This window comes from Pocillopora verrucosa, chromosome 14 (genome assembly GCF_036669915.1).
Source record: "Pocillopora verrucosa isolate sample1 chromosome 14, ASM3666991v2, whole genome shotgun sequence".
Classification (NCBI taxonomy): Eukaryota; Metazoa; Cnidaria; class Anthozoa; order Scleractinia; family Pocilloporidae; genus Pocillopora; species Pocillopora verrucosa.
This window is the reverse complement of record NC_089325.1, coordinates 18,318,602-18,435,097: the sequence shown is the minus strand read 5'-3', so window position 1 is coordinate 18,435,097 and position 116,496 is coordinate 18,318,602. Positions and strand designations below refer to the sequence as shown.

Sequence of the window (116,496 nt, the reverse complement as noted above, 5' to 3'; positions counted from 1 at the left end):
GAAGGCATCTTACACCAATGAACGTGAATTTAACAAAAAGCTTAGTGCTGCAAGGTCTGTTGTTGAAAGAGCATTTGGCGCGTGCAAGGGACGCTGGCGGTTACTATTAAAAAAAGTTGAGCAGCAAACCTGAACACTCAGTAAAACTGTTCTTGCTGCATGTGTTTTACATAACATCTGTGGCGATCACGGCGACTTGTACGATTGCAGCGATAGCGATTCAGATGACAGTGATTCTGACAACGATTATGAAGGACCATTACGCGAAGGCGGCGCTGAAGTAAGGGAAACACTAAAGAACTTTGTGTGGGATAACTTGTAATTATTTAATTTGAGTGTGTTCAAGATACTAGTAAGTTATTCCGTACAAAGAAACTGCTTGTATTTGTTCGAAGAGAGACGAAAACAAAAAGTGGCTGATTTGTTTGCTGTTAAATTCGTTCATTTTGTTGGGTTTCTTTATCATGGCCAGGTGGACCGTGTGTTTTACAACTTATGTAATTAAGAAAAGGCAGTAAAGTTCAAATGCCAAATTCTCGGGAAAAAAATTGAACAGTAAATTAACACACATTTGCTAGCTCTATTCCTTCATCAAATCCTTCATTAAATCTTTAAATCCGGACAACAGAGACGCTGTTTGTTTCATTTGAATCTTAAGTTTCTCATGGAACATTGTCATTGACTATTCAAACCGTTCATTTTCTTGATGAAGACGTTTCTCCCACATTTCTTTGAATGCACTCCAGTCATCTGTGGCGTTAGCTTCGTCACTTTTTCCTCGTTTCTTCTTCCGTGATTCCTTACCACGCACATCGCTGCAGCCACGTTTCACACAAGCGCTTGTTGAAGGTATGACCTCGTTTTCCGAGCTAGCAGCACTTGTGGCGCTTTCCTCTCTTTCCTTTGCCACGGGAGAAGTGTGTTGCAGAGTAGGGCCGGTGTCTGATGTACTTGGTATGAATGAAGAACCTTCAATTTCCATCTTGGCGGGATCTATGCTGTATTGGTAGCCCATAGTTTAGTCAAAAATACAGTAATAAGAAAAGTTCTCCTTGATTTCATTCAGGCCCTCCTCGCCAGTTTCGCCTGCTTTGAGCTTAAGCTGCTTGAATTCGTATTCCAAATTTAGCTATCTTTTCTTCACTTGTGGGAAAGTACGCTCATTTTCATCTTAGCTGCCCTTGAATTCCTCGCAAATCTCATTCCAAATTGCTGCGCGTACTTTGTCGGAAGCTCCTTCTAGTCTTTCAAAACGAGGAGCCCAGGCGTGAAGAAGCTCTTTTGTCTCCTCTCCTGTTTCTGTTTCTGTACATGTTTTACCAGTTCTTGTCCTTTGGACAATTCCTGACCCGTACATGGGTTTTTTGGAACATTCGCTGCTGGAAGTTGAGCTTGTTGAAGTTGTTGAGTTGCGAAGAAATAACCTGCTGGAGACACTGGCTGGTTCAGTTGCCGATTCGCATTTGTTGCTGAATAAAACGAAAATCTATGGTTTAGGCCGTCTCTGAAAATAAAAGTCCAATAGGATTGTTAGCTTAATCATTTATATCGACTTTGCTTTCTTTTCGTTTAATATACTTACATATAAGACAGTTCCATCACGGAGTTCTCACACTCTAATGAGTACTTAAAAAACAATCCATTTTGAGCGCGGGTGAATGGGTGGGTGGGTGAGTGGGTGAGTGAGTGAGCGAGCGAGCGAGCGAGCGAGCGAGTGAGTGAGTGAGTAAGTGATAGAGTGAGTGAATGAGTAAGTAAATAAGGAAGCAACTAAGTAAGTTAGTAAGTAAGCAAGTGGTTATGTTAACTCTTTAATTAAAGAGGATAGCACTTCATCGCCAAAAGGCTATCAAACTTGTGGCTCTCATACAATACATATTCTGAAACATTATAAATCTACATACGAAATAATAAAAGCCTCTGATAAAATATAAAATAAATGTAGATTACAGGATTAAATGACAGGGACAAGAAACCATAAAAATGGACCTGTGAAACTATAAAATGATTCAAACTATGTTCCTTATCAAAAAAATTTTCCTTTAAGTGCCTATGATACGAAATTGTCTCATTTTGGCGTAAATATTTAGCTTATCATATGTACAAACCAATTCTGATAGAAGAAAATTTCAAAAAAACTTAAAAATCGGTTTTTTCGGGCCTCAAAGTGCTCTTATTTTGTGTTAAAAAGTGTCTCGTGGGCTAGTAACGAATTACAGGGTGATGACATAAAAACTGTCATAACTCTTAGTTGACACTTATAAACTCTCACAACTCTTGTAATTTTGCATCAGTCAGCGTAGAGAAGGGACAGAAGTTGCGAGTAGGGTTCAACCCTAGGAAGGAGAACCGCGTGCATCAAACGAAGGTCTCGAAAAAGACTGACAAAGACGGTTTCTCGCCTGCGGTGTTTAGGTCAAAATTAGAACAAAAAATTCCCGTTAGTGAATGTTTGGTTTGGTTAGTTTGTATTTTGTTTTCTATGGCGAAATCAATGTTAAGAATGGGTAGCTGTGTTCGTTTGTGTTGTTATAAAATTTTATTCCTTTGCACTACGTGCGGCGGAGGTTCCCCTTCATCGGCAGTTTCACTGCAAGTTGCTCCTTTCCTCAAAGATTGCAAAGGCAGAGGCTATCGTCGCGATCTTCGAGTCGGTCAAACCAAACGGAAAACGAGTGAGTTTATAGTCATCTGATTCAAATTAATCTAAAATAGGGATTTTGGTAGAGAAAAACTTCTTTAGTTTAAGTGCACCATTGCCTTATGACCCATTCTGCTCATAAGAAATAACTGACATCAATATTATAAATTAATATTTCGTACGTACGCATCGACTTTCACACTTGGATTCGCTACCATCTAATTCAATGAAATTTGTGTTTCTTTATTTATCTCGTTGCAGTGCTGTTATCACAATGACATTGCTACTATTGCTACTTTTAGTTTCTTGAAGGCAGGAGGGGATTGATGGCTCATTTGGCGCTCCGACCACACATTACGTTCGTCCTATCTTATAGATTTCTCCTTTCTCCACCATAAATGCCGACGTGTCTTCACAGTTTTCTACGTCACAGCTATGTAACATGATCGCTTTGGCCGCAGTTATAGTTTACATACCTGGTGCTACGAGTGAAGATCACTATTTAACAAATAGAGAAGCCTTTACTTTGCTTTTACAAATAGAGAAGCCTTTACTTTGCTCTATCCTGTTGTTGTTGTGCGTGAAAAAATTACGCGTGTCTGATTGGCTGAAAACGAGTGTATTTTTCATGCAACACGAGTGCAAAATTGTAACAAGAGTGCAAAGTTCTAACACAAGGACATATTACAAATAGCGCGCGGGCTGCAAAAATTTCGTCCCTCTTGACTTTCAGTGATGAGTTTTTCATGTAAATTATTAACAAGTAACAAGATGATTTCTGGTGCAATTTGGTGTAAATAGGCACCAGTAAATTTTTCAGACTATGAATTGCACTCACCCTACGGGCTCGTGCAACTTTGTTGCTTTTAAAAATTTACTCGGTCAACACCAAATTGCACTCGTAATCATGTTATTACCTATACAAAGCACGTAGGAAGTGGCTAAAGCAAGAAAGAAGTGTAGGGAGAAACACAAGACGTACTTGCTACTCTAGATGCTACTCTGGTATACAGATTTAATGAATGTAACCAAAGAAGTTACAATTCATAGACCCAACGTTTTGACACTCCTGTCTTTTGCCTTCATCAGGGGTGATCTAAACGCTGCAATAAGAGCTCCTTTTATATGATCACTAATTAGCTGCCTTAACGGCACCACTATCAACAGGTTTTTGGTACAGTTATGTGTTCGCCCGTCTCTGCTGTCTTGGCCAACATGATAATGGAAGACGTGGAACAAAGGGCCTTAGCCATTTCACCGGTTAAACCTTCTTTCTGGAAACGATATGTTGATGATGTTATTTCTGCGGTATCCGGAAATAAGGCAGAGAGCCTCCCATCGCATTTGAATTCAGTAGAGCCGTCTATCCAATTCACCCTTGAGCGTGAAAAGGATGGACATTTGCCCTTTCTTGATTTAAATGTGTCCAGAGGGGTTCAGGGGAATTTAAAGACAAGTGTCTATCGTAAACCTACCCAGAACTACAAATACCTCGCTTTTGATTCTCACCATCCTATTAGCCTTAAGAAGTCTGTAGCCAAAACTTCATCCACGAGGGCTGTCTGTCTACCATCTTCACTCGAGTCTAAGGCTGAGGAGAGGAAATATGTTTCTAATGTCTTAAAGGCGAATGGCTATACAAAAACTGTTCTCTGTAACTGCCAAAAACCAGTTACAACCAGTAGCACTCTTGATGAAAGGGAACCAGCGACTGGTTTTGCTGTTATTCCTTACATTCAAGGTGTTATGGAACCCATCAAGAGAATTTTGAATAGCCACAACGTTAAAGTTGCTCAAAAACCTTTTCAGACTTTGGGGCATATTTTTACCAAACCTAAGGATTCTGTCACGAAAGAACAACGAACCGACGCCATTTATTCTATTCCTTGCGATGACTGTGACAACGATTACATCGGACAGACCAAACGTCAGTTTGGTACAAGTTTGAAAGAGCATCAAAAAGCGGTTTTCTTTTGCAAAAAAGAAAATTCAGCTTTATCGGAGCACACATGCCTAACTAACCATACAATTGGGTAGGATAAGTCTAAAAGTATCACCACTAATCGGCGTTGCCATCTGCGCCTTTGTTTGGAAGCTTGGCATATTAACTCCGCCCATGCTCCTTTAAATCGTGATGATGGCGGCTTACTTCCTGACGCCTATTTACACCTCGTCAGAAAAAAAAAACAAAGAGCTCCACCTCTTTTTTAAGACCTGTCGGCTTGAAGAAGGAGAGACTGAACCCTCAAAGAATGTGAGATATCTCTATGCCCCTGGCGGGCTGGATGGTGGTCAAAGAAGAGCGACTGATCCAATATGGTCAATGGAGGTTTAAAATATCGAGAGATCAATGGTTAATAAAGGTGAACCAGTTCTCTACTATCTGAAGGACGGCCCGAAGCGAGGATTCGCTAGAGAAGAGTTCAAGTCAGTTCTTCTTGGAACTGAGCTGCCTCCAGAAGGAATTCGTTGAAAAGAAATGATACGCTTCGAGGGTGACAAGCCCTTTGCAACTACCAAACGCAATCAAGATGGCTCAAGCTGTCTGTGGCACTGTTCCATAAGTACCCAATGAGAGTTCTGAAACAGCCTTGGACTGTGTTACAGGCAGCTTGATACAACCTCGATTGCAATTGCCTGAGCACTGTCTCAGAACTAGTTAAAACCGGTTTTGACCGGTAGGAGTCAAAAATTGTCTCAAGCCCCATTTCAGGCCTTGCTAAAACTCTCATTTTCACAGAATCCGAAAGTGAAATGTTCAGTGAAATCTGGTCGAATTTTGGCTCGTTAAAACACGCCAGTTTTTTCATATGAAAATTTGAAAACAAATTGCTCAAAGCGTGTGTTCTATGAATGAACGACAGCCGAATTCACAGGAACATGAAGATTGCTTGGAATGACAGCGCCATAAAACTCGCTTGCTAGGACTGATGTGGCTTTCCACTCAACGCGTCGGAAAGGATATCAGAGCAAGCTCAGTTGTTCACTCGAAGGGCGGTCGATGTAATTTTTGAGGTTTTCTTCACGGCGATGACCGGAGATCGCGATGTTGAGCTAGCTGCGATGGACCTCAGCATGATCGCAGTCGCTCTGACACTGTCATGATTAGTATGAATTTTAACGGTTATGCCGGTTTAGCTATATTTTTAATCATTCCATTTTACCTATTTTTTAAAGCTGAATACTACGAAGTATTATGTTTTAATAAAAGAACTAAATGCTATCGAAATCATACTCGTGAGCTTTATAGTATGACATCAAACTTGGCGTGAAAAAGTAAATACAACTGGATGAGTTTAAAATGTATGATCAACGATGACTAATCCACGTATAGCTGGGTACATTGTATTTATCATATTACTCTACACATCATTATTATAATTATTATGATCGTTTCTTTTATTACTGTTCTTATTATCATTGTCATATAATCATCAGCAAAGCTCCACACTTTAACTTGAACTGGTAGAGCCCCATAGCGGTTCATATTTACAAAATTTTCCCTACAAGTGTAAATCTGGTGAAGTATCATCATGATGAAAAATAGAAAGATACAACGTTAAGGAATTACTTTTTTAAGACCAACCCTCCGTCCCCCGTAACCAATCGTCGCTGACTCACTCGACGGACTTCGCAGAAAAGTAGAGAGTGCTTGTAGCTAACCATCAGATGCTGATGGTTAGTCAGCTGACTATTTACGAAGCACAGCCTGGTGTTGAATTCTAGCAGTAAAGAGAGTTTGAACCAAAAAGAGCCCACGCAACCGCTGCCATCCAGCTTTTAAAGTGGAAGATACTCTCTTTGCTTCCAAAGTTTTCTTTGAAGTGCGTGGTAACCGTGCAATTAATACTCAGTTAAGTGTTACTCATCGTTCAATGTTATAGCATCATATCAGTATTGCAGCGTTGTTATTGAAAGAGATATTATTCCAGAAGATTTGACAACGATGTTTAAGAAGTTACCGGTAAGAAACCATAGCTCCAACCATGTTAAAATGCACGTAGAGTTTAGGAAAATAAGTTGTACTTAAACTTCATGGATGGAAAACGGAAATGGTAGGAGACTGGCACTGATTTCTTAGATCAAGGAAGACTCTAGCCGATTTCAGCGAAAGAATTTCAAGTAAGAGTTTCTTTTTCTGCTTCCCGCTTCTCGCTTTGTGATTGGCTGATGGTTAAGAATGGATTCCGCACACTAATTTCCGAAGGTGTAAGCAATAAACGAATTTGATCTAGGAACCCCTCGAGAGTCGGACGAATCGGAGATCGACTTAGTTTATTTATGACCACTGAGGTGCGCAACCACCGTTAAGCTCATGGTAGGTTCCGTCAATGTTTATTCACAATTTCTTTCAAACTTTAGGGAGCGAAACGTTGACTCTTATGTGCCCCCAATTCTTAATATAAATATTGCCTTGTAGTAGTATCTTGCCGCATAAAGCTAACCTCTAGTATCATTCAATTAAATTATCATAATCATTATTTATATCTTTATCATCCGAAGTAAGGGGAAGAAAAGCAAAAAGAAGAAAGGGTATGAAAGCAATAGACCTCGACCACAACCCGAGTCCACATTTTAATGGCACTCCTTAACTCTTCTGCTGCTGAACCAACTGCATTCCTTTCTTTTACGACCTTTCATTTCTCTTCCCACCTGTTTCGTTCATGGCATCCAAAACTAGAAGTTGGTCCTGTTGCTCACTATCTCGATATCGTTGTGTTACTGATAATCTGATTGATGGGGTCAGGGATTGTCTCCTTGGATGCTTTTTCAATATCAAAATTTTGAAAGCCTTCCAAAAGTCTTGTTTGAAGAATGTGTACAATAAAGGATTAACGGCAGAGCTGATATATCTGACGATGACAAACACATGGGATGCTTCTGAAAAAGAAGCCTGATCTTTGATATCTATCCATCCAGTCGTGGAGACAGCGTAGATTAATCTTAAAGTGAACCAAGGTATCCAACAAATGGCAAAAGCAGACGCCATTGCGAGCAGAATTATGAGGCATTTCCTTTCGTTGTTAGCTCTCTTAAATGCACGGGAATCTTTCTGGACAGATGATTCTTTTGACGACCGCTTCAAAGATACTGCTTTAAACATAACGCCGTAGGAATAAAGGATAAACATATACGGAACAAAAAACACTACGCAAAGACAGAAAATAATGTGTCCAGCTTGTAAATATAAAGCGAAAGAGTCCTCTGCGAGCCATGAATCCCACCAAGTTGCAGGTACTGACCCCAAGAACGCTGAGCAAAGCCATACGGATGATAATGCCTTCCTCACTGTTTTCTTGGTCATCAAGAAACGTCCAAAGGGGTTGACAACGGCGAGATATTTGTCCATAGTAATAGCAGTGATGTGGTAAGCTATCGAAATTGAAACCACGTTATGGAAGACTTCTGAGGTGCAGTAAATCACAGTAAACGACAGACTAGGCGAAGACAGATGTTCCAAAACCAGGAGCAGCGGAATGTTTATCAGGCCTGTCATGATGTCGCTTATAGAAAGGCTCAGCAAGAAATAATTTGCAGGAGTGCGCAGACTCCTCATTTTGCCGAAAAGATAAAACACGACTCCATTCGCTACGATGATTGAAACTGCAATAGGAACAAGTTGTGAGGCCAGGTTATATTTCGGTTGATGAAACGCTGTAAGGTGTTGAAGAGATATGTTACTCGAATTATTCATCGTGTTGTAGTCCTTCTAGTACATGGAATTCAGAGATTGATTTGTCTCCCTTTCTGAAAACGAAACGATGACAGATGTTAGACGGCAATTATCTCCCACAGTTCACGTTTTATCCAAATTTCGGTGGCTATCTTACTAAAAATATAAGTAAAGTAAGTTATTTTAGTTACCTGGAATCTACCGATATTAAACGTTAAAAAAGTCTGAGTTTAAATCTCGTTGTTTGGTACACACAGATTCAGTTAGATCTCATTTTTATTCAAGTTTGAAACGATGACAGATGTTAGACGGCAATTATCTTCCACAGTTCACGTTTTATCCAGACTTCGGTGGCTATCTATCTAAACATATGAGTAAAGCCAGTTATTTCAGTTACCTGGAATCTACCAATGTTAAACGTTAAAAAAAAATCCTGAGTTTAAAACTCGTTGTTTGGTATATACAGATTCAGGCAGATTTCAGTTTGATTCGAGTTACAAAGAGCGAGGTGCAAGATTTGTTTTAGGGTTAAACAAATCCATTGTGCAAACCAAGAATAATGATAATGGCATAAAATTACTTTTTTTTTTTAGTTATAATTCTGAGAGGCTGTTCTGTCTGGTTGTGTATCATCCATTCAGACTCTAGCATGCACTGACACGTCACAACAGCCTCGAGTAAGACTCATATCAATCAACGATACTCCTTAATAGTGTTTCCAAGGAAAAAAACATTACCCCAAAAATAACCATCTGGTTACTTAAGTATTGCTTTATCTTTTATACATCATAAATTTTCCCTTCGGAATAATCTTCCTGAAACCTGGAATACCAAACCCTAATTGTAGATAAGGATTGATCTCTTTGCAGCTTGGTCCGATCTACTTGTTGGATGGTTTCAAGTTTTTAACTTTCTCTGCATTTGTGATCTAATTCGTGAGCGCTATAATTACGTGGCCGTTAATTCTATGCGGGCTCATCTAGTATCATTTGAATATTACCGCAACAACAGCTTAACATGTGAAAGAAAACTCTTAGATAGCAATCATGAAAGTTATTTCGAAAATGATTTGTGTTATCGAGTCCAAACTTCTGAGCTACTGCGGTTATAATTTTCTTTTTCAAAATCACCCGGTGTTATCACTACAGGAATAAATGGCGCACTGCTTGAATGTTTATTCGCGTATGAATATTCGGGAGGTGATCATGCAGACAGTTGTTATTTCCTCCTTGCAATAATTTTTTAATGCAACGCCTGAAATAGATATTTATTTTATCAAGTTATGTATCTGGTCGTTCTGCTAAATCTATACGAGAATTCTAGACCTACCTATGGTGATCGTAACATCACTACCACATGGGTTATAGCTCAACATTGTACTCAACACTTTATCAACATAAAAAGAGTCAACACAATGTTCAAAACAACTATTGAAATGTAGGATGTTTGTGCTTCGAATCAGCTCCTCTGATGAGTAGTCAGGTAATTATAGCAGAGCATTATGAGTGTAGAGCTGGAAATTGACCATAATTATACGTATTGATCACGCAACCAAATGGATCACGTGACCAACCTACCTGACACATCATACAAAATACAACATCCATCATGGTGATATTACCTGCCTTTTGACCGGTGCACACAAAATTGTACGTAAGCACCTCATCAATACAATAAGGAATTTACCTAGAGCAGTAAGGGAAATACGCACGCTGATATTAATAGCACTTGTTCTGGTACATTTTATTGCCGGGAGAAACAAATGAAATTCGATACCATGCATGTTGACTTCCTTTCAAATCTTTCAAACGTTTAGCTTGTCTTATTACGTTATTGAAATTCGTTTCTCTACAAGAATTCTCCAGACACTTTTGACTGAAAGTCCTTGATGGGCTTGACGATGAAGCAAGGAAGAGCGCGGCCAAGGAATTATGGTGAATTATCATCGAATTCGTTGAATAGCGCTGAGTGTTTTGCTTTTAGAAAACCTAGAGGGACCTGCTATGCTAATTATAACATAGCGCGATGGCTCAGCTTGGCTAGCTTAGCTATTCTTCATTTGAGCCGTTCCAAAAATGATCAGGAATTTCGATGGTAAAATTTCCGCACAGCCCCATACTACATTATGCATTCAGTTCTTGGATAGAAAAAACAATAACAAAAACAATACATTGCCATTGGGAAAACTGATTTGTTTTTCAGTAGCATGGGCCGTGCGGAAATTTTACCATTTCGATGAAGAGTGACTAGTTTTATCTTGTAGTTCGGATGGAGGGCTTCTTACACTGATTATTGGACGAGGCAAAACTGACAACAACTTTAACAACAAGAGCAGTTATGATGGTACTTATAATAGAAACAATAGTAATGATTACAAGAATAATAACAAATATAGTAACCAAGAAGGAAAAAGTACCATATGATTGTGAGAAACCAAAGGACCAAGAAACCACGAGCTGAAAGGAATGAACGAAAGAAAGCTGACAGTTAGATGGAGTGGAGAGAAAGGCCTTTGACACGAATTTCTAGGACTAAGAGAGAGAAAACAAAATGGACATTAACGTAGATCGATAAGGATTAAAAAGAAAAGGAGTCTCTATTTTGCTGCTTCAGAACAGGTTTGATAACTGGAGGTAAGATCGCGGTGAATGTAAATCGTATCTTTAGGCAGTTAAAACAATCAGCCATATTGTGAGTGGATACCCCAGACTGACTCAGTTAGATTTTAGGATGAGGCACAAAGATGTTGCTAAGGCGTGGTATTGGGACTTCGCAGAAAAAATGCGGTTTTTCACCAGGTGAAAAATGGTTTAAACCTTAACCAGAGGATGCCCTGAGAAGACTCACAAGTAAACGGGCCCGGGAAAGTAAGGTGAAACGGTGAAGAGGAATTGTCTTTTCGACTATTGTTTATGAAGTCCCACCAAATGAAAGAAGAGCCATACATAATGAAAAAAAGGCCTGACCAATGTCTTTGTAGGAAGAATGATATGACGAAAAATCTCAAACCTCACGTCGATAATAATTAATGAGTTTGCTATTCGGCCCTCCACAATCGGGCTTCAATACCACAGTGCAATGAGTATCTAGCTGATGACAAATCTTCCAAAGTAGGAGCGTAATCAAACAGACAGCACCCTCATGGTTTGTACATCTTCATTTCTTTTGCGTAAATTCATACCTCTTCGGTGCTTTTCCAAGCAAACTATTATTTTCAGACTTCCTGCTATTTTAAAACAATTTCACTGTCGAAAAACGACTCAAAACAAATGATTTTCTTGAAGTGTCATTTATCCTACTTTTCGTGTCTACTCACCTCTTATGAAATTTAGAAGTGTGGCAATGAAGAACGGCTTTGAATTCTTGACTAGCAGATGATCACTTTGCCAATTAGATTCACTACTCAGTACACGATCCTCTCTTCAACGGGAAAGTTAATTACACAACTTTTCAATAACACCAATTTTCCCGGACGCTTTAAGCAATAATGTACCTAATAGAAAGTTGTTAAAAGCTCTCTCTTTGGCCTCACTAACAACTCGTCTTATATATTTATTTCCCTTTTTGCGTTACCTCGCTGGGTTTGCGAAAATAAAATGTCAAGCTAGGTGCTTTAAATGTATAAAATGTTTATCCTGAATTTTCTCTAAACTTCTGAGAGAAAGATAAAACCTCCATGGCCGAAGACTTTAAAATTGTTAAGAGGTTATGACGAGGAGATTTCAAGCTTATCATTATCACGGACATCTGAGGAAAAACAATTTGAGTTCTCATTTTGTCGGTTAATGCAAACTTCTGCTCTAATTGTTAGGATCGAACGGAATGGAAATATCATCTCAAAACAAAAAAACGTTGAAAACATTTGAGCAACTACGGAGAAAACAATAATAATTTTAGTTTCTTGCTAAAGCTGAGAGTTTACCTGAATTTATTTTTGGCTTCCGTTGTCAGTAGCTTTTGGTGAGAAGCAAGCGATTGACACTGTTTGAATAAATCAACAAAATGATGAACCTTGCAGGCGAGGTATTTTGAATTCCTACCCTTTTACATGTTAAATTGTGCAATCAATTAACCAGAAAAAAAATTTGCATTTTCATGTAACAGCGATAAGCAGGTGTATCCAAAACAACAGCTTTCCTTAGCCCTAGAGAATATTCGAGTTCTTCTTCAAACAAAATTTATATTTAGGACCTGTTGAGTGGAAAGTCTTCCTGATGAGGTTTTGATTTAGTTTCAAGCTCAACATCATTTCAAGATTCGGCTTTGAATCAGGCAACCCGCCCTGTGGGTTCTTCTTGTTTCAAAGATAATTGATATTAATTACTACTTTCAACGCATCTCTTCAAAAATGAAGAATAGCAATCATCCTAGAGGCGAAAATTTTCACTTTCTCATCGCATGTTTAATCTTTCAAAGGGTAGTTATCGTTAAGTTGTCGATCAAAGGGAAGATCAAAGAAATAAGTTCATTTAAAAGAAGAGGAGCTGACTTAGATTGATCACCGTCGCACAAAAAGCGTCTTTTAATTGTTAAATAGCTACTGAACAGAAATTAAAACTTTCAGTTTCAACATTCGCCCGAATGATTCAACAGAAGGCCTCAGTCAAATTTATTTAAAACCGCAAACCAATTATTGAGATAAGAATAAAGAGTCCTTAATATGCTGATTCTAAACAACTTGATGGGAAAAACAAGAAAGAAATTCATGTTTATTTTGTATCCTGATGTGGACCTTACGACGTTTATTGTTCTTGCATTGACAAATGAATTGGGTGTTTAATTTTTGGGGTAGACTTATGGAAGAGACCATTTCCACCCATGATGGTCCTTGCCTCCCATCAATTCCAACTTTCTTTTTCTTGCGTAGGTTGAATCATCAGCTATTGATTGAGATATTTCCTGCTGAGTTAATCTCGACAACCTGTCTGCAAGATGAGCAAACAACATGTGCTTTCCGCATTTATTTTATCAAGATGGATGAGAGGGCGAATGTATGATTTTAAAAAATTAGAAGAACACAGGGGTTGATGGTAGACTTTCATATCAGTGAGCCTGCCGACGAATACGCAGTAATGTGAACATGGTACTTGTGGTTACTTGGCCCTTTTACCCAAAGGTACAAAGATTAGGACGCTTTTAACAGAACCGCTTTTCTCAAACCAAGGCTGCCCTGGGGCTATTTCCATGGATACATCAAAACGAACAGAAGAACTTCACATGACAGTCTACATGCTCTTCGATTGTAGCTCAGTACTCAGGCTTGAGCTGACCTACAATGTACTTAGATAATTTCGCGCTTACCTATATGACAAGCTGACATGGCAGGATTTCTTGTATAACTGCGAGTATTTCTTTCGTTATTTGTCATTAGTTTGCCTCTCAGACTGTCAGTTAAGTACCTAATTAAGTGGCAATCTTTTGTTTTTCTGTTAAAAGGAGTGCTAGTCAAAACGAAGGTTCCTACTACAACGATTATTTTTTTTCGCGCAAAACCGAACAAGGCCGTAGGGAAACTGTACCGGTAAAACCCTGTAGGATGGCGGCAGAGCTCAAACTCAGGGCAGAACAAAGAAACAATAGTTCAGAAAGTTATGGTTTATGCTATTGTTCGAAAAAAATCACACATTACGTGCTTGTGTTACAAAATCCATTTTTCTATGATAGCTGAAAGACGTAATGAAGTCTTGAAAGTCACTTTGACACTTGTTTCTTCGAAACGAAAAAAAAGTCACACGCTGTGTTAAGTTGAACTAACACAGTGACAAGATGTACTGCCTTAGTATTGGTTGCCGACAGGAAGGCGTGACAATTTATGCAATTGTAAACTACAGCTTTTGTAAGTTCTTTTTTTTCATCGGTGTCAAACACTTAGGCGGAATTAGTTAGTTTCGATGCTCGACTATTTTATCTGCTGTTTTTCCACAAAAACCTGTCGTTTTTATCTTTAATTCCTTTTTATAAAGCTTTTGTAAACCGTTTCTTTTAGCTTCTCTTGTACAATTTCAGCACTAATCACCGACCGTGTGTCGCATTGTTAGAGGAGGCAGAGCTTAGGAGAAATAAACATACTCGCGGGTTCCACCGGAGCCCGTGAAAGACAAATTTAGCAGAAAAGCGAAGGCAATAGGCGACATTTCCAGAAAAAAACGATTTGATATTACTTTCACCCTATGCAAATTCCCAAAATTTCACGTAAGGTTTCCCTACCAATCAAGTTAAAATAACCATGTGCTAAAGCAGCAAAATAGTATTTTCCTCGTTGGTTTGCGTGATGGTCGAAGGCACAATCTTGGCTTTATCCACACCACGCTTTGCCGACTGAGTTAATGAATTAGTGAGGTGGCACTAAAAATAACTGCACCATCCTTTACCGTTTTATTCCTCACGGATGTTCGAAGTAAAACTGATCCACCAAGATAAGAAAAATGACCATAAGCACGGTAGATAAAAAGGAGGCGGGTACACCCTATAACAGTTGGCTTATTTTTATATTAAAGAAAGAATCTCAAGAGATAGGGCGCCCGCTTAGCATGCGGGAGGTACCGGGATTGACACCCGGATTCCCCATTAGTTGGTTGTTGTCCATATTTTGACGCTCAAACCTCTAATGGTCAGTCAGGAGTGTGTAATGCTTGATATGATTTCAAGGGTTTGTTTGAGCAAAGCTGACTGGCTGTTGATCAAAGGTCAGAAGAATGACTTCCCTCTGTTGTTAGAAACGAGCAACGCTTTTAGAGTCGTTACTCAAACATATTTCAATTCTGACCATACAGTCGATTTCTGTGTAGTCAAAGTCTTCATAGCATTTTAAGAAACAAGAAGGAGTTTCCCAAGCTTTCGAAATGTCCGTGAGAAGAAACGAGTACATACCAAATAAACAACGCTTCATTTTTTTGTCAGAAACAGAGAACACTTCCCTTCGATGTTAGGAACGAACAACGCTTTAAGAATCTTCATGGTGTTGTCGGAACACCATGAAGATCGGGCGACTTGACTTTTTTTTCGGGCGACATTACTAAAATTTCGGGGCAACATGGTTACCGTGGATTTCAAGTTACTGTGCAGCTTGTATTTATCAACAAAACATTACAGTAAGATTGTTTTCACTTCTGACATATGAAGATGGTAATTCAGCTGCAATGAAACATGTGAAACATATCAGTTGTGTAAACAAACTTGTAGAGGCAATTCATTATATTACTCAAAATAAACAGCAATGTCAGACTATAGAGTATGATATACAATTTATTTGCTGCTCTTGTGAAATTAGTGAAAAAGAAGGGAAAAATATGGTGAGAAAACACAGAAAAAAACATGTAACTGACGGCATGGAACCTGTTGCCAAAAAAAGGTTTGTAGAATAGATTCAAAAGAGGTATTCAACAATGGATCCTACAAAAAAGAAATAATTATCTCGCAAACGCAGACAAAATCACCAATCTTTAGATGGTACAGAGAAGAAAAAATTACTTCACAAACGCAAAGAAAAATTCCAATTCATGGATGCGACAAAGAAGAAAGAATTATTTCAGAAACGCACAGAAAAATACGAATCAATGGATACAGAAGCTAAAAGAGATATATTGAATAAAGAAAAAGAAAAGAGAGAATCAAAGTCAAAGCCACATCTATTGAATCACGTATCAAACAGTTTAAGAGGAAAATCGCCTAAGAAAGCTCGAGTTAACGCCTTTAAAGCGTCTAGTTGACTGAAAGTCTAACTTTTGGAAGATGAAGTGTAAATCTTTTTGATCTGCAAAGGTTTTTTCGGGAATGATTTAGCGCGATTTAATCTTATTTGCCGAAAATGTACACAAATACAGGCAAACTCAAATGTTTGGCATTTTACGTCCAATCTATTGCATATTTAACATAATATCCTCTTACCTTCCATGTTGCTGTTTTGAATAAGAAGGCTACAGTCCTGAAATTGTTACATCGTTCACATAGAAGCAAAACAACTTTGCAGGATAGTCAACGCCATCCAAAGCCTATTTCGGGGGATTTGATTTGAGGTTTCTCTACTCCCATTTCGTTGAAAAGGAGGCTGTAATTACTTCACGTAAGAGAACTTTGCTTAAATATTAGTAATCAACCAAACTGCGCACCAAATGTAAGCGGAATGTTGCTAGTTGAGAAACATGTTTCAAGTGTGCGTGCGGAATAATGCTATTTAATTCAAAATAGGGTTTACTGAAAGCGACAACTCCGCAAAAATAGTACATTGGACCGTGAAACACGTGACTTCGGGAAATTAGGTCGGTATTTAAATATACGAAACAGTAGCAAACAATTATCTAACCTCGATCCTTATAAAATGTATCATGATTAAATAAATCATGGTATTTTTTGAACTATTGTTCTCGGTGGATAAAGCAAAAGACCTGCAAAGGGCATAACCCAACACTGCAGATGCATGTACAATAGAGCAAAGTGCAGTGTTTGAATATTTGTTTATTAAAAAGAAGCTGTTTTAAGGGTCAAAACCACAACTTTCATTGAAATGGTTGAACTAACCAACGCTCAACGGATTTATATTTATACTACTTCTTCCCCAGAGGCTACCATGCCTCGTGAAGTTACTCTTGCCGGTAGTAAGACTACAACTTAGGTGGCACGTTCTTATATTTACATTTGTCTTTTCCCGGAAGTAATTCAAAAAGGCTTACGTTTGTTTATAAAACCATCTATACGTATCTCGAAACTCAAGAAACGCCTAAAGTAATCATTGCACTAGCTGAGACAGCAGCCCCGAGTGCGGCTCAGTATACCTCACATTCGGGACGTAATGTAAAACTACATGTCTCCCGTAAGTTAATTGTGCTGATACTGTATACTTTAAACAGTGGCGTTTGAAAGAATCATCCCTGCTAGCAAGATATTTTGCACTCTAAGCAGTGATCTCTCCCCCTCAAATATAGTCGGGTCTAAAACCATCAGAGAATTAGAGCGGAGCTGGCAGTGCGCGCAGCGTAGCCCCATAATTATACGACATAGTAGCAACCCATCACGCCGAAAAGATTTGGACCTATGACCGTAGGGGTGTCCGTACAAGATGCTACTTTTAGCATGCACAGCCAGCTGTTCTGTGGGAACTATCTTAGCCATTACGTAGTGGAAGAGCGAGGAAGAAGGTAATGCACAGACGCGATTGCTTGCGTAACTTGGATACCCCATTAGTGTGCGCCAGGAGACACCGGTTCCAGACCTTGTCAATTCTTCCCTCCATCCCCACCCCCCGAGCTGGTCTCTAAATCCCCTTGAAGAAACTCTTCTACAGCCAGCGCTGAAGAGTTTTATTACAGTTTTTATTCAGTATAAAGAAGGGCTGGAAAATAAACTAACAGGAGCTCCGCTTTTAGGCTTAGCTAAATCTAAATGTTATGGCAATGTATTATAGAGCGTAGATGATGTGTAATGACGAATTTAAGATATAAGCCTGTTGACTGGTCTGACCAGAATTTTCACGCCCACTTCTAAAGGATTAGCATTTAGATTTTACCAGAAAAAAGAAAGTAAACAAACCCATGTTGTGCTTATCTTCTTAATCTTTCCTTCCAAGTTCAGAAATTTAAGAAGTAACTAACTACTTCGTATAGACGGCTTTAAAGGAAACACTTACTTGTTCAGCTTTAGCGGATCACCAAGGTACGTCAGTAATTCGTAAGATTGCAGACAGGGAGGGAATCCTTACGCATGCAACGAATGCAAGGTTTGCACTGGGCATTTAGTCAATGCTTTTACAACTGCACTTGTCAACTAATTCTTAAATATCTATATATATATAGCTCAAGCACCGTACAAATCTCCCGCGGCATCTCTTCGGAAAACTTCGACAGCTTGGAGTGGCACACAGTTTCACAGATGTTGTATTTGTTAAAGATGATTGAATGCTGAAGAAGAGCAAAAGTCTTCATTACTTCCTTAGTAAGCTCTTCCATGTCTTTATTTCTGTTTGCCTCATATTTTTCAACATCTTCACCGCGAGAGCTGAAACCTTTTTTTCGTTGTTAAGCGAGAAAAAAGTCCTGCTATCTACTGAGGTGTGAGGAAGTCGTCATTTTCAGAGATACTTGAGCCATCGTTGAGCTTAGCTCTTCGCATTGCCTTCGAAATTAAAGAAGGATCAGCCGTTTTCCCGGTGCGTTCTACCTCTTAAAATACTTCAGTAAGATAGTTTTTCTGAGCATGGTAAGGTTCTTTCTTGTTACTATCTCTGACTTCAGAGCCCATCCCATCAGTAGCGCTGGACCTTCATCCTCTAACGATATATGTATATATATATATATATACACTTTCATTCACAGTTTCAGGAACGGTACTACCGCCATGCTTCAGTTGTGCCGCGTCATGTCCTGGTCGTACAGCTTTTCTTTTTCCAAGGCATACTTGTTTTTGTCACAGCCCAGATGTTTTTCTAAGGAAGAGAAATGCTGGAAGGACTTGATGCACATCCTTTTTCACAGGTTTCATCGTCACTGTCTCTCTCCTGTGGGTTTTTTTTTGCGCTTGGTCTAGCTTTAACGGTTTGAAAAGAAACGTTAGAAATCGCATTATCGGTATTCTTGTTTAACTGAGGACGAGGACTACTGCTTTGTTGACAGAGACTAAGCTGAACTACCCTAGGGTGAAAATTTACCGGAACCAACTCCATACGCTCTCCACACCAGCAATCCGTCGTTGGTGTATGCAACGTTATAAATAAAGCTAATACTCCTTCCCACTTCAGTGGCGTTGACTTTACAGTACGTACGTTGCGGACCGCTCACGGTCACGCTGACTCCAGCCATTGTGCCAGATGACTCATGGCTGTCACCATTTGCGATGCTATCACGGTGTCATGGCCAGCATTGAGATATATTCTCATTCGACTTTTTATTGTGGCGGCCTTACAGGTACATGACCTTTTTCCACCTTAAGGGTCTGAAAACTTAACGCGCTTCGGGTTGATTCCATGCTTAGTCAAGTGCTTCTATAGATACTCCGTCAGGCGTGAGCGGCTACGCTAAACCACCCTCTCAATAGGCCGTTTTCGATATATCAAATTCTAACATCGCTCCGAGGCTTAGGGGAAAAAAACAAAATAAATAAATTATTCATCCTTCAACTTCGATGTGATTTCCTTTGTTTTATTCCCCGAAGCCTCGGCGCCAAGTTTGAATTTTAATATATAAAAAATTACCTATTTCATTTGATAATTTTGCATGTCGTTGATTTAAAAATAACGTACGACCAAAGAAAAGCAAGAGAGCCGGAAGGTTCAAAACTTATTAAGAGTTTAATACAGTTTTTGTAGCAGGCAATGGTTTTAATCACCGAACTAAGTTGATATTTTTCTCTTTTTATCCTAAACTGAGCTTTACCCACCTAAACAATAGATATTGAAAAAACAAACAAACCAACAAACAAAAATATACTCAACAAGGATTGGGGTTAGATAATTATTTGCTCCTGTTTCGTATAATTAAATCTCAACCTAAGTTCTCGAAGCTACGTGTTTCACAGTCAAACGTTCCATTTTCAAGTTGTCCCTTTCAGTAGACCTCATTTTGAATTAATGTTAGCATTATTCTGCGCGTACACCAGAAACATGTTTCGAACTAGCAACATTCCGCTTACATTTGGTTCGCGGTTCGGTTGAATACTAATATTTAAGTGAAGCTCTCCTACGTGAAAAATTAAATACAAAGACGGTTATAAAGGACAAAAAGCAAGAATCAGTATTACAACAAAAACAAGTGGTAGCCATATTCATTCCAATGGTATTGTTGAAATAGAAAATACTTATAATAAATGGGTTCCATTAGATATTATACATGTTGTAAGATTACAATCGGATACTTCATGATTGTTTTGGTTATTCTGTCAGAGGATTAGGCATGACTAATACATTTGAATTTTTCCATGAGTACAGTCAATAAATTCACAGATGATCATAATTGCACAGTTGTTTCATTTGCTGATAAAGATTTTCACAACATCAAGAAAAAAAATTGGGAAGTAAACCTACATCTACATCTACATTCTGACGAACAATATTACTCATCATGTGTTGGTATTGATATTGCTTCATTAAAAAAAATGAATATAGTGTGGTTTTTTTAATTGTTTTGGGACAGTTCTGATATTGACTATAAATCTGTTGAGACTTGTTTCAAGTCACAATAACACCATTGAAAGATACGTACTAAACAGATTTGACAATCATATCAGAACCATAGCACATGTTATAAAAGAAAGCTCTGAATCATCTGACTATCTCATGTTTGTTATTGATATGAGAAATAAAATTGATATCACAGGACTTGTTGGTTTATGTTGTTATGGTTTCAAGGGTCGTTGTAATGATATTTCAACCAGTATTTCGGATGTAGTGTATTCAATTGATAACAAGACAGTCAAATTTGATGAAAAGTTGAGATGGGAGGAGAACTAATCGTGAAACATGCCTTCAATGATCAAAATTCAGTCACAAAAAAAAAGTATTTGATGATACAACAAAAAAATTTTTTTACAGAAGTAAGGTGGCCCATAATAATGCAAATGATATGAAGTTCTATGTTAATGGAACAATAAATCATAGCATTAATGGGACACAGTCAGATGAAAGTCATTTCACTGGTGAATCTCCAAATAATACTAAATTAAAATAAAAATTACAAGTATGTATTTATTGAGTGTTTTCGATGGTTTCAGAAGCACACTAACCAGTTTCATTATATTAGAATTAAGCATTGCTTTCCTCATCAATAATGATTATATTAAAAAACAACTTCTAAATACCTATAACAGTTCGAAGTGTTGTCATTTTGCCACGATATATATCGAAGAAGAAAACAAAAGTATATCACCTTTCACAGATACATCTTCAACAATATTTGATGGATTAAGCAATAGTTATATAGTTATCATCAAACTTGGTTAAAACAAGAAGCTACACGGAGCCTATATTCTGGCTGGATTTGCGGTTCAGCGGGAATGAATTGAAGGCCTTGCGGTTTTTAGCAAAATCACCGTTGAGTGCTTTTCATTATTTACTTATCATGGAGAGTTATAGCGATAAAGACCGGCTTTGGAACAAGTTGATGCCATGACAAATTGGAAACACTAAAACCGTTAGACGAATTGCGGGGACTAACGTAACTGCCGCGGCAAAGTCAACAGAAAAGGAATAAGTCACTTTGTGACTTAGCTTTAGTCACAGAGAAATCCAGAATGGTGGTAAATATCCAACTACGCAGACCTCGGCTTTTTTTCAAAACCAGTCACCTCACCTCACCTTACTACACTCGATGCCAAAACTCAACCTCGTTCCCAGGCTATGTTCACCACATTGCTTTACGCCAATTAAAAACTGCTGCGTAGCGCTTATTGTGCATCTTCCTAGGGAGGAAAACCAAACCGAATTTTCTGATTCTGGCCCGTTTACGGCCAAAATAATAAATATCGAATAATACATGGACGCGCGTAGATATGGAAATTCTCTTCGAGTGTTTAACTCGATAGCTCACGAGTGAGATGTCGAGTCGAACACGTGAGGAGAAATTCCATATCTTCAAGCAACCAAGTATTACTTTGTTTATCAGATAAACACAATAGCCCTTTACTGTGAAGAAAAGCCGACTTCAGTAATGAATGAAAAGAAATTAATCGACAATCGTAAAATGCGTTGGCGCTAACTCTTAAAATGGAAAAATGCGTTCAATCATGATTACAAAAACAACAATGGTCGTAATTTTCAATTTACAAACTTCTCATACATTAATTTTGTCTTTATCGACAGAAGAAGTCTTTCAGGTAAACGGCCAAATTCGGCCTGTGGCAAATCTTCCAGTTGTCGATATTCATTCACAGCCGAGAGAAGTGTCAACACCAACGTCACTGAATTCGTAACTTTCGGTTTTTCTTTATGTAGATTGGTTTTCTTCCCTTACTAGCAAAGTTTGAACCTCACTTTCTGTCAGCGATACAGATTTTTAAGTGTTCTAGCCGCCATAATTCGAGAAAGTTCCGACAAACCATTTGTAATGAGAATCGTGATGCCTTTGCTGTTCATTCATCAACCTGACCAAGGCGAGTGACGTATCAGCAGCTGATTGGCTATATCAAAACAAGTGAAAAATTACGATATTTTTCACGTGTGTTGTTACGGCTTTTCTCAGAGCCGGAAATTCCTGTATATGATAATATAACTGACATATATATATATATATATATATATATATGAAAAACAAGAAAAGCATTTTGAACTTTTATTACACCCATTTTGAAATCATTGGTGGTCCCTGTAATCTAATTGGCTCTAATTGGTGCGATTTATTCATGAATTGCACCATTTTTTGCTTTAAATTGCATCTTTTTACCAGCCACTAAAAACAAAACAATCAATCAAAGTAACCAATCAAATTGCAGGAGAATGAAAAACAAAGAGTATCATGTGGCAAATTTTGCATCTATTGTTTCCAAACTCTTATTTTTCCCCCCCAAAAAATGGATGAATTTAATTTCAAACCAGCTTAGTACTGCGTCAATAAAATATTTGAACTGACTAAGTTGTGTATTTGGGCAATTTCAAAATGGATGTAAAAAAGTGGTAATTGAACCTCGTGTCGTGCAATTTTGGTCTGAAATCATACTAGTGATTTCAAATCGAACTCGCGATGCGCGCTCGTTCAATTTTGAAATCATACATATGATTTCAGCCCAAATTGCACTCCACTCAGTTCAATTACCATTATTAATTACACTGATCCAAAATTAACTGAGTCTGAAATAAATGAGTTGAAAGCTTTTTACACTTTTTATCATTTGGGTTTTACTAGAAAGCGTGCAAACATTTCAAAAAATTTAATTTAATTTCCAATGTAATGTCTACTGGACTCATTGTGGTTGGAACCATTGCTGGTGGTGTCACACAAAATCCAATTCTTCTTGGAGTTATTTCTGGAAGTGGTCTTTTTTTCAAAGACTTACATTGAAATAAAAAAATTTTCAGGAAGAAGATCGAACTATGCCGCTTTGCTTCCACAGGTAATGAAAAAGTTCTCATGGATTTAAGGTGTTTCATGAGAGGTAAATCATACGACGATCAAGATTCTTTATCTCAGTTAAAAGTACTTGATGATATTATCATTGATATATACCCTCTTGTTAAGAAGTTTGATGATAGTTGCTCTCAAAAATTTACCTCTGAATAATTTTTCTGATATCTCTTCCAATTACGTTCATTATTTTAGACCACCATTGGTCATGAAAAGCGAGTTTTTTATTTTATTGTTATAATACTTTCAAACTCGATATTCATCATTTCGAATATCTTTTTCATGATTAAATTAATGATGATCTTTCCCTTTAGATCTTTATTTATTTTTTTAGTAATAATTTTACCAATAAATTCAAATATTTCCAATACTTTCTGTCTATTTTTTATAGTCAATTGACACTTTTTGGTAACGGTAAATATAACTTTCATAATATGATATTTTCTGACGTAAACAGACTTCCTCACAAATTTCTACATATTCTCATGAAAATCAATAAATTCTGTTTCTGGTTCACATTGACCACATTTCACCTTTTTCGCCTTTTTTTATTTTCATATTTGGACAACATTTTTCAATTTCAGCGAATCTTTTTTTAATCTGTTTATCACAGAATGGGCACATTAATTCATCCAATTCATTCTTCATTATTACATGTGATATTTTTAAAAATAATATTACCATCCCGTATTTCAGGGAAAACTCTCGTTTCCACAAGAATTCACATGGCGTGACTTCACCACATACTATATCCTTCACCTGGCGATATCATCCATTGTCCACCAGCATATGACAAGTAGATAGTAGATGGAATGTGCGAGTCCATTTCAAGAAAATGGTCTTGTACCGCCATCTACTATACTACCATCGTTTTGAAGTGATTTAAAGTTTTTTAAGAATGATAAATTTAACTGCGTAGTTGTCCGGTTGAAATTTGATAGTGAATGGAATGCGATAAGTATTTTGCCTCTCAGCCTTTTGTAGAGCTGTCTGTCGATCAATTTGCTAGGCGCAGTGGTGGCCCGACAGAACGACAAAAACAGGATAGTCACGATTATCGAAAAACTAGCACATAGCCTCTGATTTTTGTATTGATGATACTAAATTACCCCGATGTAACCGCTTCCTACTTCTTTTTCTATTTTCATTTTTTGTTTTCAAATTGCTTCTATCCCTTATAGATACTCTCAACTGACAAAATACTACGGAAGTAAAACAATCCATTACCATATGACCGTTGTCCGTCACCGCGACAAACAACAACAACAACATTAACTCCTTCAGTATCTTACATAGCCCAGATTGAGAAACTTATGAAAGATATCTTAAAGGGACAAGGCTAAAGTAACTGCTTCTCCTGAATCCAGACTTCCTCCCACCTTGGAAAAGAAGAAAAGTTAAGTGATCGTTAACCTTATTGTTTCTAACGCAAAGTCAATGAGAATACCTTGTTGATGCACTCAAGACTACAAAAGAAACGGATCAATATCAGTATCTGGGCAACTGCCCACCTACCCCTCCCCTAACCCAACATTAACCCTAACTTGTTATTAATTGACTGTTGTTGAGTTAGGGGAGTACGTACGACGTAGAGTATTATTTTCATGGAAATCATCTTTTATGTTTTCCTTGTCACTTATTCATTTATTAATTTTTTTTTATAAAAACTATAATTCTAAAAAATTAACCGTCCTTAATGACGGTCAGGTTTCTGTAATGTAGAGCTCGTAGCGGGTTTAAGTTCTCAAGGTATAAACATATCTGGTGGGAGGTGGAGATTTACTGACTTCACGCACTCATCTTTGTATCTAATTGATTATCTTTTATTCTTGGGGTACGGTACTTGAAAACGCAAAAACTGAAAGGTAATTTACGGCATAACATATTATTAAGAACGATTAGAAGTTATACATAACATGCGCTATTGTTCAACTACTCGAGAACAGCTTTTTCGTCTAGTAATTTGATGTGGCCTTGTAAATCTTTGTATCCCGATTATTTTCTGGGATTCACACCACAGAAAGCTCAGACGAAATAAAAAATTCCGTGCACGTGTTGGCGAAGAATCGCAAAATTTACTCGTATGGAGTAAATTCAACACAATTCTGCGAAACCCTGTCATTTGTTCTGTCTATGCGAAATCGTTCTCTCCACGTCTTCGACGTCTCTCTGCTGTCTTTGACTACGTTGAAAAGTGATACTCCTGAATTAAAATTAGACATGAACTTATAATGAAACGTTCGAGCGTGCGTAACTCGCGTGTTACCCTGACAGCCCAGCAACAACTTCAGCTAGTCAGCAACAGGAGTTAGAGGCAAATAAATGACAGAAACAACCAAGCCTGTTCCCACGACACCCTCCTCGATTCTGCAAGGCATTTCAGACATGGCGTAGATGCCACTTAAGTGCCATTAAAACAGAGTACATGCAAGTTTCTGAGGTGTAGTGGTTATCACGTCCGCCTAACACGCGGAAGGTCGCAGGTTGGAGCCCTGCCAGAAACAAATTTTGTCACAATCGTCTACACCATACGAAATCCAAGTTTCATTATTCAAGGCTGGCTATCAGGACTCTAACGAGACTTGCAGGGCTATTTTACTACATGACGGACAGCCTATCCAACAAAAACAAGTACGTTGACCCTCTCTTTTTTAAGAAAAAGACCGACATCAAACAAGCTGAAATTTACGCATTTTTTGTGCTCTCCGAACTTCTCGCGTGCATCCATAACTCGATATACGCACGCTAAGCATGAACAAATGTTTGCTCGTGGATATGAGAAACATAGGAACGAGTGATTAGGGTATTTGATATGCAAATTGCGGCGTTAGTACGGCCTCGACAGTCTGGGAAGGGCATTGACGTCGTTATAGGGTTCTTCTGGCACACTATCTGATGGCAATACATCCGTATTCAACGAACCAGATCCCCCGTCCTTAGTGCCACTAATCAGAAAGAAAAACGTAAAGAAAGATGTTTTGAAACCGTTTCAAACTATGTTCTTGGACATTGGTGTGGTTTTGCAGATAAAGAAGGTTGGCGGGCGCTCTTTGATAAATGCACTTGAACAGTAATCGAGAAGGGAACAGAAAAATACCAAGCACTATGAAACAAAGAGGAATACAAGTGAGGACGCGCTATGAAGCGAAGACATATTTTACGGACAAGCCTTGGATCGTTTTATTTAACGTAGACGACGTATCCAGGTACTTATCGTAAACTGACGTATGAAAATTGCAAGGAAGAAACCAAGCTAATTTCTAACGCACAAACTAACATTCTAAACATTCCAATTCAAAGATACAAGTTATACCAATATCTAAGAAAAAGACAAAGAGAACTACAACTTCCAAAAGATAAATGAGCACTGCTTGAGAACGAACTCTAACACAAACTAATAGCCAAGTGAGTAAATCATTTAGCTTTCTAACGTAACATGAACTACGTAAGCCAAATGTCAGCGTAAAACTGGGTGAAACTACCTTACGAAACAGTTCCTTTTGTAAGAGTTTAACCAAACTGACGTCACGATAAGGTGGGCAAAACACCTTCACGATAAACACGACTTATCATGTCAGTTTTACTGGAAAGAATTGCATTTAATGTAATTAAATAAAAGATGTGCGCGTTGGTGGTGATAAGTTTTAGGAGTATGTTTAGCATTCGTCATCATTTCATTACTGATTTTATCATCTGTAATGATAGAATATTATCATTTATTTGATGGTATAGTTACTTCCGTGGATCCCTTCAGCGATAATTCCTTATCTTCATTGTGTTTCTCCACCACAGATCTAAAAACCAGTATCTCTCTACCAAAATATTAATATCAACAAGTGTTTGCATTGATCTAAGGCTTGTTAAGATTTTCGCTCTTTCTCTTGATGTAGACAAGACGAAAACATCGATTTCCCGAAAGAAACGTCTTAGCTTGAGGATGGACAGAAATGTGTATTTCCAAATTGCTAGGTTTAGAACTTGATAGTGAACTGTGGTTCTTTCTCCACGTTGAAAATAATTGTAAAAACTTTCTCAGTACATTGGCTGAAAATTTAAAATAGAAATAAACAGAACTCTGAACTGGATTGATTCAGAGGCCTCGATGACTATCATGTGCTATATTCTTTCTTATATACCTGCTTTCCTACCCATGATGCAGTGGCTTGGGAAAGACAATCTGCTGGTGTATTCGCTTGGACCATTTGGAAATCAACGCTGCTGGCAAATTCTATGCGGCAGAAGAAGGATAACATATCCAGACATATGGGGATTAGTCAGAGAATGTAAATTCATTTTTCAATCGACATATTTTTGGCCGTCACAATAGCTCTCTGATGACTCTAGCATCTCACGCACAATTCAAATAGAAATTGCAATACATATTCAATAATAAGTCGTGGGTAATCAGTTATACATAATTAATGTGAAATTAATCATCAACGCGAGTAAAGAAATTCTTCCTCAATTCGCTCCGGACCACGAAATCAAGCCATGCATGAGTATGCCGGATTACTTTAGTCGCTAATTGCAGTCGAATGAAATTGAAAAAACCAAAAAAAAAAAAATGCGAGCATATAGTACCATTGACAGATATAAATAATTTCCCCTTGTCCACAACGGTCTTGGTAACAACTAGTCTACTCTGGTGGTATCAGGCGAACATTTAATAGTTTTTTAGTACATATGATCTTTGTGCTATTGTTGTTGGTAAAGTTAATTTAAAAAGAAAAATGAAAAAGGCTGTATTTGGTCCATGGTCGATGGCAACTTTTATCGAAACGATGCCCCTTTTTGGCTACCCTTCGTACGAGGAAACTGGCACCAAAGAAATTTTCATTCAATTTTCTCCAACACCTCTTAATAAAATTTTCACTTCGCTGTTTCTTGCATGTTATTCTCGGAGGGGAGGGATATTTTTGCGTTGTAGAGGGGGGAGAGAAGGGGTTCAAATTTTTCTTGACTGAGTACTTTTTCAAACCAATGTGTTGTGCGTGATATTTTTGCAAAATTACAATAAAATATTTATTTAATTTTAATTTCTCACTGATCATCCCCGACATGTACCTACACCCACGAACCACGGCCATTAGTAAAACTCGACCATGGTTTGTCGCACGTATTTTAAAGCACCTAAGAGCGGTGTTAACACTCAGGGCTTTAATCGAAAGCGATATGGGAAAACACGACACAAAATAAAAAAGGAGAAACACCGAAAGGTGTATCAGATTTCCTATATTTATTCAGTGCCATCGTCGGCTACTCCGTGTCTTACATTCATAGATTGACGGCAGTAAGACAAAGGCCAAAGACATATCTTTGTCTTCAGATCTATTCCAGTACTGTAGTCAGTGGGTTTCAATGGCTTTCATAAGCTCTAGGCTCAATAAGAAAGTTACTATAACATTTCAAGATATTTCATTTTGTATTTATTTCATAAGATATAGTGACTAACCTTAGTGAATTTCAATGAACCAATCTAGTCTTAAGGTTAGTTATTGAGTGATCTGTGTATCAAAACAAAGGTGACTGTAAAGCACTTAAGCTCAAAGGAAATGGAGCTTGGCGACGGGAAGACTGACAAATCAAAAAGACCTTAATCCCAACGCACGCAGATCACCAGGCAACCATAAACATAATTTTTATTTTTCACATTATTCCAGCAAAACGTTTTCGGGTAAATCAAATGAACAGAGTGGATTCGTTTTAAAAATTAGATGTATGTGTAAAGTGTGACTTTCCAACTTTAGCCTGAGGAAAGATAAGCTGAATATTCGATGAACCAAGATACACCTACGTAAATTTTAAGTTTGTAAATAGAGCAGGGTCCAACAGCTGTGTGAAGCCTGTTTTCGCCTTATCATTGGCACTAGTGTTAAAGGGAGAAGGCGCCGTCTAAGTGATCAAGAACTGAAAGTCGTGCAAAAATGGAACAAAAATCTTTGATGGTAAATAGTTTCTTGTCTTTTATAAGACTCCTAAAGTAATCTACCATTGTTTTTGTGTGCCAGCAGGATTAAAAGCTAATAAGTAATACATACATCAAGTTCTTCGCGAATTAGTTTACACGTTCTTCACCAAATGCGGATAGCAGCTTAGTGGTGCTTAGCATTTCAGATCAATGAAGTTTTTGCTATAGTGCGACTTTCTTATGACGCTTGTTTTGTAATGTTGTCAGTTGGAAAATTCATCGTTTTCTGTCAAACGACATATTCTAGTAAGTTTCAACGATCGTCTTTGACATAACAATCTTAACCAAATCGAAAACGTGAAGTAAACAAACTGGCTGGTGTTCCCGTAAAGCCCGCAGCAGCTCAGTTTTACTCTAAAACTTGTGTTTGTCAGGAGTCAGGCGAGAAAATAAAAACATCAGTCTTACTCTCGGAAGACGATAATCTTTGCATAGTGAAAGAAGGCGATCACGAGACGAGGCTAATTACAGCTTGAGACTAGTTTTCAGGTATAAACACCGGGCTGAGAGAATAAAGGAAATTTTAAATCTGTTAAAATCAAATAGCTACAGTTTTTTTGAAGTTTCCACTTAGGTGATTGGAGGAATACTATCTTGATTTTATATTTCGACTTCGGTTCAATGCTATTAACAAACTTCCAGGTGGGAGAGGTGTTTTCGTCTTACTTTATTCGTCTACATTAGAATTAAGATATCGTTATTAAAAAGAAAAAAATTTTAAATTTAGGTTATTCACATATTTACTAATAACGACTTAGTAAGGAAAAGACAAGATCTTTGACTCATTTGAATTTTCATTCCCCTTTTACCATCTATTGTCATTCGCCATAAGTTTTAAGATCTTGATGATCATGATGACCTTTCTTTCTATTTATCTTTCTCAGATCTAGAACCCTACCAAGGAAGCGGATCCTTTCAAGTGGGCTGGTAGCGTGCCACATTTGAACCTGGTGTATGCTGTATAGCTTTTTTAGCACCCACTCTCTTGGTAAGAATGGACGCCCACGTTTTGAGTTGTTTCAGAATGATATGATGTCTTTCCTTAATCGAGGACTGACCGTGTGTTCTTCTGATATTCCTCTGATGCAACCTTATGAGTCAGTTTACACAGGCAGAGCGTAATCGTAATTATTACAATTCAACACTTGAATCTGATCTCAATCTTTGGCCAAATGTTGGTTGCATCGCTGAAGAATTGGCTGTGACAATATTTAAACACCTGGAGATTGAAGATTTTCTCCTTACATTACTTTATCTTCTAATGAACGCAATAGACAGCGAAGATGTTTTTTTTTTAGTCTATTTGAGGAAGAGCTTACGGGTAAGTCTGTCTTAAATGTATGAATACATTATATACACAAGAATAATTTTGATGACGATGAGGTTGCACAGCAGAGGCTGCAAGATTCGGTAGTGATATGATCACCAATCATTTCACCAATCTTTATTCAGTGGTTGTTCCTTGAGTTCTCCCAGCCTCTTCTTTTTTTTCTTTAACAGTGACCGTCTTTACGATTACTAAAAATGAATTCTGATCATCGAGGCTCAGAAATCGTTATTTCTGACTAGCATTTCTATTATACATTTTTCCTAAGGACGTTCTAATTTTGAGAACCTGTCAATTATTTCCCTTTGGAATTTTGTAAACCTCTATAAGAGTTCGAATTTATAGCAGATGAATCTACCAGCAGCCAACAGTGACAGATGAGTTTTGAAATAAATAAGAATGCCTAAAATATGTATCCGCTACGCTCAAAAATAATCATACGCTGCTTTGAAGATGGTTCGGCAACTATGGCGTGCTACTCTTAAATCAGACAATAAACGAGGCTGGGTAGCCGTAGAGAAGACAGTACTATCATTGCACCTCGGGGAACAAGTGGAATTTCTACGAAATTATGATTCACAGTCCATTTGAACGGTAATATAACTTGTCTTAATAGCGACAATTAGGGTTTTGTTCCTCAATTGAGATGATATACTTTGTCGAATTGCTTAACAAAGCAAATATAAAATTTAGCGTGAGCTTTGAACAGATGTGCATCTATTGGTACACCTGTAATTATTTCCACTTAAATATCTGGCTGACTTACTGATTTCGCCTGAAATTTGAGACTATAGTAAATGCGGTACTATTTCGACTTAGCAACTATGCTTAACACTTGTTATATACCCTCTATAATGTGCAATTATTTTCATTTATAGGAATTTTGTTAAACCATTTTGCTCACCACCTCACATTTTCAATTTGGTGCTTAACTGAAGAAAAGAAACTAGTATATGAAGGACTATAACACGATGAACAATTCAAGTAACATATCTCTTCAACACCCTACAGCGTTCCATCAACCGAACTATAAATTGGCCTCACAACTTGTTCCTATTGCCGTTTCAATCATCATAGCGAATGGAGTCGTGTTTTATCTTTTCGGCAAAATGAGGAGTCTGCGCACTCCTGCAAATTATTTCTTGCTGAGCCTTGCTATAAGCGACATCATGACGGGGCTGATAAATATTCCATTGCTCCTGGTTTTGGTTCATCTGTCTCCGCTTAGTCCGTCGTTTACTGTGATGTACTGCACCTCAGAAGTCTTCCATAACGTAATTTCAATTTCGATAGCTTACCACATCACTGCTATTACTATGGACAAATATCTCGCCGTTGTCAACCCCTTTGGACGTTTCTTGATGACCAGGAAAACAGTGAGGAAGGCATTATCATCCGTATGGCTTTGCTCAGCGTTCTTGGGGTCAGTACCTGCAACTTGGTGGGATTCATGGCTCGCAGAGGACTCTTTCGCTTTATATTTACAAGCTGGACACATTATTTTCTGTCTTTGCGTGGTGTTTTTTGTTCCGTATATGTTTATCCTTTATGCCTACGGCGTTATGTTCAAAGCAGTGTCTATGAAGCGGTCGTCAAAAGAATCATCTGGCCAGAAAGATTCTCGCGCATTTAAGAAAGCTAACAACGAAAGGAAATGCCTCATTATTCTGCTCGCAATGGCGACTGCTTTCGCGATTTGTTGGATACCTTGGTTCACTTTAAGATTAATTTACGCTGTCTCCACGACTGGATGGATAGATATCAAAGATCAGGCTTCTTTTACAGAAGCATCCCAAATGTTTGTCATCATCAGATATATTAGCTCTGCCGTTAATCCTTTATTGTACACATTCTTCAAACAAGACTTTTGGAGTGCTTTTAAAATTGTTACATTGAAAAGGAATTCACGAATTCCATCCATGACTCCATCAATCAGACTAACAATAACACAAAGATATCGAGGCGCAGAGAAACACGAGAACCATCTAGTAAGGGACAGCATTGACGAAATTCAACAATCAGCCGTCTAAACTGGAACCTTAGTTGTATTCATCAAGGTAGTAATGAAAACTGGGCACCACCATGAATATTACCCTCCAAATTAATATCACCAAGCTTCTTTCCACACAGAAGTTTAAATGGATACAGGAAAAGTGTAAGGTTCATACGACGTAATGCAGAAAGCAACAAAAACTTCTAATCACATCATTTTAGTGAAAAGAGGAAGAGCCCTGGATTTGACCAAGAATTATTTGTTAACACGATACTGATCTGTATTTCACTTGTAAAAAACTGGGACGAAGAAATTAAGTCAAAATAGTGCCAGTTTTAAAAGTGTTTCGAGAAAAAAAGTTGAGCGTGCGCATTCTCAAAAGAAAGCATGGAAACTCTGGAAAACCATATATCACTTTATAATAAATTTCGGAAATAACGCACTCTGCAATTGTTTGATAGAGCGTGCTGTATCAGAGTACAGAACCCGGAGCTTCTCTCTGGCTTATTTTCGTTAATTGCAAATGAACTTTTGAAACTAGCCAGCCGGCAAGTAGCGACAGAAGAACCAAACAAAGGTTTGTAAACATGACAAGCGCCGTAACTGACGTTATCAGAATGATCAAGCAGGAGGACGGGAACGTCAGTTGACAACGGAACGCGCAGCAAAAATATTGGAAAGAAACTGGGTCGAGAACGTCGCCCCGTTGTCTCAGAAGTGACGTAGCAGTCGTTGCAACGAGGCGTCAACGTCAAGTTATACTGATTCTTGAATATCCAAACCTTGGCTCTATAAAGTTCACCTTCAACCATTGAATTTTCAGTTTCATAGACCACTTTAAGGAAAACGAAATTATCTTCTTTGAGAGTTATGCAGCAAGCGCAAACAGAGGATAGTTATAGCTACGGTAAGTAGTTTGTTAATATGAATCCACATGGGCGATTAAATTTGAAATGATTACATTCCAGTTAAGTCTCGGGTCTGTTGATAGCGTAAGCAGAGACGAATAGCGTGCGTGCTGTAAAATTACGTCGGTCTTGCCTTTCTCCGATGCTTTTTTCACGTAAATTATTATCAATTAATAAAACGATCTCTCTATCATAAAAAATAGCACAATTTGCCGAGCTTGTCTTTTCACAAAGTTTCAATTTCAGGGATTTTTTTCGACTCGCAAATTTAGATCACCAATTCAAGAGCACAAAGCACATAAATTTTTTGACAGTTTTTTTCACGTAAATTTTTTCTCTGTTTGACATCTACTTTTCCGCTACCATTATGACCTGAAATATGCACTTTTTAATCTCGGCTCAGCGAGGGTAGGAGAGGGTAGAGGAGCATGGAAATATAGGGGTCTCTGCCATATTCAGAAGAGATTCGCACTCACTAGAAGAAAGCCGTGATGATAGAGGGCTTTCTTCATGTTCTGTGTTGTCCTCACTCTTCGAATCCTCGTTTTACGGCTTTTGAAAATCCTTGGAAGGTATCATTAGCCGGTGTTTCGCGATTGCTTGTTTCACAAGGTAATAGATAAAAGGTAATCTATACCTAGTTTTTACCTAGTAATAGAATCGCTTTCGTAAGTCGAAATTGGCCTCATGGTCGTTCATTTACTTGTTCTTTGCAATAATCGTTGGCTCAGAAGTTGACTGGCTGTTGAAAACTATCCCTAATATGACTAATATGGTTGTGGCTGTTTGGATTCCAGCACGACCTTTTAAAAATTTTTTTTGGTTCCTTTGGAGATTTTCGTTTCTGTTTGTTCCTCCCAACAAGTATAGACGAAAAACATCCCTTTGTGATGTTTTTTTTATAAATTTTGCAATCTCGCCAAAAGTCCTCTCTGATACAACTGATGCCTTTATAAGCAGCGGATCCCCTCGAACTTTCATAATTTCGGTAAGCTGAAAGATCAATTGTTACTTACACTACTTATAATAATTCCTAAGTCATGTATATAGTATTATAGGATGCAAATCGTTTGATTCTTTACTCTTTTTTTCGAGTAGCGTGTAGTAATAACGATACTGTAATAAAAATGATAGTTGAAAAAAATGGTTTTGTTTGAAAAAAGCTCAAGGCTGCAATAAAGTGCGTAACTGGTTGAAACCTCAACTGAAAACCACTCTGTTCACATCAAGTTTTAGGCATGACTTATTGACCTTCATGTTTGGCTCTGTCGTCTCCTTCGTCTGCTGTAATATCCGAAATATTTTCAAGGTCTCCCCTGTTGGGGACTCTAATAATAGTTTGTTGAACAAATCATTGGAAATTTGGTTTCGGGATGGCCCTTCTCAAAACTTGTTTTATATTCGTCTGCGTTAACCCGGCAATGAGCTAAAGTTCCATCCCTGACATTGCACGGAAGTCATTTGTAGAACTCCAAGGTGCTCGGTTTCCGCCGTGAAAACAGTACCCAATTCATCTTTTTTAAGTTTTTTAGAATTTGTGCGACTATATATGCTACTTGACACTAGTGCCTGCTGAAAACAAATCGTGCGAGCAGCATGTTCACGAACGTTCCATTCCGGGTTAACAACTTGGTTGCTGTAGATGCGATGCGGTTTTCCTTATCGTCACTGTCTTCATTTTCAAGCTAGAAATAATACTCACAGATGTAGTTATCACATATTTTAAAACATAGAAGTCAACATTTGTTGGCGTAAACCTTTTTCGCTAAATATACTTTTTAACGCTCAAAGCCTAAAGAAACCTACCCACCTGGTCAAGAACTTTGCGCTGTTCCATAATGTAATCTCTTAAGTTCATTCCGTTAACTGCACCCTCTCTCACCTTTCTCTCAGCTTTGCATATGTCGGATAGAAGCGTTTAGGCTGGCTGTAACAAACAACTGAAACTCCTGGATTCTGAATGACTTACGAAAGCGTTTGTTAAATTATAATGAAATATTGTTCATTGGATTGTCATTATTTTATCATTTTATCTTTTTTTTATCACTTAATTTTGCTTCATCTGATTTCACCAATCGATCCCATGGCTCAAATCTAATTCTTACGAAAATTTTGAAATCTTAAAATCCGGAGACAGAACGATTCTCCGGTTAAGCACTAAAAGGGTCGATGGAGGGATGGAGGAGGACTTTCCTATTGAACATATCGACCCGCTGGCTAAAGTCTCATGAAATGAAACGTTGTTGCCCATCCAGGCCTTGCCGACATGTTTCTTTTCCATCTCGCCCGCATATAAGGCTTACAACTGACAACAGCTGAACTATTAAATTCTCATTGATTACTTTCATACCTGGCGAGCGGACTTGTCTCCTCTTGTGTACACCCAAGTTGCACCGTGAGATAGCTGAGTAAGCCTCCTTACATCAAGCCTATTTTTATTCTTTACTCCCAGGATTTGCTCGAAAAACTGAGATACCTCTTCTTTCCCGACAATTGCTTTGTAGCCTAAACTAGTCCTGAGTTGTTTGAACAAAACTGCTCGGTGTAGTCGTCCGCAAAAAGCGTACTGCTGCTCCATTCCTCCACGTGTGTCCACATCGGCTGCAAAAACTCATTTTGAGTGTTTTCGGTCGATGTGGAGGTTAAGCTTTTCTATAGTTCTGATCAAGACCTGCGGAAATTAACACAAGATTTGCATTATAAAAATTAGAACATGTTTAAGGAATGAGTTAAATTGAAGATAAACCAGAGATAAAGATTTACAAAGAAAATAGCATTAAAAGACAGAAAATTGAAGAAGAGAAGGCATCCCTAAGGTTCTGCCTTTTCCATAAATTAAAGGAAGTTAGTAAAGGTGTTTACAGGTATAGCAACTTGGAGATATAAACAGTTCATTAAGTCTTCAATCCCCGAAAGAAATTGTGGATTACTTAAATTTATAAATAGGAATTCTTCCCGAATCGTGAATTTGGCACAAGATGATATCGAAATATGGGCCAAGAACGATATAAAAAATACAAGAACGCAATTTGCATGAAGTTCCTACGCAGAAATTCACTTAATTAAACATAAACGAATGACAAATTCGAAAAACACAACTTAAAGAATAAAGGTTTTGTCTCTTGCACATACAAAATCCTATTCTGGTAGACATTATCAACTGTTTCGTCTTTCTTTTTCGTTAACCCTTATTTCAGAGAAGCAAACACAAAATGAAATCCGTAGTCTTTTCTGGGGCTCTTCTTAAAATTCCCGATGACAATAACTCGATAACAACACTTTTATATCAGTGACAGCTCTATTGGCCCTGGATAGCATGCACAAATTATTACAAGGCTGCTAAGAAATGAGCAATATCCGTAACAAGCTGACCAATTCTTCACGATCATATCATGAAAACCTCCAATCAGCGCTGCACATCATTGGTTTTCCAAGTTATTTTTGTCATCGCAGTGATAGGTTTCTTCATAGGACATGAGCACTACACGTCAAGACAAATAAAGAACATTAATACGTTTTTGTGCGTCTTTGGTTCCTTTGTCAAAATCTTCATCTTATCCTCAAGGAAGCTTGCCAATAATTTGGTGACCCATAATTTCTATCTTAACTTGTAGATAACACAACAGGCTCCCCTTTAATTTTGAAGCAATTGGAAACATAATGAAACACCTGGAAAATTTTGGGGTGGAAGGGGGCCCATCCCTTACCTTGTTCTACGGTGGAGGTATCAATCAACAGGGATGGTGCAGTGGTGAGAACGCGCGCCTCCCATTGCTGTGGTGTGGGATCAATTCCCAGACCTGGTTTCACATGTTGGTGGAAGTTGTTTTTGGTTCTTGTCCTTGCTGCCAGAGTTTTTCACCGGGTCCTCCGGTTTTCTTCCCTCCACAAAAAACCAACACTCTAAATTTCAATTTGATCTGGAAACAGCCGACAAGAAGAGCCACTTTGTGGATTGTACACTGCTGAATTCACATCATTTATTATTATTATTATTATAATTATTATTATCAACGTTACTATCTCTTCTGTCACAGTCTTTGCTGGTGTTCTTTTTGTGCATCAGCCGGGCGCAAACCATGCACCTAGGGCATCAGTCACCCAAGTCAATCATTCTGATCATACACTAAGCACCTTTCTGAGGATTCGCGCAGATCCCAGCATGCAGATCTTTTGAACCTCTGTCACAGGAGCTGCTTCTGATGCTTTCTTTATGTTTTCCTCCATCCCCTTCTTTTCTGTACCAAGCGCACCAACAAGCACAGGGATCACTACGGTTTCATATGCCGCATTTTCTGTATTTCTAGTTCTAGGTCTTTGTACTTACTTTTCTTTTCCATTTCCCTCAGAGCGATGTTTCTATCTGATGGAACAGCCATATCAATCGGTTTGCTAGTGGAATTCATTGAATCTTTAACTACAATTTCTGGTCTGTTTGCTGTTATAGTTCTATCAGTATTGACTGGCATGTCCCATATGATGAGGATGTTGCTGTCTTTATTGTGCATCACAGTCTCTGGCTCATGTTGATACCATCTGCAGCATTATGGTGTCTGTAGATGTACTCTGTTTTAGCTAATATCTCACATCCAGATGCAATATGGTCCACTGTCTCTTCATATTGCGAACAAATTCTGCATTTGCTCTCCACTTGCTGGCCACATATTACTTTCTGGTAGTTTCTGGTGTTTATTGCCTGGTCTTTAGCTGCGACAAGTAGTTCCTTTGTTTCTCCTTTCAGATTTACTTGACAACCATTTGTTGGTGATGACTGTGTCTACCTGAGGCTTCTCTAGAATCCTGGGATACTGGCCATGCAATGCTTTGTTTTTGCACTTTTCTTCTTTCATGGATTTCATCTTAGACTTGAGTCTTAGCATTTTCTGAGGCTGATTTATCTTCTCTGTTCTCCTACTCTGGCATTGCTGTACTTCCCTTTTGAACTTAGTAGCATTCTTGTTTATTGCACTTTTGGCTTTAGATCTTTCATGTTCAAGCACCTGCTTTGGATATTGCCCTTCTTTGTCCCTCAGATAATGATTGAGCCCTATTGTTATTGTTTTGAAAGCTGTTTCTACATCAATCAGGCCCCTTCCTCTTTCTTCTCTTGGGATGTACAGCCTTTCCACATCTGCAATCTTCTTCAATTCGGATTCAATTCAATGATGCCCAAACTATAATTCTCAACTGGGACTGCAAGACTATAGATAACTTCTATCTTTTTTCTTCCATTGAGCTCAGTTCTGAGGATCAATCTTACTCTCAATTATCATTATTTTCATTATCATTATTATTCGACGTGTACGTTGAAGGGTTGATATACCTACAATAGACAGATTGTGTCTGAACCTGGTTCGGACACAACCAGCCATCACATTGGGGAAGGCCGATGAAATAATGACCATTGTGACCTCTTAGTAGTTGTGAATTCGAAAAACTGTCAGCTTTTCGCTATTCTTTATATAAACGTGTCTTGCGGCAAGTCACGTTTATATCAAGGATCGGGATATTAATGGTTATGAGATTCAAACGATAAAAGTACCAAGAAAGGAAACAGAAAGGACTGGATTTTGAGCAAACACGAGCTCCAATATTCCTGTGGTTTTCAGGCGAACTGCCACGTGACAGGCAGCAAGAGCGAAGCTATCCAGCAGAAGATTAGATTTCGAAGTGACTCAAACTTTTCTCTAATTCTTTCAAAACACGCCAAGAAAAATATTTCTAACTGCTTACCAATGACATGTTTGGGGCACAGGTGACGTGCTTACACTTAATTATGACAACAGTCGTCTTAGAGATTGTCCTTGCTTCAGTTCGTAGAATTTGCACGACGATGGAGCCGCCATACACGCACACAAGACAGTGTTATAGAAAAAAGAAAAACCGTTTTCACGCCATACACTCTACAAGCCTGGGATGATGAATACGGCGTAGGCGGCATCTTGCTAAACGTTAGGGTCCGATTATTATTTATAACTAATAGGTTTTACTTCTTATTCGATGAAAGATAATTATCTTCAGCTTATTACATTTTCTTATTAAAAGCTGTACTGAAACTGACAAGGGTGAAAACTCACCCCGTATGGTTATGGGCTGATTTCGAACGCGATGGACAGTACTACGTTTGGAAATATCCTCCACCCACACCATTATGATAATGATTCTTTTATTGTTGAGCTGCCAACTCATCAGCCGGCGATGAATTTTTCATACGACTAGTGGGGACACAATCAGAAATAAAGTAATTAGCACTCTCAATAAAATGGAAGGCATAAATTCCTTTTTATGATCATTGTAAAGTTTTAATCGAAAATGAATCCGTTCGTGGAAAACGCAGGAGTAATTAAATCTTCAAGAGCAAACCATGTATTATTGGTGGTTATTTTGTTCAACTGATTGAGTATATATGTAGCGGAAACTGTTCTGATCTGTGTTGAATAAATAAAAATGTTATGAGATGTTTTGAATTGTTTGTTCGGGAATATCTTAACAATTGTTGCCTTCGATATAGTTTCTTATCTAAAAGCCATGTAGCGAATGTCATTTAATATTGGATAAGCAGCAAGCCTTCCTTCTAACATGAAAAAAAAATCACTCAGATCACTGGATACAGTGAAACTCATGCAACTGATATTTCTGAAGAGAAAGAGATGCGTTTGGTGTGTTTTACTGCTTTTGTTTAGTTAGTCATAAAATATTAAATTTTAAGTGTAACGATGATACAATATTTATTCGATCCCGTCGCCCTAATCACTACTTTAAAATAATTGGTTGATTTACTGTATAAATATTTTATCTTTGTAACATCTGCCGGACAGAATGAGGCCTCTTCTAAGGATCGTACTCGATGAGGAAAGGTTTGCAATTTTTCTTTAATTTGATGACTACAAATGTTTTCTAAGGAGAGTACAAAGTAAGGGTATTTAATTTACCATCACTATCACCGATTTTAGGCCCGAGAGAAATCGTGGCTTTGTTTTTTGAGCCATTTCTCCCTGAAATTGGACTTAGATTTAACTTATTTACATGTGCTGTAAGAAATTCCATAATGATAGAGAAGTAATAGGGATAGAGGAAGTGAACAAATAGACAATTTGCACGCAATAGTACGCACTAAAGTACTTGACTCGTAGAACAATGCTCCTATATGCCTGGATGAGTTATGAGTTGATAAAATCAAACCATTTCAAAAATTTCCAGGTTTTCACAGATGCAAATTTTGGAATATCTTGTATAGGAGGACACCCATGTACGAGGAGAAGAGATGTTGAGGAAGTCAGTTTATATTAATCAACCGCCTTAAACCATGCTCTGAGTTAAGAAAGATATCTACAAAAACAAATTAGCGTTTATTGAAACGGAAAACGTTTAAAATTTTTGGAATATGAAATTTCAGATTACTGTAGGGTTGCGTAGAGTGATTTTTGGGGTTACGTGAAAGTGAACCAGGCGGAATCGCAAAAACAAGCTATGGAGCTCTTTCTTGGTCTCCCTAATAGAAAGCCCTCTGCTATGCAGAATAAATACAGATAAAATTTCAGAATTCGGAATATCCTATGCTTCAACATCCGCAAAAAAAATTCTATACGTATTTGAAAACAATGGGTTGTTTTTTTTGCTATAAATTATTTTTAAAACCGGTATTAATTATTTATAGGGGATATGCTTAGGCGTCGGAAGTTATTTAAACAATAAACCAACAGTTTACCGGCCAATAAACCGCGCAGGATGTTGGAAGAACACGAGGTGCAGTGGTTTAATTGCAGTCAAATCGATAGAAAGTGTCGTTTATTGCCTTTAGGACGTAAATACGAATGAAGTTTGTCAGAGAGAATGATAAATCTAATCATATTTAGTGATCAAGTCGCTGATTCTCATGAAACCCGTCAAAAAGTGTAATAACCAATCAAAGTGCCGGAATCTAAATGAACAGAAGAGCGAAGTTGCAATTTATTTACGGCTAAATGAAAGTAATGGTCAGAGAAACTTGAAAGAAAACTAACGGAAAATAGCGATGTGCAAGATGAAGAATTCTTCAATTTGGACAAAGAAGACGCCATTTTATGGCCAGAATTGGCCCACCATTGCGATTGCGATCTGATAATCTTTGCAGAAAGTTTTTGAAGTTTGCAAGCCATGGAAGCAGTTTTAATACTTTCGCTTTATTAGCGGAATAAAGGTCGGTTCTAGATTTTAAACTGGTGAAATTAATGAAATTAAATTAATCATCACTAATCGCGGTACACTATTTTCCTTTGAGCAAATTTGTTTCTGTTGCCTCAGCGAAAGACTTGGCTCAGACTAAAGCTTTCATCGAGTCCACGTTAAAATTTTCAGAAAGAGCCTAAAACGTCTAAACTTGACGAAAACTATCAAATGAAAGTTGAAATCGTGGACAGCAAACGGAATTGTCCTAAAATCTTGAGTGCACATTTACTTCCCAAGTGGTTTTTGTTGTCATGTGAGTAGGACCTTCAGTAATAAATATCCAAATGAGAATCCAGTTAGTTTGTCGCTACATTTTTCTTGAATCAAAAACATGCCAACTTTTCCTACTCGGCGAGCAGTGTGGATATAACCACTATATACTATAGCCAGTATAACCATGCAGCGAAAAGTAAGGGGTTTAAACAGAGCAACCAGAAAAAAAAACTGCATTTTAAACAGAAAATTTGACAATGTTAGAAAAATAAAATCTTAGTAGTTGTTTATTGCTTTCAAAGTGTCCTCTTCGATAATTCTAAATCAAAGGCCTTCAACAAATTAAAATCTGGAAATTCGCCCCGTGCGGCGCCATTTTACAGGACGGTAGGATACAATAGTATATACTATAGATTTGTACTAACCAGAGCCCGCGTTGTGTCTAGCTACGTTACGTTATAAATACATATAAGTATTTAGAACACCTGCCTTGTGGTTTTACGAAACTGAGCTGATAACACTTAAGCTCATATGGAAATAGATTAAAATGATAGTGATAGGGGTGATTTTGAAATAATGTTGTTCAGATGAAAAAGAAAGACACAATTTAAGGACTGCTGAGGTATGTTTCTTTGCTTTCGTAGAGAGAGATAACAGACTTGTTTTCTTTTCAGGGATATTTAGATCTTTGATCAAAACAAAAATAATCAACATAAAACAGATCGCTTCTTACTTCAGCTGAGATGATATCCTTTATTCTGTCTTGTTCGCTGTTCTTGATATCAGGTAAAAAAGTTCCTAATTGTTTGTTATATGTGCATGAGCCATATTCTGAGAAGAAATTGAGATCGCGGCGGAAGTAGTCGAACAGTCCCTATCACTTGGTGACTGTACGACACAAGTTGTACCAAACAAAATCAAGTAGACCACTCGGCAAAGCTCCGCTTGGAAAAAGTCGTAATGTACTTCCAATATGAATTTCGTCTGACCAACAGGAAGGACTTTCCAGGAACTGATTTTTATAATCAACAGCCAAAGCATTAAGCTCATGCACCTTTGCTATATATGTATTTATTGAAGAGCTTCATAAGGGTGAAACACATATGTTAAATCCTCGTGTATTGAGAGGGTGATCAAAACAACATCTTTTGTTTCAGTATTTGCTGTTACGGATGCAGAAACATGTGCCATCCAAAATATATCTACCTGGACAGGTATATTTCAGCCTCAAGACTATCCACAACCCTACAAACCAAACATGGACTGTTACTGGCTCGTGCAAGTGTCACAGGGAAATCGCATTGAATTAAAATTTCGAGATTTTGCGGTAAGAACGGCTATCGCTTCAAACTATGTATTTGATGTACCTTTCTGAAAGTTGTATTGTAAGCTATAACGTTCTTTTCTCTTCTCTTGTAGATGGACGCCGTTCCGGTATGATCTTTTTTCCCTACCTTGAACTCTGATTACATCTGATATTTGACACGCATTTCCATTACCAAGTGACTTAATCTTTTACCTCACATCATCACGTCGAAATACTGCCGAAGCAATTCTTTTTCTACAATAATGCAGGTGTTTCACAAAGTAGATATTAAAATCGAGGAATAAAAAAGAGAAAAAAAGTTTCCAATTTCTTATTACTAAACAGATTGAAGAAGCTGGAAATTGTCCAAATGACTATGTTGCGGTAATAGAAGGTTCCTTTGGAAGCACTGACGTTATAAGGCGCCTTTGTGGCAGCAATCAACTGCCATCTAATCAGTCAACTATTATTTCTTCGAGTAACTCACTCCTTGTGCATATGCACACAGACAGCGTGAACGGGAACCGAGGGTTTGTAGCAGACCATCAAGGTAGGAATACTTTCTAGTTATGTCACGCTTTCGAGTGGTATTCGATGGAATATTCTCTAAAACAATTGTATTTTCTCAATATGCTTTCTTAATATGTAATATGTATACTGAGAACAAACCGTGCCATCATTCCATAGTATGCAAGAACAAGCATCGCAAAACTACTTCAAACCATGCATCAGAAATACAGCGGGGGAACAAAATCAATTCAAGCTGCCCTCAGACCCATTTCAAATGACTTTGAACGCCTTGAAAGCGATTTTAACATTCTTTCGATGACTTTCAAAAGTTTAATTAATTAAATTTATGTCACAGAATACAAGAAATACATTATAATTAAAGATATAATGGTCAAACGCTTTGATAAATCTGGAATAAAACTGCAGCATATAATGTGAAGGTAAAGTGTAACACAATGGAGTAAGTTTTCCTGTACCCTGATTGGCTTCATTTTCTACGCCATGGAATAAAAGGCAAATGTTGGGTCTCTGCGTTTTGATCATTAATTGCATCAATAAAATCCTTGTTAAATTTAGATTCGTTTTAGATAAACATACGCTTAATCGTTTGGGTCAAGATCTGAAATTACTTGTAATATTAGATCGAGAATCGATACGGTTGGACTACATTACTGCCAGTCAGGCGACGAAGATGAGCATTGCTGTTTATGTAAAATAACTATTAGTTAATCATCCATGTTTCAGGAATTTCGATTCCGCTGCCTTTGTTGATGATATTGCCATGAATTCTTATTTTGATTACCTCTTGAACTTTACACTTGGATCAATGAGAGCGCACCAAAATATATCAAACTATAAAACCATCATGCTATGGCGACGCGTAATCATTCAATCGCAAATAAAGACATCTTTAGCCTCAATAAAGTTCTCAGTTGATAGCGCTGCAGAATCATGTTTCGTCCAAGTTTGTTGTCAAGAAGGTGCAAGGCAATCCGGCTACTCTTTAAAAAATATCTTTTAAATCGAACACTGGACTTCTTTTAAGCATATATCTATATTTCTCCAGGTATTTGCAAAGTGACTTTTTCGACGGTCAATGGAACCATTATGTCCCCAAATCATCCGCAAAACTATCCAAATGGTGTTAAATGCGAGTGGATTATAGACCTTGGTTCTGGATATGACATCACGCTTACATTTCACAAATTTGTGTTGGAAACAAAAGAAAATTGCGAATATGATTGGGTAAAAGTGCAGGAAGGAAACACCGCAGACGCACCAGAAAAAGGCACTTTCTGCTCAAATAAGCTGCCTCCAGATATATTTACAGAAGGACCGATGAGGATCGTCTTTGAAACGGACAGAGACAAAGAGTATGAAGGATTTCATATGACATGGTCAGCAGAGGGTAAGATAATCACTGTGAGAAATGTCTTTTATTCAAGGTATTTAAAAGCACAACTTGATTAATGGAATGGTAGTGCTTCTCGGAACGGATAGCAACTGTGATCTGACAATAAGTCGTACATACAAAGAATAATTTTTTTAAAACTCTAAACCCGTCATCCTCATTATTGTTAATAGACGAAAACGAATGCCTTGACTCCGGTACCTGCCATGCCAATGCCACTTGTGTTAACACCCCAGGCTCCTATCAGTGTACCTGTATGCTTAGTTACACTGGGGACGGTAAATCCTGTACGTGGTACAAAGGTAAAAAATCGCAATTAAATTGATCAATCCTTAAAAATATTCAGCTTTATACAAAGGGTAAACTGAAAGATGTAGAAAACACGTAGCTTGTTCCTTGAAGGGACTGAAATACCGTGGTATATAAAGTGCGTGTTACAGAGAAAGACGTAGGGGAAAGGATGAACAGTTACATGCAAGAGCGGACAGATTCATCTGAAACAATCATAAAAAGTTCAAATTTCTACTGTTTCAATGAGCCCATACGCGCATATAAAACACTTAAGATCCTCTAAATAATTGACTCAGAAATTTCATTAAAAAACTGTCATTTTATCTTGGTTATAATAAACAGCTGACAAAGAATTATTGACCGAGGTGAAGGTCAATAATAGTGGTGGTGGCTTCCTCGGAGGCTGATGCAAAAGTACATTTGGAGTTTGAATAGCCATCAGAGTGCGCCTTCAATGCTATCCACTGTTTACATTTTGTACATACATTTATCTGATTGTGCTTTGCCTGATATTTTACAGATTTTAATGAGTGTGACTTAAACCTTGATAACTGCCATGAGGACGCACTCTGTATAAACACGCTCACCCACTTCGAGTGCAGGTGTAAACCTGGCTTTTTAGGAGATGGCCTTCACTGCGTTGGTAAGTGCAGTTCTCTTATACCTGATTGAAAATACATCATCTTACCAAAGCAAACTGAACTTACAAGGCGACAGTTATTCATCTTTGAGAACTATTTGCCAGGTCCGTTTCTTTTCTCCCCTTCGAGTACACCATTTCGGATGTATCACTGGTGGTTTACGCCTATAATGAGACATTATTCTTCTTACTTAATGACCTCAGCTTTAATTCTACTATCACACCACAGTCAGAGTAGCACAACATTTCTACATTGTGTTATTTCCAATGATGTTGGTTGGGCTCTTGAGCTTCGTTTAAATCGATATACTTTAGGTCTTACATAAAAAGATTTAGCGTTTTCCGCATATAAGGGTGGATTACAAATTTCATTTGAAATTACCACTGTAGAGTCAGAGCTTTCGCAGTTTATCCAAACAACTGTCTGTGTTTTGCTCCGCCCACAGGCTTTGATCACCAAATTTCTAACGGTGCTGTATGTTTTTCAGATATCAATGAGTGCAAAAATGCTGAATTGGCCTACAAGCATAACTGTCATATGAATGCCAGCTGTACTAATACACATGGATCGTTTCTTTGTACGTGCATATCAGTGTACACAGGAGATGGTGTCACGTGCACAGGTACCATGTCGTAAATAATAGAAGTGCCTTGAATGAGAGATAAAATTTTAATAACTTATTCTAAACACTTTCAGATATAGACGAATGTCGAGTGGACACTCATAATTGCCATGCAGATGGTGTGTGCATAAATACAGACGGCTCATTTCGGTGTGAATGTCAAATGGGATATTCCGGCAATGGAGTCCTTTGCTCAGGTAGAAACAGGGTGTGCATGTATACAACATAAAATCAGGGGACATTGATAGAAACTCTTAGTCCAGGCCACGGAACACGTCAATTTCATTTACGTTATTTATAGAAATTCCTAAAGAACGAAAGTATTTTTTTTCCAAGAAGTCGGCTTAAAGAGTGACATCGATCTGTTTCTGTGAATAAACGACCGCTATCAGCTTCCTTTGCATGAATTGGGGTTCCCAATTAAAAACAGGAAAATAAACTCGCAAATTGGAAAATAAACTGGGCAGATTGCCTTAATCGCCGGTGAGTTACTCTTCCTTATTGGAGAACAGCGAGGAGATTTTTTTTCTGATTCAAATAACTTCGGAAAAGATAAGCTACGTAGATAAACTGCGTTAGGAATCCACAGTATGGACGTCCGGGGAAGCAGACTTACGCTGCTTGCAACGCTGAGAATACCTTGGAAAGCGTCATTTTTGACATTTCTCTGATTGTGCCCCTCTGTCCCCGTATTTTCTCGTGATATATAATTGCGTTTCTTCAGGCATACCTCAATGACCTTATACGAGCATTACCATATATGCAGTTGAGTATTACTTATGATCATGACCTCAATCTGAGGAGATCCTTGTTCGTGTCTTTAGAGCAGGTTATTTTTTTTATTTTTTTTTTGTTTTGTCATCAATGGTCTCGGCCTAAAAGTAAAGGCTGCCCAAACAAGATTACTTATAGAGTGCATTTTTTAATGCATCTAATTATCTTTTCATATTTTATATAAAGACGTCGACGAATGCACCGAAAATACAGACAACTGTCACAATAAGGCCACTTGTGCCAATACCAGAGGATCTTATGTCTGCACTTGTAAACAAGGATATAGTGGAGATGGCGTCAACTGTGCAGGTTTGTTGAGGAGTAATAACTACGAATGATGGTTACATGCCGCCAAACTGCACGTTTCTCTAACTTTATCGTTGGTATTTGCTTTGTTAAAGCGTCCAAGTTGAGAGACAGAAGAGTATAATGGTTCGTCCTTCGCTTGTTTCGTTCTCAAATACTATGTGGGTTTCATGACACTCCTGCTCTTACCTAAGATGCCGGTTTTTGACAAACTTGATTTTTTTTGGCATTTTTCGCTCACTATAACGTAATATTCATTATCGACGAAGTACTTTTCAAGAAGGTGGTGCTGTTTGATTTCAGACATAGACGAATGCTCCCTTAGTCTTCACGACTGTCATGCAGATGGACACTGTAACAATACTGAGGGATCATACTATTGCACTTGTGACAATGGATACACGGGGAACGGAGTTTCATGTACTGGTAAGAGTTATCAAAAGATATCATACGAATACTTAGTATACTGCATGGATTTAATAACCTAATTCAAATAGTATGTTTGTTGTAATATGACATTACCCCAAACAAATCGGGCTTTACAAAGCAAACCGTGAGCCTTGCAAAGTACTGGATTTGACCGAAAAGTGTGTAATGTCATATTCAGCGAACACAATATGGATCAGGAGTTACTCGCATATAACCCAAATCGTCCCACCATTCGCGATACAGACGCATTGTAACACTACCTCTCAACAGGACCTAGCTTCAATGCACCAATTAAGGTAAGAGGATTTATCATTGTGTCAATTTGCATTATTTTTTCATTCAGAACATAATCTGTGGCTAACTGTTGAAAACAAACCTTTTGCAAGTTTTTCAGTGTATTTAAACATGTCTAAGCCGCTTTAGCGTCTCGACTACGACAGTCAATGATGAACAAAGTCAACGGTACTGAAAGCGATCAGAACAAGTTTACTATATTGTTCAGGTAACTGCTATAAAATGCTCGTATTATTCCTGTTAGTTGATACTCACTTGGGAGTATGATTTATATTCACTTTGGGAGGACTAAAAAATTGGGTCTCAGCACTGGCTGTCGTAAAATGGTGTCTCTTGGCCTAGGAATGAAAATGAGTGCCGTCCAAATATCATGCTCGGGAAGGCTGAGTTGCCATAATCCTGGTCACTTATCGCTGCAGAAGACATAATAAAGTCCTTAGGTTATGTGAGCCAGCCTTTTCTGCATACAGTTGTAATTTACCATCGACATAATGATGAGACAAGTCAGCAGGGTTTAAAAATGGGAACACGTAAAGACCAAATTTCTGCATTTTGTAAATGATATCATTTTCAGTACCTAGTAAACCAGATCATCATAAGTTTCCAGAAAACATGGGCAGCTCATTTACTCTTACGTTTGTGTCATCAGTAAAACTGAAGGTTGGTTTTATTTTTTTTAGGAGATATATCAGAGAGCAAGAAATTGTCGGTAGCGGAATGGGCAGAGAGACTTAACCGTGTATGTCTTTGCCCGACCATCTTATGTGGAGTCCGTGTATAAAAGTGGGTATCACATATGATATTAGTGCACTATTACTGACTGGCTGAAATCAAGGCATCCCTATTGCAAAATAGAATTTCAGCCAAAATAATAATCTCACATATGTAGATTGAGTCCATCGCTCCTTTCATTGTAATCGTAAATCAAACTGAAACTGATGCAACTAACATAATGTGCTTTTAACTGTTAATTGTACTTTTATTCCTAAAAATCAGTTAATCGTTGCTAATGTACTAACCTGGCGGTTACTTTCTAACATGCAGGGTGAAGGTCGCTTCGCTTCCTGAAAGGTTTTAACAATACCTAACGCTTGCTTTAACAAGCATCGATATCGATGCGTGTTAATTTCATCTTGCTGTTTATGAGTGCGTTACCATTCTCTACACTAACCTTTTAAAAATATAGGTGCATGTAACACTTCATAAAATTTGTTCTGAGGCACAACAGAACAGAACCCCCGGTTAGTTCATTAAATCTATCTAAACTTTGTGGCAATGACAAACGCAGAACATTTTTAGGGAAAGTATATGTAGGTATATATATATATATATATATATATATATATATATATATATATATATATATATATAACCCAACTAATTTTCGTCTCCACCATTAAAAATCATGGATAGTAGTATGCGTCGTAACGCTTTCTGAAGTATAAGTCTCGTTAAAGCGATTTAAAGACCTTGGATTTTCTTAATGTTTTATGTGTAAAGAATTATATATGGCTCAAGTTAATTATATATTTTCAGGCCTGAGATTTGTTTTCTCTGGTACATGTAATTAGCTGTCTTTATCCTCGACTTTTTTTACGTAGCTCAGATTAGATTTGAGAAAGATTTAAAACTGAATACATTATTAGACAATAAGCCTTCTCGTTAAAGGTCGATGATAGTCGATCTTGATCTTTTGTTATCTCCTTTCACTTAGATAATCAATTGGCGTAAGTCTAGCAGCACTACGTAACGGAACAATCAGCACTATACTCATGTCACATGACGTGGAGGTACTTGTTTAGGTTCTCGATAACTCTTTTTTTCATTGTTTCAATGGTTCTGATTGTGGCTTCATGATGACTAACTGAAAAATTCTTGCTGTAACGAATTCTTATTCACGAGGGAAGGTTGCAAAACTGATTGTGCTAAAACAGTTGCACGGAAAGGGACATTTCCCCCTTTGTACATGCACTGGCGAGATTCTACATTCGCGCTGGGTATCCTTATCGTTACTAACACATGTCATACTGCCCCTAATTAATCATTTAAATGTCTAATTTGCGTTCGTGCACTGTTCTTTGTGGTAACCCCTGATCCATTGCTGTCTTAATATTAATGCTCCCAACGTGTTTCGTTAAAATGTCTGTTCTATGGCTAACTGTAACAATTATGATGCTAAATGCTGCGATACCAGCCTTAAATTTAAGAAAAATGTATCTGTATACTACTTGTAGTGTGAGTGATGGTCATGATTTGCCCTAGATCAATTTTCACAAAAAATCGAAGGTAAATTTGATGACGTACCCAATAGTAAATGCAAAGGAATTTAATCAAGCGGTAGAACACATTTTCCCACGCGAGAAAGGCTAGTAAAACACAAGCTGTAAGGTGAGTGATTTAAAAAAATTTTGTTTTAAAACCGGGAAAATGTGGACTACTGCTTTTATGACACAACTGTGCTTGTGATTTAACTAGAGGACAATGAATTTAGCGTCTGTTCGGGATTAAGTCACTGATTCTCATTAAACTTGTCAAAAAGTGCGACAAACCAATCAAAGCGCGCGCAAGGAATTAAACAACCGATTAGAATGACAATAAGTGGATTAAAGACTGAAATAATATTAAGAATCCCAACGGAAACTGCTATAAGGAAAATTTGGGGGGATTGGTAAAATACTAAACAAAAACCTTAATTTGCTGCTTAAGAATATTAATTTTGGACAAGGTAAACGCTATCTTTGTGGTTAGAGTATAAGTCTTCCTCAACAATATTCAACTGACGCGTACGGAAAGTTTGCAGGTGCAGCACAGTTTTTGGGTGCTTTTTTTTTTCGGAAAAAGGGTTGGTGACAAACTATAGCCGTTACTGTTTTTTTCCCCCATTTTAGAAAACAATTCTGGACTCTTGAGGACCTGAATTCGCTGCATTTTAACGAATTAAAAGCCGCGAAATCGAGCCACAACAACACGAGCTGTGTTTAGAAGTTTGACTGCCGTTAAACCACTTTTATCGCATCTACTTAGATAAGAAATTCCTGAAGCCTTTGTTGGTTGCTCTAAGATCAATCCAAAAATACAACCATCAGTACTTGTAATTTGCTACAATCGTGACTCATGACTTAACATTGATAATTATGTTTGAGAACGGTCTTAGATAAGTTAAACTTTTACTGCATTCTATCTACGAATAATGAAATTCACTTTACAATCTAAAATTTAAGATGCAAGAACCATTTTGGTTATTCTCTCGTTTCTCCTTAAGGCGGGGTTGTCGCAAAGAGATTAGGCTGTCGGCAGAAATTTTAAGTTATGCGGTTTATAGATGGCTCTTCATAGAAGGTGCTTTGTGTGAAACGGAAGACCCGGCCTAGTAATGACATTTTGTTCACAGTCATTGGCAAAGCTGTGATTTTGTACCAACCAAGTTTCCTGTTTACAAAATGGTGATCACAATGGACAAGTGCTTAAAACAGCGTTTTATTTAAGCTATATTTAGTATTCGTGATAGTTGCACTAATACTAAGGTTGGTCAGGCACATATTCAGATTTTTTCGTTTGGACTATCGCCGGCAGGTGGTGTTAGCGGCAACCCTGTTTCGCATCCTTCTGTTTGTTATCCTTAAATGAAACTGGAGAACCTTTTAAACTTTACTGTTGAAATTTGACGCTGTTTATTTTTAGATATGGATGAGTGTGAATCTGTAGGTGACGTTCCTTTTGGAAACAACTGTCATGATTACGCCAACTGTACCAACACTAAGGGATCATTTCAATGCACGTGTCATACGGGATACTCTGGTGATGGAGTTATTTGTGTTGGTAAGCTCTTAGTCAGGGAATAACGTCAAAAAACGAACCAGCAAGCTTTAGTATAATTACCCAGGTCATAACAGAGATTCTCTTGCTCAGATAGGTTGCACATTGCTTCATATCTCGCCATAATCACTTCGCGTGAGGAGACCATAGCGGGGGCGCTGAATTTCAAAATGGCTGGCTCGCGTTTAGTCAATGTTACCAAGGAAATGATAAACGCGATAGAATAATACGAGATTCTTCAGAGTGCAAAAAATGCCACTAAGGTGGGCGCAACACTTTTCAAAGTTAGAACTAGAGGTTTTCGCGGATTTAACGAAATAAATCTGTCAAATTCTAGTGAAAAAACTGGTTGCTTATCTCGAAACGGGTTCTCAAAACAATTGTAGAAAAAAATGCTTAGTGCTTTCTTTATTTACAATATGGTTTCAACAACTAAACGAATTCACTTCAAAATTAGAAGCGCGAAGGTAAACGAAAGTTAACGAAAGCTTTACCTCTCCGTAAGGAGAAAAGACGGCTAGCTAGCTAGTTGTCATTGTCAGCTACTCTCGACCGTCAACTCAAGTCATCACCACACCACAAAATTTCCATTTGCGATAACCACTTGCTTAGCGAAGCCAATTAAACACCCATTTCTTACCTCCGAGGGCAAAATAGCTGGCACAGTTCATGAAACTCCAATAACTAGTGAAACTATCTAGATGACAAAGGTGAGTTAACTGATGTCAACAATCACTACTATCTGGTTCTTCCTCTCCAACTTCTTCTGTAAAAGAGGATGGGAAAGTAAACATTGACTAAAGAACTCGATGATTTGCCTCATGGAAACAGCTGATGAAAAATGTTCTCTGCATTAAACAAGATCGAGATGGGAGCGCTATTGACAAGCAAAAACCATGCTCACACAGCTGGCCTCTTTAAGGAGAAGTCCAGATTACGTCCTGAAGCTGTATTTTAGCCATCTAAATTCAAACTTTAGCTCCGCGAAGTTCTCTCTCACAACAAAAATTTGATATGAACAAAGACAACTCGGGGACAATATGTTAGAAACTACGCAGCAAAAGATGACAAAGAAAGCAGCGATCTTCAGTTCCTTATCTGAAAAACCGTTCGACAACAATTACAGTCTTGTCCGTCCAAAAATAATATAGAAACATATAAAATCAAGGCTATCATAAGCACAAAAACGATACAAGTATAAAAGCTACTGTAAGCGACACTCAGGCATTTAAACAAATGTCATCAAAAGCAAAGAGGGTCCCGAAACATCTCTTTCGGTTCACAACATTCATGACTACTTTTCCCGCAGTGCACTCCTCAAGAGATCAATGATTGCGATTGGGAAGAAAAGAATATTACCTTTTGTTATCCTCCTGTTTGAATTCTGCAGCATCTATTCCTTTTTCCTGAACAAATTAGAGTAGACGTAAAAGAGAGTGGTCGTAACAGCCTAAACTGTGAAATCAGTGCGACCCTTTGTTTAGCCAATAAGTCACCTCTCCTTACCCCTCATCCTAATTTTCTACTTCTACTCTTTTGGGCTACATACCCAAGGATACCCAAGGATACCCAAACACCGAACAATTCTCTCTTGAAACCTGCTGAGCACGATTTAAACCATGTGGTGGAAAGTTTCCGTAGGCATTGAACAAACAATAGCGTCATCGTCCTAAGACAAATCGGGAAATTTTGGTATCGCAAATTTACAAATTGCTCGTTTACGTTCACTGTCGACGCAAACAATGGCGTTTAAAGTTTTTGACTGAACCAGCCGCAACTTACTTCTTTTTAGACATTTTAGCATCACATTTTCCCTCGTTCATTCAGTTTTTTGCTTCAATCATGTGCAGCTATAGATTGACCATTTGGTCAACGCAACAAAGTCCATGTCTCTGTTCTTCGATGTGTGACGAGTATTTGCTGTAATACTCACCTGTTAAAAATATACTACACAAAATATGCGATTCAGGATCAGAGAATATAGTTGATAATCCCCAAAACGAATTCGAGGCGAATATTCAAGAATATTTCACTGAGCCTGAAGGGAATAATCGTTAAATTCTCATAGTTTTGGATGCAGTTTTAATAACGAACCCGAGGTTGAGGTAATAATTAACAATCTTTAAATCGTACATTTTGTGATTATTTTATGCGATAAAAGTTTGAGTGGCTTAAAACTAAAAAGACCGCCAAACTCGTTTTGGCTACAGTCAGTTAGGTCGCCCCGTATGATATAAACCGTTTTGCCTTGTATGTGTGTTTATACATGACAAAGCTAGCTAGGAAAACACCTTGACTTCTTATTTTCTTTATCAAGATATCAACGAGTGCGACCGACTCGGGTTGTCAACTGAACATCAGCAACTGGGCCATGTTTGTCATGATGATGCTAACTGTTCAAACACTAAGGGATCTTACTTTTGCACCTGTCTGGACGGATATTCTGGAAATGGATTGCACTGCGATGGTGAGACACCTTTAAATTAAGTGGACTCAAATAAAGCAGGCTTTATTTCTGGACAAATTTGCTCAATGTAAAAAAAATTATGAAAAAAGGTAGCCTGGACTATTTTCTTCTGGTTGAACGTCGTCGCTTTTGCTATCATGAATTTCTAGGTATTTTTTCATGCTCTTTTTGTGGACGTTTGTTCGGTTCTTGTCTCATAAGGGGTACGTGAAATACCAACCCAGAAGATGACTTTTACATTACCGCACTGTAATCTAATATTATTCATTTGTTAGATCTCGATGAGTGTTCAACTGATAGACATAACTGTCGTGTTACCGCCAACTGTACCAACACAAAAGGATCATTTCACTGCACGTGTCCTTCGGGATACTCTGGTGATGGAGTCGCATGTGTCGGTAAGACATAGGGATAGAAATAGTCATTGAAAGAGAGAGAAATTTAAGTTATTTTCTAGTTGAATAGTTTAACATTTGTTATGTATTTTCATGTAGAAAGTAATGGTTGTAAGCTAAAACGATGGAACAAATGTTTATTTAAACGATGATTGGAAGGTACTGTATATTATCATATTAAAGGAAAAGAGACAGGAAAACAAATAAAAGGAAAATAGGCTACTTATGCCTAAATAGATAGATCTGGTATATTATGCTAAAATACGGACATCTGAATTTGGAGTTCTCAGTTACAAAATTGACAGAACCTTACCAGCTTTCGTGCATTTCTAGCAAATGTAACCGAATTATCGGAGTAATAAGTTTAATTCTGTTCCTTAGGACAGCAAACGGAAATCTGCTTTTGTTTGATAACTACCCACTAATCAATGGCAGGCTTGTGTTAGAAATCGAAACCTCTCGATTAATTCTACTATTTTCTTTCTTGCTTTATTGCCCCACTCACTACGATGTACTTAAACATCCATTTGTGTTCCTAGATGAAAAAAACAAAACAAAACAAAACAAAACAAAAAAAAAAAAGAATTCCATTCTATCAAGAGCACGTTTATTTTCCTCCCATAATGTTTAAATTACGTTTTTACAAAGACATTAACGAGTGCAACCGACCCGGGTTGTCAGCTGAGAACCAAGACTTTGGCCACATTTGTCACGATGATGCTAACTGTACAAACACTGAGGGATCTTACCTCTGCGCATGTCTAAACGGATTTTCTGGAAATGGATTATACTGTGATGGTGAGGAAAGTCATAGATGAATTAGCACGCGCTTTTATTGGTAGATTGAAATATGGGTTGGGATTGCCTTTGGGTTCACGGTCCCTGATAATGGAATTGTGTCATGATGTTTGATATGGATGTCTCGGTGCGATCTCTCGATAGGAAAAAATTGCTCTGATCTGTTGTTAGGCGGTAATATTTTTAAGGACATTATCTAAAAAAAGTGGCCAGTAAGAGGGTCCTTTAAACACCTACGGGTGTCAAAAATAAGCTGCGTTGAGTGTGAAACTTTCAACTGAGTAAAGGTATAAATAATTCATTCTTTAGATATCAATGAGTGCTCAAATGGAAAACACAACTGTCATCCTATTGCTAACTGCACCAACACCGAAGGATCTTTTCATTGCACTTGTCACTCAGGATATTCTGGAGATGGAGTTTCCTGTTCAGGTGATAATACATGAGTTTATTATGTCGCTTAGTGATCGTTGCACCACTTATAACTAGGTTCTGTCCTTTTCAAAACCTTCATTCCCTCCATCAAAACTTTATGCCAAAACGATACACTCAAATTGACAATTAGAACCTTTCTGTCAAGTGCGTTACTGGGACCATTATAACTATGTAAAAGTTGAGTTTTCCCGTCGCCTGACGAGTAATCTTATCTTATTAGATATCGATGAGTGTGTAACTGGAAGACACAACTGTCATGCTGACGCCAACTGTACCAACACTAAAGGTTCATACTATTGCACCTGTCATACGGGATATTCTGGTGATGGAGTTACCTGCCAAGGTAGGCTGAATGTTATCAATTTAGTACTAAAAGATTGGAAACCCTCGATTTTCTATATCCTTTATAGAAGATTTTTATAATAAACTTTACTCTCAGATATAAAAGAATGTCAGTCTGAAAGTCTGGCGCCTCATCACAGCAATTATCGTCATAATTGCCATGAAGATGCAAATTGCACAAATACCAAAGGATCATTTTATTGCACGTGTCATCGCGGCTTCTCCGGAAACGGTGTAAGTTGTGAAGGTAAGTAAACATCGACGATGAAATGTGTTTCTTCGTAAAAGAAAACATCAGATCACTTCTGTCTTGGGCCTTGTTGATTTCCTCTTCACCAATCGGTAGCTGAGTAATAAAAAAATTTTCTGAACAGTACTCTTACTCGTAGTTATGCAATAGAACCTATGGATGTGTAACAGTCTCTCGCTGAAAGTGGCACATATGATTGACCGCTTAGTTCGTCGTCATTCGTAAACACACGGCAACAGGTCATAAAATAAGAATCAAGTAACACCGTCGGCTTAATTTCTGTTGGAGACATCTCCCTACAGACGGTCCACCAGTTTGAGTTCGACTATAATATCATGGCATGTCACGGTCCAAAACTGAAATGAGTAAAAATGACGCTAGTAGCAACAGGGAAAGTAATTCAAACGAAGAATTGTAGTTCATATAATCATTTGAATCTAATGATAACTTACACAGAATAAAGAGTTCATAATAAAATAAATACGTTTTCCCTATTTAGATGTGGATGAGTGTTTTCCTAATCTGAACTCTAGCCAGCATGCTTATTTGACTCATAATTGTCACGATGATGCAAACTGTACCAACACAAAAGGATCCTTCTACTGCGCGTGTCTTAATGGTTATTCTGGTAATGGAGTAACTTGTGTAGGTAGGTAAAGGATGTGTCATCATGCCATTAATGTCACCAACAAAATCAATCTATTCACGTCGGTCCTACCCAAGCAAGCGTCATAGGCTAAACTGTTTGAACCGTATTTTCACGTATACAGGATTTCAAATGCCATCTGGTTTGATTGACCGTCAGATGGGCAGAGTAAGAATGGCATCCTGTCAACGGAAATTTTTCCCACATGAGAACTATAGAGGAGGAGCAGATCCTGGAACTCCTGATCCATATCTCGTATCCTCTGTTTGATACGAGTAAACTGCATTAATTGATAACAAATTGCATCACAGAGCTCCTGATGCAATTTGCATGGATTTCAAAGAAATAGATACTCGGCTTACTTATCAAGAAATAGGGAGTGAACATAGCATGCTTAGTTGCATTAACCTTCCAGATCTTCAACTATATTTTTGTTTGCCAAGGTCATTATTAGATATAATAGATAGCGATCGTAAATTGGCATAGTGGTTTTAGTTTGTTTCAAACATGTTCGGGCTTATTTTTTAAACTATTCTATGGTGTGCATATAGTGCCACTTTTTTTCTTTCCCCAAAACACTGGTTAGACCATAGGAGAAATTTCTCCCTAAAAGTCATTGACTTACTTGAATTTTCAAAATCTTCATGAACAGCTAACCACAGCTGAATAGAGGAATTAACTCATTGCATAGTATGTTGTCATTTTTTTAAACTGGAATTTTGATTTTGTTGCATATCAGATATAGATGAATGTGCTACTGAAGTAGATAACTGCCACCTGAATGCTAATTGTACCAACTCGAAAGGATCATTCAACTGCACTTGTCATACGGGATACTCTGGACATGGTGTTTCGTGTCAAGGTAATGCTTGATCAAGAAAGCTGTTTTTACATGTTCTGTAAAGTTTACACATTGCAATGGTATTCAGTGGTCGAACAACACCTGATGAACATTTTTTCGGGCAACCATAACTAAATTTAATTTTTTTCAAATTACGAAATAGAAAAGCGAAACAGTTAGGAAGGCAAATTAGAGTAATCAAACTGGGTTGATCTTATCAAAACCTAAGAAAGGAGTTTATTGAGCCATATTTCATACTTGAATATCGTAAATTACTTAACAGAGACACATTTAATTACAACGTTATATTACATTTCTGCTTTAATACAAATAACACGACGTTATACCTTATAACGCTACAATTTTTACCGAAAATAAAATTTAAAGTAAACTCAAAATTGCAATGTAGATTTAATTTATCACCCATACTTCTGTACGAAACACTATTATTAGACTTCTTAGAAACGTGTAAAAAGCAGAAAACATGAAATTAATTTAGACTTTGCCCTCATAGATATCGATGAATGCACGTCTGGAGCACACGAATGTCACGCTGACGCCAAATGCACCAACACAAAAGGATCATTTTACTGCGCGTGTCATTTGGGCTACTCGGGAGATGGAGTGATCTGTGAAGGTAAAGTTAACGGTCGTTATCAGAGAGACATTTTATTATCGCTTAGTTTTCTATCAACGAGAGCTTCACCTCTTTAATGCTGTCTACTGGTAAACAGATAACAGACAACCCTGCGGCTACTTATTTTTAAATAATCACAATTTTTAGATTTACAGGGCCGTAGCTAGCATGAGGAAAGACGAGGCAATTGCCTCGCCTTGATTTTGGCATTTCTGAGCCTTTATATTCGGGGGGGGGGGGGGGGGCGGGGCGGGGGGCATGCCCCCGTAAGCCCACTGGCGGCTCGCGCCTTCGGTGTTCGAAACTTGCCTCGTCTTGTTCTGAAGTCTGGCTACGGCCCTGATTTAAATCTCACAGCAGAAAAAATTTCAAGTTTTGGTGAACCAAGATGTGGTGGTATGTGAAACAATTCCTGTGCTTGCACTGTAATTCTATGATAAGATATATTGAGTTGAAATGTGTACTCTATAAAAAAAAGGAAGATGTTATACACTTAGTGATGTTTTTGTATGTTTTAATTCTATAGACGTGAATGAATGTTTTCCTGAAAAAATACCAGATGAACACGACTATCTCGAACACAACTGTCACAGTGATGCCAACTGTACCAACACTAAAGGGTCATTTCATTGTACCTGTTATACGGGGTATTCCGGAAATGGGGTCGTATGCACAGGTACCTTTGTGTGTGTATGTGGAGAAGGAGTGTGTCTTGAATGAATCGTCACTGACGTTTACCAGATTTTCTGGAAAAGCATTAAAACATAGGGCTGGCGAAACATTAAACCTGACATGGCCTATTTTTATTCCAAAGATATAAATGAATGCTACCCACCAGGATTGTCATCTGAGCACAAAGACTTGGCTCACATATGTCACGATAATGCAAACTGCACCAACACGAAAGGATCTTACTACTGCACGTGTCTTAATGGTTACTCTGGATTAGGAGACATGTGCACAGGTATGGTTCTTTTAAGGCTTTAAGGCGCTGTAAAGACTCATGATGAACCTGGAGTTTCTTGCCACGGAGATTCACAATAGAAAACCTTAAGGCTTAGGATAAACCTTCTAAGAAGAAAACAGTGAAGAACTTGAACATTGTGGATACATCGAGTAAAACAGATGCAGTTATTTTAACCTTGTCATCATTAGATATCGATGAATGCGGTACTGGTACGCACAACTGTCACGCTGACGCAAACTGCACCAACACCAAAGGATCATTTTATTGCACGTGTCATACTGGATACTCTGGAGATGGGGCTAGTTGTGAAGGTAAGTTCAATGGACGGCAATTGTTCGGTAACAATCGCGCTTAAGCTTATATTAGAGTGGTTTAGCAAGAGGACGAGAACGTCATTTCAGAACGGCGCGCGCAGCAAAAATGCCGAGAAAAAACTGGGTCGAGAACGCCGTCGCGTTGTGTAGAAAAGTGACTTAGCAGTCGTTTCAACGAACCGCCCATGTTATATTTGTTCTTGAATATCCTAACGTTGGCTCCTTAGGATCATTATCAGCTTTGAATTTTCGGTTTCATAGACCGCTTGAAGGACAAAGAAATTATCCTATTTGAGATTCACTCTAACAAGCACAAACCCAGGATAGTTTACTGCAAGTGAGTTGTTAATATGAATCCACATGGGCAAGTTTATATTCCATTCCAGTTAAGACTCGAGTCTGCAGATTCATCTATCAAATTTTGAAGCCCACTAAATATTTTTTTCTATGATTTGTGATTTGTATCGCTGTCATCCATTTCGTGCTTCTAGATTTCAGCACTACTCGTTTTTCTTCATAATTTTGCAAAGTATAATTTGGAATTGAAATCGTCGCCGTTTTTTCCCTTGTTTACTGAATATTCTTCTCTATCAAGACAGTGCACCTCTTTTGAGCACCACCTTCTTAGAGTTGCATTGCATTTTGTACGGAGTTATCAGGAGTTATGGCGAAAACGTGTAGAGATAGAGTTGTTTACAATGAGTTCCCGTTTAACTACGAACGAATGAAATGCACTCAAACTAGTCACCAACGAAACGGTTAGACTGAGAAATCAGACTTAGTTCCTGTTTTATTTTGTTTTTGTTTCATTTAATTTTTTAACGAATAAAGTCGTTCAAGACTGAATCAAATTAATAGATTTAGAAAGCCGTGCCGAAATCAAGTTGATTGTTATTTTCTTTCGTAGATGAAGCCCAAACCCGAGCTATTCTCAAATTTTTTTTATCTCTGACTTCAATTCGCAGAACACTTTTTAATCACGGTTAAAACGACAATGACAACAAATAACACTGAATAATATAGCAGGTAACCTTCGTGTTGTTTCATTTTGATAAACTTCAACATGAAGCAAGTTTAATTTATTGATGAATTAATTCACGATAAAATTAACAGCGCCCGTTCTTAGAGTTTTCATACACGATTTAAGAAATGTATCAAAGAAAAGCCCTTACGTTGCTTAAAGCCACGCTCAATCACAAAAGGTAACTGAGACCTAAAATCTTAGATCGCTTGCTAACGATCGTGTTTCCTTTCGGTAATCCAGAATAAATGTAGCGGTAAATTTTCACAAATTCACCGAATAAAACAAAGAAAGGAACTGGTTATCTTGGAAATGAGTTCTGAAATCATTTCAAACAGCATTATCTCGTTTATAAGTGCACAATTAACGCAAATCCTAGGCGTTTTGATCACGACGAGAAAACCAGGGAAATGACATCCTGAACTTGATGGGGAGAACGGCAACGCTAACACCGGAAGTCGAAATATAGTCGTGTCCAGATTATCCGCGCGCTTTCCCGTTCTGAAATGACGTTCCCGTCCTCTCGCTAAACCACTCTATTGAAACGAGATGTGTCTTCTTCATAATCGTGGTGTACTCTATATTGAGTGACCGTCTTACTTGGTGCATATACATATATGTATATCTCGTGTTCAAAAACTCAATTCACTTTAAAGTACTGTAACAATACAAAGTTTCATCTCTATACAGTATAAAGAAGCCTTGTCAAAACAGCCATGTCAGTTACTTTCACTGCATACATATCAAACAAACATAGTACCTATCTAGTAAAATACTCCCTCCATAAACGCGAAATCCTACATGCATTTATATGATCATTACGATCCTGGTCTTTTTCTAGCCGTTGCAACACATATTGGGCTATCTGTATCTTCGTTATCAACAAAAATGTTCCACCGAATCAATTAAAAAAATAACTCATTAATGAAGTAGCTTTTCTTTGCTCACTACAGATATTAGTGAATGTCAGATTCAGAGCCTCGCATCTCATCACATCACTCAGTATTCCCACACTTGCCACAATGATGCAAACTGCACAAACACCAAAGGATCATTTTATTGTTCGTGTCACCACGGATATTCAGGCGATGGTGTGAATTGTTCAGGTAAAAATAAAAAAAGTGTTCGTCAGAAATTTCCGTCTCTTAACTTTTCACTCCTTAGAGCGACCAAAACGAAGTTCATCCAACGATATCAATACATTTTCAAGGATAAAGGCGATAAAGAAAAGAAGGACATCACTTAGGTTATAATATTTGGTTGGACGCGAAATTCTTGGAGCTGACGTTACATAAGATGTATTGTATACAGCGAGGAGAATTTTTTTAAGATCCTGGGAACGAATGGGTTAGCAGAAGAAGACAATTCAAAGCCAACAAATCTACGTTCAAATGACATAGGGAATCCCGACTTGAGCAACCCAGTTATAAACCTAATAAAGTTTGAATTAATTCCTCCCAAAATAGTCTGAGACATGACGCAAAAAGAAAGTAAATGAAATGTTATTCTATGATAGATGTATAGAAACTCTGTGTAGGCCTTAGCTCAGCAAAATTCGATAAACTAGACACTCAGTAATGTTTAAAAATGTTTTAATCCTTTTAGATATCAACGAATGTTTCCCTGATCTGATTTCTGATGAGCATTCTGATATGGCTCCCAACTGCCATGTCGATGCTAACTGCACCAACACAAAAGGATCATTTTTCTGCACGTGTCTAGATGGTTATTCTGGTAACGGAGTTTCATGTGTAGGTAGGTGATTCTCGTGAAAGATATGCTGTCATCAGGTGTAAGCTCTATCGGTATTCAATTGAAGTTGATAGAAGGTTAAGATTTATCGTACTTTGAAGTTATCGCTCCAATGCAAGATCGTCATTTATGAAATAATTATGGTTGAGTAAATCTCAAACTCCCTTTTCAATGTGCCAGTCTCGACACTAACTAGCTTTTTCCAAAAGGTGAATAGCCATTTATTTAGGAATATTATTAAGTGCTATTTAAATTTCACAATTTGGAACCTAATTCACGTGCGCTAAATTTTAATCCAAATTCATCAGGTTTTTTCAAAACTAATTTGCCACAAAAGTTACGTCCTGACTTAAGACTTACTTTCATCACAACACAACAGACTCGTTGTCATTGAGGACGTAGTCCTCTTGCTTACAGCTTTACTGGGGGGATTCTAAAGAAATCGTGCGAAGAATCTGTTTAACATTTAGGAAATTGTCTGATTGCTACAAAAACTGATTTTGAGAGAAAATCTGAGGTGTGAATCTCTTTAATTTACATCAGTTTAAAGAAGAAAGCATTTCTTAAATGAAAGGTATTCCTTTTCCACTAGAAAAGAAATGTTAATTTTAGCACAAGAAGGGTGTCGTTCATGATGTCGAGACTAAGAGAATGTCCAGGCTCAAGAGGAAAACGCCTTTCAAGACAAAACTGAAAAAAGCGAGGGAAACGCTCGTTGTTTAAGTAACCTCACCGGAGGGAGTTTAGTCTCATGGTTGTTGAACATGGATGGTTAACTGGGATGGAAATGATAGCGGAAATTGAACAAGCAAATGAGATAAAAGGAGATGCATTTGAGAAGCAAAAACGGTGGCAGCCTCAAAAACCAAGCATCACTTCAGTGCTGCATCATATCCATATCTCCGATTTCGAGAAGTTGCCAACTAAGTAATATATTTACGGAGAAAATTTGAAGTAGGTGACAGGCGTGTTTAAATGGGCAACTGTAACTGATCAACTGACGTTTAAATATTGTCAAATTTTTTTCTTCTTAACTTCATCTGATTTTTATCAAATTTGATGTCGGTGTTGAATTCTGCTAGCCACCTGCTCGAAAACTCCTGATCCATTTTACTTTCTTGTAAACTTGTTATTAGCATATCTTCCCTGCTATCTGAAACTTTCTTGCTCGGTCTCCGTGCACTTGATCGAAGGCTTTTTAATTGAGGGTTCTTGAATATCATTGCACTGAATAGAACATGATAAAATGTGCATTAGAACCCAAGCCCTTACATGCTTGTATTGTAGATATTGAGGAGTGTGAAATAAACAAAGATAACTGTCACATGGACGCCAACTGCTCTAATACAAAAGGCTCATTTTACTGCACATGTCACACAGGATATTCTGGGGATGGCGTCCTCTGCAATGGTATGTTGTGGGACCATTAGTTTTATTTCTTATCATCCTTTATACTGGTGAAAAAAGGTAATTTGGTTTCATTAATTTGGTTGATAATGTAAATTGGCCACCGCAAAGAGTTTCAAAGCTGAAACATTGACTGACCATTGGCTTTCTTTATGGAAATGAAATACTCATCACAATTTTTTTAAACAGTATTTCGCTAGTTTGCTGAGCAAAATAGCAAAATGCATGTCACAAGAGACACCAATAAAAAGAGATGTACGTTTTGTTGAAAAAGGTGGTGGACATAGTTTCTGTTAAACTGTAAATAAAATATATTTTCAGACATCGAGGAGTGCGCCATTGATTCAGACAGCTGCCATGCTGATGCTAACTGTACCAATACAAAAGGCTCTTTTCACTGCACCTGTCGCCATGGTTACTCTGGAGATGGAATAAAGTGCATAGGTAATTTTAATCCAATGTTGGATTAGGGATCGGTTAATCATGATTGGTATTTTGAATGTCTTAAATTATCCGGGAACCATTTACTTGCATACAATCAAAGTTAATCTCTTGATTTCAATATTCTCGTAAGCTGCGTAGTAAGCTCCTCCGTGCCTACGAGGATTGCAGTTCTCCATGAGAACTGTGTGATGTCAAAGAGCAATCCAAGCTAGAGCGTCACTTTTTAATCTACAAATAAAATAATTACGATTTCAAATCTCGTTGCATTCGACCTGTTTATCTTTTTAGATGTGGACGAGTGTTTCCCAGATCAGATATCTAATGATTATCGCCATCTTGAAAACAACTGCCATGCTGACGCAAGCTGTTCCAACACTAAGGGTTCCTTCTTCTGCACCTGTCATACGGGATATTCTGGGGATGGAGCGGTATGCATAGGTTAGTGGACAGTCATATCCCTTTCCTCCTTCTCGTCACGAACATTTATCATTTTAGGACTCATTTTCTTCTTTACTTTCATCAAAAGATATAAACGAATGCGACGATTTGACATTGTCGTCGGAGCACCAAGACATGGCTCACATATGTCACGACGATGCTAATTGTACAAACACAAAAGGATCTTACTACTGCACATGTCTAAATGGATACTCTGGATCAGGAGAGAAATGCAAAGGTAAAAATGATAGATAACTGCTTGGATTCTCGTTAGCTCATGTATTTAACTATTTCTCACTTGTTTTGAGTATTCGTTGTCACTGAATAAATTTTTATCTCGAGTTCAGTTTATCTGCAATTAAAGGCAATGGCGCAAATTACAAAAATATGCTGTTTGGTGGCAACGTGTCACCTAAATAAGCAGAAAATTCCGCGACTCAAATGGACATAAGAATTTAAAAAAAGGCAGAACGAAAACAGGCCAAAACAATTGAGGAAATTGATAATATGCAACTTGCTACTACAGTCAACAAACCTGTGTCTAAATTGCAAGTAAAAAGGTTTTTTATTCGAAATGGGTGGGATCGAGGTCATTGGTAGTCGTGATAAGAAAGGTTTTTGCTAGTCTCATCATTTTCTGGAAGACCAGCGTGATTCAGGCAATCAGTCAAAAACACTGACTTGTAAAGAGATGACAAAAATCTTCAATCAATCAAAAATATAACTTACTGGAGTAACACAAGCGGAAAAATAATTCATTTTTACATAAAGTGGATGTGAGTTGGAGGGCCTGAATATGAGTCGATCCTTTTTCTTAAAATTTTGAAGCAAGCTGGCATGCGGCTTTCCAGCGTAACTCGTCTAATACTAGTTCGTTTCGATGTTATTTCTTTCGCAAGATATTGACGAGTGCACATCTGGAACACACAACTGCCATGTCGATGCTAATTGTACTAACACTAAGGGATCGTTCTTTTGTATTTGTCATACGGGATATTCTGGTGATGGAATAACTTGTGGAGGTTAGTAATATGGTTTCTATATGGATCATTTATAAATTTCAAACGACGTTGGCTTCCGTTTTTACTGTTCATCCTTCCAGTGTAAATGGTGCAATCAACAGTTACGTTTCTGAAACAAAGTAGTATGATGACCTGAACTGTAACCTGTCATTAGTAAGTTGCTTCTTAAACTAATGTTTTCCCTTCTCAAATTTTACTGATTAGATTTATATCAACAGCAAAAACCTATTGAATAAAGCTAGCCGGATGAGGCTATGGTATACACATCAAACTACTGTGATAGCTCCCTTTGTGGTGCTAATGAATCCAAGATAGCTTTAAATTAACAAAGTTTCCACCCATATGCTTTGTTTCTAGAGAAATTATGTGCCTATTATGTGCCATTTTACACGAGCCGATAATTATCTCATTCTGTTTTCCTTTCTGGCCCAAGCTGAGGTTAAACATTTTACACCTTCTTTGGCAAGAATTGGAAAACCAATTAACGTGCTTATAACGAACGTTTGAATAAGAATAGATGCGCCTTTCCTCAAACTGATTGGTTATTTGTATCGACTGATAGTTATTTTTCGATGCAGATATAAGTGAGTGCGAAACAGAAGGCCTGTCACAAGAGCATAAAGGTTATGAGCATAACTGTCACTCCGATGCAAACTGCACCAATACAAAAGGATCCTTCTTTTGTACTTGCTTAAACGGATACTCCGGAAATGGCGTGGATTGTGTTGGTGAGCTGATGTAGAGAGATACCTTCTTGAGTGTGTGCGAGTGTGTGATAGCGAGGGAGGGAGGCTTGTTCTCACGGTTAAGTCGGTCTATTGAGTGAGATGTCTTTGTTATCACTGTTGTTTTCTATCTAGATATAAATGAATGCCACGCAAACAATTTGGCTCAAGAACACGTGGATGAATATTCTCACAACTGTCACGCTGATGCTAACTGCACTAACACTGAGGGATCCTTCTACTGCACGTGCCTCAATGGTTATTCTGGTAATGGAGTTGCCTGTGTGGGTACGTTTATACGGTATATGTATGAAATGAAGAAATTCTAAATTTATATCAGTGACCAAAATGGCGAAAAGATTTTTCAGCATGTCTTTTGAGAGAACTCCTGATCCAGTGTTTGAAGATACAAGACACGTTATACGTGGAAAGCTGTGGTGGGGCTAATTATAAAGCAAGAGCTAAAGCAGTGATTTAAGCTTATTCGATGATGGTTAAAAGCTCACATTTTGCGAGGTTCACCGCGAAATGTGATCAATAATCATATAACCTGGAGTAATATCTACTAAACCATGGAATGGAGAGTTGATACAAAGGCCATATTAAGCTGGTACATAAGAATATTCTACCTGCGTGGTGACTTATTTGACCTCCGTCTCATAACGATGATTATTTCTTGTCAGAATTGACTTACCCAGACTGAAAAAATCCTTTTCCATATTGTTCCGTGGGCTTATTTCGTGTTTTAGGGTCCGATTAATAGTGTGAGCTGCAACTAAAACTCTACTTAACAATAAAACAAGCTCGTTTAGTAATTAGTAGTTATTTGATGAGGGCTCAATCGACTATCACGCCCAGAAATCAAGAGTGAATAATCGAATTGTTTTGGTATAAGTCTACTTGTCGTTCAGAGCTCAACCACAAGATAGGCTCATCTTTGATTTTGTTCCTTAATTTTTACACCTGCACTTTACTCTCTGTCTATCACGGAATAGATAGTAAGTAGCGCAGCCAATCAGATATCTATGTTACTGATCTTCTGGAGAACTTGAATATAGAATTTTTCCAGCGTGCGGGCAACAAAAATCTGATCTAAATAACTGTAGAATCTCTCAATCAATCAATACACTAAATGTCTCGTAGAAGTAGAGTAACCTTGCCTTTTACAACCACAAAACCGTGGTCATGATCCTACCCACCTCGCCGATGTTCATAATGCATCGCCTTGACAAGCATGATCTTAACATCTCGGTCAGAGGTTATAAAGTAAGGAAGCAGCTAGAGCACCCAAGAAGTGGAGGAAAACACAACTACGTCTCATGTTTCTCCCTATACTTCTTTCGTGCTCTAGCTGCTTCTTTCGTGCTTTACAACAAAACAGATTACGGTCAAGGTTACTTTACTTGTTAATTGCGAATAATGTAATTTAACTGAGAAGAGTCACCCCGTGGCTGTTGAATAAATCATTGTTATCATTGTTTGTCTGGCACAAAACCTGCAAGTGAGGGTTCCAGGATATTTATTAACCGCCTTGTCAAGTGCACCGCACCACACAGCAAAGCACTGTATATACGAGTGGAAATAGGTAACTACACATCAAAAACCTAGTTGTTCACAAAAAAATTGCACGGATTTCTAGTTTGCTAGCATCGCCTTTTTAAGGATAAGAATTAGAATAATACCAGATATCAGATTCAGTCTTCTCTTCGCTCTGGGCGGCCTTTATAAGGTAAACAATACACATTACGCTTTTAATCGCAGTTTAACCAATTGCAACTCTCCTCCTCCATAAATTACTATTAGTTATGTTGCACTTTTATTTATTGCTTCTTGAGTTTACCATTTTAGTCCATACAACCTTAATTAAACATGTAGATATGTGTTTTAATATTTTATGATGCTTTCTGCTCGGTGATTTAATCCATGCTCACGATTGTATTACTCTTCTCTTAAATAGTTAGCATTTACACCACTAAAGGAAAGGCAGGACACACGTACCACACGTATAATGTATTGTAAGACCGTTTGAGGGGTTTGATCATGTTCAGCGAACTCTCACAGACTTAGTTTTTCGTATTTTTGTACTTCAGACATAGAGGAATGTTCCGTTCAAACTGACAATTGCCACCTTGATGCGAACTGCACTAACACCAGAGGATCATTTCATTGTACTTGTCATACGGGATACTCAGGAGATGGCATAATTTGTGAAGGTGACTATTGATTTTGAAATAAGATTTTTATAAAAACATGCTTTGAAAAATAAGGACTTGAAATTTTATATATACCTGTAGACTCAGAGCCTTATTTTTTTCTTCTGACTGCCATCCAGAAATAATACTCTCTAATACTAAGGCTAATACTAAACCTGTTGAGATTCATGAGCAAAAATGACACAACGCATGGTGTCTTTTAACGATTCTTTCTATCGGCACCCACAAAGCCAGAAATAAAGGTTATAACTGAGCTACCAGGAAAGCTGCATGTCTCAGAATACAGCCATATTCAACCAGATAACAACACACCGAACATTTCCACAGATATCGAGGAATGTCAAACTGAAATTGACAACTGCCATGCTGATGCCAATTGCACCAATACTAAAGGATCCTTTGATTGCAAGTGTTTTACGGGATACTCCGGAGATGGTGTCACGTGTGTGGGTAAGTGGCGACCACTTGTTACTTTGATATGAGGGTGAACCGAACCTCTCTGTTGAGGAACAAAATCAGCATTTTCCATCGTCCTAGACTAGGATCAAGCTTCTTGTAATGATTGATCCGTCATGAATCTTAAGTAGTAACGTGAAAACTAGAAAACTCTCACAAAAGGGTAATCTACCTAGCTAGGTACCCAAAGGTGGAAAGTAAAGAGTTCTTTTCGACCATTTTACGCGGATGTTAAAATTATCTATAAGCAAAAGATCTGTGAAAGAGCAAACCACTTTTGAAGGGAATTTGTCCATTGCAATACTTTACAAAGCAAGTAAACTTTCACTACTTGTGCTATTCTACACGCAAATCTCCTAATAGACAATGAAACAGTTTCCATGCGGAGGGAAACTTGCTCATCAGAACCTTAGACTGCAAAATAGCTCTTTGTACAATTATCTTAACCCGAACAAGTCTAGAAACTGAGAGAAGCTTAAAGTTTTTGGCTCAAGCCTTTGTGCAATAGCGTTCCTTAGTCCTAACAGAATGTAATGGTTAAAAGGCGGGAATTCTTCTCGTCAGGATAGTAACTGCATAATGTGTTTGCAATATCTAATTTATAGTGGCATCTAGTTTCATAATTCCCTCAGCTAATAGCCCTGACCTAGAAATCGTGAACAGCATTACACTCAGTTAACTGAGTAATTACAATAATTGTGCAAGTAATTAACTAGTTTCACCATATAACCATTTACCGTGAGATAAGATGTTGTGAACTATTTCGCTTTAAAATATAATTAATTTCAAAGTTAAGTTAAGACAAAGTGAATTCATTGTACTCTATTTTTAGCCTGCATAACTTAGAGCTGGCTAAATGTTCAAGGAACTTACTTTGGGTCAACAAACTATTGATAATATTACAAAAAAAGTATTTGTCGAGAAGAGATTGGTTTCTTTTTTGTTTGTTGGCTTTTTCAATTTAAACCAGGTCTTAGGGTTTAAATTGAGGAGGAGGGAGGCTTAGTACCAATTTTCCAAAAAACATTTTTGATACCCTAAAAAGGAGTTGTTTACATTGGAAAGGTCTTCTGTTATTTCCATTTGTTTCCTTTTAGACGTGGACGAGTGTTCAGTCGAACAAATACCTGCTGATTACATTCATCTTGAGAACAACTGTCACGATGACGCCACTTGCTTCAACACCAAAGGATCATTCTACTGTACGTGTCATACAGGATACTCTGGTCATGGTGTCACATGCATTGGTAATGACCTTTCATTAACGTGCTCTTACTGTTGAGTTTGATTGTTTTATTCTGTATGCAGACCTCTTCAATGAATCAAAATTCTTCTATGAAAACGCGAATACTTTTGGCAGAGTTGAATATTCATCCTATGATCAGAGTCCGAGTAGTACTTCTTTCTATGGAGGCTTCTGTGTACATCTGCTGAGGTTAATTTCTGTAAAACCTTACATTTCCCAGGTTCCATGCAAATAATGCAGGTTATGAGTGCCAAATTTTTTCGATGTTTCTGTATGAGTAGAATTAAACCGAATTCATTTTAAAATTCTGCCAAAAGTACACCATGCAGCGGGCTCGCTTGATTGTGCTAATAAACACTCGAATCAACAATTTTTTATAAAGGGATTTTACTATAAAAATTAATGTTAAAAATTAACGACGTTTCGACCGCTCAACTGTCATTTTCAAGTTGAAGGATAAAATTTTTCATTATGCGCTTATAAAATCAATTGTAAAAATGCTAATGAGATGCTGACTAAAACTCTAAAATATTTACATAGAAACAATACGAAAAGGCAAAAGAAACAATTTTAAAAGTGAATCGATTAGGTAAATACTTTTGCACAGATCGAAACACTCTGTTTGTTCAGTTTTGGTTTAAGTTCGTGAATAAAAAGCATTTCAAATATCAAACAGTCTAGTTTCCTCTGACATCTCTTCAAAATCTTGAAATTTTTTTCGATGGCCTCAGCATCCTTTCATGCTCGTCCCTTTACGTGATTGCCGATTGTTAATCGCTTCTGTTCCTCCACACGTCGATGTAAGTGTCGGGTCGTGAAGCCTACCTAGTCTGCATCACACAGACCACACTTGTAAAAATAAACAAGGTTTTGTTGATTAACAATTGGAGGTTTGAGATCTTCCGGCTTGAATTGTTCTTTGATCCTCTGTCTTGTGTAAACGGGCTGGACATCGGCAACAATCACCGAGTTGGTGTCTTACCGCATTTAACAATTTCTGGTCTTTGAATGGTAGGACAATTCTTATATGAGCATCATGTTCATCGGATACTTGTTTTCGAAGTTCACATTCTTGATGGAAAAACATCCAGTTCGAGGAGAGTTTAAACACATGGTTGAACATTGTCTTCAGCAGGGAATGTCTGTACTTTTCTTCAACATGGCTTTGGTAATGCAGTCAAAGTCCAGTATCAGTTGGTTTCACGTACGTGCCTAGTTGGGGGCTATTTCTGATAATTATCATTCAAAGAGAGGGAAGTTTGCCGTTGTTCTCGAGTTTCATTGTGAAACTGAGTGAAGAGGGGATTTCATTCAGTGTGGACAAAAAAACAGAGGCAGATGAAACATCGGGCATTTTGCTCAGCGATTCATTGACATAGCGCTTATACAAAGCAGGCATCTTGTCTTGGTTTTCCACTTTTTTTCTGAAATATGGCACATAAACGCAATTTCCATTAATGGTCCGAGGCCCATAGCAGCCTAATCCACTTGCTCGTACAAATTTCCTTTGAATCGGAAAAGTCTCTTTTCGTAGCATACGCGAATACGTGTAAGTAACTTTGACAATGTTATGAAAATTGGGTCAGCTAATTTCGATTTCGCTTTTTTCAGATATTGACGAATGTAACCTGTCTGGTTTGTCTGATGAATACAAACATCTGGCTCATAAATGTCACGGCGATGCTAACTGCACCAACACCAAAGGTTCATACAACTGTGGATGCCAGGAAGGCTATAGAGGAAGCGGTGAAAAGTGCGAGGGTGAGTTAGACTTAAATTTAAATGCTCTTCATTCTAAAGGTTTGGTCCTGCTGAGTTGGAAAGGGGAGATGTCAGAATGAATAAGCTTTATTTGGTTACAGAAAACATTTGTTCCTTCCATTTGGCACATCAATTTTCCTAATATGTAGGTAGTTTAAGGGTGTGTAATTTTTTTTCTCTGTAAAGGAAGGGAAGAAGTAACCCTCGCAAACAAACCACGATGAATTAATGAAAAGCAAAGTTGGCATATAGCGGCACCTAGATCTCCTGAAAAGGTTAATGAAGGGATTAGCAATTTAACTATAACAACCGTAGAACTGAGGGTGTCCATACAAAGGCTTATTGATAATTCTAATCGTTTCCCTCTGGGGCTAAAGGATTTTTAAGCGCTTAGGTTAGATTGTGATGATATGCCCTCTTATTTTGCGACTTTCATTACGATTATATTAAGATATCGACGAATGCTCAACTGGAGCGCACAACTGTCACGTCGACGCCAACTGCACCAACACCAAGGGATCTTTCTTTTGCACTTGCCATACAGGATATTCTGGTGATGGAGTCTCATGCATTGGTACGTTAACTTTTTCAACTTCTCAAAGAAGCTTCATTCTTTTAGTAAGACTTTCTTATGATAGTATTTTCTTCACTATTCCACATCCAACTGTCATAACATCCTTTAACTGGCTTTCTAAAGATTCTATTTTTCCTCCAGATATTTCTGAGTGCGAGGACAAAACCTTGGCGCCTCATCACATCAGTTATGCCCATAATTGTCACGAAGACGCCAACTGCACAAACACCAAGGGATCGTTTTATTGCACATGTCATACAGGTTACTCCGGAGATGGTGTCATCTGCACAGGTACGTAAAGAAATCTGTTCAAGGACGTCAGAGCGTAAAGGAAGAACAAAGCGCAACACCTCTCTTTACTTTGGTTCGTTTTAAGACGCGATTACTTTGTCTTGTTCCCTTTGACGCCGCAGATGATTGCAAGTCTGATATCTGATAAATGATATTTCTTTTTATTTTAAATGCATCCTATCTAGAAATCAATGAATGTCATGTTAACAATTTGGCTGAAGAACACTTACATGAATATTCCCACAACTGCCATACTGATGCCAACTGTACGAACACAAAAGGATCCTTCTACTGCACATGTCTTAATGGTTACTCTGGTAATGGAGTAACTTGTGTAGGTAGGTAATTCCAGTAAAGGAAAGGCATCATGCAACTAGATGTATACCAGAGGTACAATGGCTCATTTATTTTATATTAACTTCGTTGTCACGATTTTACTAGTGTTAAACATAAATACGATAATTCTAGTATCCCTAAGACTAGAAAACTCCTGATCCATAAGCTGAATTAGTGGCGATGAATTAATAACTGTCAGTGTTTTATTAAAGCTTTTGAAGAAACATGAAAGTAAGTATGTTAAACTTCTTCTTTTGGTGTTGGGTTTGAAATTGGGTCAATTATTTTTTGGACCGCTTTAGTTGATGGCCGAACCGGAATTTCTCGAAATAAACTATCATTATTCGAATAATTTAATTACTTATCTGTAACGATTGCCAGTGGAGCAGCGGATTCAACATGTATTAACTTTCATTTCAGATATTGAGGAGTGTGCAACAGAAATAGATAACTGTCACGTGGATGCAAATTGCACTAATACAAAAGGATCATTTTATTGTACATGCCATACGGGATACGATGGAGATGGAGTATTCTGTAATGGTAATGTGCTTTAACATCTTTTAAACGTTTAAGAATGTTAAGGTTTGAAAATTAACTGCAATTCTTGATACTTAAATTAAAAATATTTAAAATTTGTGTTTATCAGATGTCGAGGAGTGCACCTCAAACATTCATAACTGTCATGCAGATGCCAACTGCACCAACACAAAAGGATCATTCTACTGCACGTGCCGTACGGGATACTCTGGTGAAGGAGTCAGTTGCGCTGGTAAAGTATACTTTTCTCTAAAACCGTGTTTTGTTTGAGAAAGCAACTACAGTCGAGTTCTGAGCGAACCTCGCGCTGACTCGAACCAAAATCGATTTCCCCTGGATTTTCTTCATACATTTATTACAATTTTACCCTCGGTAACTCGAACCCTCGATCACTAGAACCTCCCGCTTACTCGAAGCAATTTTTGTTTCCCGTCAGGCAATTCTCTATTTATTTAAACCCTCGATTACTCCGACCACGTCGAATTACGTCTGTAAATACGTGACAAATTCCAAACAAACAGTGTACTGTTGTCCAAAACGTTTGGTTCATTTCGAAGCAGCCGCGTCACATTACACTCTGATTTCATTTTCACTCGACTTCTCTACGAAGAAATTTGATTAAAATATATACTGTATAGGACATATTTCACAAACATAGTTCCTCTTTCAGAAACTTAATACTTGTTGTTGTACCCAGCATGTTATTATTATATTTCAGATGTGGACGAGTGTTCTCTTGAACTTATTTCTAATGACTACATCCATCTTAAACACAACTGCCACGCCGACGCAAACTGTTCCAATACGAAAGGATCATTCTTTTGCACATGTCAGACAGGATATTCTGGGGATGGAGTCGCGTGTGAAGGTATCCCTTTTGATTTTGATATTTACCTCTGATCCGATTCTGCACTGTTTTAGAGAGAAGTGCCCCTTAACGCTTACCTCACGTACTCCTAGGGCATTTAAGTGTTCTACGCAAATTCTGAAATAATTTTGTAATTCCAAAAAATGCAATTGCAAGTGTGAACATTTTTACAGTGTCAAATGATATTTTTTCTTCCTTTCTATAAAAAGATATTGACGAGTGCTACCCATTAAGATTGTCATCCGAATACCAAGACTTGGCTCACATTTGTCACGATGATGCGAACTGCACAAACACAAAAGGATCTTACTACTGCACATGTTTAAACGGATACTCTGGATCAGGAGAGAACTGCACAGGTATTGTTTTCGCAGTTATCGGATTCACTCGTTCGAAACGTTACCATAGCGCAGAGTGGCTTTTGTTTGAAGGGCATCCACTTACTTAATGGGGTAAGTTACATATGTCGCACTAGAGCTCCCATTTGGGTTCTCGATGGACTCTAATTGGTTGCGGTTAGGCCTTACAAATGCAAATTTACTCAAAATTGCCTGCAGTTGCGAATACCCAGGGGAACCGAACTGTCCATCAAATGTACAAGTAGAGAACAGACAATAGAGTTCCGAGGAATCCCTATGGCTTGTTACGATCATATGATCATTTGGTAGTCAATCATGTATCTCTTTTGCGCCGGACAGCTGCGCTGAATTTCGATGAAATGCCAGCAGTCTTTCCCCGAAACACCTTTGTGGTCTTCAGAATTAATGCTATGAACGGTTTCAACACAGTTTACGCCTTATCTTCTTTCCAGACCTCAACGAGCAGAAGTTTTACTTATTCTCGAACGTCACACACAATTTCTGTCTTCGCTACTGCCATATTTAATTCTATCTTATCCAGAGCTGATTAATCATTCGTGCGATACTTAATTTAAATGCGGACAATGTGCTTACGAACCGAATTGGACTGCCACAAATGGATTATTCAATCAGTTGAATATAGCAGATATTTATCAAAAAGAAATATTATCATTTAGGAACGATATGTGGAACATGCACGGAAGAAATCGATACCAGATTAGGACCCTAATACCAGGAACTATTGAACAATTCGCGCGTGCGTCAGTTAGTAGAGCACGAGAAACGTGCAGCCGAGAGCAACCCCAGCCTTATGAGGGCATCCAAACTTCTGATTACGTACACACACGTCAACCACAGCAAGATACGATACCAATTTTTTCTGTCTTAGATATTGATGAATGCGCTTTGGAGACGCATAACTGTCATGCAGATGCAAACTGCACCAATACTAAAGGATCATTCTACTGCACATGCCATACGGGATACTCAGGAGACGGAGTCAGCTGTTTGGGTATGTATGAACAATAGTAGCCTTTCCAGAGATGTTTGCATAAAATAATGCGAGTTAGTTTTCGACTATTTGCTAGAAGAGATCTGCATAGAAGAATCTTAACATTGTTATGTCAAGGACACTATTTATGGCAATAATTTTGTGGTTCATTTCGGGTGTACTCCGTGATGCTCACTATGATAAACGCACAATTTTTTTTACGTAGTATTTACTTTTTCAATTACAGATATTGGCGAATGTCAGATCGACAGGCTTGTATCACATCACATCAACCAATATGCCCACAATTGTCACGACGATGCAAACTGCACAAATACCAAAGGTTCATTTTACTGCACCTGCCATCACGGCTACTCAGGAGACGGTGTAATTTGTGCAGGTAGGTAACTGGCTTTGTCGATTGTGAGTGTGAGTGTGCTTCTCCTCAAATCGTTTCCTTGCTTAAAGTAGGGGAGGTATATTGTGTTCAAGAAGGATAGTAAAGATTAAATAAAACTTGTAATTTAGATATAGGAAAACTACTTGATGTCCAGCGAGCATAGACTTAAATTACTATTTTTTTTTGGTTATTCACGCAGTGAATGGTAACTTCTTTGACTTTACACCCGGAATTTTACTTAGATATCGACGAATGTCATGTGGACGGTTTGGCTTTAGAACATGAGGATAAATTTTCCCACAACTGCCATGCTGATGCTAACTGTACCAACACGAAAGGATCATTCTACTGCACGTGTCTTATTGGGTATTCTGGAGATGGAGTCACGTGTTTAGGTAATTCTTAGTTCATCCAGAGGAAGTCCTTAGTCGTTTTCGATAAAAAAAACTCCTGATCCATTTGTAACTTTACGTACTAAATTTTTTGCATTATGCATTTCGCAATCATAGCAATTCGCATTCTTTCACCTTTCCGACTGGTTTCCAGAAGTCCTTACTCTGCAACTGGCTTACAGCAATCAGATTTCGAACCAAAAAAACATTGTAAAACGACAGATGCAAAAACAAATTCACCAGGCCGCTTTTCGGAATCTGAAAACCAGTTACCATATACTTGTTGGGTTGTATTCAATACATTTTAACCTTACAAAATCTTTCACTAGAATAAACTCATTAAAAGGAGAAGTAATAAAGATATCTGAATCAATCATATGACAACCCAGAAAGATAGCAAAAACGTTTTCTTAGATATTGAGGAATGTACCACTGACACGGACAACTGCCATGATGATGCCAACTGCACAAATACTAAAGGATCCTTTTTCTGTACTTGTAACCATGGTTACTCCGGAGATGGAATCACCTGCGAAGGTAGGCCATTAGTCTAACAAGAATTTATCATTCCATCGTTTTTGAAATTTTCGCGAAGTTACTATAAAACAATCACCGCCTTGTGACCTACGTGCTGAGATAAAACGGTCAATGGGATACATTGGTATTTCAATGTTACCAAACTTGACTAACACATTAACTTAAATTTTGGCTTTTATTAGATATTGAAGAATGCTCCTCGAATATTCATAACTGCCATGCTGATGCCAACTGTACAAACACTCAGGGCTCTTTTTACTGTACTTGTCATATGGGATATTCTGGAGAGGGAGTCAGCTGTGTTGGTAAAGAGAAACATCTTTTAATCTAGAGGTGAAAAACAAGTAATGAAAAATGACTAAAAAGGAACTTTACCATTGCCTGGATACCAAGCGGAAGTCCATATAATTACTTGTGAACCCTACCGTCGCCTTTTAATGGGGTGACTTTCAATCTTAAGCCTCTCTTTACTGCGAGGCGAGCTTCGAAGATCAAGTAATGTACACAGACAGACCTAGAGGTCGTTTTAAGCCTATTTCAAAATTGAATTTCAGATGGGGCATACAAGGTCACGTGAGATATGTGATGGATTATGAGTAGGTTATCGATATTGGAATATTATTCAATTTTCAATTCTTTTCTTTCAGATGTGGACGAGTGTTTCCCCGAACAGATATCTGATGATTATCGTCACCTTGAAAACAACTGTCATGATGACGCCAATTGTTCCAACACTGAGGGTTCCTTCTTTTGCACCTGTCATTTGGGGTATTCTGGTGATGGAGTCACGTGTTTCGGTAAGTTTTTTTACGTTCTCAGTCATTTTTAGAAAGGAATGTAGAACAGAATAAAGTCCTCGAAATATAGCAGAGGTCAAATTTACATTTCATATCAGTGCGAAGTAAATGACAAAACATAAATTCGAGTTTGTCTTTCTCAAATTGGTTATAACACTCAAATAGCCGACAAACACGTTAATGTACGGGAACTCCCAGTAAGAACATTAGCCATGCTTCGTGTTCAAACTTGTTGGAAAAATTCTTTGCCTCGTTAAGTTTGATTGTTTTTCATTGCCAGATATTGATGAATGCAATCCAACTGCGTTGTCGTCAAAGTACCAGGACCTTGCACACATCTGCCACACTGATGCTAACTGTTCAAACACAAAAGGATCGTACTACTGCACATGTCTCACTGGATACTCTGGAGACGGTATCTCTTGTCAAGGTCAATAATGAATCTGGCCAGAAAATTGTCCTATAAATAACCGGCGAAATCTGGAGAAAGTATATCGGCATGTTGTAACCCATTAACTATCTGATGGCATTTTTATCATAACTGGAGCAGGGACCGCTTTGCGTTCCAATTAGTGAATTTTGTTTCTCTCCTACCATTCGTCTACCCCAACCAACATTGGCTATCTTATTCTCCCTCTCGCACAAGAGAGGGATATATTAATCTTTCTCTTTGACGTAGATATGGACGAGTGTTCCACTGGAACACACAACTGTCATTCTGATGCCAACTGCACGAACACGAAAGGATCATTTTATTGCATATGTCTAAAGGGATACTCTGGAGATGGAGTATTGTGTGAAGGTATCAAATATGTCTTCTGACCACTACCAATAAAGTAGCTGTAAGATCGTCAAGTTGTGGCATATCTAAGTTTCAACATGTCCTCTACCATCACAAACAAGAACGGTTAAGAAGGTATTGCATGCCTTCGCTTCGGTGTTTTTATGCTAGACATAAATACTAACTTAAACTTGAATGAGCCTGGTCAGTTGTGTTGGCGATATCGATTTCAATAACATCCATTTTCACTTAGATATCAATGAATGTCACATGAATAGTTTGGATCAACAACACGTGGAGGAGTATTCCCACAACTGCCATGCTGATGCTAATTGTACCAACACTAAAGGTTCTTTCTATTGCACTTGTCATCATGGATATTCCGGGGATGGAGTCACATGCCAAGGTATGAAATATGCAGTGGATGTCACCGTTTGTAATTTCCTCTTCCAGTGCGAGTTGTTTACTAATCAAATATTAAAATTATCTTTCTAATGAGTTTGCGTCTTTTAGATGTCAATGAATGCTTTCCGAATGAAATATCTGAGGAATATGGCCATCTCGCCCATAACTGCCATGCTGATGCCAACTGCACCAACACAAAGGGATCCTTCTACTGCACCTGTGTCAATGGTTATTCTGGTAATGGAGTAAATTGTATCGGTAAGTTCTGACAGTGGAAAACGATGTTATAACATAGAATATATTTACCCTAATAACGCATCGACTCCTGATCCATTTAATTTATTAAACTTAAAAGTTTCATACGCCTAATCATAAGTTCCATACATTTAACGTTTACTCTGGTCAACTCTTTTTAATATAAGCTTCATATTCTACTGACAGCGTCTACATTCAAATATTGGGAAAATAACTAACTAGCGACCTTTAAAATTGTTTTGGTTCTCTCCGTAGGTCGGCTATAACTAATAATCATAGAAAACAACTCAAACGTTGCCCCTTGAAAAGTATAGATAAAAGCACGCAAGACGTGACTTGCATTTCGCTTACATTCCCACCTTAAAAGTAAATGCCTAGAATGGACCTCACTCAGCCGTTTAATAAATTATCTGTCATTGCAAAAGATATTGAGGAATGTACTACAGACACGGACAACTGTCACACTGAGGCCAATTGCACCAACACCAAAGGATCTTTTTACTGTACCTGTCACCATGGGTATTCTGGAGACGGTGTCACGTGTGATGGTGTGTATAACTCAATTATTCAAATTATGATTTAAATTGTTATATGATGTAATACACGAGCTTCGAGATAAGGGCTGCTAATATTTGATCGCACCCTTTCTGCAGATGTTGATGAGTGTTCACCCGGTCAGATTTCTCAAGAATATAAACATCTTGTGCATAATTGTCACGTTGATGCAAACTGCTCCAATACCAGAGGATCGTTCTACTGCACATGTCACACAGGGTATTCTGGAGACGGAGTTACATGCATTGGTAAATTTACACGTATTGATACTATCACTTTACCAATAGATAACATGGCTGACTCAGTTTTCCCCCTCCCCCTTCCCCTCCTACCTTGCTTGAGTTTCCTTTTAGGCCGTAGATTGTGGTCCTTGGACCGTTTATCATTCAATGTTTTTCAGGTCCTACGGTTTACGTTGCTTACTTAAAAAAAAAAACATCGATTGGTTAAAGGGAGGGGGGAAGAAAAGAAACCGCTCCTTTCTCAAAAATGTATCTTCTCATTACAGACATACAGGAGTGTGCTATTCAAACAGATAACTGCCACAATGATGCAAATTGCTCCAACACCAAAGGGTCATTTCACTGCACGTGTCATTCGGGATATTCCGGAGATGGTACCACCTGTAATGGTATGGTAATGTTGCTGAAACCGTTATTCGTAGGCATTTTTATTTAAGTGACAGTCTCGCTCTCTTTATCACACACAGATATTGATGAATGCGACCCATCTGGACTGTCATCTGATTATCAACATTTGGCCAACCAATGTCATGGTGATGCTAACTGTACAAACACTAAGGGCTCATACAACTGTGGCTGTCAAGAGGGTTACTATGGAAGTGGAAAAGACTGCAAAGGTAATAGTGATTTATTGGCTTCAATTTAAGTCCTGGGGGAAACTGAAACACTATATAAGGAAACCACAATTCATTTTCAGATATCGATGAATGCACATCTGGAACACATAATTGCCATGTGGATGCCAACTGCACCAACACAAAAGGTTCATTTTATTGCACTTGTCATGCGGGATACTCAGGAAATGGAGTTACTTGCGTTGGTAAGTAGGATCTTGGCTGAGTGAAACAATAATTTTGAAAATTAGTCTTTTTATCATGCTATCGAAAGAGAGAAAAGAGTCACCCCTCAAAAAGGCTCTATTTATTGTTGATGCTGTTGTTGTCCTTTAATAAGATATCAGCGAGTGTCAGCTAGATACCCTGTCAAGCAATCATGTCCAGCAGTATTCCCACAACTGCCATGATGATGCTAACTGCACTAATACTAAGGGATCGTTCTACTGCACCTGTCACCATGGCTACTCTGGAGGTGGAGTCATTTGTGTTGGTAACTACATACCTTATGCTTTCTTTTCTTTTGCTAATGAGAAAATATTGATTTCCGAATTCGTTCATTTGAAGATTTATGACGCGAAAGAGGAAGAGATGGAAACGTTGCACTCTTTTCTTAAACTCTTCTGAAAGTAATGTAAAGACAAATTTGCAGTCATCGCTGTTCCAGTTTTCCATCTGTATTTACACCTACGACTTTCAGCTGGGCTCTAACTTGTGGAAAACTACTAGACATAATCAGCGTGTAACCAACCTCAATCCATAGGGAACAAATTTTTCAAAAAGGTTTTATCTGACTAAAAGCTCTCATGGTTCTCTCTTTCCAGATATAGATGAATGTTATCCATTGCAACTATCATCTCAATATGAGGATTTTGCACACAATTGCCATGACGACGCCAACTGCACTAATACCAAGGGGTCCTTCTATTGCACTTGTCATACAGGATATTCAGGGAACGGTGTCTACTGTGTCGGTATGTAAATATAACAATCAAATGGTAAATGTCAACTCATGATTCATGCATTCCTAATCTAACAACTTATCTGCGACTAACTCCTGGTCTATAACCCTAAAATAATTTAACTGTTCATTATGACTCAATTAGGAGGTGAATTTAATCTAGCTTCTTTCCTGGTTTATTTTGTTACCAAATGCCCCCTTAGGTATCCCCTTTCTTAACTTTGTTTTGTTGCAGACATCGAAGAATGTAACAAAGATACTGACAACTGCCACGCTGATGCCAACTGTACGAATACCAAAGGTTCATTCTACTGCTCGTGCCATGAAGGGTACTCGGGGGATGGAGTTATTTGCTCAGGTATCTTAATCTCGCTTTGTGAAGGTCTGTTATTACTTGAAACCATTAACTATTAATTGATACGAAACAATAGTTTGCTCTGTGTTATTCAGTGACCTTAATACGAAACAAGATTGCTATCCATTCTAACCTTTTAAAAAGCTTCTGAATGGAAAATAAACGACTGTGAATATATGAAAGTCATATATTTGAACTGCGGATAAAGACGTGAATATGAAAGTGATCTTCGCAGTATTGAACACTAGTTGAGCAGTAGTGAAAATAAGGCCTGAAAAAATTCAGGCTTGTACGGAATTTGAACCCATGACCTCTGCGATACTAGTACAGTGCTCTACCAATTGAGCTAACAAGCCAACTGGGAGCTGGTCATTATGTTGGTTCCAAATAAACCCGTGAGGCGGTGAATAGACGACTGTGAATATATGAAAGTCATATGTTTGAACAGTCGTTGTTAATGTTAATGTTGTAGATCTGAACGAATGTGTCATTGGGACCCATAACTGTCATGCTGATTCCAACTGCTCGAACACAAAGGGTTCATTCTACTGCACATGTCTGACTGGTTACTCGGGAGATGGGGTCGGTTGCGTTGGTATGTATGGAAACGTTTGTTTTATGACTAACGATAGCATTGACCAAGTATTATCTTAAGGGACGTTACCATCCATAACCGCCGCTTCGAATATTTTCACTTATTTTATTGGTTTGAATATTTGAATTCATGCATTATGAAAGAGAGACAAAAAAAATTATGTGGTAATAGAAAACCTGTTTACAAATACATTGATTGAAACACAAAAGAAATTAAGAGTACGCTTACATAAAAAAAATTACGAGAAGTATACTTTTTTATTTCGTTTGATGTTATATCAATATCCTCATTAATAAAAATTCAAAAAGGCTGAAATGAAACAGATATCGAGAATCTCACTTTCTTAGAATGTGAGCATTTACGTTCTTCATAACATGTATGATCAGAATTTAGATGCTCTTTTTTATGATATTTTTTTCAGACATAGACGAATGCTCTCCTGGTAGTATTTCTGATCAGTATAAAGATCTTGCCCACAACTGCCATGTCGATGCCATTTGCTCCAACACAAAGGGATCATTCTACTGCACATGTCATGAGGGATACTCTGGAGATGGAGTTATTTGTCAAGGTAACTAAAGAATACTACGTCTGTATGGCGGAACCTGCTTTTTTTCCTGTAGCTTCGGACAAATTAATTGACGCCCATGCATTAATTTCTAGTAAGTATAGTGTGTGATTTGCGATCCTTGCGATTGTATTTTTTTCCACAGACGTGAACGAGTGTTCCCCTTCTAGTCTGTCATCTGAATATCAACATTTGGGAAACATTTGTCATGACGATGCCAACTGTACTAATACCAAGGGATCATACCACTGTACCTGTTTAGTAGGGTATTCAGGGGATGGAGTCACATGCCAAGGTGAGATATTTCTTTATCTTTTCCCAATAGCAACTTCATTTAAAACAGGTTTGCTGAGTTTTGACGCCTTGGTCTTCTTCTCCATACACAGATATCGATGAATGTTATCCAGATAGTATCTCTGATAAATATGAACGTCTTGCTCACAATTGTCATCCGAATGCAAATTGCACCAATACCGAGGGCTCATTTTATTGCACGTGCAAAACTGGTTTCTCCGGCGACGGGGTCACGTGTGAAGGTAAGGTGGTAAAACAACACACCTCTCGACATTGCTTCTTTTGAAGCTTATTAAAACATATAGACATGACTAAAGATTTCTCGAGAACACTTGTTTCCTATTCATATTTGTTACACCATAGATATCAACGAATGCCACCCAGATGATTTAGCACCATCCCACAGTTACTATGCTCACAACTGTCATAATGACGCCAACTGTACCAACACAAAGGGATCCTTCTTCTGCACTTGTCATACGGGATACTCAGGAGATGGAGTGATTTGCGAAGGTACCAATAAAATCCATTGTTTCCTCAAGTCGGAAAACATGTTTCCTCTTAGTCGTTGTTAGTATAAAGGCCGTGGAGGCTGATCAATGAGGTATAGGTTTGAGCGATCTGCAGTTTTTCAAAATATGTTACAAATGATCCCTCTTTACCTCCTTAATCTTCCGCAGTCATGTCACGTCATTTTTTTTCTTTTTTTTTGGGGGGGGGGGGGCTGTTCGAGCCTCTCATCTAGGGGAGATGTGGGAAAGAGCGGCAAGTGACAAACAGTGTTTGCAGCTGCCTCCATTTTTTCTTTACCTGATCTCGGCCATTTTTCGCAGAACCGCCCGCTATTTTGCTTATTTCCTTTGAGCGAGTGCCTTGGGCGACGAGCCCAAAGAATGAATATAGTTTATTTGAAAATGTATCGAACTGACACCATTTCCTCTACGATTCAAGTATTCTATATTCCAAATGTATAAGAGAAGCTTAAATTGAGGGAGACCTATGTTGTCTCGGGGGGTTTAAACATATGATTCACTTACTCTTTGATTAATCCTTTTATCTCCTCAGATGTGAACGAATGTCACCCAAGTGAAATCTCTGAGGAATATAAAAACCTTTCTCACAATTGTCACGTAGACGCCAATTGCACCAACACCAAGGGCTCATTTTTCTGCACATGCTTAAATGGGTATTCAGGCGATGGGGTCGTGTGCGTTGGTGAGAATCAGTTGATATGAAAGTGTAATGAATTAACGAAAATTTACTTAGCTGCATTCATCCAAACTGATGATGTAACTAAGGATAATTACATAACGCCCTGTTTCCTGTCGCAAACTTCTAATCCTGATCCATATTGCTAATAGCTAACGCTGGTAACAATTCCCTCCTTACTATGCATCAGAATATCTTGAACTACGGTGTATTTGAGCTAATACATAGTCTTGATGCCACTTCTTCAGTCTAGGTAAGTTCAAATGATATTTGATGCGATGCTAACTTGTCGTGCTTCTCATCTTTTGCACGTAATTAAGTAATATCACATGCACTTGACAAATACAGCTCTGATATCAACAATTTGATACTAGTTTTTTTTACTTCTTTTCATATTTTATCATATCAACCTTCCTTTTCCAAGACATTGAAGAGTGTCTGACCGCCAGAGACAACTGCCACTCGGACGCTAACTGCAGCAACACCAAAGGATCATTTTATTGTACTTGCCATACGGGATATTCTGGAGATGGAGTCGCTTGTGTGGGTAAGAGAGCATAGTCATGATGTTGATCCACAAAACGATTTCCCATTTGCCATAAAATGAAAAGAATTGTAAACCATCAGATAAAATCCTTTAAGGCGAACCATTCGGTATGGCAATAAAATTGAACAGTGAGACACGACAGTGAGACACGACGAGGAAAAATAATCGCAAGCTAATTACAATAACCAAATTAAAAATTAAAATTAAAATTAAAAACCTAATTAAAAACCTTGTACGAATTGAGTCCGACTGCACATTGAAAGCAGGTCTCAGTTCTTGAATAAAACCACATTTCATAAACTAGGCGGTCAAATTTGTTCGTACACCTCTTTAAATACAAAAATTCTTCGTACGATTCCTTGGGGCCAAAGAATGCTTGTCGCGAAAATGCTAGCCAATAGGTGAAGTCGAGTTTCTGTGTTCTTGAACACGTTGGTGCAGATGCAGATGGCGGCGTGTAAAACCAACATAACCTGCATTGCACAGGTCACATTTAAATTTGTAAACAGGCCACTGTTGATTCACAACCGCTGGTTTCGCTCTTCGTAACTTGAGATCTTGTTCGATCTTCTGGTTGACAAATAGAGGCTGTACAGTCGTGTGGATCTTCTGACTCAAATCGTTAAGTCGAACACGTACGATATCAGCTGAGGTAGGACAACACGAATGGGGTCTGTTCGATCGCTTACAGTCGGTGAGGAAACAGGTTGATCCGATGCATTCGGTATGGAATCCAAAAGAAACATAAACTCAGCACACCTCTAACGAAAACGCAGATGCTACAACCACGATAGTACTTTTTTCATGGATCTTCATAGAAATTTTGGATCAATATCAGTATCTGGGCAACTGCCCGCCCACCCCTCCCCTAACTCAACAACAGTCGATTGACAACAAGTTAAGGTTAATGTTGGGTTAACAGAGGGGTAGGTGGGCAGTTGCCCAGATACTGATATTGATCCGAAATTTTAATATTTTCCACTTTTGAAAATTTTTCCTCACTGTCTTCTCTATCTGTCCATTAGATATTAACGAATGTTCTTCGGACATGTTGTCTGTCAACCACACACATTATGCTAATGACTGCCATGATGACTCAAACTGCACCAACACAAAAGGATCCTTCTACTGCACGTGTCTCAATGGATATTCCGGAAATGGGGTCTCTTGCGTCGGTATGTCCTCAGTTAACTTCAAAAGAACTGCTCGCCAAATTTAATTCCCTCATTTTCATTTGTCCACGTGATTTCTGGGTGATTTCCATTGTTCTCTTTCTAGACGTGAATGAATGTGATCCTGATGGAATCAGCGACATCTACAAATATTTGGTGCACAACTGCCACAATGATTCCAACTGTACGAATGCAAAAGGCTCATTTCATTGTACCTGTTTAATTGGATATACCGGAGATGGCGTTCGGTGTGAAGGTGAGACGACTGGAATGGAATATTTTGCAGCGACTGTTTAGTTGTTTTCAGTCCATTTTTATAATAATAGTCTCGAAAAGCTCCTTTTTCTCTTAGATCAAATAATAAAGGCTTGCAAATTCAAACAATGAAGAGGTCACGAAACGAAATAAACTGGATTAACTAACCTTTTTCCCCCAAAATTCACATAAAGCACGGCTTGAGCACCTCAAGTCATCAGGAATTTTGAAGAACAAGCACCATAGAGATTTTAAATTGCCACGAGTGTAACGAACTTCCACTCTTAATGGCCTCTGAGCATGGTATTTTATACAAATATGTTTGTACAAGTCTCCTATTTCAAATAGACATCGACGAATGCTACGCAGAAACCGACAATTGTCATGCTGATGCAAACTGTTCCAACACCAAAGGATCATTTTACTGTACGTGTCACACGGGATATTCTGGAGATGGGGTGATTTGCGAAGGTAAAATGAGGATAACTTCAGTTTGAAAACTCTTCAACTCATAACTCGAAATTCAATTTTTATCAGACTGTAATATCCTTCATACAATAGATCTCCCCCTCCTTTTTCCCGTCCTTATTCGAGAAGACTGCAACGTTTAACCATTTGACAGATGTCACAACAAAGGCTACACATTCTCCTCAGCTATTTTAATTTAAGACCCTAAATGTTGGTGCGGTCTGGGGCTTGAACCCTCGATGATCCTCCCACAAGGCAGTCTGGTGCTCTAAACCTGAACTATCCAGGCGGCGGCGTTATCTAGTAAAGAGAATTAGAATTTCTACAATATGTTTACCATAGAGGTATTGAACATGTGATATATTACGTCTTTAAGTCTCTTCACGTTGATTTGCCAATATTGCGGTACACATCGAATATCAAACGCTTTTTTGCATTTTTTTAGACATCAACGAGTGTTCTCCACATGATCTGGCGGCCAACAACTCACATTACGCGCATAATTGCCATGCTGATGCTAACTGCTCCAACACCAAAGGATCATTTTACTGCACATGTCACGTGGGATACTCTGGAGATGGTGTTATGTGTTTGGGTGAGCTTCCATCTGCTGACGTATATATTTACTTCGGCTTTTTTAACCTTTTCAAGACTCAAGGGGTCATTTTAGATTTGTTAAAGTTATTTGTAATTATAAAACTTAAACCATCATTTGGCATGTCTCAAATTATTGTTGGACCACTTGAACCACTTTCTCTAGATATTGACGAATGTGAAACTAGTACTGATAACTGCGACGTGAACGCCCACTGCAACAATACCAAAGGATCCTTCCGGTGCACTTGCAAAGTTGGCTATTTTGGAGATGGCGTTGTGTGTAAAGGTGCGTTATCTGTAAGAAGACGAAATCTGTAAAACGAAAAAAAATTATCGTGTTGATAGTTAAAGCGGACAGTTTTCTATTTCGTGAGGACACTCGCGCCCTGACCTACTTAATTCATTTAAAAGATCGATTCATGTTCTTGAATTTATTTTAGTATTCAGCATGAAATAACACGACCAGCTCGGAATAATAATAATTTGAAATGAGGAATTATTAAAAGTTTACAGTGGAATAGTTAAGTTGTGTATCACATTTGCTGTCGTAGATATCGACGAATGCACTGAAGACATACATAACTGCCATGATGATGGTATTTGCATCAACACAAATGGATCATTTTATTGCCTTTGCCAAGAGGGTTATACCGGCGATGGCGTCAATTGCACAGGTAATGATTTTCGTGATCGAACCCATTTTTTTATGATTTCCCTCTTCGTATGAGCGTGTGTGTTTTCACTTTCCGTTTTATGCTCTACCTGAGGAAAACCTTGATTCATGATCTTACAGCGCTGTAAGGCAGTAGTAATTAACCATTATTAGATGAGGTCGAGCAAAAAAAAACTGATTTCTGGACAAAACTACGCACGAGTAGGATATGTCAGTAAAAGCCAATTAATGGTATTAGGCATGAGTGTACCATACATTATTAGGCAGTTGTTTAAAAGACAATGAAAAGAAGGAAAAATTAAACGGGTGAAAATTTATAGTATCTGACTTTGCAACACGACACACTAAAATTTGAAGCTTTCAATAACTGGAAACTTGTTATCAAAGTTAAGAAACGAAAAAGGATAATACGGCATAGCAGCAGATGAATTTCTTTAGCATAAACCCTCTCTCTAAGTTCTGAGAGGAACTTCATTTTATTGATCTCAATTCTACCGAGTCATTTGACACCCATTCTCCAATATGTATCCTTCTTCCTTTTACCAGACGTGGAAGAGTGTAGCCTGAGCATCCATACCTGTGATGAACACGCAACGTGCACCAACACAAAAGGATCATTCACTTGTGCCTGCGATCGTGGTTATCATGGCACAGGCTACAAGTGTGTCGGTGAGACTAGGAATAGACGCTTAGTAATGGATTGATGTACTCGACTTGTGCCAAAATACCCGATAACATACTCAGTTTTTAATCTATGGATCTGTTATTTTAGATACTGACGAATGTAACTACGATTTGGATGACTGCCATGCTGATGCACTTTGCATTAATACCAATGGATCCTTCAACTGTACATGTTTGAAAGGTTACTCTGGAGATGGTGTTTTCTGCGAGGGTAAGGGGAGAATAGAATATTTTCTTTCTTATGAAAGCAGATTACAAAATTAAAAGGGCTAAAACACTTCTGAAGAACAGACGAAGAATTAGTTATTAATAGTGAGTATGAGCATGATGTTTACAGAAACGGCAAATGGCAAAAATGAACTTTAATTTTTCCTAACCTACTCCATACTCCTTGAAAATTTCATTCACTCCTTTTATTGTTGTTGTGTTTTTAATTTTGCACATTTACTTATAGGAGAAGCTTTTAGTTTTAGTAAAGACTAAAGTTTGGCATTACATATTTTCAACAATAAGGAAAATTACAGCTTTTTCTCAGATACATCCTTCAGTCAGGATGGAGCCGATGATTAATGGTTGATGTCCTTTTAAAAAAATGCATCTTTTTAGATATTGACGAATGTGAAACAGCAACGCACAACTGCAGCTGGGGTGCTTCGTGCAACAATAGGAACGGATCTTTTTACTGCACCTGTTCCCCTGGATTCTCTGGGGATGGTTTCCGCTGTGCAGGTGAAAATATGATACGTCTATTAAAGTAAATTTTAATTAACCCACGTAATTCGAAAGTGAGAATACAGTGTCCTTTCGATTAATCAAAGGAAAACAAAGCAAAACATGAGAAACTAAGAGAACACGAATAACAGTGTCTTTCATTGACGCTCACATTTCGATTCATGAACGTGTCCGCAAGAAATCGCTTGTAACTGGATGAAGGCAGTTAAAAATATTGAAATGTGGACGTATCTCACCTTATGTATATTCTAGCAGATCAGCTACGTTTATCATATTTCTTCTTTAAAAATTATCCATAGGAATCTTGCAGTGCATAGCATGTATCTTGGTGGCTACTTTTATTGATTTTTTCGTTTTTGGTCCATGTAACTTTCTGGCAGATATCAACGAATGTGAAGTTCTAACACACAACTGCCATCCTGATGCCGAATGTACCAACTTGAACGGTTCTTTCTACTGCACTTGTAACCGCGGATTTCGTGGAAATGGAACAGATTGTGAAGGTGCCTGTTTATAAAAATTCTGATCAAACTTTATTTTTCAGTCATTGCCTTATCAAAGCTGTGTACGCTGCATGGCCTACCTTATCCAAAAAGATGCATTTCATCGTTACATCCCAGGTGACCATGTGACCCCACAGCATACACCGACACACATGTTGATATCCGCCCATGATATAAAGCAGGATATTACAGGATAAAATCAAGAAAATGGTTAAAACAGCTGCATCTTTGTACTGCTGATGAAAAGTAAAACAAATGACTATTTCTCCATCTATTTAGTATTTTAGCGGTCTTTAAAATTAACGTTCTCATAAACATATTGGCGCCCTTTCACCAGCTCGATGATTTTATTTTTTTTAAAGATTTGGACGAGTGTTCAGGCAAGTCACATAACTGCAAGGGATCGTCTATTTGCAATAACACGCACAGCGGCTTCAACTGCATTTGCTTGGCAGGATATCGCTATAATGGTTCCGATTGCTGGGGTATGTATCTTGCACCAAGTTCAGCGTAAAAGAAATCTGTCCAATAAAACCGAGGCTCAAAACTCTTCCGCGCTCGATTTGAGTACAAAAATTCTTCAGTGATGATGGTTGACGTGGTATAAGTTTTAAAGACGATTGGTTCAACAGTAAAGAGCACGGAGGCCCCTCATTTGAAACACTTTTATCGCTAACTCAGCGGACATGTTGAAACAGTGTACGAAGTTTCATCGAAAATCTATCGCAAGCTGTATTTCCAGGGAATCAGCTTGATGGTGCATACTACTGGGGTATTAAGGAGACATTTGCCTTGCAACATTTTTCATAAGCTTTGCAATGATTCTCGATTGAAATTCTTGTATATTTACACTTTTGGTGATTTCTAAAAATGTTGTTCAATAATACTGAAATCACAGCGATAAACAAGGAGACTGAGTACAGCCAAGGGGCCTGACGTTTTAGTTATTTACCACAAAATAGTTTCCTTGTTTTGCTTTCCATTCAACTTTTTTTTTTCCTCTTTTACAGACATTGACGAATGCAGTGAACAAACACATAACTGTCATGAGGTGTATGGTGTCTGCACCAATCAGGCGCCTTTCTTCCTATGCACTTGTGCATTGGGTTCTAAAGGAAACGGAACTTATTGCGTTGGTTAGTTAAATAAATATTTGATTTCCTAGTGAAGTAATTGTTTCGTAACATTTTTCATTTTAGGGAAGGCAAGCCAGCACTCATACAAAGTAAAAAACTTCCGCGCTACCTTTCATACAATGGCATTGGCATAAGGGTTGATTTTGGTGTCGTAAACATTGTTCTAATTATCAGTCAATTATATTCTAGTACAGGTCAGCCCAACCATATGTATGATATAATTTCCCTCAAGCTCTAGATCTCGTTTACAAGATTGACTTAAAGCTCCCAGCAAATAACTGGATTAAGGAATATCGATTTTCCAATACCACCCAATTTCAGAAACTTTCCCAGGAAATAGAGCAAGGGGTACGTATGTTATCAAATATCATAACTTTTCCTCCTACTTTTTATTGTTGTGAATGATAGTTCTTCTTTTCCGTCGATTGTCACCCTCAAACTGTATGATCATATGTATATTTTTTTAGGTTGATTACGTATACACAAGTGATGAATCTTTCTTACGGATGTATGTTGCCGCCCTTCACAACAGGTATTTGCACTATGGAATTTGTTTATTGATAATACTAGCGGCTGCTTAGGGGAGGACACGCTGTGAGGCATTAGACCGGTTTTAAATGTTGTTTTCATTTGAGAGAATCTAAGAAAATGTGATGCAAACTACCTTGAATGGCGACAATAATACCGTGTATACAAGATGGGCTTTTCTTCGGACTTTATTTCAAAGTGTCCATGTTTTTTTTGCATTTTTCGCCAAATAAGTCATCTATTAACTTACTTGTTTCTAGAGCCCTTCTCATTTCTTCGTTAGTAAACTGAATGAACTTTTTTTGTCATACAAATACTACTTTTACTGCCCTGTGTTTCTTTACGTAATATGACATCGTATTACCCGTATCACCCTTTCCTTGAGTCTTCGTTGCTGAAGAAACGAGGGATTAAGCACTCGAATCTGTAAGTAATAACAAGAAGCTCTAGGGACATGAGGAACTTAGGGTAAATGTAGCATTGGTTAACTTAATAATGGACGGTCCCTTCTCTAGCGATGGGATAGTACAGGCTGAGCTCTGGATGGTGTTTACCTCAGATGCAACACTTCCTATCAGACCTCTTAACTTAGCAGTAAAGAGAGAAAGACTGAAACACCTTTCCATAGAAATGGATGGCTATGTTGTCACACAAGTGGTTGGTAAGTTGGATTTTCAATGCCAAAAATGACTATTTTGTATAAGCAAAAGATAAGAAATTCATTGAAATTGTCCATTTTGGTATCTAATAACGAAACATTTCTTGTTGCAGAAAGAGTCGACTGTCCGCTTATATGTTCTGAATTTGCGTATTGTGCAAGAAATGGTTCTTCATTTGAATGTGTTTGCACTCGAGGTTACAATGGTGACGGACATGGGTGCATTGGTAAGGGAACTTTGGTAAACATCTTAAACAACGATTGCACGAGAACACAGATTAGTATTTTGAATATCAGAACACAAACTCCTTACAGAATAAAAGCTGTCTTTTTACTTTACTCGTTGTTAGACCAGGATGAATGTACAGTGAACAATGGCGGCTGTCAGCATATGTGTATCAACAGTCCACATGGGAGCTATCAGTGCTTGTGCAACCAGGGCTTCTTTCTCCATAGTGACAGGAGACAATGCCGAGGTAAGATTCAAAACTATAGAAACTGATTTCCTGTCTTGTCATGCAAACTGAAGTCTTCTTTCTCCACTTGCAGCATCTGAGGGTGAGTCGGCATATTGTGCATCTGAATGGAGCCAAGACGTCTTATGGAGTCATACAGTAGAAAGCAGCACAGACGTCAAATCTTGTCCACAGGATCACTTTGGTGGTGAGTTATATCTAGAATGGAGTTAAGGTATCTTGTGTCGCCTTAGTATGCTTTACTAGGCCCTGATAGCCCATATTGAAAACTTGTATGCAACGGTTTTAACCAATTACAAGTAAAATCCAAACCATTGCGGCTTGAATAAAGGGGGTAAGTTTCTAAAGAAACCGTGGCGCTGTATCGGTGGAAGAGTATAACAGGGTAACTTGAAATTATCAACTGAGTTGATAACGTAAATTGGCCACTGTAAAGGGTTTCAAAGCGTTCTGAAGAAGGGCTAATGCTCGAATCGTCAGCTTTGAAACTCTTTACGGTAGCAAAAGTTATGTTATCAACACAGTTGATAATACCATATTACCCTATTTGCGGTTTGGTTCCTCCCATATTTCCTCTTTTTGAAGCTGTTAGTATATATTTACTCTATGTTCATCGATCTCTCGTTTTACATTGCCTATGCGATTTGTGATTGTTTGTTTTTTTTTTTTTGCGAAAATCAATAGAGAAATGCTCACTTATAAAGCTAATTTCTCCCTGAATAGTGAAGTGAGTCAATGGATTTTTACTAATATTATTCTTGTCTTTATTACAGTTTAGCTATAATATGTGTTTATGATGTTTTTAATACAAAATTTATAGAACAGAATCAATGGTTGTAGATAGAAATGAGAGAGATGGTAAGTTTTGAGCTCGGTAAAGAAATGGTGAAAGATGTTTATTTCGTCTTGTCACGAGCGTGGGACAAAGAAAAAATTCTGAGTCCCCATGAGGAATCGAACCTCAGATCTTCGGATTCCGCGCTCCGATGCTCTAACCACTAAGCCACAGAGACTCCACGGTGAGCGAGGTCTATTACGAAGTTCATATGACACGCTTCCTGCATACTGCTAGGATCAGCAATGTCGGAAGCGCAATGTTTGTAGATAGAAATAAGAGAGATAATAAGTTTTGAGCTCGGTAAGAATCAGTGGTGTATGTAACTTGCTTCCCGAAAGGTACATTTCTTTCTGTTTAACAGGAGATGCGCAGAGAATTTGTTACAGCGGTATCAGTAGCGGGGTGTGGGGAGTACCAGATCTCACTCGCTGCTTGACTAAGGCAATGTATGAACTCCAACAAAAAGTAAGTGATTAACTTGTTTATTTTGCGTTTTCTTTGTTTCTTAATCTGTTGCAACCGCGTGCACTTTTGAGGGCCATACGCGATGGCGTTAGCAGGGTCTCAAAATGTCGTACAGCCCCGCCGGCTGCAATTTAAGTGGAGAAGGGAAGAAAGGAAACGACTGTCATACACTGAAATGCTTATTGACTGACTGTGGTGGGGGCGGAAGGGGAAAATTTTTAGTCCCTGGCTCTCCCACTTAGTCAATAACATAATATTTACACGATTTTTTTCAGTGTGGGTGACTTTTTTGTATTTCATGACCAAGTATCTAACACTTTTTATTTATTGCTCCTTCTTAACAGTTTTCAAAACTTCTAAAGGGAGGACCCAGCTTTTCAGATTTGCTGGGCATTGGATGGGAACTTCGACATATTCTGGACCCAAAAGTTGACAAGATCTATGCAGGAGATATATTCGCTGCTGTGGATATCATGAATGATTTAAACGAAAGGATTACGTACTTAATGAAGAACATTACGAAAGATGAATTAACGAACTTTCTCGAGGTAAATACGTCGCATATTATTTGTAGAATATCAACTAGAGATGCCACACCGTAACACCTTCCCTTATTCTCCTACCCCAGTTTTTCAACTGTTGTTTTGTTATTACCATATAGCCATATAGTTTGTGGAAATATTTGCTCTGATGTTGCAGATCATGGGTGATGTTGTGAGTAATCTTCTTAACGTAGAAAACAGACAGGCTTGGAACGGAATGGATAAGGTAAAAAATTGTTACCAAATACACTTTCGTGTTTATGTACAGCTAATGGAATAAAAATTATTTTTCGGAACCAGAAGCTCACAACTTTCTCTGAAACTGATGAATCAGTTACCGTAAAAAGTCATTAGCATTTTTAACGACCATCATCATTGATTATGATCCCATCGAATAAGTTAGATCTCGAAAATCTGACTCAATTTTCTCCAAAAAAAGTTGCAAAAAAAGATTAAGGCATAGAAAGAGCGTTGCTTTATTCTACGCGTATCAGTATAAATTACTGAATCAAAATTTTCCTGTAGATTGCGCTTAAGGCCACAGACATGGTGGCTGCTTTAGAGGAGAGTGTTACTGCTGTAGCTTACCAACAGGTGCAAGATATGTTAAACAACGCCATTACAGATCCAGAAAAGTTTCACAATCTAAGCTTGAGAACCAAATCGCCTAATGTTGGTAAGAACCTAATCATCAAACTGACTGGAATATATTTTTTTGCCTAAATTTTACTATATATATTTGAGATTTTAAACGATTTTTATTTTCGTTATATAATTATATCTTCATGTTTATGTACTTTGTATAGAGATATCCATCGATGTGGTTGAGATGATTGAGTTCCGAGGAATTTTACATTCACTGATGTATGATCTGTCTGCGGTTGGTGGAAATGGATCCATCATTCGGAATCAGATTTATTATCCACCTTCTCTCTTTGAGAATGCGCTAAAGGACAAATTAGCCTCAGGTGGGCCGTGATCTGGTGATAATGCAACCTGAATAAACTAAACCACAAAAAATGTATGTAGAATACCTATTTCAGTTTCTTCCTGAAATCGATAGCACCACCACCACATCTATTAGTTCACTTCAAAAGCGGCAGCTGACGAACGGCCAAACTTTGAATTTAGATAGGTTTACATGTTTTATCATTTTGCCGATAGTTTCCTATTTAATATGTCGTCCAAGTTTTTCCAGGGCATTCTGAAAAAAATTTTTCAAGCTTAAGAACATTAAGCCTGAGAGAATGAATGAAACAGGAAAAACCAGGTAATTGATATAATGTTTTTAACTACACGAGATTGCGCAAGAAGTCTTCGCAGGAACCGAGAAATTATTAACCTTTTTTTGTTTTAGGCTTCTATAGTAGTCTTGGCTGCTTTACTGATAACGACAAAGACCGCGCAGTGCCAACTATGGAAGGTACACATGAGTTATTGAAAGGAAGCTTCCTCACTCGCACGGATGCTGTGGAGAAGTGTGCAGAGGTGACAAGGAGTCGTGGTTGGAGGGTATTTGCTGTCCAAGATGGCGGATGGTGCGCATCAAGTCCTAATGCGCAGCGAACGTATAACAAATATGGGACCGCTTTGAATTGTGTCAATGGCAAGGGAGGCATGCTCGCTAACGACGTGTATATCATTAATGGTAAGAAACAACGTGGTGCTGTCTCGCAAATTACCGGATTATTCAAGTGAAATGAAATAACACCATTGTTCTGGTCTTGGATGTGAATTTTCGGAAATACTGTATATAGGGATTAACTTCGTGTTGCAGCATATTTAACAATAGCAATTGACTCAAAGACGCGCCTCATACAACATACAGCTTAAGTTGCCTGTCCTTAGCCGAACTTTGTATCGGAACCTAATTCTCGAACAGTACTTAACTCCTAGCAGTGGTTGTGTTTGTGTCAGTCTATCGTTCTCAATTAAGACCTTCACTAAGTTTTTGTTTTGGTGTAAGTTCTCGAACAGTTGGCCCTCTATTAGAAATACTTTTTTATACTTGCGATTGTCGTTTGAAAGTATTTCTGTCCTTGCACATCATGTTTGTTACTCCAAGATAAAATAAAAGGCAAGCACATGCCGCCGTAAAGCCTAATAGATAGATGGCTAGTCGAGCGTATATTTTGAAGAAAGTTCTTCAAAGCTAATTAGCTACTACCTGATTAACAGAAGAGTGAAGCAATCTTCTGGTTGTATCAAACGCAACCAATATACTTGAGAACTTAAGAGCCACGAGCCCCTTATTAAGCACCAATGCCTCTGATACCAGCTTGAAATGTAAATTTCAACAGATAAAGATTAAGTGCAGTTTGCCATTTAAAAGACCCTTACTTTAAAGAAACTTAGAGAACTGAACTCATCGAATACGATCTCTACCTTTTAAAGAACGTTAGCAAGATCAGTGGATTAATTGAATGCAATTTTGATAACAGCTCGTTTTTTCCCTTGGTTAGCTTACTACACAAGTGTGTCGTCCGTCTTTTACAAGAACTTGGAAGGTTTGCTAACATCAGATCCTCTCTTAGAATAAGGTGGGAAAACGATAAAAGTAGCTTTTCATTACAAAATAACAATTTCCGATTGCTTCATTTCCTATCATCTTATCTTTTTGTACTCGTTCAAAATGTCCTATCTTATGGTGGTGGTGTATTTTTCAGATCTTTAAAGGAGATGGGAGCAAAGAAGCCCTACAACAGATCGGAGCTGAACTCCATTATCATATCAGGAAGAATTATTTCCGAGGATCACTTTTATCAGTCCCTTCCAGAGCCAATTGCATTGGTGTTTGAGCACTTGGTAAGAAACTTAAGCACTACTTAAATTTTCTTGCATCACTTTCCAATCATACAGAATGAGCCATTGTTTAGCCCACTACAATGTAAAACACAATTTTATGTCTTTTGATACTAATTTTCAAAAGTGAGTTTGAAGCAAATTTTGTCAGACACGCCATTTTGCATAATCTCGTCACTCGCCCATTATTTAGTTTGAGAGCAACGAATTCCTACCAAACGTTATATTTTTTAATAAAGGGGGAAAGTTTCAAAAAAAAACTGTGGTGCTGCGTCGGTGGGAGAGTATAACAGGGTAATTTAGTATTATCAACTGAGTTGATAACGTAGATTGGCCACCGTAAAGAGTTTAAAAGCTGACGTTTCGTGCGTTAGCCTTTCGTCAGAGCGATAGTTATATTTTTTTGCATTTCTGTTTTCAGGATCAGAATCACACCTCCTCAGGTCTTTGTTGTTACTTGAACATGGAATCGACGTAAGTAGACATCATCCAATTTGGAGATCAATTCCACAAGCTTTACTGTTTTGGCTCGGCCATCAACGGTACAACAAACCTTGCAGTGACCATGCGGACTACTTGCACTTCCCCTATGCACTTGAAATGGCCTCAGTTGGATTAATAAAGCCATTCTGGCACACGTAAAACGTTCACTTGTCAGTTCCCAAAGATATAAATTTCTTTTTCTTTGCAGTGGACCCGACGATCGATGGTTTGACGATGGATGTTACTTGTACCATACTAATGCCACTCACACAATTTGCCATTGTTCACATCTGACTAATTTCGCTCTGCTTCTGGATTTATATGATTCTCCGGTAAAGTCAGGACCACGTGGCCTTTTTTTTCCTCCTATAATAATTTGTCACATTTTATTCATTTTATCATCCTGAGGGTGTTAAAACAGGCTTTTATTCCTCTCTGCAATGTCTAAACGACGCAGAACAGCGTTCCCGATGTGGAGCCCTTTGTTCAGTGACGAAAAAACTCATTAGCAAACCACTAGAAATCTGTTTTAAAGACTGAAAAAAAGACTGAACGAGTATTGTGACATTCTGAGGCAATAGGTAGATACATAAGGAATCAGATTTCTTCCAATTAAAGTATCTTGCAGTTTTTTTTCAGTTGCAGAATCGAGATTGTCAATTAAGATTGTGATTAACTGTTACATAAACTTCAGTTTTTTTTGTTTCGCATTTTAGCAGATTTAAAAATGAATGACATTCAAATTTTTACTCTACTTTTTTCAGGATGTCATTGAGAAAGATGAGGACTTGATCTTGTCTCTAATGTCCTTATGTGGGATGCGTATTGTCGTCCGCTTGCTGTTTTCTTCTCAGTGTTACTCTACAGCATCTTACAGTAAGTAGCTACAATCGAGCATTGTGCCATTCCAACGATCATGTTAAGGACACTGATGAGGAAGAATCAAACAGACCAAATATACACACACGTATAAAATAGTGTGGTGTCATAATGTGGATGACAGTTTTCATTCCGGGAGGTTTAATATCTTTCCCAGGCAATTCGAATTTTAAACATCGTTTTCATTTCCATTTTCAAAAGTAACGATATTTTCACAAAAGCGGCCTTCATTTGTGGTACTTAAACGGGTGTACGGTGTCCTCTCTTTTATTTTATTTCTTTTTCCTCTGTTGTTGTTTTGATTTTTTTTTTTTTTCACCGATGGAGATTTTCGTCGAAAAGACTTAATCTCAGAGTGAAGATACTAATATATCGGTAAGATTTATGAACGACGGATTGATCAATATTGATTTCAATACAGAACAAAAAAGTGATGTCCGCAAAAAAGAAGTGGTTTATAATCTGCGGTAATCTGTGGCGTTTTCTGTGGGACTGTCATTCAGTTAGAGTGGAGAGCTACAGGATCTTCTTGGGTAGCTCCACTGAAGTTTTTGTTCTATGGAATGTTTACCCCCTTGCTCTCTTTGCACACCTGTGGTTTGTGATTTTCGCTAATCGTGAACAAAAACTCGAAATCACTCTTTAACCGTGAAGTAATCTTAAACCGGATATATGTGTGTCCTATTTGGTAAGCTACATTTGCATCTAAAGATATCTTGTGTTTGTCGATTTTCAGGCCATTCATTCGTTTGTTCTTTTTTCAGCCTCAAGGGAGATCGTTATACATGTGCACAAGAATCTAGCATTTAACATGGGAGTTGTTCAACTTCTTTTCTTTTTTGGGACCGGTCAAACTCAGAACAAGGTAGTTAGATCAATATATGAGATTCATAATTCTTCAATCGATAAAATTATAAGTCATTTGAAAGCAATATGTTCATTCACAGGAGATTATGATTTTTCATTGTAATCCTTCAATAAGTGACGTGATTTTGATGATTGTTCCTAACTCTGATTTGTCTCTCGTAGTGGTTGTGTAAGGCTGTGGGGATCGCGCTTCATTTTTTCCTCGCTGCCATGTTTGCTTGGATGCTCGTGGAAGGATGGCATCTCTATTTAGCCATCATCAAAGTACTTTCTACTCAGAAGAAGAGTTTCCTCAAGAGATACTATATATTGGGATATGGTAAGATTTTAATTCGCTCATTTGTTCGCTCTTTGTATTGTAGGAGTGAAAACCAACTACTAGTTTCGTTTCTTTGCCTTCAAGGATGTAATGAAGAGAGGACATAACATTCAGCAGTTTTGCTCTTTAGTTAACCTCTCTGTGTTGATAGCTATGCCTTAGAAGATAGTATGATGGAGACCAGGTCAGGATGAAACTGATTGCAACTATTCATTTAGGTTTACCTACAGGCGTGACTGCCTTATCCATGGCTATTTTCTGGACAATTATGGAGTAGGGAAAATGTGAGTAACACAGTCATTTCAATTAAACTGTTCATCAAGAGAAATATCTGTAAAATGCGGCACGGTTAAATAAGCAAGATCCACCCATTAACAGTTTCAGTTATTTTCAGTCACCTTAATGTGTGTTTCACGTGAAATAGATATTACAGAGAATATTTTTCTATGGCGACCATATCACAGGACACGTGCAAGTTGCAAAAGGTGAAAAGCAACATTCAGTGGCTTAAGCCTGGATTTGATCCAACTTGTTGTGATAGGCGGCTCCTGATTAGTGATAACCGCTATTTGATCATCTTAGATCGGGTGGTAATAGATATCTATTTCGCCCCTTTCCAAGGAGTAAAGTTTCTCAAAGCAAAGGAACGTTTGTATATTGAAGCACAAAGCTTACTGACTTTTAAATTAAAACACATTCAATGCGTCGGGCAAATGATCATTTATGTTCATTTATGACTAGGATTTTGTTTTACGCAGTTGCTGGATGACAGAAATGTGCTAGTCTCGCTCTTCCTTCCTCCTGTTGTGGTTGTGATACTTGTAAGTATTGATTTAATCTTATATTTAATTGAACTCGTGGGAAAATCTGCAATCACGTTAGCATGGCACCTTGACTCCCGCTACATCGTGCGTGGACAGGGTTGAATGGTCTGAGAATACTCACTTAGTTCAGCGTCACAAGCTTTTATTAAATTATAATTTTTTTTAAGACAAATATAGTTATTCTTGGAATGGTCATTGGAGTGCTAATATCCCAACAACAGAAAAGCGACAACAGTAAACCAGTGACAAGAACTTTATTAACAATATAAGGTAAGAATTTAAGCGTTTTTGGAATTCACAAGACTAAAGTGGAATCAAAACTTATCTTTCTTGCAAACTCATCATAATAAACTTAGTGAGTGTGGATCTCACCACTGGTCTCCAATAAACACTCATTTAATACCTCACCATTCGGTAAAAGCTGGACTAAGGAACCTGAAGGATCGCCAAGAATTACGGACTACATTCAGTGAAACATGAACGTCAGTCAAAGACTAATATGAACAGCTCTACATGAAAGGAAGTGGCCTCCTCAGTCTGAATTTACTGAAAACGATATATTACGTGAGTACCCTTAATAAAAACGTTTCTACAAAGCTTGCGTTCCCTTTTCTTCACATTGAAAGACAACGTACTACCTTAACGCAACAAACGTGGAGTGCGAGGAACCATTGTTACCAACAGTGGTGATCAGGGTTTAGATAAATTACGAGTTTGCTCAAATTCCACTAAATCTTTGATCAGTTAGCTCAAAAACGAATACTAAGTCTATTTCATCTCTAGTCCACTGGTGTCATTTTTTATTTAGTCAGTGTACGTAAAGTGGCAATAGGGACGTTTTTTAGACATTTTTTAGTTTTCCTTCAAATTGTTAACTCCTTGTTAAACGAAGTAAAAGAACACTCGTCTTTTTCCTGTGATGGAAATAACGTAACTCTTGTTTTGATCACTGCTTGACAGGGTGGCGCTGAAGGCATCTCTGCTTCTTCTACCGTTGTTGGAATAACTTGGTTGCTGGGTTTCTTACAAGTAAACTCTGACACAGCAGTTATGTCTTACGCCTTTGTTATACTTAGCAGCTTCCAGGTAGCAACCAGTAGAGCATTTGCATTCAGACACGTAAATTTCTTGTATTACTCTTATAGCGCGAATTTATCGACAATTAAGTCATTTTATGTTCCTTTGCTAACTTTTTGCCTGATGTCTTTTCAGGGCGGGTACTTCTTTGTCACTAACGTTGTAATGGATCAAGAGGTACCGCGTTTGTTTGCTGATATGTGACTGTTGTTGGCTTGGTGCCTTTGGAGTTCGTTCATTGTTTTGTTTGTTCCCTGTTTGTCTGTTCGTGGTTTTAGTTTCGTTATTTTGAAGAAGAAGGCAAGTCAATTCGTCATGACACTTAGTTTTTCTGTTATAATTTAGGTGTGCACTACATTTAAAAAACGGTTTTGAAAGAAACATTATTCCTGGAGTTTCTTTCGAACTCTTCAACTCCCAGCGTGCAGGACGGTGTCAGACAAGGAGACATTTTAGCTGCATCTGTTAAAAGGGTAAGAGTTAGTCGAGATTAATTAACTTTTAAACTTATCAACATTATTACTGTATTTTCATAAATTATATGTAAGTACAACTTACAACCTGAATCAGTCGTTAGCAACCTTCAAGGAGAGTAGTCAATTGTATTTATTTCAACAAGCAAAATTCAGAATAAAATTTGGAGCGGTTTGAGTTGGCAGTATATTTGTCCTTCTTATTAAGGTTTGAAGTTGCTAGCGATTAATGTTTCAGAAAACTTCAAGAAATACGAGGTGCAGTTAAATAAACTCAAATAATTCATTGTTACCTTTGCTAGTCTCTTTATCACCCCTGCGAGTCCTCTTTCTGAATGTTAAACAGAAGTAAATTCATTGTGACAAAGCAATTCTAGTGCGTGCTCTAAACGAAATTGTTCATAAGGTCCAGTAGTGCCGGCCTAGGTTTTCCTTACACTTAAGAAAACAGACTTTGGCCAAACTTGGCTTGTAGGTGGTTTCTTTAGTAGTCATATATCAATTTATTCTAATCGTTGTATCTTTAGGCTACAGCCTACTCCAATGAAACTCCATTCAGTTTCCCGAAAAACCTTTGAAAAAAGGCACAATGGAAGGAAGAAGGAAACGAAAACAAGACTTTTCTATTCGCCCAAATCAGTGATATAAAAGTAGGCTACAACCGAGAATTGTACAAACCAATTAACGTTACATCTAAAACTTTTTTTTCCTAAACATACATCAGCCTACATCGCCTTGCCTCCCACCTCTTCACGGGTTTTACGAAGATAATGAAGTGTTTATGGAGCTGTAGCTATTTTCATCAATATTGCAGCCATACTGACCACTTACCACAGACACAGGGAATTGCCACCACAATGCAGTATCTTTTGCCAGAGAATGATTCATCACAAATTTGTGTATCTCCGCAAGATTAACCCTCGGGAACACCGCGAGTTGCGTTTAAATTGGACGTTCCAAGTAGTTTGGTGTTTTCAAAGTGTCTATGTCAGGATTTTTTTGGGTCCAAGAAAGTGGTGCTTAGGGGTTGGGCCAAGAGAAAATAAACGAGAACATTACTTTCTCTTGCTTTTAGTACTCCATAGCCCCGAAGAGAGGGTTGACTGTCAACAACTTTTGATAAAATCAATAATAATCTTAACGAGAATAATAATACTGGCCTAATGAATGCTTTTTACAATAAATGAATATTTCCGGCATTACATATTCCATAACTTGATATCGGTGATAAACTTTGGAACACTTCATAGATAAATTAGAACATCTATATCTCATATGATATGTAAATTCACTTACTTTTGAAATTTGTTCTTTCATTGCAGAGGAACAGTGGGCAGGAAATGAATGAGTACTGATTCTTCCTCACTCAAGATTTCTCATCTCCTTAGATCCCTAGATATCTAATTAATTGTCAATCGTACATCACTATTGTTGCACAATTGCGTTAAGGCTTCTTTACTTTGCAGTTTTAACCATGTTGCTTCTCCGTTTAGTCCTAGAAATTAGGTTTTTGCCGTCTCTAGTTCATTTACTCTCTCGTCACCTTTTCTCTCCCTTGTTAGAACTTCTTCAAAATTTTTTCAATGAAACTCTAGGAGTTACAATAGCAGAGTACTGTGCATTTTGTCCAGAGTTTTACGTCCACAACTTAAAATGCTTTTATCTTAGATGGCTTTTTACATCAAAAAAGGGTACAAAAGTGCCAGTGATCGGGGTTTCGCAAACAAAAGAAGGGAACAATCCAATTTTATGTTGAATAAATAGATAGATGAGAGACTAATAAACGCTGGTATATTCCCCCGACCACCCCGCCAATTTTAAACAGGGTATTGAAGAGATTGGCAGAAAGTCGGGTGTAATAGTATAAACTTTCATCTACGTTCAAGTTTACCGTTTCGAAAAAGGCCTAAAGTTTACTCTTTGAACTTGAATGTTTTACTGCGGTCAAGGCATTTGAGGAAAAAAGTCTGAAACGTTATTATGTTTGACCTTGTCTACTTAGCATTATGTTCACCAAGTTACAGCTTTTCAGCTTGCGTTGTTTTGCAATTACAGCCACTTTTTTGGAACCATGTCTTGTTGCGAAGCCGCGTTGCAAAAGTGCCACATTTGGTAACATTGAGCTAGGAATTGCGACAAAGGGAGAAATGACCTTGCACAGCGCCTGATTTCAAATCCTTTTGTACATAAACTCTCTTTGTATATATCTTGTTCTGCTAGTAATTCCAAGCTAGCAGCTTATAACCCATTCCTGCAGTTAGAGGTAAAACCTGCTCATCCTCCATACACATGCTTTTGGTGTTTCGACTGATTTTGTTGTCAAGGGGAAGTTTTAAACACCATATTTTGTACTTGATAATTTAGAATTCTACTGACTTTATAGCATAATAAAATACCCAGTCATCCAATTTCCATGAGCTGGTATAAAACTCCGGGAAATCGGCCGCTTATTTTTAGCGCCAAATATGCATATAAAGAAAGATGAGCGGGGGAAGTAAGGGGTTCAAACTTCAGTTAAGTTTGCTTGTTATAATAAAACAGGCAGTTATTCGGTTTTTAGCGAATGTTAAATAGTTAATGACCTCTAGTCCTTTGCCTGATTTGTAAAAGCTCCGTCTCGTGCGAAAATTCCTCACTTAAGAGAAAAATGCACGAATTAGTCAGCACACTCGCATGAATGTGTGCCGTAGTTAAAATGTTTGAGGTAATCTCACTGAATTTTTTATTCCTTTGAAGACTGAAAATAATACAACTTGTGTCAGAGAGGCTCCAGGGCGGCAAGGAATTTTTCATCGAGCATAGAAAATTGCACAACGTCGTCAGAATTAAAAGAAGTCAGATTTTTTTTTCAGCTTACCTATAGGTATTTATTTCCGGCTGTTGCTTTCCCTTATTGGGCTATTTATTTACGTTTTAAAGAAGTTGTTTACCCCAAAGGGTAATGACAGTCGAGTTGCTCAAAAAAAGAAGTTCAATTTTCTAATAACCATTTTTTTTTTGCGTGGATTTAAAACCTCAAATAATTCATGGAAGGCACCGTGGAATGTCTTGCACAACATCGCAAGAGCACAGTAATTCCCAAGGTGAATCAGTCGCTGCAGGCTATGATGGATTAATATCAGGGTTGAACACACCATTTCCCTATTATCTGAGTATGCTAGCCCATAAATAATAATAAAAATGATGGCTGCTTCCAATTTTGTTTAACTAATGCTGCATTTAAAGCACACTTGAAGCAATTTTTTTTTACACATGAACAATTTTTGAAACAAAGAACAAGTACTGCATTGTAAGGGTAAGCGTTCTGCACGAAGGGGACACGCGATAGACACTATACAACTTGAAGGAAACTTTGTCAGGGAAAAAATTTTTAAACAGCAAAAATGTAGGTGCTTGTGACTCTTAGGAAACCTGAAAATAACTGCCATTTACTTCTCTTAGCTATATCAAGCAGTGAAACAGCTTACAACCGTTTTTCTCTGCGAATGGCTTGAAGCTGAAATGGCTTACAAATGTGAAAAGTTTAGGCTAAACTTTTCAAGTTGTTTCTCGATGTTCATTTTCTTAAAAATCGAAATTAATAATTTTCAGGCCTATTCCTTTGCAAATTTATTTATTTTTAAGACAATATTTTCTCTGGATGTTTTCTGGGTTAGGTTCTACCAGACGTTTTCAGCGAAGCAGTTTAAAGGAGGAAAACTATCGCAAAATTGTGACGTTTCTTTTTAATTATTCTTATTTTGCTCCTGGCTAAACTCGAAGATATTGAATGCAACCAAGAGAATTCCGGCAGTCTTACCATGTGAGAGGTAAATGTTGCAGACTCAAATTGAGCTTCTACGCGTGAAAATGTTCAGAATTTTATCCAAAGTTGAAAGATTCTAGCTTTAATTTTCTGGGGTCGTCTTGATTTCAAGGCTAAGACCGGCACTGGAAAAAACTTAAAAGGAGGATAACCTCAAAGCAGTTTTCCCACCTCTTAAATTCGATAAAAATCCGCGACAAGAAACTAAACTTCCCACGGGGTAGAATTTAAAAGGTTGCTAAAACGTAAAGACGGGAAAAAAGAGGACGCGGGAAAGCAGTAAAAAGACAATGGAAGACTCCGCTGACTAAATACGAACCGTTGGACATGTGTATATGCTGCAGTTGAATTTTGAGACTGACTTGTCTGCCGAAGGCATGTTTTCAATGAAAAACAATGAAAACGAAAACATAGCGTGAGTTAAAATGTTGCATGTTACTGACTTGATACTGATCGTCTTATATTTTCCCCAAGGCGTGCTTTTTGAAGATTGACTCTGAGTTCAATAGCGTTCTTGAAATGTGCGGGCATGGGTTAATCAGTGCAATACACGAAATAATAAAAAGAGACCGTTAGGATGAAATTCTGGAAAGAAAGTGATGGGCAGTTTCTTGCTAAATTTTAAGCAGAAATTTTATAACTATTACCAGCCTCTTCCTAAAACTCATATTGAACATGGCACATTTAAAATGCTGTATTCTGTGGTTGGCGCGTTTCTCAACCCAGAAAAAATCAAATTCAGCTTGTATTCTTTCCATGTCATTCATGACTATTTAACAATAAGACGGCAAACCCGTGGTTTTTATTTGCTGATAGTTGACAAGGGAAGAAGGCCCAAGTCAACTATCAAAGTTAATAGAGCGCCGATAAACGACACTGGTGCGCGCGTTATAAAAACGATAACGAGTTGTGAAATTGCCATACAAATGATGCCAATTCTTGGTATTCAAACCTCTCTCCTGCACCTTGTGTTTTACTCTATATTTGAGCATTTTTGTGATTCCTACTGTGTATTATAAAGTGTGTAAACCATGAAAAGAGGTTGCAGATTTGACAACACTATGAAGGTTAGGTTCTGAAAATAATAACAAAAATAATAACATGTAACCCTGACTTTCCCAAAGTGGCACATGAAAGTTGCCAAAGTGCCATAAAGGTGCCAAAGTGCCACAATGGTACAAAAGTGCCATGCAAGGTTAACAAAGTGCCACGTGAAGTTAGAGATCTCCCACAGACATGGTTTGATGCTACTCTGATTGAAAGATTTAATGAATGTAACCGAGAAGTTACAATTCATAGACCCAACGTTTCGACACTCCTGCCTAGGGTAACGGTCAAGTCGCCCGAGAGTCATGTCGCCCGAAGTCATATCGCCCGAAACCTGAGTCATGTTGCCCGAAATGTTAGTAATGTCGCCCGAAAAAAAAAAGTCAAGTTGCCCGAAGAAACAAATACTAAAAAGATCAGAATTTCAGACTGTAAATAAGCAATAGCGTTGAGAAATTTTTTATCTCTAAAGCGCTCTTTTTTTTCCGACAACACCATGAAGATTCTTAAAGCGTTGTTCGTTCCTAATAACAAAGGGAACCGTTGTTCGTTTCCAACAACAAACTGAAGCGTTGTTCATTTGGTATGTAATCGTTTCTTGCTCACGGATGTTTCGTAAGCTTGAGAAAACTTTTTTCTGGTTTCTAACAATACCATGAAGACTTTGACTACACATAAATCGATCGTATGTTCGGAATCGAAATAATAACAAATACAATTAACTTGTTGCCTTGCGTAAGGTAAGTGTGATATTTTTAAGATAACAGTCTATTGCTATGCTTGTGACTTTTTTCACAGTAGTAGTCTGATAGCATCGTTTCCCTTAGCATCAGCATAGGCAAAAATTATGTAGTTGTGCTCTGTTTCCTCTGGCGGTCGCATGTATATTTGATCCGATCAAAGTATATATGAAGAGGGTAAAGCTAGCTACAATACGAATACGAACTGATCAAAATGAGCATTCATCCTTGCATTGAATGTGTAACAGTAACAATAATAAGTAATTGTGATGATGAAGTTAGACCACGTCAACAAGCCCTACAGTGCGACGATTTCGGTCGATCATATGGCCTTTCTGACCATATGATCGATTTCTGTATCATCTAGTTAGGCATGTGTGCTCCGATAAAGCTGAATTTTCTTTTTTTTTTTTTTGCAAAAGAAGACCACTTTTTGATGCAAACGTATACTAAACTGATGTTTGGTTTGTCCGATACACTTGTTATCACAGTCATTGCACGGAATAGAATAAATAGCGTCGGTTCGTTGTTCTTTCATGACAGGGTCCTTAGGTTTAGCAAAAAATATGCCTCAAAGTCTGAAAAGGTTTTTGAGCAACTTTAACGTTGTGGCTATTCAAATTCTCTTGATGGGTTCCGTAACACCCCTGAATGTAGGGAATAACAGCAAAACCAGTCGCTGGTTCCCTCTCATCGGGAGTGCTACTTGTTGTGACTGGTTTTCGGCAGTTGCGGAGAAAGGTTTTGGTTTAGCCATTCGCCTTTAAGACATTAGAAACATATTATCTCTCCTCAGCCCTCGAATCGAGTAAAGATGGTAGAAAGTCAGCCCTCCTGAGTAAAGTTTTGACTACCGCCTTTCTGGAGTATTTAACGAGTTGGCCTACACCATAACAAACTATGAGCAGCGGAGCAACAGAACCATATGTCGAAAGATCAAAATAGCTTGCAATAAGAATAAGCCTTCTTTATATACCCATAACCCTTCCACACCTTGGAAATAGGAATATTTTACGGGGTCTAATGCATACTCTAATTGAAACAAGGTAGAAAGGATTTCTTACTGATTAAGCTAAAGAAATTAAATGAGTTAGAAATTGATAATTTATTTTTTACCAGATTTCAAAAGTTGTGAGGTTATGGAAATCATATGGCACATTAAAAAAATCGTCAGCCTGATGAAAAACACAAAGATTACTTATAGACCTGAGAGGTTAACTAATAAAAAGCACTACTTGATAATGACGCGGCATTTGTTGACTTTAGGAAGAGTGCAGTCTGAAGAGAGTTTTACGTGTTTCCCATCAATGACAGGTAAAACCTACAACAGTAAGCTATGCCAAGGGAAAATTAGCTGAGTTTTATGCGAATTGGTTATCTCTTGGAAGACATTCTCTTTCGGAAATGCGTTCCTCATCCCATTCTCCACAGTCCTTGATATGGCTCCTTTCAGAATTGGTTCTCGTATGGAGTTTAAACGCAGACGGTGATGATAGCTTTGTAGATGTTGACGTATCTAGTTCTTCAGGGCTATGTGAACACTCCAGTATGTACGGCTGGCTTGTTGTATGGTGCTAAGGTCGAAACGAGAGCGTGGGAAGCGATTACACCAATATCTGTTGAAGTCCCTTTTGAGAAGCAAGACTAAGTGTCACTAGCTCGTGGCAGCGCGTTTCGGTAACCATACGAAAAGTGGTTCATCCGTTGAATATTGAAATGTCACACAAGTATGAACCATTACACAACATCGAATTCCTGGGAATATCTGGTATAACACTGAGTGAAGACCACCCTACCGTTGATATCGTTGTGACGGTCGGCAAGGCGAGTAATTTTCCAACTAACGAGAAAATAATAGGCGCAAATATGGCCGTGAAGTCCTGAAAAATATTCTTCTGTCTGTTTTTGATTTGGAACCCCTATTTTCCATGGAGAAACAAGTAAGCTTCAAATTATTATAATCCTTTAAAGTGTATGTCAATTTTATATGTAACTACTGCTTGTCATTTACCAAATGACCACTAGAAATAGCAACTCTAGTGCCGGTAGTAAGATCCGGACGACTGTGACTGATTTGGAAAACTGTAGTTTCTTGAATTTTACAGTCAAGTGATCGGCTGCTTGATAAGTTAGATATTTATAGTAATATGCTTGATTCGTAACAAAAAAATGAAATATTTATCATGCATGCCTATGAAATGGTGTCTACTCCAAACATTGTCCTATCAAGAAAGTTTGGTAAGGTATTAAGAAATGCAGAATAAACTCTGTTTCCAGAATTTTCGGTTCTGCAGCATATTCGGTGCTGCAATGCAGCACAAGTAGTTACTGGTATTGCATAACATCCTCCTTACGGTACAAACTCTACCAGATATCAAAGCTATTTGTGACGCAAAAGTCAATGAAAATACTTGTTTAAATATAGAAACTTAGCTGCACGTACGAATTCAAAATCACATGTCGGAAGCGTTACCTTTATTTGCTGATGAATTAGAGTTTTCAGGGAAACGGTACCTAATAAAAGAAATTTAGGGGCTGTCCTGGTGTACCGGTACACGGGGGAATTCCTATGTTTTCATGTCCATACATGGAGTTGTGACGCAGTTCGTTAATGTTTCGTTCCTTTGTGTACCGGTACACGAGGACACAACTGAAATTAAGTCAAGCTGCAATAAGTTAACAAGGTATCAGCTAACATGCCCAAGCAACAAAAAACAACAATAACAAAAGCAGCAACAACATTGTCTTTGACTTTGTAGAAATACATGCCAAAAGTGAAAGGCCATCTTAAATAAGCGATGGGAGAGTTTGAACGCTAAGGGTAAGAAAACATTGGTGTTTAGGGAAATGCAGATTCTTCGAAGTTCATCAAGGACACGCAAACCTCAGAATATTTAGATGCACTATTTGACGCGTGTCACTAATGACAAAGGCGAACATATAGTAACAGATCACTCCTTCTCCCACGTCGATCACATCTAACAAATACCGTGTATAAAAAAATTATTCAATCAGGCATTGCTGCTGGTCGACATTTCTCGTGATCGGAGAACAGCGTTATCCACGTCATCGCTTTTACCGGCTAAGAAAGTTAATGAGATGAAAAATGAGTACATTGTTGGCATGACTGAATGAGATGACAGTCCATAAACCTCGTTTGAATCTTTGGACAAACTCTTCATGCAAGGGAGAATGAGTATTAAGGCCAGATTACCATACAGTTTTGAATAGTTGGCAACAAAACCATCGAGAAAGAGTAGAATCCAAGCTTTTTAAAGCATCATTTACAAAAAATTATACCGAGAACAGCTTGGCGCACGAGAGTACAGCCAACTACGTAAAACATTTGTTCTCGGCTAGCCACCCGACTTAATATACCTATCTGTCCACTACTGAACAGTTTGCAACTTTTCGGTGCGTTTTGGCGGAAACTCCCACATGAAAAATGTATAAATAGTTTTTTTTCTGAATATTTAGGGCTTCTTTTTATGACTGGTGGGAATTTTTGTGAGCTCCCTGGACTACCCTGTATAATACATGTATATCTCTCCCAAACGCATTTCCTACATAAAGGTGTCTATCTTTGAGAACAAAATACGTTGTTGAATCATGTACCATTATGATGCGACCAGTTGATAAATAATTAGACTAATGATAGCAGAGGTCACTGTTTTTCATTCAGAAAAGAAAACTTCCTCATCAAAATATCCTATTTATTTATACTTAATGCACTCAACAGGTGTTTTCAGAAGGCTCGGTGAGCTGTTTACTGTAAATCCCACGAGTACATTACAGAGGTATAAAAAACGTAGTGGCGACACCGTTTTCCGAAACTTGAATAAAACATTAGTTTCTTTCCGTTTTGAGAGTTGGATCCATCTGTTAAAGAAATTATCAGTTCAGATACTTTTACACAAATTTTTCGTAGAAACGATCAGAGGTCAAGATTTGTCATCACCATATAACTTAAACTCGACTCGAATGAGTCTTACTGCTGAGGGCCAACAGTTAGCTTTAAAGTTTTTGGGGCTCAGGCATTTTTAGAAGATATAGAGGCTTCAGAATAATTCTGTAATTCGGAAAGAATGTCAGCTTCTTGAAAGGTATGTTTAAGGACGTTTTCATCCTTGATGACGTTAAAATATTCGTAGGGTAAACAAATATGATCCTGAAAAGATATTCTTTGGCGTTAAATATTACGAGAGCCAATTTCTTTTGATTCGAGTTCGTAAATATAATAAGAAAAGTTTAATCAATTGTTATCTCGTTTCAACAGTCAATAACTATATTTTTAACAAATAGCGATTATGATTATAGAGCAATGCTAGCTGTGTCATCCGTTGCTGTAATTTGCCGAGAGTGATAATCATCCGTTCACCATACAAGGCTCGTGTCGCTCGGCAATCTTCATAGGAAGTGAAAATAAGAAAATGATAGAGGTGTATCAAGAATACATTGACCGTTTCCTCTGTTGTGATATGATGACGCACTACATATTTCGCACAAATTGATCTTCAGACGCATTTCACATATACTGTGTCTTATATGCTGGCAGTTGTGCACAGCGCACTCAGCGCACTCAGCGCATTGAAAAATCTGAAAATTTTAGCTGATACAGCTAGACCTGATGAGATATTGACTGATAAAGATGTTTGTGTTAAGAGTTTTTTTATAAAAAACGCGTTAAGGTTTGGCAGAGCTCAGCACTGCCGGCACCATTTCACAGCCTAACAAAAAAGGCATACATATCCATCTATATCCTTTAACATCTCAAATATTCTTCTCTTCGTGTGCTTTAAACTCAGTGATACTAACATCATTTGATTGTTTCAGTTTGCAGGGGATCAAGCCATTATATTAAATATTCAGAGAATTGTAATCATTTTAGAAAACGAGTGACAAGGAGAGTGGAAAAAATCTAATTGTTGTCTGAGAAGAGTACGAAGATTATGTTTCAAGTCCGCAGTTTCTTAGAACTGAGGTCATTTTACTTCCTCATCCAAAAACATTCTTCTCAGAATTGCTTACAATCAAAACATTTTAAAGCGTTGTCTCTTGCAAGATTACGAACAAACAAGTTCATGTTCCTTTGTGACAGTAACTGACAACCGACCATCTTGAATTGTATTCAAACAATTTAAGAATTCCAAAACGAAGACTTTCATATCATTGAACGCGTACTTTAAGCATTACCGAACCCCGAACTCAGAGAACTGGCAGATCTCGAAAACCTTCTATACTCTCGCCACTGGCTTGTGATGTACATACTGTTCTCGTGTTCTCCCAACATCCTGCGCGTGTGAAACCGGTAATCGGTAAACCGACAGAAAGTACCGCCAATTGCTTAACTACATCTGACATGTTGGGCTGATAGGACGTTGGTAATCGCGGCAATTGACGCAAATCATGTGTATAAATAAATCATGCGTAGAAAATAAGACGATTTGATTTAGGCATTTGGACAAGAGAGGCGTTCTGATTTTTCAAAGATATATTCCAATTATAACGACTTCGTTTAACAATTCTTATCGAATCGAATTTCAAATGGTGTTGCCGCGCAAATGTTTTTGTTTTTTAACACTGATAATAAGGTACAATGGAGAGCTCTTATATTTTGTGAAATTTAAAACATTCGAGGAAGCCGCTTATTTACAAATCACTCGATGAACGCCATGAAGAAAATCAGTACATGACTGCTCCTCCCCTAAACACTGTTTAAGTTAGTACAATTACAGCAAATTACCTTAAGTCAACAGTTTATTTTCAATTTCACGATCATATCCCTTCATTTGCGTGACCTATGTTGCTACAGAGAAGTGAGATTACAACTTAATCCCTGCTTTTTTAGGGAATCGCTTTCGCAACTACTTTAACGTCCTTAAAGGTATTACTTTAGTGTGCTTTCCACGCTGATTCAGGCACCGATCTATCCGAATTTTCCCAATCCCTTATTGCTCGTTTTTTGTGAGTGATTATCTCTTGTCGGGAGACGTTTTCAACCTCTTTTCATGTCTTTGCTATTGATGTATTTCATAATCTGAAAACGACAATAAGATTATGTGTGTACCTTTGTTCACTAATCTTCTTTAGTGTCTTCACAAGTCATACTTGAAGAAAACCCCCAGAAAACGACCGACCAAGTGAAGAACATACGAGGCAGGCTCTAATACGATTGGTTCAAAAATACAAGTCAGTGAAAGTTTTCTCGTGTCATAGGCCTCTGATGCGACTCAGTTCCACTGCAGCTTCGTTTCATTATCCCGGTGCCAAGCTTTTATCCGTATAAAACGGGCGGGTAAGCTTCAACCACGAATATTTACCATTAGGGGCCAACCTGATCAAATTTTATTGCCACCGTACATATTTCTACTTTCTAAACACCTACTTTCAATTCATCATTTCAAATCCACCCCTGAGTGTTGAGTACACAACCAAGAGAGGATACTCAATCGTGAAGTGAAGGCAGTTCCTTGAAAAAATTTCTCTCATTCTATCTGAATACAGGTGTCTTTATCACCTTGAATGTCCTCATGAATAAAATAATACAAGATTATGTAAGACTGATGAACAGTTTTGTCAGATCTGTCACGGCTTAGAAACAAACCATGATTGACAATAGGCATATTTACCGTATGTTCGCAAACGTAAATAGTATAGCCAAACGGAAAATGCTTTTGGGGCTTTAAAATCTGAAACACACTTCGATAATGCGGATCTAAAGTCTTACTTTGTTTTTGTTTTATATTAAGTGTGTTTTCTTTTTCTTTACATTTAGTGATAGTTAAAATTCCTGCATCTTCAGTTTCAGCGGGGAGTAAAAGAAAGCCAGACACTGTTAGGCACACGAACGCGGCCAAAAAACATACAACTCTGCGATAGCATAGGAACACTGAGGTTTTATTGTGAGGGTTTTTTATAACGTCTCCTTTTGTATTTTTTCCACAGAAATTTTTTTAGCATGGTGATCAATTGAGGTATCAATATCATATCTATTGATCTAGGGATCAAGTCCCTCGGAATTTTTGTGGCATATATTG

The 116,496-nt window shown here is 37.9% G+C and overlaps 5 protein-coding genes, 1 non-coding gene and 2 pseudogenes across 7 annotated transcripts; 6 read left to right on the top strand and 2 right to left on the bottom strand.

Annotated features, from left to right (window-relative positions):
- The first annotated feature begins 3,856 nt into the window (after positions 1-3,856).
- On the top strand, positions 3,857-5,114 carry LOC136278304 (uncharacterized). The gene is made up of 2 exons (XM_066161820.1): positions 3,857-4,538; positions 5,005-5,114. Exons 1-2 carry the CDS (start codon positions 3,857-3,859, stop codon positions 5,112-5,114), a joined length of 792 nt encoding a protein of 263 aa, XP_066017917.1.
- A 976-nt stretch (positions 5,115-6,090) lies between these two features.
- LOC131787714 (tachykinin-like peptides receptor 86C) lies at positions 6,091-12,331 on the bottom strand. 2 transcript variants are annotated; one of them, XM_059104800.2, is made up of 2 exons: positions 12,238-12,331; positions 6,091-8,389 (listed from the first exon to the last, which is right to left on the bottom strand). In XM_059104800.2, the coding sequence occupies exon 2, from the start codon at positions 8,334-8,336 to the stop codon at positions 7,269-7,271; it is 1,068 nt and encodes a 355-aa protein (XP_058960783.1). In that variant the 5' UTR covers positions 8,337-8,389; positions 12,238-12,331; the 3' UTR covers positions 6,091-7,268. The 2 variants fall into 2 exon arrangements, with proteins under 2 accessions (XP_058960783.1, XP_058960782.1); XM_059104799.2 differs by lacking the exon at positions 12,238-12,331 and adding an exon at positions 10,732-10,815.
- Positions 12,332-25,787: 13,456 nt separating this feature from the next.
- Trnav-aac (transfer RNA valine (anticodon AAC)) lies at positions 25,788-25,860 on the top strand. The gene has a single exon. It is a non-coding gene; the product is annotated as a tRNA-Val (tRNA).
- Positions 25,861-31,190: 5,330 nt separating this feature from the next.
- LOC131787685 (octopamine receptor beta-2R-like) lies at positions 31,191-32,681 on the top strand. Its single transcript, XM_066161819.1, has 2 exons — positions 31,191-31,245; positions 31,530-32,681. The coding sequence occupies exon 2, from the start codon at positions 31,605-31,607 to the stop codon at positions 32,679-32,681; it is 1,077 nt and encodes a 358-aa protein (XP_066017916.1). The 5' UTR covers positions 31,191-31,245; positions 31,530-31,604.
- A 7,703-nt stretch (positions 32,682-40,384) lies between these two features.
- On the top strand, positions 40,385-59,904 carry LOC136278303 (fibrillin-1-like). Its single transcript, XM_066161817.1, has 23 exons — positions 40,385-40,409; positions 42,648-42,759; positions 43,131-43,300; positions 43,393-43,407; positions 43,625-43,829; positions 44,856-45,197; positions 45,374-45,502; positions 46,012-46,134; positions 46,620-46,754; positions 46,829-46,951; positions 47,715-47,837; positions 48,138-48,260; positions 52,239-52,376; positions 54,691-54,840; positions 55,116-55,238; positions 55,884-56,033; positions 56,343-56,465; positions 56,689-56,811; positions 56,908-57,057; positions 57,560-57,709; positions 58,446-58,568; positions 59,062-59,184; positions 59,711-59,904. The coding sequence occupies exons 2-23, from the start codon at positions 42,717-42,719 to the stop codon at positions 59,902-59,904; spliced, it is 3,078 nt and encodes a 1,025-aa protein (XP_066017914.1). The 5' UTR covers positions 40,385-40,409; positions 42,648-42,716.
- Positions 59,905-60,099: 195 nt separating this feature from the next.
- Positions 60,100-102,587, top strand: LOC131787683 (fibrillin-2). The gene is made up of 81 exons (XM_066161340.1): positions 60,100-60,148; positions 60,340-60,462; positions 62,440-62,592; positions 63,092-63,241; positions 64,526-64,648; positions 64,967-65,089; positions 65,378-65,527; positions 65,616-65,765; positions 66,427-66,549; positions 67,128-67,277; positions 67,410-67,562; positions 69,365-69,487; positions 69,815-69,937; positions 71,041-71,190; positions 72,801-72,950; positions 73,402-73,524; positions 73,666-73,815; positions 74,001-74,153; positions 74,572-74,694; positions 74,801-74,923; positions 75,410-75,559; positions 75,769-75,918; positions 76,808-76,930; positions 77,157-77,309; positions 77,552-77,704; positions 78,116-78,238; positions 78,421-78,543; positions 78,886-79,035; positions 79,316-79,465; positions 79,715-79,837; positions 80,070-80,222; positions 80,330-80,479; positions 80,902-81,024; positions 81,130-81,279; positions 81,540-81,662; positions 81,741-81,890; positions 81,971-82,093; positions 82,228-82,380; positions 82,712-82,861; positions 83,084-83,206; positions 83,676-83,798; positions 84,220-84,369; positions 84,512-84,661; positions 84,753-84,902; positions 85,024-85,173; positions 85,726-85,875; positions 86,294-86,416; positions 87,442-87,591; positions 87,695-87,844; positions 88,192-88,314; positions 88,757-88,906; positions 89,072-89,194; positions 89,460-89,582; positions 90,128-90,250; positions 90,354-90,476; positions 90,872-90,994; positions 91,378-91,500; positions 91,863-91,985; positions 92,511-92,636; positions 92,869-92,984; positions 93,104-93,168; positions 93,680-93,825; positions 93,936-94,049; positions 94,173-94,298; positions 94,372-94,485; positions 95,498-95,601; positions 95,946-96,149; positions 96,301-96,369; positions 96,669-96,819; positions 96,950-97,111; positions 97,501-97,791; positions 98,606-98,679; positions 98,805-98,948; positions 99,367-99,419; positions 99,637-99,760; positions 100,193-100,304; positions 101,072-101,172; positions 101,337-101,493; positions 101,712-101,777; positions 102,252-102,314; positions 102,485-102,587. Exons 1-79 carry the CDS (start codon positions 60,139-60,141, stop codon positions 101,768-101,770), a joined length of 10,464 nt encoding a protein of 3,487 aa, XP_066017437.1. The 5' UTR covers positions 60,100-60,138; the 3' UTR covers positions 101,771-101,777; positions 102,252-102,314; positions 102,485-102,587.
- On the bottom strand, positions 71,775-72,726 carry LOC136278039 (uncharacterized; annotated as a pseudogene).
- On the top strand, positions 101,940-105,222 carry LOC131787635 (uncharacterized; annotated as a pseudogene).
- Positions 105,223-116,496: the final 11,274 nt, after the last annotated feature.

What these genes read in the sequence shown, in the direction of transcription:
- LOC136278304 (XM_066161820.1), top strand. Translation starts at nt 3,857, where the DNA reads ATGATAATGGAAGACGTGGAACAAAGGGCCTTAGCCATTTCACCGGTT. An exon ending in TTCTATTCCTTGCGATGACT is followed by an intron (nt 4,539 to 5,004) that starts GTGACAACGATT and finishes TGGTTAATAAAG; the next exon opens with GTGAACCAGTTCTCTACTAT.
- LOC131787714 (XM_059104800.2), bottom strand. Translation starts at nt 8,336, where the DNA reads ATGAATAATTCGAGTAACATATCTCTTCAACACCTTACAGCGTTTCAT.
- LOC131787685 (XM_066161819.1), top strand. Translation starts at nt 31,605, where the DNA reads ATGAAGGACTATAACACGATGAACAATTCAAGTAACATATCTCTTCAA.
- LOC136278303 (XM_066161817.1), top strand. Translation starts at nt 42,717, where the DNA reads ATGATATCCTTTATTCTGTCTTGTTCGCTGTTCTTGATATCAG. An exon ending in AGATGGCGTCAACTGTGCAG is followed by an intron (nt 47,838 to 48,137) that starts GTTTGTTGAGGA and finishes GTTTGATTTCAG; the next exon opens with ACATAGACGAATGCTCCCTT. An exon ending in TGATGGAGTTATTTGTGTTG is followed by an intron (nt 52,377 to 54,690) that starts GTAAGCTCTTAG and finishes TTCTTTATCAAG; the next exon opens with ATATCAACGAGTGCGACCGA.
- LOC131787683 (XM_066161340.1), top strand. An exon ending in AGATGGGGTCGGTTGCGTTG is followed by an intron (nt 83,799 to 84,219) that starts GTATGTATGGAA and finishes TATTTTTTTCAG; the next exon opens with ACATAGACGAATGCTCTCCT. An exon ending in GGATGGAGTCACATGCCAAG is followed by an intron (nt 84,662 to 84,752) that starts GTGAGATATTTC and finishes CTCCATACACAG; the next exon opens with ATATCGATGAATGTTATCCA.